The sequence below is a fragment of the Strix uralensis genome, chromosome 5, assembly GCF_047716275.1.
Source record: "Strix uralensis isolate ZFMK-TIS-50842 chromosome 5, bStrUra1, whole genome shotgun sequence".
NCBI lineage: Eukaryota > Metazoa > Chordata > Aves > Strigiformes > Strigidae > Strix > Strix uralensis.
This window is the reverse complement of record NC_133976.1, coordinates 40,201,009-40,344,788: the sequence shown is the minus strand read 5'-3', so window position 1 is coordinate 40,344,788 and position 143,780 is coordinate 40,201,009. Positions and strand designations below refer to the sequence as shown.

The 143,780-nt window shown below is 40.3% G+C and overlaps 4 protein-coding genes across 11 annotated transcripts; 1 reads left to right on the top strand and 3 right to left on the bottom strand.

Moving 5' to 3' along the window:
* The first annotated feature begins 27,567 nt into the window (after positions 1–27,567).
* On the top strand, positions 27,568–59,930 carry CPM (carboxypeptidase M). Of its 3 annotated transcripts, XM_074869370.1 has the most exons (9): positions 27,788–27,850; positions 28,045–28,195; positions 46,094–46,191; positions 54,210–54,382; positions 55,858–56,042; positions 56,290–56,460; positions 57,303–57,455; positions 58,384–58,532; positions 59,276–59,930. In XM_074869370.1, exons 1-9 carry the CDS (start codon positions 27,833–27,835, stop codon positions 59,507–59,509), a joined length of 1,332 nt encoding a protein of 443 aa, XP_074725471.1. In that variant the 5' UTR covers positions 27,788–27,832; the 3' UTR covers positions 59,510–59,930. The 3 variants fall into 3 exon arrangements, with proteins under 3 accessions (XP_074725472.1, XP_074725473.1, XP_074725471.1); XM_074869372.1 differs by lacking the exon at positions 46,094–46,191 and having other exon boundaries at positions 27,782–27,850; XM_074869371.1 differs by lacking the exon at positions 46,094–46,191 and having other exon boundaries at positions 27,568–28,195.
* Positions 59,931–61,131: 1,201 nt separating this feature from the next.
* Positions 61,132–79,985, bottom strand: MDM2 (MDM2 proto-oncogene). Of its 4 annotated transcripts, none has more exons than XM_074870540.1 (12): positions 79,872–79,985; positions 79,405–79,493; positions 79,210–79,282; positions 76,976–77,050; positions 76,494–76,627; positions 76,286–76,335; positions 74,890–74,957; positions 74,649–74,739; positions 71,941–72,101; positions 70,818–70,973; positions 69,085–69,162; positions 61,132–67,584 (listed from the first exon to the last, which is right to left on the bottom strand). In XM_074870540.1, exons 3-12 carry the CDS (start codon positions 79,276–79,278, stop codon positions 67,015–67,017), a joined length of 1,452 nt encoding a protein of 483 aa, XP_074726641.1. In that variant the 5' UTR covers positions 79,279–79,282; positions 79,405–79,493; positions 79,872–79,985; the 3' UTR covers positions 61,132–67,014. The 4 variants fall into 4 exon arrangements, with proteins under 4 accessions (XP_074726641.1, XP_074726643.1, XP_074726642.1 ...); XM_074870542.1 differs by having other exon boundaries at positions 71,941–72,098; XM_074870541.1 differs by lacking the exon at positions 79,405–79,493 and having other exon boundaries at positions 79,872–79,979.
* Positions 79,986–97,855: 17,870 nt separating this feature from the next.
* On the bottom strand, positions 97,856–104,405 carry SLC35E3 (solute carrier family 35 member E3). Its single transcript, XM_074870539.1, has 5 exons — positions 103,922–104,405; positions 103,619–103,729; positions 101,854–102,012; positions 100,825–100,907; positions 97,856–100,360 (listed from the first exon to the last, which is right to left on the bottom strand). The coding sequence occupies exons 1-5, from the start codon at positions 104,309–104,311 to the stop codon at positions 100,174–100,176; spliced, it is 930 nt and encodes a 309-aa protein (XP_074726640.1). The 5' UTR covers positions 104,312–104,405; the 3' UTR covers positions 97,856–100,173.
* Positions 104,406–105,243: 838 nt separating this feature from the next.
* NUP107 (nucleoporin 107) lies at positions 105,244–137,036 on the bottom strand. Of its 3 annotated transcripts, none has more exons than XM_074870535.1 (28): positions 136,972–137,036; positions 136,042–136,140; positions 134,296–134,385; positions 129,788–129,903; positions 127,705–127,840; positions 127,066–127,169; positions 125,097–125,224; positions 124,716–124,764; positions 123,443–123,514; positions 122,896–122,984; positions 121,899–121,977; positions 120,834–120,947; positions 118,598–118,688; positions 117,376–117,452; positions 116,775–116,834; positions 115,252–115,397; positions 115,096–115,144; positions 113,410–113,479; positions 112,848–112,966; positions 111,155–111,193; positions 110,666–110,816; positions 109,536–109,642; positions 108,437–108,539; positions 108,097–108,257; positions 107,778–107,903; positions 107,014–107,127; positions 106,559–106,726; positions 105,244–105,570 (listed from the first exon to the last, which is right to left on the bottom strand). In XM_074870535.1, the coding sequence occupies exons 2-28, from the start codon at positions 136,136–136,138 to the stop codon at positions 105,463–105,465; spliced, it is 2,763 nt and encodes a 920-aa protein (XP_074726636.1). In that variant the 5' UTR covers positions 136,139–136,140; positions 136,972–137,036; the 3' UTR covers positions 105,244–105,462. The 3 variants fall into 3 exon arrangements, with proteins under 3 accessions (XP_074726636.1, XP_074726639.1, XP_074726638.1); XM_074870538.1 differs by having other exon boundaries at positions 136,055–136,140; positions 136,972–137,032; XM_074870537.1 differs by lacking the exon at positions 136,972–137,036 and having other exon boundaries at positions 136,004–136,067.
* Between the last annotated feature and the right edge of the window lie 6,744 nt (positions 137,037–143,780).

Genomic DNA, 143,780 nt, shown 5'->3' with positions numbered 1-143,780 from the left:
CCTCTTAATTTATTAAACCTTTGGACAATACTAAACCTTGTTAAAGTGTAAAAATGTTACTGATCATGCTGTTATAATTGCACCTGAATAGACAAGCAGATGTATTTAGGCTAACTTTAGTATGACTTGAACATATACACAGTAATTTTTAAAGAAAAGTAATTATATCCGTGTGCTACATTTGTTCAAGTGCATACCTTGTCCTGTACTGAACTTGCTTGGGAAGGTAAGCCTTTACTGGTGATACGGGTCTCTATGTCTGTTACCTGATCCAGTAATCTTTGGACATCACAATTTTCAGGGATTAAATTGTACGAGTCTTCTGTGAAATTAAGACTGGGTCAGGTAATTAAATGGCAAAAGCTAAACTAGTGGTCAAATGGTTTATCAGTTTCATGAAATTATTCCAATCAGTCCTTGCCTTCTTCCTGCGTTCCCTCCAAAGTTCATGTTTTATGACAGAAAGGTGAAATTGCAACACCAGTATGTATGGATGACGGGGTCAAACACAAATCTTTGCATACTTCATCGGCTTCCCAGATCCACAAAAATACAAATTCAGTCTTGTGGATTAGTGTTTACAGTAGACAAAGAAGAGAGAGGAGTTACAACTAAGATGCAAATTGGGTGATTGCTGCTGGCAGTCCTTATAAAACCAAGTGAATTCTGGGAATGCTGAATGTGTCTTTAAACAAATGTCTTGAGCATTCAATAGAGAATACATATATGAAGTCACTAAAATAATATATTAGCAATTTTTCCCCTACAAAAGGCAATTTTTTAAAAGGCAGAACCTATAATGAATTTCAGGACTTTGATGAGGATCATATAGTGACAGTACAGCTATGATTCTGCAATTAGGTGAAGTCAAAAAATGTCATGACAGTGGAGAGTGCGTGGACTTTTTCTCAGGGCTAACCTCATCTTGGTCCAGGTGAGCTACAAATGTGAAACTGAAGCTAAGTATAGGCTTGGCCTCGTGTGAGGAACAAACTACATTTTCATATAGTAAGGAAGTAGGTATTTAAATCACTGTGCCAAATTTCTTACTGGCATGTACAACCCTAGTTGCAAATAAGCATATGCTACATATACCCTAGCCATGTAATCACTATTATTAGTATTGCTTATCTTTGAACAACAGTTTAAAAAGCAAACCCAAAGTTTGCAGCTGATGTATGTTGCTAAATGCCATACACTCCAAAGAGTGTCCAAAAGTCTTAAGCAATTCGACAATTCTTCACAGAAGAAGATTTGCAAGAGAGGACCCAAAAGCAGACCCAAAATATGCCCCAAATTGTGCCTAATTTCTGTGGCAGGAACATATTCTTTCAGTAGTGATTGAGATGGGTTCAAATGTGCTACTGTGCCTTGGCCTGGATTTTTCACATCTGAAACATCATATAGTGATGATCACATCCGTTCCTAAGGCTGAAAGACCGGATCATGTGAAGGACTTTGGTACCCATAGTGGACCATGAACACCAGCACTCAAAATTATTACTCTTCAGACCAGTGACCTCAGCTGGGAGGCATCTAAAATCCTGGGCTTTTCAAATGTACTGAAGGTTCAGCCTCTGTACATGTGCAGAAGCACTTCAGTTTTGACAGGGCTCAGCAAATTGTTTTCTGTTTCATTCATGTACTGCATGTATCTCACCAGAATTCAGAAACAAGAGTTTCTCTGCTGAAGTGTCTTTGGTGGTCTGCTCCAGGATGTCTCAAAGCCTCTCCCCCTCTCATGCACCAGCAAGGACCAGTCTCAGAGACTACTGATTCCACTTAAATCATGGTGTGGTTGGTGTGGCACCGTCACTCCTTTCTCACAGAGCTGCCCCAGAGCTGCAGTTCTTTCCTTTGCCTGGGAGCATTAACAACTCCTATTTCACATCTTCTGTCTCTTTCAGAGACTGGTTTAACCACTAATCTGTGAGTTACTCCACCTTCCAGTTGAATCTGTACCCCTGTGAATAAAAGAATTAAAAATTTCTGAGGCCTGAGGGAATACCCAGATGGAGCCTGGCTTTGTGACTGCAGACCTCTCGCTGGTGGGCAGGATGCTACTGGTCTTTTGGCTGTAAATGAGCAATACAAGAGCCATAATAAGGTCAGTATGGGAAGAGAACCTGCCCTAGAGGCGGCTCCTGTGATACTGGAGAGAGACCAGTTCCCACCAGCTCTGTTTCTCCAGACAGTGGCTGAGACTTGCTGCTGGCAGCAGCAAGACAGATGGAGGAAGCTGGGAAGGAGGACACTGGGGAGAGGGCCACCAGCAGCAACTGTAAGTAACTGTGAGACAGAAGGCGTATCTGAGGGATGAGTGTCCCCACCTTCCTTCCATTCCCCTGATCTTTGCAGCCTCCCTGGCACGGGCAGTGTGGACAGAGGTGCTGTCTAGGAAGGAAGGACGTTAGAGACTTGCATTTCAAGAAAGGCAGGATCAATGCCACTTATTATGGCACTGAATAAAATAAAAACGTCTATTCTGGAAGTATATGCTGGAACTGAGGTGTCTGCCCTGTCACCTGGGCAGTGCTGACACCTTTGCTGGTATTTTTACTGCCCTTGGATGTTGCCTGCACTGTTAGGAGCTAAGCACTTGAGTGGTGAGCACGCTGTGTGGGCAGATTCATGCTCTGCAGGCATGCTTCTTAATGGAGGACATGTCTGCCTATTATGCCGGCTCTGTGATTTATCATTTGCCAGACTAAATACCCTCATCAACAGCCTTGTGTTCTCTGTGAGATGTTATGTGCTAGGGGAGTGCAAGGGTTCAGCAGAGTCCTCCTTCCCCATTCTTCATAATCAGGCAGTCACCTTTCTTCCCCCATGCAAAGCAAATATCCAACTATCAGGGGAAAAATCTAAGTTCTGGGACAGATTGTAAACTTCTGTAGCAAAAAGCACAGACAATTAAGTCCAGTGACTGGTTCATTATTACAGGTTTTTCACTCCACGTTCATGTAAGAGAGGTCTGGGTTCATGTGGTGCATGAAGCTAAGAAAAGGGGCATAGAGAATGAGGGATTAAATCAAAAGGAGGGTGGGGTGACGGAAACCATGGGAGGGAAAAATGAGTGGGAAGAAAGAAAGAAGGGAGGAGAGACAGGAAAGGTACAAGCAGTTGAAGAAGGGGAACGGGTTAATGGGTGATCATACAGATGATGTGAATCATCCTATGCTGATCTCTTTTCCCACTCTGTTGACTGCTGGAGCTATCACTTGACATTTTTGCATGATGTATTCCTGAGAATAAGTAACTCTCATGTTTCCAGTGAGCAGAAGGTGAGCTGTTAAAAGTTAAAGACTAAAAACCAGCAGCTTTTGGAAGAGATGAAGCTCCTCACTGATCTGGAAATAGAGCTGAACTGGAAACTTCATTAAAAATTTAAGTCCTTGCCACTTGGCAGATTTCCTACTTTTTAAAGGGGTGATTATAGTCCAATAATGTCTTTTGCTAAATTGTGGGAAGTTATTAATTTTAAATGTGGCATCCCCAAAAGAATTCTTTTCACTGAGTTGTATTTTTTCCCTCTCATTATCGATTTGAGATGTGTGAATATCAGTACATGATATTTGCAACTGGAGTCAGTTGCAGAGCTTTTCCTGGATTAAACTCCCCATCTACCAGACATCTGAGCATTTTTGTAAGGAACAGGAAGAGAAGTTTTAAGGGTTTGTCTTTTCTTGTGGGCTGCAGAATTTGGCTAGTCCCGTTGTACAGAGCATATATCTGTCTTGAAGACTTTTCTGGATCTGGGCAGGGATCTCTTGTACTTCATCTTCCACCACAAATATCCCCCTTGAGGTTCATTCATCTGTCCCAGTAATGTTGCCAGGAAGAACTAGTGGAAGTAGCATCTAACAGTTTTATTGGACACTGTGATTTTAATTTCCAAAGTGACTACAGTAATTTTTTTCAGCTGGGCCTCGGTGCTCTTGTTGGCAGCCATCTTGTCTGAGAGGTTGACTCTCCATTCTTCTCATCTTTCAACAGAGTCTTCTGTCACCAGATACTTTATTGATGGTACTTTTAAAAGTTTTGAGGCACCCACTGTTTCATTCTGAAGGGTTTGGATGGAAGCTCTGGAGGTAAGTAGGTATCCAGAGATATCTGGCCCTGGCAGGATACATCCCTGTGGGCTGCATGACCCACCTGGAGGCCCTCCAGCTGTGCTCCCCGGGGTGGATAACAAAACGGACAGAAGGAGGCTTTATTTTGCTTCTGCTGCCAAGTATAGTGGCAGCCTCAGGGAAGCTTTTACTATCTGAGTGTATAATTTCCTATATATGGTTAATTAGAGGAGGCTCTCTTGGCCACAGTTTTGCTGATGAACCACCAGTGTCACATCAGGCATTACAGAGGAAAAACCCCATCAACTAGATCACCATGACTATAGCCAAAACACTGCTGTATGTGAGGAGCTATGTATGTACACTATAGGGAGGTCATCTAGCAGCCAAGGTCTGAAAAAGGAATAAAAGATCTGTAAATAAAGGCAAGAAATATTGGTTACCTGTTTTTGAGCACACCCAGAATGTGTATGGCAAAGCTCCTGTACAAACAAAACCAAGACGAGACCACCCAGGTGCTGCTCATAAGATGCAGCAGAAACAGCTTTCACAGTCTTTGTGTTTTAGATTTACCTCTGTGACTTCGGAATGAAGAGCTCTGGAAAACAAAAATCATAGAAGCACAGTTCATGGCATATTTCCACATAAAAGCAGAAGAATCACTACATTGAAGAGTTTAAATTATTTATGTCTTCTTCATCATGTTGGTTTGTCTGAGGTTGCATTTTATCTGTATCTCATTAAAAAGAGTAAATAACCTGTAGTCATGACTGGATAATGTTACATGGGCAGATCTTCCCGTAACATCAACACCAACATGTGGAACTGCTGTAATCCAGACCTGGAACTGTTCACTAAACAAAAATAGGCCCTCATTTTGGTTTTGGTTTTTAAACCTGATTGCAAATGCCATTTTTTTTTCTTTTTTCTGAAATGCTGCTCAGCATTCCACTAAGACTGGAAATCTTAATTAATTTATCAATTATAATTTTTTCCAGTGTGACACAGGGAACAGTTTCATCTCTGCCTGCTGTCAGAACTTTTCAAACTGGAGATGCATCAACAAAAATGGTATCATATGTTCCTCATTGTTGTGAATTATGTGCTTTTTGACAACAAGATAGAAGAGGAAGATTTATCGGGAGAAGATTGCCAGATGCTGTCCAGAGAGTAGAGGAGGTCTTTTGCTCTGAACTAGGCTGAGTGCTTGTTCCTTACCAAGCCAATAAAGTGCTGGCACTGTAAAAAACGCTGCATGTGTATTTGAAGGTTTGAGAGGGAGACAATGAGTAATAAAATATCCTAATTGAATGGGAATAGAGCTAGCTTTGAAAGCTAAAACACAGGTTTTTTGCAGATGTCCAAATTAAAGTACATCTCATTATAGACACAAAAAAATAATCTTGAGCATTCCAATTATCTATTAAAAAATGTGAGTCTTTTGCAATTTGTGGAGAGTGTGAGTTTTAGAAAATTGTTTCCCATTTGTCCTCCTTGCTGCTGCTGCTGGAATAAACTACAAACTCTGACTTCCAAGATAACAGCTAAGTAGCAATACACTTGTGGTTGGTAAAAGTAGTTCATATGAAAGATCAGGTTTGTTCCTGTGCTGACCAGGTTGCTGTCTTCAACTAAACATAAAGACCTTCTAAGAGAAGAAAATAAATTTTCTACTCCCTATTCCTAGAGTAAAAGTCACAAGAAACCATGGGAGAAACTATCAACAGGAATAAGAAAAGCTGTACCAGCCTGGAGAAAGATGATCAAGTAAAAAACCTCCAGAGAAAGGAATGATTTAGAGTTTATACAAAGGGGCTTCATAGTAAAATTACAATTTAATTACTGTGAAAGACTCACAGTAATTCCACTACACATATTTCTGATGGAATTATGGGGTGAAAACGGAACAAAAAGTCCTTGGAGGCTGCTGGATATTGGGATATTGCTTGATATTAGCTGCCAGATATTGGCATATCCAGCAGCATAATGAAGAATCCTAGATACAAAATATCTACTCTGATAGAAAAAAAAAAATGAGGTAGAAGAAAAAATGACAATAATTTGCTTTCCTTGGGGTTGGGTTTTTTTTTTTCATTTGCTGGTTTATTTTTACATTTGTGGAATCTCTAACATGGCTTCCAGAAAGTTTTGGAAGAAAAAGAGAGCTATACACAAAAAAGTTCCCGATTGTTAGCAAATTTAAGGCAACTAAAATGAGGGATTCAAGATAAACAAATCTAAGAGGTTTCATGATAAAAAATAGTTCAGGCTTAATGACAGTAGTATTATGAAAATCAGTAATGTGTTTTCAAGCGAATAGGTGAGTGTGTGCATGAATGAGATCTTGGAGGAGTGTGTACATCGGCTGCACAGTAGGCAGTGGAAAGAAAAGAAAAAGGAGAAGTTTAAAATGAGAACCTAAATAAGTGCTGTTGGTACTGAAGTGGTTAAGATCTGAGAGAATTGTGAGTTTAGCATGTGTATTTGAAGATGTGAGATGGAGGGAATTAATTATATTCTTACCGAATAGGGATACAGTTGGCTTTGAAAGCCAGAAGTCAATGCTGTAAATGTGTTTCAAACTGATGTGTTAAAGCCAATTTTTCTGTTTATGTAAAGAGGGACTGTTGATTTAAGTTAAGCCATGAAGTTCATCTTTTGTTACAGAGAAGAGATGGGAGCAGTGGATAACATACACAAAGACTGAAAAACAAATCACCAGAAACTCACCAGTGGAGAGAGAAGTTGTTTAGCTTTAACTGTTTGGGGTTTTTTTCTGGTTTAATTATCATATATGTGCAAGTGAAAGGGAAAAGATATAATATTATTGTCAGATTGATTGCTATAGCTGAACTTGAAAGCAACAGAAAAATATCGACAAATTGAGGTAAGATGGAGAAATAGATCCCACTTTAACCATGCCTCCATCTCCAAATGCATTAAACTGTTTTCCTCAGTGAGTATAAATGTACCTCCATTATTAATAGGAGTCATGACTATCAGATCACTAATACATAAATGAACAATGTCTGAATATGTAAACGTACATACAGGTAGATGTGACTTCATATCTGTAAAATGTTGAGCACTATAAAAAAGAAAAGGTGAGTCAGTTAAGTATAGAAACACTTATTATGGTAAAAAGTACTCTAAAAGATTGTGTAGCATCATGTGTAGTTTTGCAACACTGAGGTTAGAAAAAAGGTCACTTTGTGCAGGGCTATACTGGGGACGTTTTTAAATGCTTATGGGAGGGAACTAATGGAAGGGAAATATCATATGGTCAAAACCAGAGATTTGTCATTGTGGAGACTGATAATCAAAACTTTCTGTATGTGTACAATTTGCAAGCATTCCAATTTAATGAAAAAGGGTGTGGGTTTTTTTCTGAAAGAGACAACCAGGTAATGTTAGAAATGTACAACTATGTTAAAAGAAAAACATGTTGACACTGGGGTCATATAATTGTAAATCCACCTGCTTACTCAGGGTGTGGTAACCCAAAAGATGTTCTGTTTTAACCTTGAAGTTTATCAGTTAAGATGGATTAGAGCAAGATAATACTTTCTGGATGGTTTTACTGTCCAGATATTGGTGGTTTAAATTGCAGAGCAACCTGTGAAAAACATCTGTGAAGACCTGCATCTACAGTCATCAGATGATTGCTTATATTTTAACTTAAGCAAACGCAACTTTATAGGTTGGTTAGAAACAGGTCACTTGTGTATGTAAATCTTTTCAGTGCATAAAGTGACAAAAATATGTGTATTTATAGTGTAATCTTGATGAGGGGACCTGATTACAACTACACGACATGCATAGAAGTGACCATTAAACTCCATCACGTAAATGCTGTGGTTTGATAACTTTAAACTAGTGCCTTTAGGTACCTGCTGAACTACTGAGGTGCATGTTGAACACCCCACCTTTACTGGATTTGTCAGCTAGGTAGATTTCCAGAAATTACAGTCTGTTAGAATAACAAGGAGATTACTCATATTGTAGCCATGACTGGAATCCCTCCTAATGGTGGCTTGCCACAGTTACAGGCATTTTCAAATGGGGCTTTCCTTTTTACAGTTGTCATTTCAATTGTTATAATGATTTTGTTAACAGCGCAAATTGTTTTGCCTATAAAAATGAAATGCTTAGCAAAATGAGTAACAGCAATACACCAGAGTTGTGAATTACAGGCCATCCACAGACCTGTAAAGGTCATTACAAGGCTGAAATGGATAGGAAATAGCAGATGACTCCTTGAAGAGCCTTTGCTCAGTCCTGATCAGGAGCTTTTAGTTGAAAGGGTGTTTGCAATATCCTTTCTGCTCTTGTGAGTGATATAGCCTGCAGTTTGCAGACTATCAGAAGGGGAAGTTTTGGTTGCCTGTAATAACACTGTGTATGTAATATTAGAAATAATACCTGCTGTCAGTTGGGTGACAATGAACCAGATTTCATGGACTGGCCCTGCAGTAGTTTGTCCTGAAATTGCAGCGCTTCTCTGAGCTTCCTTGCTTTTCAGAGTAATAACTTTGTGATGAACATGAAAAATTTTGTAGAAATTTGCCTTCAACTGGAGAATGAGATTCTGGGGCCAAATTCCAGTGTACCAGAATGGAAAGGGCATGCTGGTAGGAAACAGCATCACAAAGCATATAGTCAAAGAAATGGAAACAAAACTGCAGTGTCCTAGACCACAGAACAGTGCAGATACCATCAGTGAAAGGACAAGATTGGCTCAGAGTGATGTGCATCCCAGAAAGGCAGGACAACGGCCCCACTGTAGCTTATTTCTGTGAATACAGAGGACTAACACAGTAACAACCCATAGCAGAAGGCAATAGTGCAGTGTTAGTGGCTTACAGACAGTATTAAATCTTTCAGAACATAGAAAAATATCCCTGCAAAGCAGGGTGATTTTGAAAAGACTGATAGTGAAAGGTAAAGAAGTCTGACGTGAGTCTTCTCAGGAAACTTGTTCAAAATACTATCTAGAGTCCTCATCATTACAAAGGTATGCAATACCTAATATCAGTTTGTGGCAGCCACACAAGCCATCACAGACAGAGATGATCATTTATTGACGCAGGACAACTGTTGTGTGACTCTTCACTCAATGAATTTATTACATGAAATTATTCACACCATAGTTTGCAAGAGCCTGGTGTTCCCAAATTAGCCTCAGCAGTCTTAGCATCATGTAACAGTGGATCTAACAGTCTATTTCCCAATAAAATTGAAGGGTCACCTTAGCCTCTTGTGTCAGTGTCACGTCCCACTCAGATGAGGGAGACAAGTGACTCAGATTCGCAAATCCCCAACGGAGCGGACAAGTCTCCAAGTCCAAACATTTATTAACTACCCACAATGTACTAGTTGAACACATGATAATTGGCTAAGTATATAGCAAGTTGTGGCAAGCAATACAATATGCCTTGCATTTCTTAATGGATAAGGGAAAAGAGGGAGATAGAGGGAATGGGGAAATACAGATCACCGGTCTGGGTTTCTGCGCTGATCCCACCAGCGAGGGTTCCAGGAGGCAGCCGTCTATTTCGCTTGCATCCGTCTTCTTTGCTTCACTGCACTCTCCAGGCCCCTCTTTTCTTTCCCCCCCCCTTGACTTATACACACTTTCCTTGGGTCCATCCCCTAGGTCGATCCACATACCTACGTATCCCCATGGGAGGGGTAAGGTGTTTCATGGGATGATGTAATTAGCATGATCATGTTAGCCCTTGTTAGCATATTGAGGGGTGTTAACTTTAATATGCATTTCATGGATAATGAAGCAAAGGCCATTCACTGGACAGATGGCTCTTGAAATTCGGCCAGGTGCATCAGAGCAGAGTCGTCCTGTCTTCACAGGGCTCCCTCCTCCAGCTGCATCTTGTGTTATTCGGGCAGCCTTATCAGCTTTGGCCTCCACGGAACGCACCCTGTGACTCATAGTTTTGTCTTGTGAGTGTTTGAGGCATTTCTTCGATCAGCCTCAACTTTTGCTTTCTCAGGCTGTTTTTCTTAGTTTCTCACAGGCCTGGTTTCTCATCTCTCACAGTCAGGGCCTGATCCTGTACCACAGTGCAAATAGTCTTCTCAATTGTAACAACACTTTCTGGGAACTGCAACAACATTTTAAATGGATAAATCCTCCTGAATAACGTGTTCATACATTTTAAATCTCCTGTCCGCATTTTTCTTTTTTTACCTTAACTTACCATGTGTGGATCTACGGTAACATCAGCGGAGCTACAGCATTTATTATAAGTTAAAGTGCAGAGCACCTGTAAGGTAAAACCAAATTGAATATATGGCAGTTTAGGCAAAATAGCAGCATTTTCAGCATTCCATACAGGGCTAGAGTAAACTTACCCTCTTTTTCTGTGTTTGCAGGGTCTAACCACAGATTCACCATATACTTCTTGTGGTTTTTAATTGGTGTCTAATTTTCCCAAAGCATTGGGCAGATCATTTTGAAATGTCCATAAAACATACATTTTAAGCAAACAGAGCACCAAGTTGAATTTCAGTCTTTGCTTACATGTGCAAGTTGAAAGAGCCAAAGGTGCAATAGGGCTGCTGCAAATTCTGTTCTGTGCCCTGGAAGAACCTTACACTAGCAGGATAAGTGGTTTAACTGATGATTCAATTTAAACCTTTTCTGATTGTAATGAAGTGACAGTATCCTTCTGTAACAGGAGAGTTTGTTATAGGAAATTTTAGTGAAAGACTCTTTCATTCTGTCTTTACTGTTTTTAATCACTTTGTATTAAATGCATTTATGATCCTTCTGCCAATTTACTTCATGCACAGCCTGAGTGTTTTAACTAGAGAAGAAACTAAAGTTCTGATTTTTAAGTCTTTTCAAAGGATGAAGTGTTGGATTTGTCCTTTTTACAGTGAAAAAGATGAGTCAAGATAGCCACTTCTGAGACTGGATTTAGCCTTAAGGTCTGGATTCTATGACTTTCAAAAAAATTTAGTTAGCATTTTTCCCTTGGCTTTTAATACTCTAATATTTTAGTTTCATTCATATTTAAGTATTTTTTAATGTCTTGATAATGTCATTTCTCTGTGTATGTCCTGTCATCCTTTATATTCTAGTGTTTAATATGAAGACTTTCTTTCTACTCCCAATATCTTCTTCTTTATGAAACTTACATTTAATTTTTAACTATATATATATATTTAGACTCTATTTAGCCCTTACATAAGTGGATGTATCTCCCAGGAACTTGAAGGCACTTGTATCTATTTATGCAAACCTGAATTTGACCCACTGCTTTCTTTGTGAATAAGGAACAAGGAACAACAAGGAGCTTAGTCATGAACCATGTCATTATTTATACAGAATTCATTGGACCCATTTCTTTGTTGATATTACATAAATATATCAAAGCCTTCACATCCATGAATTGCTTAGCAACTCATGCTTTTTGTGTGTTCTTAATAAGACTCTTGAGTGCTCAGATTTATTGCTGGATGAATGGTATTGAATTAGAACCTGAGATCCTTAGATTAACAGCCTGATTGCTGTCTCTGGTTTCATGGGTCTCCCATTAGTCAGAACTGTGTATTCAAACTCCAGGTATGGATGAGAGCATAAAAAAAGTGAAAATAGTTGGATTTTGAAGGGCGGGGAGAGATACGTTCACACTAGGCTCAGAAAACGCTCTTTGTATTATGAGTGGGCACTTCCAAGTCAAATTTTCTTCCTCCATATTTTTTGCTGATATTTTATCCTTCTAAATGAACGTATCTGCTCTCCCTCAGTTCATTCAGATATTTTTTGTACTTTCAAAGCTTGTTAGCACACTTCTTATATCAGTCAAACTAACACAAAAGAACTTTTAAAAACTACTGAAAGAAAAATTTCTACCCAATTTTAAAGATGCAGGGAGGAGGGTACCTAGTGAACTCTGAAAAAAAGATCTTTGAGTATTTTTGGCTAGAAAAAAAGCCCACTAAGTTTAAATCCTGAAAGCACCACAGCTAATAAACTTTGGAAAAGTACCTATTTTGTGTCATGCTCAGCCTCAGATAACAAAGGGCATTTTTCTGTTTAAACATTCTACCTGGGGTTGTGACTGGACAATAACATATGATGCTGTGATTATTACTGAATAAACAGTTTAAACAGGCTTTATAATAATTTTTGCAACTCAAGAATTTTAATTCTTATATGTAATACCCATGTATTTAATTATCTGTATAGTTGTATAATTGTTTATATTTTATGAACAAACTTTTTTATATATGATAGAAAGAAAAAGGTTCAACAAAAGGAGAGAAATATGTGAGCAGAGAGAAGAAGACATCAGATTTATGAGAAATACATCAAGGAATATAAAAATATGCAACACCTTTCAAACTAGATGTTAAAGTTGAAATTAGTAGCTGGCATGACATGGAAAATTGGTGTCTTCTATTAGGTCAGCAAGCTGGGGTTCTGAAAAGTCCCAGTATAATTTTTGTTTCATCCTGAAAACCTGGAAATTGTATTCTTATGTTTTCCTAATTTCTAAGTATTTTCCAAAGTAATAAAAACCATGAAGCATTTATTATGCCTTATCGCACTGACAGAATCCTATTAGTGGGGCAATAGCAGGTAAAATAGAAATGATGGAGCCAAAAGTTACTAAAAGCTTGAGAGACTGTGGCCATGGATGACGTGAAGGCACACTGATATCTAAGAGAAGTGGCTCATCAATGAATGGTTAGAATGGCTTGGCTTGCTATAACTTTGACTGCTTCCTAAGTATATCTGAGAAGACCATCAGTTTTTCCCCAGTGTTAAGGGAGAGAAAGAAAAAAATGTTTGTAACCTTTAAGAACAATCTGAAGAGTGCCCTTATGACCTATTGGGTAATCAGACTTAAGGGGAAAAAAATTCTGTTGAAGATTCTACAGCAAATCACAGAATCACAGAATCACAGAATCATTCAGGTTGGAAACAGACCCTTGGGATCATCGAGTCCAACCATCAGCCCTACTCTACAAAGTTCTCCCCTACACCATATCCCCCAGCATCTCATCTAAACGACCCTTAAACACATTCAGGGATGGTGACTCCACCACCTCCCTGGGCAACCTATTCCACTGTCTGACCACTCTTTCTGTGAAAAATTTTTTCCTAATGTCCAGTCTTGTTTTGCTGATTAAGGATACCAATTAAACTCGGACACCAGATTGAAAAGAGTAGGCGTACTTTACTAGTGATAACCAAGTAATGTAACAGCGTAAGAAGAAGCAGAACAGTGCACTTAAAGCAACAAACAGGAAAGTACAGGGTAATGCATCAAATCATTACTACATGAGAGAGAGAATAGTGATTAAGAGAAATACATCACCACTTGCATATATTATCATCATCATCCAGATCTGCAGACGCTGGGGAGCCCCGGTTACAGCGAGGATTTGGAGAGCCTGTCCCGGCAAGTGGGAAATCCTACGCGGTGCGTCCACCCATAGGTGAGGCATCCAAAGTCGCTGCAAACAGGCCCAGCCAGAATAGCTGGCACCTTTGTTTTGAGCGGAAAATATCTGGTTTCATTCTCCTGTTGGATTCCACCCGAAGCCTGGCCAGGGCTCGGGGGGGAACCAAGGGAGTTTCTAACAAGGCCAAACACTTGGGTTCTCAGCCTTGAACAAGGCTGCGAAAGGAAAGTTGGATACATTCTCTCCTCACTACTGATTATATTTTGTCTTTCACTAGCGAGTTTACATATTTTACTAATGACTACATGCTAAGTTAGCAGCTTCAGCTTGGGGCCTGTTGTTCAGGCTGCAGTATTTCAATGCTTTAGCACTTTTTACACCAGCATAAGTGGGTTGTTATAACTTAGTACAATACCTACTAGCACAATGGTTATCAGTTATAAAATATACAGGATTCATCTATAGGTCAACTCTGGCTTGGGCCTGTTGTCCAAGCCTTAGCACTTCAAGTCTATACCTCCCCTGTTGCAGTTTAAAGCCATTCCCTCTTGTTCTATCACTAATTACCTGTGAGAAGAGACCAGCACCAACCTCTCTACAATGTCCTTTCAGGTAGTTGTAGAGAGTGATGAGGTCTCCCCTCAGCCTTCTCTTCCTCAAGCTAAACAGTCCCAGCTCCTTCAATCGCTCCTCATAGGATCTGTTCCCCAGGCCCTTCACCAGCTTTGTTGCCCTCCTGTGCACTCGCTCCAGCACCTCGATATCCCTCTTGTATTGAGGTGCCCAAAACTGGACACAATACTCCAGGTGTGGCCTCACCAGTGCAGAGTACAGGGGGACTATCACCTCCCTACTTCTGCTGGTCACACTATTTCTAATACAAGCCAGCATGCCATTGGCTTTCTTGGCCACCTGGGCACACTGCTGGCTCATGTTCAGCTGCTTGTCAGTTAGAACCCCCAGATCCTTCTCTTCCAGACAGCTCTCCAGCCACACCTCCCCAAGCCTGTAGCCATGCATGGGGTTGTTGTGGCCCAAGTGCAGGACCTGGCACTTGGCCTTGTTGAAGCTCATCCCCTTAACGTTGGCCCACCAATCCAATCTATCCAAGTCTCTCTGTAGAGCCTCCCTATCTTCATGCAGATTGACGCTCCCACTTAACTTGGTGTCATCTGTGAACTTACTGATGATACACTCTATGTCCTTATCAAGATCATCAATAAAGATGTTAAACAGAAATGGCCCCAACACCGAGCCCTGAGGAACACCACTTGTGACCGGCCACCAGCTGGATTTAGCTCCACTGACCACCACTCTCTGGGACCGTCCATCCGGCCAGTGCTTGATCCAGCAGACCGTTTGCTCATCCAGGCCATGAGCAGCCAGTTTTTCTATGAGAATTCTATGAGGAACAGTGTCGAATGTTTTTCAAAAATCCAGGTAGATAATATCCACATCTTTTCCCTCGTCCAATAGTTGGGTCATCTTGTCATAGAAGGAGATCAGGTTTGTCAGGCAGGACGTGCCTTTCATAAACCCATGCTGACTGGGCCTGATCCCCTGGGTGTCCATTATATGACTTTTAATGGCACTTGAGATGACCTGGTCCATGACCTTCCCTGGCACCGAGGTCAGACTGACAGGGCTATAGTTTCCCAGATCCTCCTTTCTGCCTCTCTTGTAGATGGGTGTCACATTTGCCACCCTCCAGTCCAATGGGACCTCCCCAGTTAGCCATGATTTCAGGCAAATCATGGAAAGCAGCTTGGCGAGCACATCTGCCAACTCTTTCAGCTCCCTTGGGTGTAATCCATCTGGTCCCACAGACTTGTGTGCATCCAAGTGGTAAAATGATTTAGTTCACTTTATTTTTCAGTCTTCACAGTGCTGTCTTTGCAGATTATGAGGCTTTTAGCAAATATGATAAGATGATAGTCCATGTTACAAAAAGAATAGCAGTTACCAAATACTTGTGCAATAATTCTCCTGAGGTGATATAAATAAGGTAGACAGAAGTGGTAGGAAACAAGGAAATTAACTGACTAATGTTACGGACCCTGATCAAGGAAAGAGACAGCATGCCAGCATTAAAGTGTTGTCCAGATTTACCTAACGTAACCGGCAAGAGTTATATTCATTTCAAGGGTAGAGGAGTTCAGTTTATTTGAATTCCTTGAGTATTCAACCGAATACAATGCTGTGAATAGAAATGTAAGCACAGAACTTTGTTAGGCCTGATGATCTGGAAAGTGAGAGGATGTTTTTGGATGTGTTTTCTGTACAGAAAAGAAGTCACAGGGATAGCTTGGAGGCAGATGAGCACTTTTAGTGTTCAAGTTTCTCAATGTCAGCTTCAATTGGAGGTATGTGGCTTCTCCTCTATATCCAGAAAACATATAAAAATCAGTAAGTACAATGGGTCAAACAATACAGAAGTAATATAATAACGTATTTTAGGTAAATGGAGGCAAACTGGGCCTAGTCTGGTACATCTTGTGAGTCTTGTTAAGTAAAGAAAATGGAACTGGAAAAAGGAGCCAAGCACCAGGATGAATCAGACCTGAAAAGGAGGAGGTCAATGTGTAGAGGGTGTGGGAGTCAAGCTGGGTAAAAGCAGCTTCTGTGCTATCCTAGAGTCCAAGAACAGATTCCTGAGGTTCCCAAACCTTGGCTGGCACCAAATACCTTTGAAAGGTGCTGGCACTGTCCCAGATGTACCTGTGGACACAAAGGATAATAAACCATTGCTGGTCTCATTAATGCAAACAGCAGAAAGAAATATAACCTAGTTCATGAACCACATAGAGGATGACATTTCACAGGGCTGCTCTTTCTACTTGTTTTGGATTTTTCACGTGGGAGATGAGATAAAAAGTCTCTTCACTAAAAGAGTATCATTGCAAACTAGAGCAGCCATGCATCCTCTTCCTGGCCCCTTCATATGTAGGTTCTGTAACAGACTTACTAAATGACACTTGAATTCAGGCTGTAAATAAGGGTCATAGCTGAGTCTAGTCTTACTTGCTACTGAAACTGGAAAGGATTATCTGAGACCATGGAGTGCAGGAAGAAAACATAGTTGTGTGTTTAAGGTTGCAAATACAGTCCAGTTGAACAGGATTGTGTCTCTGCCTCTACTATGGATACAACTTTGTAAAACTACTTACCAGATATGCTGTGTTTCTTATTTTTGGGGACCTAGACTGATATGGAAGAGTCAAATTTATAAAACTGTCTAGTATTTACAGCTGCAGCTGAAGACAGTGATAGTTGTCTTTCAAGCGTAAAGTAATATAATGCTAACTACCCTCAAAAATCAGTTTGCTGGTGTTTCAGAATGGCTCTTAAGACTGATGAAAAATTTTGATCCTATTTTTTCTGTGCTCCAGTGCCTCACCTGTAAAATGAGAATAACATCATTCTTTAGAGAGGCTTATGAATGCTTGTGAATTATTCATATTCCATTTTTATGAACATGACAAAAAACCCTGAGGAAATTAACAATTTGGTCCTCCTAGCAGGGTTTGGAATGTAGTTGTCAGTAAAACGGTGGTTTATTGAAATGTACCAGTATCACATAAATGAAATTGGTTTTAAAATTCACGCTGAATATAAAATAGGAGAATTACACTTCTTTTGAAAGTAAGTCAGTTGCAAACACATGTTATATATAAAGTTGGTCAGAAGCTGAGCTCCCTGTCTAGATGAACATTAGTTGGAGGGACTAAGTACTGTTTGGTGGAGATGCCAACAGAAGCAGGACGGAAACTAACAGCAGCAGAATTAATGCTAGTGTAGCTTGAAAAATGTAAGAAAGGAAAATGCTTCTTGTTTGACACCTACTGAGTTCAGCAAAATACCTCTTCATGACTGTCCATTCTTTCTAAATGAAAGAGATTGAATTAACAGAATGCTTGATTCCATCACTAGTCTCCCCTTTTAAAGGGAACACCCACAAGATCTTGAATGTTGACTGATCTTTCAGAGGAAAACAGGCCACCCTCTGAATAATGAATATAAAACAAAATATTAAATAGTTGCTCATCAAGTGACACTACATATTGTGTACTCTGACCAGACTAGAGGTCCTGGGTACAGAAAAAGAGTTTGTATAATAAATATCATAATACAGACACAAAATATCAGAGTAATTGTTGCAGGAGAAATCTTTATTCTATGCTAGATTTATTCTTTAAATCTTTATTCTATTCTAGATTTTACAAGTCTATTAATATTTTTTCAGTTCTGTGTGTATATCAGGTAGAGAATCAGTACATAAACTGAGATCAACACACTATCAATTCTTCTCAGACAACTTAATCCTATATATAATAAGAGATTTTACAAAAATCTTTATGAACTCATAAATAGAAGACACTTGAAAGGGAGAAACTAAAATATTGTATTAAAAACTATTCCTTTGTACCATATTGAAATTAGAATCATGGCTGAGGTTTGCAGAACAGGATGGAGAATATAAACTAAAATCTTCCATTAAAATTAGTTAAATTCAGAGTTTGTCAAAGCATTTTAGTCACGTATTCTGTCTCATTAAAGAAAAAATATTTAGTGGAAATATATCTATTTTCACAACACTTTGCCACGGACATTTTTTGAGGTAATTTCTGACCAGAGAGAGAAAGGAAGTGAGTGAGAGATGCTGACAGACCAACCTTAACTGCAAACCTGAGGGTTCTTTTAAACCCCAGACAGCCCCATCATCTCCAGGGCCTGCCCTTCCCACTGGCCAGGGACTCCAGTCCCACTGGTCTCGAGTTCATTCAGATACTGGAACCATCCCTCAGCATTGTGGCAAATAGTAAAACCAGTAGTAAAACTGTTTGTCACAGAATACATAGACAATAATACGGTGGTGGTGTTTGGCTTTCCATCAGCCAGAAGTAAAGACCATTTACCATAGTCTCCGTATTCTGTGGAAGGTCATGTAGTTGCTAATTCAACATCAGCTACTCCATACACATGAAACAGTGTTCTTACCATGTTTACGATACGTGCATTATTGCCTTGTTTATAGATCATTTTTGACTTTCAGTAAATCTTTTGAATGAGCTATTGCTACCTACACATTCACCTAAGTCAGCAGAAGTACAAGCACCCCGTCTTTCTAATTAAGCCTATTGAAATAATTCAGCAATTAAACCCAAAGCTTAAGCAAGCACCTCTGTTTCCATTTTACTTGCCCATGGTCTTTGCAGAATGTCAAATGATAGTAGACTTATTCTCCACAGCCCAGTCAATACATCAGTGCCAAATGTAGGGAAAATGCTAGTTTATCGCTTTTGCACACTCTTCAATTACTCTATGTACATAAATGACAACACAGGGCAATGCTAAGCTGAGTCTAGAGAGACTAGAATCTTGAATGGAACAGAAAGATAAATCATTCCCACTTCTTTAATTCTTTGAAGAGACTGGAGTAAGTTTTTTTTCCACGTTAATCAGTTCTGAATAGAACATAAACACAGAAAGGAAAAGATCTTCAAACAAGAGTAAACAAAAAATACCATATTTTAATCAGATAAAATGGCCATATGGGACAGGGAAAGTTCATGAAATCACTATTGGTCTAGCACTCACTAAAATTTTGTTTCAAAATAGGATGGGAGGAATTAATGATGACCAAAATTCTGAGTTCAAATCATTAAAAGACGACACAAGAGAAATTACAGATGTGTATGTCCATGGATCAACTCTGGTTTTATATAAAGCAATGTAAACTCTAGAGTGACCAGTGACGACAGACATTTCCAGAACAGTAGAATCTCCAACTATGAAAGCTGCCAAGTCTTTTCCCTCTCCTACAAGATAGCACACATGTCATCTTAATAATATGCTTAACTGTGATTGAAGTCAAGAGAACTTTGGCATAAGTTTAAAGTAGTTGAACATATGGTTGTGTGATTTACTGGCTCAGATTCTCTAATTGCAGCTGGGAAAGGCTGGACAACAGATAAAGATCTTTGTAATTCTAGATCTAGACAAGAGTACCAAAAATACTGAGAGTAATTAGGACAACACTCGCTGGAGAGGAAGAAATAAATTTTGGTTCTTTCATAAGCAATAATGTCCTAGATATAAACTTATGCAAGGAATAATATCTTTTGTGGTTTTTTCTTACATGCAGTGAAAAGAAATAATCCTTTGTTTAAAGACAAAGAAAAGTCTGATAAAATGACCTAGTAGAGTGACCACCAATTTTGGCTACATTTAGACTAAAAGGGCAAATTTAGAGGTCCAGTCTCATGAAATGTGAATCTAAGGGAACCAAGACAAGGAGAAAAATCTGAGTTTACATTAATATAGCCTACATCATAGGATCAGGAGAAGATGCAAGTGCCGCCAACTCAGGTTCTGCTTTAAGTTTAGTCCATTATTTAAAATGATTATAGGTAAAATAAAAACAAGAACTTCCGTCAGTTCACATAAGAACTGGCTAACATTCCAGTCCTGTAAAACATCTATCTGCCACCATGAAGCTGAGATCTGTACCATGAGTCGGTAGGCCAGCAATCACATTAGGCTTATATTGTAATACATTTATAATTGTGATAGCCACTTTGAAATAATACCAAATGATGGAGCACAATAGATCTATAAATATTAAGACAAGATGAAATAATTTATGTTCAAAGAAGACAGATATGAGATGTGGAAATTTTTGAATGATCAGATATCTATATCCATGATGATCTATGGCAATTTTTGTAATATACAGTGCAATATGAAGTATTAGCCCACAACAAGATAATTTTAAGGGCCAAATAATTCTCTGAACAGTCCAATCCTTGATCAAAGACAGAATCCTTCATGTAGCTAGGCTTGCACAAGAGCAGTCATGGTAAAGGAAAGGCTCAAAAGAATTACTCAGTGCCTAATGAAAAGGACAGATTGAGGCTCCAAAATCATCCATTAAAAACCCTGTAGGATGAATAATAATTAAAGCTACATGAAAAACAATTGACTACAGAAAAGCTTTTGGTATGCAGTATAGCATACAAGTACAGCCTTGCTATCTGTTATGGAGGTTTGAATAGATGTCTTGAAATGAGGGCATCCTTCAAGTTATCTTAGTTTAGTGATCTCCTTACCACAGGTTCTCTGGGGAATTCATGTTTTTCTTCTTGTGTATCTTCAGGCTTCTGTGTGGGAGACTGACAAGAAGTATTACTAATGCAAACGAGATGAGGCTACTCTTTCTTAAACACTTGAAATCCTCATTCCCAGTGGAGAATTGTATATTATATTTACTGAGGCATATGTTAACAAAATAAAAATGGAGACATTTGACCCTCAAGATTTGTCTCCTTCTGAAGCTGGTACAGGAAATTGTTCCAATCTGGGGCTTGCTCAGATGTCAGATTGGTGCCTGATGACCATGCTTAAGGCTGCTGTAAAGTATGTTGTTTTGAAACATCCATTACAAGGATGTGCCAAGAACGAAGAGCATCACATCTTCTCTAAGCATGGATTTGATAGGAAAAATTACTGAGTGGTTACTCTTAGGGAAGCATTGTGGTAGCAAAATTATTCTTCTTACATGATTTGGTGTAAGAACAAAGCATTCTAAAGAAAGAAATCACTTAAAAGTCTTTGTAAATAAGTAACATTAGAAGAAGCTTAATTGTATAAAAATTCAATGAGCCAAGACAAAATTAAAGCTTACTTGGTCTTTATTGCTCCATTTCAAAGCTTGACTACTTTTATAGTTTTCTAATCATTCTGTAAAACATGAACGGGGCCGGGGGGGGGGGGGCGGGGGGGGAACCTCTCTGGTGTCAGCAGCAACTTTTTTTATCCTGATTTTTGATTTTCTCATGAGGTTATGCATGACCTCCAATAACATACCTTCAAAGCCTCAGGACTGGAAGATTCTTTCTTTCCAGGATGTGTCTTGTTAAGGGCTGATCTTTAGCCAGACTCCATAACCACCATGGGAGAAGATTTTGTCCATGGACTTACAAACATTTGTGAATAAAAGTTATTATTTCCAGTGCTCCTTTGTGCAGGCTATTGTGTTTGTAAATACTGATTGTATCAAGATAACCTTAATAAGCTTTCTGTCATGACAGCTTGCCTTGGAAGGCTCATTTGGCTGGAGGAACTATCCATATATTATCACTTTCTATACAGAACAAGCAATGGTGTCAGATTAGGCCTAACAGAGGTTTTCATATTTGAACGAATGTTCTCTTTCTCTAATTTTTATTTCATTGGCATTACAAAACTGCTTGATGAGCACTAATTAATCTACAGTTAAATTCAGCATTACTATTCCCATATCATTAGTGGGGTAGGAAAGTAACAGGATTTCATGTCCAGCCTATCTCTAAGAAACAAGCTATTGCTAGAACTGAGGCACAGCACAAGTCTCCCTCTTCTGAGCGCAGCTCATTCTTCTGAAGAAACTCTCTTCTGACCTGTGGTATCACATACCTACCTCCCTCTAGCCAGTAGTTCACTCTCAGTTCATTCTCCCTGTCCATGGGCCATCTAGCCCTTCTGCTCCCTCAGCCAAGGCCAGTGCTTGTATGGGCTGGATCAGGGAGCTGAGCCAGGTGAAAATGAAGAGATTTTTTGGATTTTGTGTGTGTGTGAGTTTGGGTTAACTTCCAGATGCCCCAGTTCCCCAATCCAACTGACCACATGGCTGCTTGAGTGCTCACACTGGCAAAAGGGAGACAGCAGAGTTTGGTGCAGGGATGCCTCTCTCAGGCACAGCTCAATTTTAGGTTGGTTTAAGCTGGTCACAAAACCGTGTCCATATCTTTGGAGAAATGGAGCCTTCAGAGAGCCATATGATTTAATAAATGACAGTATAACCAGTACACAGCCAGGATGGATTAATACCAGAAAAGACTTGCCAGCTGCTTTCAGTGAGGTCAAGAAAGTGGTATATTTATTTATTGCACCACTAAACATTAATTTTTAAACTGCTGATCAGCAAATTCATAGATATTGTATATCTAGAAAGCTCCTTTTTCATTTCTCTCCCAGAAGAAAAATGTTAGTTCAAAACATCACAATGTGTACTTTTCACTGATAGGAGATTTCAGCTCATACTGTTTACTTGGTTGTCTGTGTAGAGGCCCATTATGCATAAATCAGTGCAGAGAAATAGAGGATTTATTACCCGATGATGTTTTCCAAAAATGCCTTAATTTCTTGTTCAGGAAATGGCACCATTGTTTACTTGAAACAGATATGTTAAGCGGCGGTCTGGAGGAGTTTTGTTTAAGGAGACAGATTAGCCATCATTGTGAGTAAGAGTGTTTCATTGTTCTTGACAATGGCAAATAGGAAAATATTTTGATCTGAAGGTAACTAGCAAAAATGGTGAAATGATATTCCAAAGCTTGATGAATTTTCCAACAGTTGAAAGCTGAAATTAGTCCAGTTCTTGGGACGAATTTCAGGTTACTCAAAAGTATTTCTTCATATCAACAAGAAATCAGCTATGAAGAATCTCTGTAATTTCCATGGTACTAACTGCAATGCATTTCATATACAGATTAGCAGACCTGACAAGATGCTATGTCAACATCTTAAATACCTCAAATTTTGTTATCCTGGGGACAGATTAGCAAGATGTTAGTGAGCAGAAAGATTACTCTCAGTCCTTTTGCATATGACCCCCCCCCCCAAATCCTCTCAACCTTTTTTCCCACCAACAGTATCTATAAGCCTTCCACCTTCCAGCCCCTTCTCCCCAAGCTCCAGTCCTTCCACTTCCTCAAGACCTCTATGGACATTTCTCACCTTCCTTCTTCCCATTTACTTCCCTGAAATCCATTGGTCCCCAGCCCACTGAACTTCCCATCAAACCTCCTGGTTTTCCCCATTTGCTGTGCTCTTACCTACCCAGGGACCCATTATGCCACAGGTACAAAATTAAGTTCTGCCTTTCCAGAGATAATTTATTTTCAAATTACATTCAATTCTGGTGAACTACTGAAAGGGCAAGTATAAGCCAATTTAAGAGGAGAAAGATAAAACTGAAACATTTTACAATTGTATTACAATACCCAATACACAACACTCAAGACATTTGTCTTGAACGAGATCATGTTCCCATGCTTCAACCCCCTGTGGAGTAGAACTGACCTGTTCCACCATAGCACATAACAATGTGTTGTCATAGGGTAGCTCAAAATCTCTGCTGTATGCAGATTTTGCTGTTTGCAAGACAAGATGAGCGAGAGGCTTGTCAGGCAGCTAGCTGTGGTTCCAGATTCTTCAGCTAATTCAGTGCTTGTCTGGACAGCTCTAAACTATACCAGCTGCTAATAGTCCCCCTTGGGATCATTTTCTAATTGCAGATTACCAGACACAGCAGAGCATCCTTTCTTCTCCAGGGGTGATCCTTATGCTGGGATGGAGGCAAGGAGATTTATGAACCAAGTATGCAAGCCTCAGCTAAGAACTGCCTGCATGGTAGAGACAATAATAAATTGGTGAACACTTGAGCAATTTCTGGTGCTTGGTGCTCTTTCATGCAGGAAGTCTATCTGTTGCCATACTAATATCAGCCTGTTGATTCATCAGTGTGGGTATTATACACCAGAATGGCTTCACTGCAGTTCATTCAGGTGACTGGTATCTGGGTTTATGCTAATCCAGGACTGTGCTGCCCTAACAAATTCACGTATCTGTGTCATCACTTGTACTGAACTCACTTCTCTGGTCCATCTGACTTGAGAAAGCCTTTATCTCGTGTTTTTCCCACACTAGAAATCTGATGTCAGGTCCTTGGTGTTACATCCATTGGTGCAAAGAACAGGAAGTCTGTATGCCTAGGACATGATTTGAATTGAGGAAGTTTTAATAGCAGTGGTGATCCTTAAAAATTTAATCCTTGTTAGTGAACTCTTTGTATTTATTGCCAAAAATACTTTGAAGTTTTAGGTATAACATGGGGCACTCATTTTTCTTACTAATCTTTGGACAGTGCAGAAATCCTGCATGAAAGATGACAAAACACTGAGTAAGATTTCAAATTTCAAGATTACGTCTGTCAATGGCTCTCCAAAATCACAGAAGTTTCCAGAAGATCTTTTTACTGCTGATACCTATCTTAACGTTGTGTCTGCGAAGTGTCAGTCTTACGGTGCTACCTAACTACTGCGTGAAGAATAATTTTTCGTACCTGTTGCTTGTGATAGGATTTTCTTCACCTGTCGCTAGAGGGCAACACAGCTACTCATATCATTACACCACCCCGATATACTCTCAAGCAACTCTGCTGAGATACACGGGTGCGAATTACAGGGTTTTTTTCCCCTACAGAACCCATGCTCACGTGCTAGCTTTAATAGTTACTTGTTGAATACTTTTGAATGGACAATCCGGAATGACACTGAGAGGAGACCAGTTAATGCTGTTTACAGCAATAGGACTTCTCTGTTTATCTCACTTCCTCATAGGGGTCATTGTCCACTGCCATGCTAAGAACAATCACTGCAATCAGGTTCAGACATGTAGTCCCTGATTTTCAACTACTGATGCCAATGGGAGATTTATCGCTGACTTAATTTCGTACAGGATTTGGTCTTTGGTACTGACTTTTACCCATAACTGCGTATACCAGAATATTATTTGACCAGGTTGGATTAAACTGACCTTCTGAAAAGTGATGCAAGAGCAACAGAATCACAGAATCACAGAATCATCTCGGTTGGAAGGGACCTTGAAGATCATCTAGTCCAACCGTTAACCTAGCACTGACAGATCCCAACTACACCATATCCCTCAGCGCTATGTCAGCCCGACTCTTAAAACACCTCCAGGGATGGGGACTCCACCACCTCCCTGGGCAGCCCATTCCAATGCCCAACAACCCGTTCTGTAAAGAAATGCTTCCTAATATCCAGTCTAAACCTTCCCTGGTGCAACTTGAGACCATTACCTCTTGTCCTATCACTTACTACTTGATTAAAGAGGCTCATCCCCAGCTTTCTGCAACCTACAGAATCACAGAATCATCTAGGTTGGAAGGGATCTTGAAGATCATCTAGTTTGTGCAGGTTGGGGGGGGGTGGGGGTGGGGAAGTTTGATTCTGTCACATGTAATTCAAATATTGCCAAACAGGCTGACTTGTCTTAACTTGCAAGCACCTAGCATGGAAACAATCTATCATTTTGAACACTCCTAAATACAGTAATGCTCTCATTTAACCATGACTATGTTGGCTACATTAAAGGGTGGTGTAATTTCCAAAGGAGATAACGCTGTGTGATCACCTAGTATCAAAGGTGATTTTAGTTGTTTCACTGAGATTAAATTTTTACAGCCCCCTGTGATGTTTACCATGTTGCCAACACCCTACTCTGTCTTGGAGTCAGAGCTCTCTGATTTCATGTGATTATCTTGGGACAGTTTCCAAGTATGTATATGTTGGATTACCACATATTTTCTTCCCTGCTTACTCAAGTGGTGTCTCATCTTTCATGGAGCCTATAAATATATATAGATATATATATATTCAAGCCTCACTAATTCAAATGTGAAGCTCACTTGACTCCTTCCTTTTGCTTCTCTGCAAACACATCTGCAGTGTAACCCCACAGTTTCTCTCCCATTCCATGTAGCAAATGCATGTAACTCTAAGCAACTGTTAGCTTTTTTTGTTGTTATTTTAGAAAGAAGGTAAAAGACATCCATATTTAGGTCTTGTCAAGTTATAAGAGTTAAAATATGATGGAGTCAGAGCATGGGAGAAAGGCTCTGGGGCTGCCCTCTCCCCCAAAATGCCATGCTTGAAGGAACACTATTCAACAGAAGCCTAATATATCTCTTTTAACCAAGTAGCCTTGTACATTGCATACCTCCTTTGTCATATCTGAAATAGAAGTCCCTCCCATGAACTAAGAATACTTGAGGGGTCTGGAGGTAGGTATCTTACCATTTTTAGATGTATATGCTTCTGGGATATTGGGATACAGCAGATACTTGTGTTAAAGTACAGTTTGATTTTTTTTTTTCTCAAAGATTTGGGGTAAAAAAGCACCTTTTAATTTAATAGCAACTTTTTATTTAACAAGAACTTTTCATTAAATACAGCATCTTCTATTCAGAATGCAGGACTTGTTGTTTGGGACTGGCTCATATATTCATCTCCTTCAATATCCTTTTTCTGTCATTGACCAGCATAGCAAACTTCAGAAGGCAGCAGATGAAATCCTGCTGCTGGTTATAAAGAAAACTGCCATTTTTCTTTCTCAGAAAAATTAGGCAGAATTCACAAATAGTTGTATTCTAACACTCTGCTATATCAACATATTTTAAAAGAAATTTAGATGCTATCCTAAATTTTGTTGCTGGAGGCAAGCTTCACTTTTGTCTCTTAGTCCTTTTCAATCTTAAAGACAATAAAAGGTGATGAAAAAGTCTTTGTGGTGAATCCCGAGACTAGGATATCCCCAAGGCAATGTGGTTAGTGCAAAACCAAGAAAAGCATTTAATTCTGTAGACAGAATCCAGTCCTTTCAGTGACTGAATACAAGGCTATTAAAAACTCATCTTAAAAAAACGCTAGGCAGAGATTTTGTTAGGTTTGGGCAGATAAGTTGTCTCAAGAGTGCAGCAGGTTTTGTCTCTGTGCCTCAGGTGCTGACACCCTGATCACACCCCAGGACCACGCAGGCTCTGAGGAAGAGCAGTGGTGTGACGGTACGTGTCAGCCAGAGCCGGGCAGCTGCCACACCTCCCATTAAAAAAATATTTTAAAAATTAAAAAAAAAAAAACCAAAACAAACAAGAAAAACAGCTGTATTTTTAAACAATGCTTCTTATGAACAAACAATCACTACAAGTCAAAATGTGAACTTTTGCGCCCCCTCATTTATTATTTTTCCCCCTCCAGAACACCACTCACCCCCTCCGGGAAGAAAAATGAGGTAAAAGCAGCTGGGACTGGCCAAAACGCCACCGCCCCGCAGCGAGGCCAGCCAGCGGGTTGGCGACGACACGGAGCCAGCAGCCAGCCGTACGGTCGGGCCCTTTCCCTCCCTTCAACCTGCAAGGCGGGACAGGAGGAGGAGGAGGAGGAGGAGGAGGAGGGTTGGCTTCACCCCAGGGGGCTGCCGAAGACAGCGGGGAAGGCTCGGCGCTGACAGCAGCCGCGCCCCGCACAGGTGAGAGCCGTGGGCGAGGCGGGAAGGAGGGAGGGGAGAAGGCCTTGGGCGGGCCGGGGGGACCTGAGTGGATGAAGCCCGCGTCAGTCAGGGGCAGGGCAAGGCCGGCGCCGGGGGATGGCGGCTCCCACCCGGCCTTGGGGCCGCAGTTGTGGAGGAGCGGTGGCATCATGCGGACGACCGCCGGGGTAAGGGCGGCGGTTGTGGGTGTCAGGGGAAAGGCACCTGCTCCCTGTGAGGGGAGACGCGGGAAAGCTCCCTCGGCGGGCTTGTCGGTGTCAGCGGCAAGCCCGCCGCTCCCCTGGGCTGTTCGGTTCATCTGTTGGTTGTTTTTTTTTTTTGTTGTTGGTTTTTTTTTTTTTTTTTTGTTTTTTTTTTCTAGGACGTGGTGGGCATCTTCTGCCTGTTTTCTGTGGCGGCCGCGCTGGATTTCAAGTACCACCACACCGAGGAGCTGGAGGCGTACCTGAAGGGGGTTCATGCCGCCTACCCCTCCCTCACCCACTTGCACAGCATCGGGCGCTCGGTGGAAGGTAGGGGGTAAGGGCGGGGGGAGGTGGCGAGTAGGCGAAGGCTTTCTGTTTTATTTAAATCGGGATAAATGTTGGTAAAGGTGGCTGCGATGGCGTTTTCCTGCGCGCTTGCTGGCGGCGGGGCTGCTCTAATCGCAAGTGCAGGGTGCCTCTCTGCTTAAATCTCTGTGAAGTTTCCTCTTCCTCTCGCTTAAGCGTGAATAACAAGCTCTGATGACACGTACGACGCTTCAGCTAGGGTAAAAGTTCTCCCAACACCTTTTTTTTTTTTTTTTTTTTTTCTTTTTTTGAGAAGTGGCAACCTCCTGAGTGGCGGTTTCAGGAACAGGGCTGACTTTAAAGAGCTTAAAATGTGGGACCCCGTTTGTTAAGTGCCCATTCAGGGTGGGGCTGTAATAAGTGTGTTTTCTAACGTGTGGGTATCTTAAAAATATCTTCGCTTTTTGGCTTTACCTATTATTCCAATAAATCTGGACTGACTAGAAAAAGGATTTCAAATTCCATACTGATGCAAGGTCTTGTGTTTTAAATGAAAAATGGGATTTCAGTCTTGAAAATATACTCAAATCAATTATCAGCTTTCTGGCCTTATATAGATACTTGAATTTATCTCTCTGTGATTGGTACTTTCTTACAATAAATTTATAGAAAAAAACGGAAGTTTTAAATTTGTTTAAAGGGATTAGAAAGTTTAGTGTTTTATTAGTGTATAAATACTTTAATGCAGATCTGGCTAGTTTTAAGCAAAAAAAGTAGATTTCAATTCAGAAAATTAAATGGCTTTGATAAGAAGTATAAAACTAGATGGAGGAGTTCATTCTTTAGAAATGTCATCTGTTCCTCTAGTCCCATTTCATACCACTGGAAGGAGACAGTTGTAGCATCTATTATCAAAGCTATGCTTGTGTTTGAAAAAAACCCAAACATACAATCTTCTGGGTAGATAATTATGAAGAACACTAGTAGTTTATTTTCATACCTCCTTCCTTGTGTTACCATGTGTGTCTTCAAATTTTTTAAACTGTATTTCTCTGGCACACAACTTTTAGTTGAAACGAGGATTCTGTTTCAGTGAGGTATCAAACAGCTGTCATGTTGCTGTGGATATGTGATCTTGTCTCTGTGCATGTCTGCACTCATTTTTTAGAAAGTCTCATGGGAAGGCTCAAACTCGGCAAGGAATCTTAAAGTTATTTAAGTTGTGTTCTTGGTTTCATCAAAGGCAGAATCATATTGGATTATGTTATTCATCCACACAAGAAAAAGCTAGTCCCTTTAAGTACAGTTCCTTCCAGTACAAACTACCTATTATCCACATCTTCATTTTCCTACCTTGGGGGGACTTAGCTAACATTTTAATGATAGGACTAGATTCTGACTTCTCTGGCATGAACTCTGCTGGCTTATCTTTGTGCAAGTAGGACAAAACCTTTCATCCAACCTGAGAGATTGAAATTTTGGCTTTTGCATATCTAGCCATCTGAAAGTTGGTAACATGAAGTGTTCAACTTGTCTGAGTTCCACCAGCCTGAAAACTGGAAATGCATCATCTCTTGATTGTGATTGAGCAATGCACTGAAACTTTATTCAGATTTTGGTATATTGCCTTCTGTTTGCCAAACTGTGTGAGAAAAAAGAATTACGTGGGCTCTCCCTTGTTCTGCCAGCTACACGTCATGATTCACAGATTCACAAAAAGGTGATCAGTTATGCTTTTTGCATGCCCTGTGTGCCTGCAGTATTCTTCTGAAAGGAATAGGCAGTCAGTGGAAACTTTCTCAGTGCCATATAAAGCAGGATGGCAGTGAAAAATGGTCAGTGCTTCTCTGTTCCTTTTTCTTTTTTTTTTTTTTTTTTAAATGTTAAGAGATTTCCACCTCCATTAAGAAACGTGCCTTTAGAGTCCATAGAAATATGGTAAAGGATGGAACTGAATTGGGGTATTTTATTTTTTCCTCGTACTGAAAGAAAGTTTTGTGACAACAGTGGTTATATAATTTTTGTGAAAATGAAATTTCAATTTTAGTCAGTGAGCTGAAGTTCTATTCCTCTTTTCTTAGATAAGCTGACAGAAACAAGTGGGTGCCTACTTGTATGGGTTTGCTACTGTTGTACCACTAACAATTAGCTAAACTGTGATAGCAAAATATATTAATGGATGATGAGAAACAGAAATTAATTTAAATACTATAAAATTGAGATCAATGTGATGTAGTAACTTTTCTGCTAAGCTGTTGACATTCCTGATATGAAAACTGTTGATAGTGAATACAAATCCTGTGAATGAGTGTGGTGGCTATAAAGCCACCAGACATAATTTTTGCTGTTCTCATGAATAGCTATTGTTCCCATGTTATTCTTAAATCTAATCTAGGTTTTCCTGTAATTTTATCTAATACTCTGGTACTATATACTGCTATCTAGTCTTGAATTATGAAGAATGTGAAGTGAAGGCTTGACTTTTAGTTGGCATGTGTAGAGCCTGTGAGTGTACAGAATCTACTGTGAGTAGTACAGAATCTACTCTTAGAAGCTCAAATGTGGAGAGTGATAGGGACCTCTGTATTACCACTTCAGAAAGTGATTGCATGTAGTTTTTTAACAGAACGCTCTTCATGTCAGAAGCTCCAGGCAACTCATAAAGTAATTTAGGTCTGGAGGTCATCTAGTCTGAGCTCCTGTTCAAAGCAGGCTTAATTTGAAAGCTAGATTATGATGCTCAGGGCCCTCTCCACGCAAGTTTTGAATATTTGCAAGGGTAGAGATTCTACAGGGTGTCTGGGTACCTGATCCAGTGCTCAACGACCTTTGTTGAGGAAATGTGTTTTCCTGCATCTGATTAGACCTTCCCTTACTGTTACCTGCTCTTTTGCTGTGCACCTCTGAGGAGGGCCTGGCTCTGTCTTCTCTATAATGTCTCTTTAGGTAGTGGAAGGTTGTAGCTGTATCATTCTCCAGGTTAAACAAACTGACCTCCCCCAGTCTCTCCTCAGATGCAGTGTGATCATCTCAGTTGGTCCTATGCTGGAATTCCTCCAGTGTGGTGGTGCCTCTCTTGCGCTAGGGAACCCATAGCTGGACACAGTACTCCAGATAGAACTTTGCTAATGCTGAGTGGAGGGGAATAGTAATTTCCCTCGAGCTGCTGGTTTGTGTTCTTGCTGATGCAGCCCAGCATACAGGTTGCCTTTTCTGCTGCGAGAGCACACTACTGACTCGCATTTATCTTGTCCACCTGGACATTCCTCCCACACTCTGCAGCCCCTAAATCGCAGAGCCGCAACCTGTACAAGCATGGCGTTATCTTCTTGGGTTGATAATCCCAATATGGGGTTCTTCCATTCTAGGTGCAAGACTTTGCATTTGCCTTTGTCAAACTTTATGACTTTTCTGTTGAGAAGTTCCTTCAGCTTGTCAAGGCCCGTCTGAATGGCAGCCCTGGCCCTGATGGAGACGTTTAACAGTATCGGCCTAAGTATTGACCCTTGGGGAATGCTGCTGATAATTTGCTGTCACTTGAACCACCAATTCCTCAGTCCGGCCAGCTTCTGACCTTATTGTAGTCTACTTCTCTAATCCGTATGTTCCCAGATTGTTTACAAAGATACTGTGAGGGTGACAGCACTGGAACAGGCTTCTCAGGGAGGTTGTGAAGTCTCCATTCTTGGAGATATTCAAAAGCCGTCTGGACACAAGGCTGTGCAACTGGCTGTAGCTGGGAGGAGGGGGTAACAGCAAAAATTATGTCTGGTGGCTTTATAGCCACCACACTCATTCACAGGATTTGTATTCACTATCAACTGCTTGAGCTGGGAGGAGGGGGTGTTGGACCACATGACCTCCAGAGGACCCTTCCAACAGCTTCTGTGATTCTGTTGAAAGCCTTGCTGAGGTCAAGGCTAAAGAAATAGAGTGCTTTCCTCTCTCCTGCTAAGACAATCATTTCTGCATAAAAGGTAGGTGGTCAGTTATGATGTCATGGATAAATCTGAGGCAAGACTTACAAAAGTGTGTTTATTTGATGTATGTAGACCATAACATCAATGTACACAACAGAACCAGTACCAAGAGCCTCACTGGAAAACAAACTAAAAGATGCCTGATCTGCTTTGTAGTGGTTTACATCACCATACGGAAATTCACTGCCCCTCTGCCCTGATTACTGGGAACACCTTTGCTAGATTACAGGGAAGAATGTGTTCTAGACTGGCAATGGCCTGTTCAGTCTCCAGGTCTGTACATTTGGAAGCTATGATATATAATGCATATCATCTGCTGAACTATTATCCTTAAACGAGGGGATAAGGGAGCTTAAAAAGATGTAGCCCACTGGCTGATAAAACTAAGTGTTATCTGTTTGGTCTAATTTAGTAGGTAACCTCAAATCCCTCAGGATTTGTAGGTGATTTGTATGTTTGTGAGAGACCTGATACAGTCTTACCAGCAGGTAGACAGAGATGTGTGATGGCCCAGAAAATATCTTGGTTCTTTTATATTGTTTCAGATGTGTTGTTGAATAAGCTCGTAAAAGATCTTTGGCAGGCGCTCTGTTTTCTAATACGCACAATATCCAGCCTCAGTACAGTATGTGCACTCTATAATAATAGAGGAGGCTGCAGAGCTGCGTCAGGCTGGAGAATGGGACCTGGTGTAAGTGTATTAACCTGTCCTGCCTAATGCCACCCCCATGAAAAACAGACTGACTCTTCAGTAAGCAAATCTTACAGTGTACATTATCAAAAAGAAAATATTTGATGTATGCGTATGTTCTGTGGCTTTTCATTGTTCAAGATACTGTGCTATTCTTCCTTGATAAGAAAATGAGAGTGGTGGGAAGCAGAATTGAGGATTCCCCGATGACCTTATTAGGAGAACAAAAACAAGCGAGGTTGAAAGATCTGAGTGACTTTTGTAGTCGATCCACACTCGTTAAAACTCTTTTCAGATAAAGTGATAGCATGCCAATTACATCTTGTTTTAGATCTAGCTTTTCAGGAGCCCAGTCTGCATTTTTAGAATTCCAGTCAAATTGGAACAGTTGTAAACATCATCCTTAAGCTGGATCCTGCTCACTGAGCAGAAAGTGGTGTATGGTTAAAGTACCTCTGTATTTACCTAGTGAAGAGCTTCAAAGCTGACTTAATAGATTAACATCTCCTTGGCAGATTCTACCATTGGACAGACAAAAAGCAAAACAAAAGAAACTGACCAGATTTTATTGTGGTTTCATTAGAAATTTTCAGAAATAGCTCTTGCAAAGGAGCTGTTCTGAAAGCATTTTTAGGTGAGAACTATGTGGTTTAATCATTTTATTCTGCTGCTTACTATTCAGTTGCTCTCTTTGTTGCCTTTGAACTGGCACATTCAGTCCATTAATCTTAACCACTTTGCTAGCTTTCACTAGTCTACCAAAAAAAATATCTCACTTACTAGCATTCTGCTATTTCTGCTCTATAAACAGAGAGGCTGAAGCATGCAGGGGTGTGTGTATTTGGTTGGTTTGGTTTTCAAAGTTCATGCAGGACTTCCACATAGCTGTGTGCATAGAGGATACTCTGTACTACAGGGAGGGTGTACTAAGCAGGGCTCCCAGCAGGCCAGGTTTCTCAGTGGCTCAGACAAGGTCCCTCTTGGAGCAAATCATATCTCCTTCCTGCCTGCATTCATGGGTTTCCCTCCTTGGGAAACAGAAGGGAATGACGCATGCTCAGGTTTCCATCTGATAAGCAGCTGTGACTTCAGCAAAAGGGCTCATTAGGTATTAGGATTCAGGAGCACAGCAGGAAGTGTGTGCTTGCCTGATATAGGGTTAATGGCAAACCTAGGCAACTAACCTGTCCCTGCCATCATTTTGTACAAACATCAGTGGAACGAGTGCTCAAGATGTGCCAGGGGTCAGTTTAAATCTCCTGACTGTTCTGATACAGTGTGATTGGTACATTTAAGGTGTTTACGGGAGGCTATTGAACAGGGGAGTGCTAATTTCAGGTTCATTGCACTCCAGTGAAAATATTTAATAATAAAAGACAAGGTATTGTACTTGTCTAGTCTATATATTGATAGTCTGTGTATGTAGCTGAAAAATTATGTCTACCTGGGGAAAAATAGGAACTTATTTTCAGACATTTCTTGTGATGCAGTATGGAAGGAGCCTGGGTTACTCCCATCAACAGTAAAATGCACTGAAAATTTTATTGAGTTTACATTAGAAACGCTTACATTCTGATGTTTTTACTTTGTTTAAAGTACTAGAAAACAAGTTTTACTGCTGGAGAAAACAAAACTGAAATGTATCCATAAAATGTTTATATTCTACTGGAATTGTTCTTATCAAGTTAGTTTCAGGGGTCCTGGCACTGTACAAAAATAGAATGAGAAGGCAATACATAGCCCTGTGTACTTTGAGGTGAGCTTCTCAGTGTTACCCGTTATTAAATGTTTGTACAAACTAAATGCGAGTACCAGTGTATTTAAAAAGAAGGAAGAAAAAAAGGTGATGAGACTCTTTGTCTTGAAAATAAACCAATTGTCTAGAGGAAAATCCACAAAGAATGTGATCAAATGTCTTCGAACAGAATATTGCATTTTTTTTCCTGTGGTTACATGATATGAGGTGTGTTTGTGTAGAAGGGTATTGGCTTCTGTTCGTTCCTCTTGAATAACTCCTGCAGATGGCTTTCTTTCCTGTCTCCAATCCTTGATAATGTCTCCCCTTCCCCCTCCTCATCTCCCACCCCACAAATTTCCTCAGTACTGTGAATTACAGGCTCACCATGCAAGCATGGCTTGTGTAGATAATACAAGCAATGAGATTTTCAGTGTTCAATTTTAGAAACAAGAATGAATGAGACATTTTTCCACTCTGAGGGCCTCATGTAAAGCACACTAAAGTCACTTGGCTCAAGTCCAGAGTTTCATTTAAAAATGGGCATGATAGTTAAACTTTTACCCATTCTTGCCTGCTTCTCTTCTGAATTTTTTTCCCCCCTTTGTGTGCCACTAACTCTTTTTGGTCTCTTCATAACCATCTTTGGTCTAGTCTTTGTCAATACTTGTGGCATATAAAATGTATGTTAACAAGATTCTGGGTAGGTTTATATGTTCATTTTATTATTGAAAGGGTGTTTGGGTTCATGGATGGGCTTAATTTTAACAGCCTTGTAAACTATTTGCAGCATATTATGTGAGTCACTGTGATGGGAAGGGAAAAATAACAGAGGAGGAGGAGGAGGAGGACTGGCTCCTTCAGGGTTTATGTAGTCAAGGCTAAACATGGAAAAAAAAAAAAAACAAACCCAAACAAACAAACCAAGCCATAAAACCAAGAAGTATTAGACTGTATTTTTGAAAATCTTTGGCTTCCAACTGAGCTTTGCTCTAAACCATGTGCTTAAGTAGAACTGGATGTTACTGCATTAGCTTTAACTTCTAAGTCCCATTTGTCCTAACTGAAGCTAAAAATTCTTCAAATGTTGAAACATAGTTTCATATTTCATCTGACTGCATCCTCTAGTTACCACAATTAGTTTAAAGGTGAATACTGTGTATGTCTACTTTATAGGAGAAAAGCCATAGCACTTCTACCTTCTGCAATAGTAGTGTAACCACTGTAATGTGACACAGGTAGTTTGTGTGCAGTCAGTCTTCTGGTAGCCAAGTACTAAGATTTTGCCTGATAGCATGACTTAACATTGCTTTCCTGTCAGTATAGCTATGCTTTTTACACAAGTAATTTATAAAAAGTACATAGCTTGGTCAGTGTCAGATGTTTAAAAGATTGATAAGACGTCACTCTTAGAGATGCAGTCAGTGACTTTGACCATGTTCCTGTTCTCTTGCAGGGAAAGTAAAATCATTTTCTTAAATCTTCTCTTCTCTACACTTGCTGTGAATTGGTCAATCATCACTGTCTTGCCTTCTATGCTATCTCCTACACCTAACAATAATAATGAAAATGTGAGTATGTATTGTGCAGTTTTCTTTTGCATATACGCGCAAATGAAACTTAAATACAGTTCTTGCAGAAAATCTTGTGGAAAGGTTTTTTTCTGTGAAACATGCCATATCAGAGATTTCTGTCCCAGCCTAAAAAAACAAAAATCAAACAACTGATTGAAAGGAACCTATCCTAGCAACATAGATCAAACACTTCTCGTATTAAAACTGTTATCTAGTACTGGAATCTTTGTTGTAACTTTGAAATGGGAAGATCTGATCTGTTTGGAAATAGTCCTCTGTTCCTGTGAGCAGCATTTTTTAAGACCAGTGTCGTGGGAAGGATCTCTGCTCTCCTGACTCCTCTCTACCCCTTGTTTTGTAATTGTCTAGTTGCAGCAATATTTGTCAAACTTTCCTTCAGAGCAGTAAAGGTCTTAAGCCTGCAGCCATCCTGTTTTCCCTCAGCAAGGCTTTGCAGCTTTCCATGTTTGTTTAGAAGTAGACAGAATTGACAACTGGGCATAGTAATTCACACCAGTGAAGTTAGCAATGCTGGGGAGTTTGTGTAACATGGAATCAGCAATTGCAGCTGGTGAGTGCATTTTGACTCTTGTCTATCTCCTTATCCTGTAGCTGGTGTTGGAAAAAGTAAGTACGTAGAAGATATTTTTAAAAAACCAACCAAGCACAAAAACACAGAGCTCAGGATACGAAACTGCGCACAATGGACAGATAAATTACCAGGACTCTTTTCCCTCACTTCTTGTAGGAGTCTGCTTTTTGGAGTATTGTATCTTTAGGCTTACATCTTGCATCTTTAGGCATGTAAGTAAGAGGTGTGATCTTGAAACATGGCTTGTGATCCCTTGTATAGCTCATAACTACACTGATAATTTAACTCTAATTTATGGTCTGCTAATTGCAAGGGGCAAATTAAACCCGTACTCTTACTTCAAGTTATTTTATATGTAACTCACTGTTGATTTACACTGATCCTAAGTAGGTATTCAGTTCCTCAAACCGGTGTTTCTTGGATGCTGTAGAGTAGCAGAAGAAGAGAAAGATTCTCCAATGAAGAAAAAAATAAAGCATAACCATTAATCAAGAGATGGCCTTCAATTAAGGGTCTTCTACCACCACATTATGTCTCTTTATTAGCCTGTTGCAGCCTACATGTGCTGGTCTTTGGGTTGTGCTACAGGGCCTGTATTTCCCTAGGAATAGGGAAAATCACGTGAATGTTTATGTTAATGATCAGTGACGTGGGTTAAATTGCCCTTTCAGTACAATGTGGTTAATTTTTAAGCAAATTTTAATCACAGACTTACTTAAAAAGAAATAAAACTCTCACCCTATGCCTGTGTTTTAACCAGATGGTCGATCTGCATTCTCCTCTTACTTGAGGAAAGCACAGTAACACATCCCTCCTACCCCACTTCAGGGTATGAGGCTTTTTATTAGAAGAGTGTTTCTAGTAGCTTTTTATTCACGTCCTACAAAAGGAGAAAAGTAGTGCGCCTTGCATCCCTCTGGATGGCCCTTCTGCCTAGGACCTCTGGCTGTAGATCCTTGGAGCTACCAGTACTGCTGATTTGCAGGGCTGCTTAATTAAAGCTTTACTGTATGTAGCTATGGTATGGCATATTGTCTTCAGCTAGTTCACAAAAGTACAAATTGAGACATTAATTAGTTGATGGGCAAGTTGTGACTTCTTACCCTGTGGTTGCATAGTAACTCTGACAGTGGTAGTGCATCTGTTGCTGAAACATTCTGGTACTTTGTATCTCAAGAAATACCACAAACAGGCTGAGATGGGACTGTCTGTATTAGCACTTAAAGTTGACAAGTGAAATACAGAGCACAGGATACTCCTAACACTTTGAAATAAAATTTAAAAATGCTGCACAGGTACTGTACCAATTAGTCTCTCTTGCTGTTATCCTCAAACAACCATTTGCTTTCTTGTCAATGATTTTTACTCCTTCCAATAGCTTATTAAGAACAGTGTGGTTAGAGTAGTTCTTGCTAAGTATGAACTCTTCTACAGTCTCTCCATCAGGCAGGATACTCGGGGAAACAAAACAAGTAGCAAAACCTTTTCTCTCCGCACCCCCCCCCCCCCCGCCAAGAAGTGGTATCAGTTTGGGGCAGGGCAGGGTGGGGAGGTGGCCATGGTAGACCTGCAGTCTAATGTTACCCTGGGCTCTTTTGGGTTTGTTCTCCTTACTTATGCACCACACTGAACATTGCCAGATATGCCTGGTTTACATATATGATTGATCTGTATCTTTTTAATCCTTCAACATACCTTGAAGACTTTAAATAAAGTGTCCTAGCTCTTCTTGAGAGACCAACTTTGTTCATTACTAATGCTAATCTGGGTCAAGTCTTTAGATAATCCTTTCTGTCTCAGTGGACCATGAGAACATGGTATACTGAAAGTGAGGATGAACTCTCACAAAAGAATCTGATGTACTACAGCTGTTCATACAGATGTCTATCTGATCCCAGCTTCAGGTATGTAGGTTATTCTGAGTATAAATTAGACATTTAGAGTATCTGTGTTGTGAACACACAGCTGCCTTTTTTGGCTGATAACTTACAAAATTTATATCCCCAAAGGCTACGCTTATATTACTTACCATAATCTGGAGGGTGCTTTATTCAACAGTCTGGCTAGATTAAACTCACATATTCATTCATGTTTGTAAGGCTACTTCTGCAGTGCTACTACCTCAGTCATTCTGATTAAACATTTATGGTTGTATAAATGTGTTGGTTACTCAAATTCTGTTAGAATCTGAGTCAAGCCGTGTGTGCTGTTGGACAGTCCCCTCGCAGAAGACAAGTTCCAAAATAGCTTTAGATTTTCAAGCTTGAATTGGTGATGGCAAATCAGAGTACCAGAGGGCAAGGATGCTGCTGGTGCTTGCTTAGCAAAAGGAAATTGCTTCTGAAGTCCTTCATTAGCTGTGGTTGTGTTTTGCCAGAAGACAGTGTTGCCCCACTGTTATGGAGAAACTAACACTTTGCTTGTTGAAGCTTGGAAGTATAATACTAAGTTACATAAGCATTTAATGTCTTTGTATTTCCATCTTCTTGTCTATGTGTGTGCACATAGGTGGCAGTTGTACTCCTGTCTTAACACACTGACAGAACTGAGCATTGCAAGGAATACAAGTACACATCAGAAAACTTAAAAGCCAAAAAATGGGTTATGTTAGTATGCAAACAGATTTACTGTGAATGTGATTTAAAAGTTAGAATTGATAAAGCCAGGATTGATTTCTTCATCTCTCTCTTCCTGCAAGACAAGGAACTTTATATAGTAATAAGCATAGTTTGACTTGGTCTTAGAACATAGGTGTTAAATGCAGCTGGGAAGATACCTTGACATAGTTCTGCAATGAAAAGAAAACTGTAAAGATGCCCTAGTATCTTGTATGGTAACAATTAACCTAGATTTACACTACTATTACAGGTAGCCAGTAAGGATGGAGTATCCCAAAGACATTGCAGAATATGTTGCCAAATGCAGTTAGGGAAATGTTTTGAATATTAGTATGCATAGTTAAAGTGGATTAAAGAGCGTATGAGAGATTATGTGGGAATTGTGGTCTATCTACAGACGCACGTATCAAGGAGTGACTCTCTCATGCCATCCCGTCTCCCCACAATATTTTGTATAAGTAATGCAGATGCTAGTTATTTGCATCGTTTCTCTTTCTTCTGACAAACCATAATTATGTAATGGTTGCTCTTGCAGTGGAAGCTGTTATAAAAAACAGCTGTATGTTTATTTCACTACTGTTCCTTGGTGTTCTCATCATAGAATCTAGGCTGAAGCTCTTCTGCTTATGCTGGAATTGAGCAGGATTGACACAAGCTATGCCTAAGGCATAGCCACTACCCTCTTACCTTATCATTGAATAAAACCTTGTCTGTCTGGTCCCCCTTCTTATTTTGCACTGCTTTGGTTGTATGCTTTGGGGGTCAGAAACATATTTTAAAAGTCTGGGTGGAGCACAATAGAATGAAGCTCTGATAGGGAGAGTTTTCAGGATTGCTGAAATATCAGTAGTCAATAACAAACTGAAGAATAATGATAACGCTTTTAAGTTGTTTGCGCTTTCATTTAACTTCTCTATCTTCCTTTCTTACTATTAGTGTGGCCTTACCTACAGCTTAGGGCCACATCTTTCTGGGTAATATGCAAACCACCCTTGTAATATGCTACTTGGCCTGTAGAGTTTGTTGCCAAACATGGGATAAGTAAGAGTAAAATGAGTAAGTTTTAAGGAAGAGGATATGAAATACAAAGAAGTAAATTGTGGCTAGTATCAAATCTCAAGAGTATATTTTTTGAGGTCATTACTTTTGATTTGGTATAATGCCATATCTTTATTTATAATCTAGCTTTATGCATTTTATAGGCAACATAGATGGATCCAAGCAGATTCATATCTGAGTCTTGGATTTAGACATCTGAAAACTCCATTTTCTAGCCAGTGTCAGAGCAAGTTTTGTATGAGCTGTGTTCAGTGCTGTACTATTCAAATGGGTATTGAGTCAGATGTGGAGCCAGAGTAAACTGGTTTTGACAGTGTTTCCCACAGCCTTCTCCTGGACAAAATGGTAAGATGCAGACTGGATAGGTGGCCTGTGAGATGAGTAGGAAACTGACTAACAGGCTGTGTTCAGAGGGTGGTCATCAATGTTTTTCACTCAGACTGGCAGCCTGTCACAAGCAGGATCCCCCAGGGATCGATACTGGACTCTACACTGTTCAACATCTTCATAAATGATCTGGACAATGGGATTGAACGCACTGTCACCACGTTTGCTGATGATACCAAACTGGGTGGTGAGGTGGACAAGTCAGAAGGGTGAGCCATCTTAGAGAGATCTGGACAGGCTGGAAGAGTGAGCTAGCAAGAACAGTGTGAAGTTTAACAAAGACAAATGCAGAGTCCTGCACCTGGGATGGAATAACCAAACAACCCAGCACAGGCTAGGATCTGTGTGGCTGGGGAGCAGCCTTGCGGAAAGGGAGCTGGGGGTTCTGGTGGAAATAGAGCTGAACTTTAGTCATCAGTGTGACGCTGCAGCAATGAAGGCAAATTGGATCCTGGGCTGCATCCACAGGGACATTACTAGCTGAGATAAAGGTGATCATCCCATTCAGTGCACTCAGGCTTCATCTGAAGTACTGTGTCTGGTTCTGGTACCCATAGTTCAAGAAAGATGCAGACAGACTGGAGAGGGTCCAAAGGCATGGGGGGTAGGGTGGGGCATAAAGATGTTTGAAGGACTGGAGAACCTGTCCTGTGAGAAACAACTGAGGGAGTTCAGGCTCTTCTCCCTGGAGAAGAGAATACTCTGGGTAGAACCTCATCATGGGATTCCAATACTTAAAGGGTGGCTACAAAGAGGATGGAGGTTCTCTCTTCACAAGGAGCAGTGTGGAAAAAAGACAAGGGGCAATGGATACAAGTTGCACCAGGAGAGGTTTCATCTCAATATAAGAAACAAACTCTTTATAGTGAGAACAATCATTCACTGGAACAACATCTCCAGGGATGTGGTAGAGTCCCCATCACTGGAGGTTTTCAAGATACAATTGTACAGGGTGCTTGATAATCTCACCTAGGCTTGCTTTCCCATGAAAAGTTGGACCAGATGATCTTCTGAGGTCCCTTCCAACCTGGGCTGTTCTATGGTTCTGTGATTGTTTCTATAATTAAATTGTTCATAGACCTTGCATTCTAATGAGAGTCAGTTTTCCTCTTATTTCTGTCTTGTGCCTTTCTAGGTAGGGACTGCCTCAATATGGATCAGCGTTACTGCAGTTCCTACCCATGAAGTCAGTGTGCAACACATGGCCAGCCCAGGACGACTGTAGTCAGCCTATTGCTTGTTCTGGGTCAAAGTGGACCTCCATGCGAACTTTGGAATCCGTAGTCTAGCTTGAGTGGTACTGACAGTGGGTCTGGTGGGTTGCCCAGTCATTTCACTTCATTTCCTAGCCATAACTTTCTTTGAAGTGGCAGTAGTTCTTTTTCAGAAATGAAGCTGTAAAGAACAAAGTGAAGAAAAGTAGGAATAAGTTTCAGAACAAAACAAACTAGGGAGTGCAATCCAGATGGCAACATCTACAAATGATTTGGTTTCTTTCCCACTAGATCTGGAGATCAAATTCAATTCTCCATCTTAATTCCCTGTTTTCAGAGATCTGTTTAGAATACTGATACTCTGCCATGAACTGTAGCAATGCTAGAAAATTTTTTTAAGACTGTTAATTCTGTTAGAAGCTATGTGGCCTGGCTCTGTTCCAGTACAAGTCTTGTCCCGGGACACACAGTTAGAAACACACAGTGGTCCCGATTACTTGAAATACAGTTCACTATTTAGTTGAAGTCAGTTCTGGTTTGGCAGTGAAAAATGGCTTTTTGATGTACATTCAGTTGATTCAAAGCATAAGAGGTAGCTCAGCTGTTCACTTCAGGTACAAAAACAGAGTTATCGAGGCTTTACTGATTAAAGGAAACTTATCTATATGCCGAATCTTTTTATATGCAGTAAATTACTGCTGTATGGAAAGAAATCTTACATCATCCCTCATAGGTACAGTATCCAGTACTGCAGGCTGAGCAGACCCAGGAATTTATTTTAATTGTTAATGGTAGGTTTAATACTTCTCACAAGCTGGAAATGCCAGGAAATAATTGGTGTCTCAGTTCATGGGAGTGTTTATCATTTAGATGGCCCTCACACAAACTATAAACAGTCTAAATACTAATGCTGGAAAGGCCAATTTAAATCGGTACTTAATGCTAGTCTATACTTAGCTCTTCCTTGTGTTTCCCATGAGTGCAGTATCACAGTGATAGCAGCAGGAATGAGCACTGCTGATAGCAAGGCACTGGAAATCTCATTTTTCTTAATTTGAAATCAGAATACAATGTTATTTGTAGAAAGTCTTAAATGACTGGAATAACTATAGTGTTTTAGCTGTACTTGGACTCTTAGTGCTTTAGTATATATAGCACTGCATTGGTGCCAGTGCTGCTATGGGGAAGTGGCTAAAGAATATGGCACTACATTGGCTCACAAGATGCTCCAAAAAGTCTGTGTGCAATGGATGTGGATGTCGTTATTGCTAGTAGTTGGCCTTGAAATAGCCCTTGTGATCTGCTTCCTTTCCACGAAAACCAGGGACTAATCTTAATGTCTGGTGAGATAAGATGCTTCTTGTTCTAGGGACTACAGTATTGTTTGGTTTCTTGATTGGTTGGTTATTTTATATATTAGATATATTCATATATTAGATATATTTATATATTAGATAATAATTATGTACAGAAAGGTAATATAAATGTAGTAAATATATTGGCTAGTTTAGTGCAGGATCAGGACATTAAACCTGCCTTCTAGGTCACTGCTTTGTGCTTGTGTAGGAAATCATCAAGGATTTGAGGAAGCTAATGCTTTTAATCAGCCCTTAATTCACTTGATCTGAAAGGACGTTTTACATGTAATTCACTGAACCTGTTGGCTCTGAGACATTTTGAAGACCTGTCTGTGTGCTTGATACTCATGGTGATAATGAGCAGTCCTAGGGCTGAATGAATTAATTTTTTTTATAAAAATATGTATTTTTTTATAAAAATATGCCTTTACAGAAGGCATATGTCTCCTCTGTAGAGGAGCGTCTCTTACAATTTAGCTCTATCCACCTCCATCCAGGAGGGAGCTGGGACACCATCAGGTCTCCAATATAGGTCCTTTGCTACCTTAATCTTATAATTTCACCACTGTCTTTTAGATGTGGGATGTGCTTTTTGGCACTGCAGCTTGGTCTGATGAATCCCTAGCTAGGGAAGCTGCACGTTGTGAGTTCACAGTAGTCATCTTAAGTTTGGACTGTGGCAGAAAGGCTGCAAATACAATTGTAAGCAGGTACATTCCTCTTGGTGCAGCAGTCCATATGGCAACTGACAAGTTGGGAACTAAGGAGGGATGTCTGAAACTTCCTTCCAGTAGAGAGGAGAGCTGGACAGAATGGCTTAGAGGGTATAGGAGCACTCTGGAAGGACATCCTTCATACTCTATTGCAGGTTGCCCCTGGATACAACCATGGAGAGGATGACACATTGCAGAGGTGGAAATTGAGATGGTTGTCCACACTTGACTATGAATAAAAGTAACACGATTTTTCCTGACTAGGATTTTTTTCAGTTCCAAACATATACTACTGCAGTAAGACTTATCATCTGTTTTCACAGAATTTCAGGCAGGTTGAGATTGGAAAGGACCTCTGGAGGTTATGTAAGAGAGAAGGGCTAGGGTGGTGGGGATGGGTGATTCTCTTTCTTTCCTTTTTGAAGAAGGATGTGCTCAAAAGCTAGTATCTCTGGTTTCTCCACTCTGTAGCTTGTCTAGACTTACAGAAATCTAAACTATTTTATTTTTTTTAATGAAACAGTAGCTCTGCATACAACAAAGCCGAATAACTACCTTCCTCACCAAAGCACTTACAGTGAACTTATTTTTAAAAGTATGGATTGCTTGCTCACATTGCCCTTTAATGCAAGAGTCAGTAGCAGCATCTCACAGCTTCATGCATAGCATGTGGATAGAACGGTTGAACACCAATGTCTTCTAGAGAGACTGTGTAAAACTACAGGATCTTGAGACCTCTCCTTGTTGAATCTGTCTCCTCTCAGTGCTGTCTTGTTCCTTCTTGATTCCAAACCTGAGACTCTTTCCTCAGTTTTACCTGTCTTGCAGTGTTTTCCTTTCTAGCTATGTGACTGGCTCACTGCAGTGATACCATGAGGGTCATGGCTTCCAACTCTGGGAAACTGTTATGCTCCAGAGGTTGTTTGTGGATCATCAAATCTGTAGTAAAGATTTAGGAAATAATGCTTTTTATAGTACTGGATATTCTGGCTCAGCCAGACCCGGTACAAGCAGCACCTACATTCGTCTTTCTTGTAAGTAATAATGACAGCTGGACTCCTGAAACAGCTCATGAGTCCCAGGAAAGCCCTTTGTGAGAGCTGGGGACAGGTAGCATGGATACAAGGGTCTGGGCATTAGCAATCTATAGGCTCTGACTGCTGTTATCAAGGATCTCATCGAGTTTCATTGCTGCCATCTACTGAAACTAGAGCTTTCCACCTCATTGAGCAGGCTAGTGGGAAGCATAGTTTTGCAGATGAGGTATGAAATGCCACAATATCCCTAAAAATAATAATAAAAATACCCCCCCTTAAATGAGGACTTCCAAAATGTATGCATATTTATTTGGTTTTGTTACTTAAAGTTCAGCTTCCTATGCAGCATCAGTGGTCCTAACTAATACTCTTTCTGTGGCTATTAATTCTTTCCCTGCTGATTTTTTTGTCTCTGATACAGCTCTGCCTGGTATCTCCTGTTTTCTGAGCAGTAAATCATGAATGTGTTTAGCTTTTCTGTGTTGTCTTTAATACAAAAAATATGCTCTTTGTGAAAAAGCTCTGTATGTACTTCAGAAAACCCTTATGATTTAATATGTTGGGAGGAAGACTGTCTTATTTTAAATACTCTTTAGCTGCTCGGTGACTTTGCTTGACAAGATCTTGCTTGCTAAACTTGATTTGAAAAATGTTTATTACAAAAAAAAACCCCAAACTCTTTTCTAGCACTGGTTAAATGCTTTTGAAATTGCAAGGTTCACTACAGACTTATGGTCAGAAGGCAAAACATGTTTATTCGTCTAATATAGCAAGTACTCGTAGAATAAAAACCCCACAGTCTACTTTGATGTGCTATATATAGGACTGACTGGGCAGCAATGAAATGAGAATTTGTACGGTGGTCTTAATGACCAACTTTAGTTTGTTTTTTTTTTTCTCTAAGGTTTGTATGATTTTATACTTGTTTAAAAAAATGTCTTTTCCCCTTCCCCTCTTAAAGGTAGAGACCTGTGGGTTCTTGTTCTGGGAAGGTTTCCAACCCATCATAAGATTGGCATTCCAGAGTTCAAGTATGTTGCTAATATGCATGGGGATGAGGTACGTTTCAACTTTTGCACTGTCATTTATATCAAATACACTTACCAGGGGTTTAGACTGAACTTCTCTCAGGCGTGTGCTACTTATTATTGAGGTATCTCATACCTCAAAGAGGACATAGTATGTGTGTATTTCTTGAGGCATTTCAAGAATAAAGTTCTCTTGTTTTAATGGAAGGGCTTTAGGCAACCTTATATCACTGTGAAGAATCCTACAATCCCACACCGAAGACCTCTCTTAAGTAGAGAGCTTTGTCTTCTCCACGTGAATAAACCCAGAGACTTTAACTTTCCCAGCAATGAGTCAGATGCAATAGTTTGCTTGTACATTATTATTACCTAGGCATGAAGATAGAACTCTTCAAATAAATCATAAGATTGAATAATAATTGCTGTGAAGCACCAGATGATTTATTTTGGGAAGAAAATTTCTCTTGGGAACTTTAAGTTAGGAATCCCTAGATTCATCTGAGATAACACAGTGAATACAAAACAAAAAGCAATTTCAGGATTAACTTGCTCTGGAAGGAATGCCCACTTATTAACGATAAAGGAGAAAATGGTGATTATGAACCTTCCTGGTTTAGTACATGAATCTGGAACAGAAAGACTCAAAGTTTCACTCTTCACTATAATCTTTTCTTGCTTTCTATTTCCCTTATTTTTTAGCTTTATCTGCTTATATTAGTCATGTTCAGGATAAGTTTAAACTACACAATGTATTTCTATGCAGTCTTTAATGTGAAGGGTAAGTAATACAACAGAAATGACAAAATTCGTGTATATCTATATGTATATGCTAGACCGTCAATTCCAAAAATGAAGAAAAACAGATGTAGTAGGAAGTGTATCCTGTGTAAAGCATAAGATATCACAAGCTATTGCTATTACCGATACTGTGTGTGAGCACTTACACACCTACAGACACTTGTGACGTTATGTGCCAAGAATTTTTCCCAAGTTAGACTAGTTTCACCTTGTTTGACAGTGGCTGTGCTCGAAGTGCTGCTGGGAGTCTTGAGTGCTTTGGAGTTAACCTGTGTGGGAGTAAGCTGATTCATGGTTTCAAATGGGTACACATGTTACTAGATGCCCAAGATGGGGTTTGCAACTCCTAAAACTCCTGGTGTATGTCAGCAGGCTAGTCCAGGGTGCCTTGGAGCTGAGGCTCCATATGACAGTCCCTACAGACTGCTGAAGGGAATTGCAAACCTACGGCTACAGATGACCCAGCTTCAGAGGGAAAGAGATGGAGGGCAGGATATAATCTCATCCAGAATGGCCTGACTCTCAAACCCAATATTGCTGGACTGCAGAAGGCCACTCCTATTGAAACATCCACAATGAAGTACTCCTGCCATTACGGCTGCCCACCTGGAAATGCACAAGGAACTTTGACTGTGGAGAGACATGCATTGTTCACATATCCACAGGGTCGGGAATTGCTGGAGATCAGGCAACCTGGATCACTGCCTAGGATCTAAACTTTTATATTGACTTTGTGAGGAAATGAGGCAAGACTTTTTTTTAAAGTATCTGGCACTGTGTCTGAGTTTGAACAGGGTTGATCCTTGAGCTGCCTAGGTACCGTACAGCACTCAGTGCCATACTACATTCTAGACTGTTCATTAGACCAAGAATGCACATAAGGAAGATTCTGGAAATAGATCTATTCTTCCTTTTCAGGCCCTCATGATGAACTTTGCCTTATGTTTTTTTGTGTATGGATATAATGCACAGTTGGTGTTTGTTTTTCCTATCTGACCATGAATGTATTTCAGATGGCAGGAAATGAGTTCCTCATATAGAGGAGCATTGGAGAACTTGAATATTTTTTTCCCATAATCTGAGATTCTGCTGGGCTAATCACTGGGGAAAGATTCAACTACACCTATAATATATTAAGCAGATAATTTTTGCACTAACTGTATATGACAAGCTTCAACTTGTGCTCCAGTCTTTGGTGACGTAAAACTGCGGTATTATGGCTTCATTGATCTAGTTATGTCTCTTGTGCTTCAGTGATGCTTTCCGTAAGTGTTACAAAGTGAGAAAAGTTCTGTTCTCAAGTGTTGTTTGGTGATGCTGCCCTTCTAACTTGTCATGATCACACAAATGACACTTTCCTTTTTTGACTCAGCTGGCTGGCTGCTCCTGAAACCTAAAAGTTGGGGGGGAGCCTGAATTGCATGTGTGCAGGCTGTTCACACATGCCGCTGAAAGAAAACCTGGGTTATTTGGAGAGCTGCCCAGTGGGGAAGTTCTAATAAAATAATGTGAGTACACAATACTAGGAAGAGAGTACTTTTTTCAGAACTGGAGGGATTTAAGTACGTTAATTTTTCTTAGTATTGTAAGACATGACCAGCCAAGGTTGTGATCACCATTGCCAAATAGAGTGAACTTTTGCCCCAGATCCCCAGAGATGCCACAAAAGACTTGTCCCATTCTTTGTGTGCCTATATGAAGTTGGACACCATTTTTAACAGTACTCTTTGTTTAACCCAAGCCAGATTAAAACTAATAATTGGAAGTAGTTATCGCTTGCAGCTATGTGAGACTTTAATCAAAATGGCACTAATGGACTGCACAAAATGCATAAGCCTGTGAAATGTTAATAAAGTCTTCACTGAGAGATGAGTTGCCTGCTCTTCTGGGGCAGCTGTGGTTCTGAATTAGGCAGCAGTCTCTCTTGTCCCAGGCTTGTACTCTTACTTGAAAGATCTCTTCCTCAGTGTGTACGCTCACATGTTCCTCTCCGGGGAAGAACTCATTCCACTTAACACTGACCACAACCGAACCCCCAAACACTCGTAAGTCATAAATGGGAGCAGAACTATCACCTTTTGATCAGCTGTACCAGTGACTTGAGTCCAGTCTACACAACTGAACCATAGCATCTAGTCAGAAGGCTGTTCCTAAACCATGTATCTGACAGCAGGAAAACCCTTTAAGGAAAAACATGTCTGAACAAAGTGTAAACTACCTGTGCATTTCTGTTTGTTCCTTTTAATGTATTAAGTTTATGGCTTCCTTAACTTTCTGCAGCTACAGTGTAACTGGGCCATCACAAGATAAACTCTTTCCCAGGATAGTAATGCTGATACCAACCCTTTTCTCCTAAATCATCCACTTCTGATCACTTTCTTAGTGTCATAGTATTTTGCCTCTTCCATTATGTGAAGCTGAGCCTGTACTGATAGGCCTAAGCTAGCCTACATGAAAGGATGTGTTTATCTTGCTGGCTTATCTTGTGATTTAAGTTAATGCAACTAGATCCTATTTTCCATGTCATCATAGACAGTCATATCCACAGAAGGGTTTCCTCAGATACAGTGATTTATTAGGCTTGGGTGACTGAGGACTGGGGTAGGTTTATTTATGATCTCAATATAATTTGGTCTTAAAAAAACAAACAACAAACTTAACGAGCCTTGTGTAGAATTTCTCACTCTCAGAAAACGAATGGAAGCTGCATTTACACTATCAAAATGTCACGGAAAAAAAAGTGGGGTTTTTAATCACCAGGTTGGACAAAGTTGTGTCTACATACTACACAATCTGCTGTAAGGAATTTTCAGCACATATTCCTATGTTGTTCTTACTGTGCAATATAGTGCAGAAGTGGTGTGGCAGGGAAACAAATACATGCTCGAGAAAAGAGGATTTAAAAAAAAAAAAAGTCTTGTATAGTGAACTGTTTTCCACCTGGCTTCAGTATCAGCTGATGTGATGTAAAGAAGGTCAGAAGCACCAGAGATTTCAAAATTCAAAGCAATCAAATCCATTTGCTAACAGACCTAAAAAAAAAAAAAAGAAAAAAGAAAAAAAAAAAAAAGCTGGATGCTGCTGAGATCTCTTTCAACACAGGTAGGCTTGCTGCCTTGCCCTGTTTACCTTTTTACTTATCTTTCTTTTTCCACTCAGAAGAGGGGGAGTAAAAAGTGATCCATTTCTCAGCCAGGTGAACCCTGTGCTGAGAAGCCTGAAGCCTGTGAAATTTGTCCAAGGGGTAACACCTTATGCCAGTTACTAGTTCAAATGCAGGCTTTATGTTATCATTTCCTTCAGTGATAAACTAAAGAACTGCGATTCCCTGTCATACATGGGGTAGCTCTTATATTTCTGTAGTGATTGCTGCTATAGAAATAAATGGGTATGTGCACAAACAGTCACTTTAACACTGGTGTATTTCAGTAAAGAAGGACAAACACAGTGGGGTGTGTCACAGCCATGCATAATAATTAGCGCTGTGCAAGTGTTCAGAACAAACGTCTCCTAAGTGTGGCATTGAAGTGGTAAACCAGGATGGACTATCGGTTTCTCTGCTGTAACCCTGCTTCCTTGGGCGGGGTTGTGCCTGGTATGCTGCGCTAGGTCTGTAGAGCAGTCAGGGCTGGAGCAAGGAGACTGGCAAGACTGTGCTGCTCTGAAACAGGCCCTACCTGATGGTTTGGATCTTTCTTTCAACATAGTTCAACTTAAAAACCAGGCCACGTTTAAGGAAAGAATTTTAATCATAAAAATGGGTAGAGTCTATCCACCCATAGTCCCCTGGTATTAGGTCTTTATCATGTGGTAACAAAAATGTTTTAAAAACAGGGGTGCTGCAGTAAAGCGTTACAGTGCAGGTGCAATAGGAGCTGACCTTAATCTTTTACCTGGCTGTTGCTGGGGCTTCTTGAGTAAGCTCTTCAGCAGCTGAGCAGGGTGCTGACCCAACCATGCCAGAAGCAATAGTCAGCAAGTTTACAGGGTATGTCTACAGAAGCAGCAGTCACACCCTTTTCTGCGGCGTTGATCCATGCCCTGACACATGTATGCTTCTTCACTGAGGACTTCCCCCGAGGATCACCGAAAGCCTTTCCTGCTGACTCTCTCCCTTTTGGGCACACAAGGAAACTTGACAGCTGAAAGTGCACAGAGAAACTTAATGTCTAACTGTATTCCCAGAGGTGGGAGAAAGGGTTTTCCTCTGCCTTTGTGTCCCCCCTCATCCGAGCTACAGCAAAACAATGCACCTGGGCATCGCCCTTGGGCTACTGCAATTAAAACCAAATACATCATGTATTCTTCAAGTCCCAGAGCACATAAAGGCTGTCTCCGGCTGTCTCGTCTTCATATTGGACTAGAGGCAGGTTAAGGTGTCTGTCCTTGACATTGCTGTGAGCAGCTTCCCTCCACTGTGTCTAGATCATTTATTTGAAGTTCCATAGTAAAAACAAGTGTCTCGTAACTTTTTTCCCCAGGTACAGCTGACCTCTCTAGTAACAGGGTAAAGCTTGGCTGGGCAGCAGATGCCTTCCAAGGGCTTGGTCAAAACTTGAGCTATATACTTTCCCAGAAACAAAAACTTTCCCTTTCCCTCCCCTCAAACACCTCCAGATGTGCTTTTTCAAGAAATGCAGGGTAGTCTGGACTAAAACCCACCCCTCTGTCACCCCACCAAAACACAGTGGTAATAAATATACTCTTCTTCCACTGGGGAATGATCAAAGTACCAACACTCTGGGATAGAGATCAGCTGAATTGTTTAATGTACTAAGTACTCGGGTACAAGAGCTATACAAGGATTCCTATAAAATAGGGTTATTTTTTAAAATACTGTATATGTAAGTAAGTCTGGGTTTAAGTGCAAATAGTGTCATCTATGAAAAACTTGTTATCTTCCATTCTTTATAAACATTGTCCTTTTTCTTCATGTTGACTTTCTTCATCTTTTCCTCCTTCCTACCCTTTCTTTTCTTTTTTGTCAGGCACTGAAGAGAAGTATGGTAGGAGCAGAGGCGCTTTCCCAGTTTCTTCAGAGAGCAGTCCAGTCTTGTCTGTAGCTTAGCTATCTCTGTGGTAGGGCTGTTCTTGCTGCTTCTGAGTCTGCTAGCCTTATCTCTTATGCCCAGGGCCATGATTTGGCTGACTTTTCTCTCCTCCTTTCTTCCCCCTCTCCCTGTGCTTCCCAAGATGTCTATCACCCAGAGCTGGAACTGAGCTGCCTGTACAAGACAGGTTCTATTGCATCCCTTCTTAAATTTCACAGAGCAAGTTTATCAAACCTGCAGAGCAGTCTGATTTCATGTACTCAGGTGCTGTTACAAAAGCTACTGGAAAAGGAGGAAATTAGGTACCTCCCCTCGCCCCCGCCCCCAGCCGTAAAGCCCATTTGCTGTACTGTCTAGAAAAAGAACTGCTTACGTGGCTTCCCCAGATTACTGGATGGTGGCTTGCAGGAGACCAGCAGGAGCTGACAGGCAAGGGTTAGAGAATTTGGGAACAAATCTGCTGGGGGGCAGGGTGGGAAGAGATCCTTCCTTTTCCTTCTACAAACAGCATGGCAAAATTGCTTGAGTACCAACTCAGAGACTCTGTGGCTGCCTTCAACTATGACACTTAAAACGGTGTGATCCGCAGCTTAGTGGGATCATGTTTAGCACTACATTGTTTGTTTGTTTCTCCTGCAATAAACAGCAATTGCCAGCTCACTGGCAAGATGTGGGTTGCTCCCAGTCTGAATAGCAGTTAGGCCCAGTCCTCCTTGCCCCATGGTGTACTAACTCAGCTCCTGCAGGCAGAGCAGTGTCTGTGTTCCTGTTTACCTTAACACCCAGAGCAGGATTTGCCACTTAAAATGCACCAGTGTGAAAATTCAACAAGATATTAGTGCAGCAAATAGCTGTGGATAAATATTCCTTTTCCTCTGCCTGATTTCACCTACCTTTTACCTTAGTCTGTACCAGTCTGAAAGCAAAGACATATTTATCTGTGACACCAGGTTCATCCAGTAATGCCACTCCATGTTCCTCACTTTAGGAAAAAAAAAATTCTCTGTAATATTTCCACTTCAGTGGTGCAAGACTCATTCTAAAAGATACTGAGATGCTGTAGCTCTGAATTAGAGCCTGCAGTGATTTACCAGGCTTTGTTCTTGTAGATAAAGATAAATTATCTCCAGAGCACATCTAGTTGCAAGTCTTGATTTGTTCCCATCTCAGCCAGGGCTTAGGAACCCTACAGTGCTCTTGAGGCATGGGTTGCCATGCTATAGAAAGTGCTCCTGGAAAGTATGGTTCAGTGAATGCTATATGGTGGTTTCTGGGGTAGAAACTCACTGAAGCTGGAACCTGCCACTATTTTGCCTGAAATCTGGTAGAGTAGGCTAAAGGGAGATGTCCTGCCAGCTTTCTCAACCTATACAAACAAAAATATATATTTAGCTTTTTCTCTGCCACTGCCTTTCCTTGATGCAAAGTCTGCATCGAAATGTCCTTCCATCTCTTTTTCTAAGGATTTACATATACCTGTTTGGTTTCCCCAATGCCTGTGTTCGTGGCATTAAAATAAAGCAATGTAACACAGTTTATATATATACATATATATATATATATGTGTGTATATATATATATGTGTGTGTGTGTGTCTGCGGGGCCTCTCTTGATCCTGTATTAAAGTTGACTTTCTGTAAAAGAGGAACAACAAAACCTGCTCTGTAGCACCCTGGAAATCATGGAAGGTTTCTTCTGAGCCATCACTGCCACATGGTGATGCACAGCACTGACGCTTGTGTGCAGGGCCCTGGGTCCCTCGGGCATCAGCGCAGAGCTGACTCCGCGGTGCAGCTGAGATAATGCAGTGGTGCGTTTCCAAGCCCACGTGATCTTTAACAGGCAGCCTACGCAGTTTTAGTTTTTGATAAAGCTGTGCCTTATCCATACAGGATTTAAGCAGTGCAGCTGACACAGTCAGTTTCCCATTACAGAAAAAACTCTGGTTGATCTGGGTTTAAAACCCTTGTGAAAACTTTCCAATGACTCATTCCATCTATTAAATTACTTTAAATATATTTAGGAGAGAGTGTAAAATAAAACAGTGTTAACCAGAATGTTTTTGTATGCCTTGTGTCTTGTATGTCTGTGTAATTCAGTAAGAAAAACCTGTAAATGCAAGGTGCTGGGTCTTTTTTTTTATTATTATTATTATTCTTCCATAGAAAACTTAAAATAAAATCTATGCTTCTTTATGCAGACTGTTGGGAGAGAAATCCTGCTCCATTTGATAGACTTCCTGGTGACCAGCTATAGACGTGACCCTGTTATTACCCGGTTACTCAATAATACCCGGATTCATATCATGCCAACAATGAATCCTGATGGATTTGAAGCTACAAAAGTGCCTGATTGTTATTACACACGAGGAAGGTAAGGGTGGCTTAGGAGGGTGGGAGTAGGTAAAGGAAATGGGTGGGGAGTAATAATCAGAGATAGCCAAGAGACTGAATCATACTTGGTGGAGAGGATAGCCTCGAGGATGTGTTAGGGCTAATTTTGGCCTGTGCTGTTCTGAAGACGCACTGTTACGGCATAGAGTTTTTGGAAGACTGAGTCAGACTGGTGTTTATACGTGGTGCGGCTAGAGAAAATTGGTCAGAATGGTGTAATGACCTAACCTTTTAGGCAGGAGACCCAGATTGCAAATAGAAGCACAATTACCTATTTAGACCTTTAGGGTACTACAAAAAAAGAAGGAAAACTCCACCCACGGGGATCTATTTCAATTGGAGAACCCTGTAACCCTTCTTAATGAGGAAAAGGTGTGTCTAAGCTTGTTGAATGGACTTCTAGAAGTGTGCTTAAAGATCATGTTGAATGAAGATCTAGTAAGAGGGAGGAGTTACGTAAGCAGATAGCTATAACAGGTGCTGTACTAATAGTAGTGCTAGGAAAAAAACCTATGCAGAAGACAACCTAGCATTGCATCCTGTGCTACTTCTGCATTCTTTAACATAGCTATTGCAGAGACCAAAAAGGGGATGAGAAATTTAACAAGCTAGAAGAGGGAAGAAGAGCATAGAGTGAGAGAATGGGAAGAAGTGCCAAAGGGATAAAGTTGGAATGGGCAGAAAAAACAAACTCATGAGCTAGAAGTTCTCTTGGATCACTGGCCGTGGCAACATCAGAAGCAAGTGAAAAGGTAGTTTAGGTAGTTTAGTTCTGCAGGTGACCAGTGTAGGTGCTCCTTTTTATTAGGAAAGAAATCTATTCCTCAGCAGGACTTTTACAGAGAGTGGTATTTTTTATTCTCTCACTGTCAAATAAATAAAGTTTAACTAACTCAGTTTAAAAATTAATACAACTGACCTAAATACCCTCTCTACTCTTGTACTGACCTGTCAGAGTGAAAAAGGAAGAAAACATTTGCACAGCCTGGACCTGCAGGTACAGGGAGAAGAGAATACATTCTGTGTTTTGAGGCAGATTTTTTGCTCTACACCCAGAGTGTAGACAGCAGTGCAAGGGACACAGCCATCCAGTGTTACCTTGGTCTTCTGTACAAGTGGGAAAAACACACACAGGATAACATCCTCATTATCTGGCTTAGGTTTTTCTAATTCACATATGTGTAGGTGTGTGCATGCTGTATGTGTGTTAAATATTATCACTGTTTCCACCTGAAATACAATAGAAGAATTGTTTTATTTTGTCCTATGAAAATTCCAGTGCTGTCAGAAAGGAAACTAAAGTCTGTCTTCTTAATGCTTGAGAAGATTTGCAGTGGTCATCTTGCCTGTTTCCTGAAGACAATAGTGTGCCACGGATCTTAAGTATGGGGAGACTGGGGATGTGGAAGTGTCTTTAGGCAAAACAGTAATGGGAATGTCTTCTCTCTTTCTAAGGTACAATAAGAACGGAGAAGATCTGAACAGAAATTTTCCTGATGCCTTTGAAAATAACAACGCTAGCATTCAGCCAGAGACTCAAGCAGTAATGAACTGGATAAAAAATGAAACATTTGTTCTTTCAGCAAACTTGCATGGGGGTGCCCTGGTTGCCAGTTACACCTTTGATAATGGTAACTCAGGTAAGCTCGTAACAAACTCCTCCACAGCTGATTTGGTTTAGGAACATTAGCTGAATCAAAGCAAAATTTATAAGGATTTCTGCAAGGTTTTTCCAGCTTTTGAGCTGGGATGGACAGACTCTGATATACCCCATCAAAATTCACTGCCTGACATGGCTATTTGGGAGAAGTTTAACCTGTACATAGGTCAGCACTGTATGTTACACCAGCAGTGAGAGTTAACGTGATGGCTATCTTTATTCTGCAGTTACCGGCTCTTTGAAAGGCTATAGCAGGTCTCCAGATGATGATGTCTTTATTCATCTGGCAAAAACCTATTCTTTCAACCATGCCAGCATGTACAAAGGGATGGGGTGTGACAGCAGACAGACCTTTCCGGAAGGCATTACCAACGGCTATTCTTGGTACCAGCTGGAAGGTAAGAACGTCAGTGGTAGTTTTTTCAGCTGCTTCAGGTATTATGTTCTTACTTTCTCCTGCCATCTGTGATGATGAAAGGGCTGTGATGTTGCCCAGAGTAGCGAGCTGATGGGGGGAGTAAGCCAACGCATTTACACCGATTCTCTGAGCAGGACCAGGGTGTTTGCAGGCTCCCCCAGTCAGCAGTTGCACAAGTGGATGAGACGGTCTCTGCTGTCTGGCTGCTGCTGTGCCCTTTCCTAAGGCCCGCATAGCTGTATAGATTACATACACATGCACGCACTGGTGTAGCACCAAGGTCTTGTCCTTTCAGAAAGAAAACCAATCTTCTGTTTGTGTATCATCCATTTTTTTAACATTTGATCACTGAAATAAATGTTTTCATTACTGTTTGTGTAGCCAAATAGAATATGGGTCCTGCGTACTGTGACACACTGCGTGTTGCTTCCACAGTCTGAATTCAAATTCTTAAAAGGCTCTTAGGATGGCTTTGGCAGTGGCAAACTCTGTGCCAGCCTGTGAATTTATCTGCCCCTATTTAGTTGGGAGTGCTTGATTTAATTTAAGTCAAAGACCCACCCTTCTTCAGCCATAATAGTCATCATTCCCGAAATGCCACTGTGCTTTAGAAAACAACACTCTACATGTAACTAGAGTAATTAAGTTGGTTTTCCGCAGGAGGCAGTAAATACAGGTGTGGCATTGAGGAATAATTTATCTGAGTTAGTTTTCTTACAGGTGTGATGCAAGTACCAACATTTTAACTCTCCTGTTTTTCTTCTAGCTTGAACTGAGTGCTTCTTTGCAACTGAATGCTGTTTGTTCTATTTCACTTTTAAGGTGGAATGCAAGATTACAACTACGTTTGGGGACAATGTTTTGAAATTACATTGGAGCTGTCATGCTGTAAATATCCTCCAGCAGACCAGCTGGAAAAGTTCTGGAGAGACAACAAAGCTGCTCTGATTGAATACATAAAACAAGTACATCTAGGTGGGTATGCGAGCGGGGAAGGGAGCTAAAACTGAGGCCAGGCCGGTGGGCAAGGTCGGAACTCTTCAGGAGCCTGGGTCAGTGTCAGAGCTCACAGGGGAGCAGCTCTGGCGGGAACTTGGGAGCTATCTCTTCTGAACAGCAAGTGCTGCAAGGCTCGGGATGGGTACAGGAGGAGAGCCCTGTACCCCCCTCAGAGACTCCGCTTTCCTGAGCAACCTTGGGGGAGTCATTTATTTCAGAGGTCTCTAAATGTCTGTGTGTATGCGTACACAACATTTCATGGGTCTTTGTTGCTTGGGTTTTGTGTTTTTACAAGGCTATTCTCAGTGTAATCTTGACTTCACAGTTAGAAGACAGCTGCTGCTTAGTGAAGCAGCGGTACTTCACAATGAGTTGATTTGCACAAATCTGTTGCTTATCTTGTGTTTTGTTGCCCAGAAAGTCTGACTGCTGTTTTATCTTTGCTTAATGTCGGTGCTGCCTTGAAGGTGGTGTGTGAGAATTTAGGGAAACTACTTCATAAGCAGACATTGTTGGTATTCTGCTATTGGGAAGTACTAGGTAAGAGTCGGACTTATTTTAAAATTTAAAAAAAAAAGGTGAAAAACCCCAAACCAGTACTGAAGATTGAGGCCCTTCAGTAAAAGACACATACAATAAGTATATATGATGCTTTCAGCAAATGAGATTAAGAAGCAGAGATTAGTGCTGCTTTCTAACTTAACGTGAGGGTAAACTATTAACAACAGCAAAGGATTTTCTATTTCAGTTCCCTTCAGTAAGATAGAAGTGACTTGTGATGGTATTAGACGTGCTTGAAATCAGTGAAATATCCTTGGAGTGCATCCAGCAACAAATAGTCTGACTTTCCCGGTAGAGGCTCACTGCAGTTACAGGTTGTGATCTTCCTCTCCCTTTTTCATAGGTGTCAAGGGTCAAGTTACTGATAGGAATGGGAATCCTATTCCCAATGCCATCGTGGAAGCCAAAGGAAGGCCTCATGTCTGCCCCTACAGAACAAATGAACACGGGGAGTACTTTCTTCTCCTTCTGCCTGGGACATATGTGATCAACGTAAGTGTGTGGCCTTAGGAAATCATTGTCTCGAATTGCATGAGTTCCTGAGCACAGTGAGACCAACAAGCTGACCTTGCTCACGTCATATACAGGAGCTATAAAGACTCTTCAGCATATTTAAAAGAAAATATCTTAAAACGTGAGTCAGCAGAAAGGAAGTTTTTTGATAGAGTAAGATCTTGGGTCCCCAGAACGTCTAGAGATAAGCACTCATCTGACCCGGGTGGTGGAGCCAGCTGGGATGAGTGTCTGGACCACGGCAACAGTAGCTTGAGGTGTTGGAAACAAACCACAGAGCTGCTTGAAGGGTGAGGAGGTGGAGGCTGGGATCCATGTAGCCCCAGGCAGTGACGGGCTGACAGCGCCATCAGTGACAGTTATTTCCTTGGGTGGAAGCAGCTTCTCTGCGGAGGTTGTCAGTAGCTGGTATTTAGAGCATCTGTGCGGCGTAGGCTCTGCCCGCTGCCAGCCAAGGGCTTCTGTGTAAGCGGAATGGCAGGATTCCCTCGCTCGTACAGCAGGTGGTGCCCCCCCCCTTATAAATATTCTATTACTGGTTCTGTCTCGGGTTTTGGGGGGTTTAGTCTTACTGCTATGATGTGAGAACTTTTTTTTCATTCTGTGTTCTCCAAGTTTTTCCTATATGCTGAGAGTGTAAATAACCACCTTAGACAATGATTGTTTCGCAGCTGAACTCAACGTTTCAAACCTAGTAAGAAAACTTCAATGTTTGCTCCTAGGCTACTGTACCAGGATTTAAATCGATGCTGAAGACAGTGGAAATACCTGACAATACCGGTAACTTCAGTGCTTTGAAACAAGACTTTTCTTTCTCAGAAGTCTCTATCAGATCACGAGCTGCTTCATGTCCCAAAACTCCCCTCTACCAAGACCTCGAACGGGCTTCAGCTGCCACAAAACCAACTCTACATATCTTGGTTTTAATGACCGTTATGCTTGTCATTTTCAAATAAAGTCAGGAATGACGTGACAGGGGCAAGGCACAATCTTCTGCACAAATGTGGCTTTTCAGACAAGGAATTGCATATGCCAAAGAATGTATGTTTTTTTTATAAACTAAATTCTCAGATTTACAATATGTTTATTGTATTTTGTAAAATACTGGCTTGACAATCAAGTGTTTTGATTATAATAGACTATCGTATTTTTCTACATAAGTATTTTACTCTAAAGAAATTCTGTACAGCCTATGTGGAAATAACTAGAATTTTGATGCAGAAAGTACAAATACATTCTGAAGAATTTGCCCAAGTTCAAAGAAGTCTAGGATTATATTGCAAATGTTTCATGTTGAACCAACAGCTCATGTGCCATGTAACTGTAAGCCATTAGCTCAACCCTAATTTCTCAGAATAAAGCCACTGCTGTAACTGAGGAATGGTGTTTTTATGGATGTTCTTTCTTACCTGGGCACCTGAGACTGCTCGGGGCTGGAGTAAGGTAAAGACCAGTAACACAGACACGTTGTAAGACAGGAAAAGGGAAATGAAGTGTAAATATGTGCTGACAGGCCGTGTTGCTGGAAGCTCAGTGATAACCTGTGGCATCAGGCAAAAGAGCGACTTGAGTCTCTGAAAACAGTGTTTGGTATGGAACAGAACTGCATACACTTTCAGAATTTTGTAATCTGAATAGTTTCAGCAAGGGCTTTAGAGCGTTTTTCACAGCCCCACTGCTTGGCTGTTTGGAGCATGTCTGACATGTGCCAGCAGCTGGCCGTACACGCAGCAAGGCGCAAACTGCCTCCTGATACACTGGTTTTGGTGACAGCTGAGCTACCCCTGTTCCCCTGGCTGCGCTGTGCTATGTGCAGGAGGAGGAAGTTCCTTTCGCCTGGCAAGTCATTTTCAGGGACCTCTGAAGCTGTCCAATAAACACAAAATTTGTCAAGAAAAGCCAGTTGGTACCATCTCCTGTGTTTCTTTTAAAGCATTATCTGCCAGTAATTTTCTTAAGCGATTTCAAAAGTAACCAGAAGAGATTATCTTTGGAAACATCAGTCTTTTCCTGTATACAATAAATAAGAAAAAACACAGGAATGCAGTTAATTTTTTGATGCCTTTTTAAACACACCACCTTTACTGAGACAGCACCTGTGCCTGTCACACCAAGCCCTGCCACCTGGGCTGGGAGCTGGGGCCCTGCTCCTGCGCTTCCGCACAGCAGGTGAAGTTGTAAATGCACTTCAGAAAATGAAAGAGCGATGCCGATTTGGAACGAGGGCTGTGTGCGCACAGTCCTGGTTTATGAATGTTTTCATAATCTGTTTGAATTTTGTACCTTTTTCTCCCCCTCTTAACTGCTGTGGCTTGTCTACCAGTCAGAGTATGTAATTACCCACTACTCCCACCACTGATACTTGGTTCTGATTCTGTCACTTACAGCAGGAAGAAGTAGGGAGCCCTTGAGTTGAAAATCCCCCAAAAGCATGAAATCTGGGAGAAGCCAGCAGCCCAGGAGCTGAGTGAGGGTAGAAAGAGCCTGTGCGCTGGCTCACAGAATTAAAAATGGGTATGAAAACCATGTAGCAGCACTTGTAACAATCAAGTCATTGACATGAAAAAAGAACAGGAAGGAATATATAAACAAATCTTTATTTAAAGCTTTTAAATGCAACATAGTATTTCGTTTCCTCAGAAAAGGAAAAACTGAAAACTGAAAGACAAATGCAGTACACATGAAAGTTATTCTCGTCAGTGGATCTATACTCTGCTCAAATCGCACAGATATTTGTATTTTAATGGTTACTGATTGTGGTAGTACGTGTGCACACTGTGACAAGTTCTTGAAAGCGTGGTCATCTAGGAGTAGTGGCAAAATTGCATAGCTATTTAAATTCACTATAAACCAGTCTGTTCCACCATCATTCCAGCTACATGTAGTCAGACAAGGTAAGTCTCTGCTTTTGGAAAAGCTATTTGGTATTGTTTTAGGTATTATGTATCATCATGTTGACGGCCGTTAGTTTAGCTCAAAACCAAGAACTGTCCTTTAAATCAGGCTCTTAAGTTAAAGGAGCATCTACTCAGAAGGGGACACAACACCTTTTTAAGTATCACCAACAAATTTTACATGTGGAATATATATATATACACACACACACAGACACATTACAGAGAGGCATTCACCTGAAGCTTTCAGTGCAGCTGTGCTAAACTAAAACAAAAAAGCAGCACAGTTAAAAGCAACAATTTTTCATGTTCAGTAAGTGCAATCCATGGTTAAAAGCTACCTTAAGCCCAGGTTTTGGGGGGGGGGGGGGGGGGGGGAGGGGGTGGGGGCAGGGTGGTGTTTTTTGCTTTACATTGCTTGCACAACCTTTAAATGACAAGTAACTCAAAGCTTTGACTCAGGTATGGATGAGCTGGAAAGGTCCGTTCGCGGGGTGGGCAACCCCCGGGCACAGACCCACTCCCGCCAGCCGGGAGAGCTGACGCTCTAGCGAAGCGCTGGCCTACAGGAGCTGGGGCCCTGCGCTCCAGAGTACAACCCTGCTCCGTAATGCGCTTTGTTAGGTAGGTACAGGGGTGACCCTACAGCCGCCCAAGGCCTACATCCGCCCGCCGGCACTGCGAACGACCCACACAGCCAAGAGAGCCCCGACAGGGCTGAACGCTGCCCTCCTGCGCCTCCCCTGCGCTTCTTGGGCGCTCCTTCCCACAGGGAAGCACCACAACAGCAACTGCCCCTTTTCAGGCTGAGTGTTGCACACAGAATGTTGGATCTTCCTGCGATAACTGCTGCCCCACCACACATGTGGCAAGTTAACATGCTGAGTAAGTTACCTGCTGTAAAACGATAAACACTACTTCTAGAGTTACACCCCAACACAACAGCAGCTTTAGATTAAGATGGGGAAGAAAAATTCTTCACCCCTATATTAATCTTATTTATTCCTTTCAGTCTATTTAGTTTCATTATGCTTCTAATAATTTTCTAAACTTTTATAAGAACACAACTTTCTGCAACAATTATTCTTTTTGATGCAGAACTGTTTTTCCCTCATATTAAGTCTTTAAGGGGAAAAATCAGCCTGAAGTCTTGCATGTGGCTTCATACCCACACAGACATTTCAGAGACAGCAACATTTAAACAAATTTACAGCAATCACAATTCAGCGATAAAAACTGTACCATGCTGCTAGAATAAATGTAACACTTTTCATCAATTAAAATTTTGTAGTACTTTTACCCTTTCTAAATCCACCTGCTAACTGAAGCAGCAGCCACAGGCCCCTGCGCAGACAGCACAGCACGCATTTCTTCCAGTGGGCTCGTTAGTAACACTAAAACAACACTCAAGGGGCACTGCTCCACAAAAAGCATCATCTTTGCAGTGGGAATGTTCAATATAATCAGCAATCCAGCTGCATCTGTTTCAGCTGCGCAAGTTTTTTGAAGGACAAAAGCAGCAGACTTCATAACTAATGTATCTTAAGTGAAGACTCAGTATTAAAGGTTCTCAAATATAATATTCAACACTTCTAGGCTTTTTAAGAAATGTCAGACACTGAAAAAAGCAATTTTGCCATGTGCCTCAAGTACTTCACTTTGCACTTCGCTTCCTTGGGTCAAGAGTTGAATTTCAATACTAATAAATAGCTACATAGTGAAAAAGTCTTAATCAAAAAGTGGGTTTATTGTGCTTTATAAAAAAAGAATAAAAGCAAGTTCTTGTAGCATTTGTACATAACAATTGTCTACCTGAAGTACACGAAGGAACAAAGACAACTACTGAATATTGTGTACTGGCACATTTTGTCAGCATCTGGCCACCCCTTCAGCTTTCTTGGTCACACGTGCAAAGGCAAAAGCAATTACCACCCACTGCAAATTAACTGTGAAATCTCCCCTCCCGTCCCCCCAGCTTCCAGAGCATCACCTCTGCTGTAACCAGCACAACGAAGTGGTCAGTCAGCTTCTTGGCTGTTGCACTTGGGGATGCAGAAGCATTCCAAAGGAAAACAAACACCATCAAAATATTTTCACTTTGCTAATGTTGCACCAGCCGTGTCCACCTCTGTTTAATAAACGTTGTTCAGGTTCAATGCAGAAGGTGTTTTAAGGGAAGAAAAAAAGAAAACAAAGCCATAAATCTTCCTATGCCCCTCTTCATCTGAATAGAATCTGAATATTTATTTAATGCTACAATTTCTTAAATACTCTTCTTGTGGTGATTAAGTATGCATATTTATGTATCTACACATGTACCAATAGACTAATTCAATAAATTAAATCTCAAACCACTAACTGTAAACACAAGAATATTTACAAACTGCAATAAATTAAAGAGTAAAACGTGTATGATAATATATAAGGATCTCAAAGACCTCACCAAGTAAAGAACAACGGCCAACTTCTGTGCTAAGATTCTGCTGACTTTTGTGCTGCTACCCAAGGCCAGAAAGAACAGGGTGATGATAAACACCAGGCTGGTCACCCCCCACTCCCACACACCCGAAGATTTCAGCCTTTCAGGCCGCAGCACCAGGGTCACAGCGCCACATACACACCCCCAGGTGCGCGCTTGCCTGCCAGCGTCTCCTACAGGAACTGGAATAGGCACCGATACTCATCACTCCCTCATTTGTAAGGCATGCTTTGGGGGGAAAAAACCCCAAACAAACACACACTGACGTTTTACCGGAAGTTACCATGAATTAGCCAGAAAATATAATTAAAAGTAGATTCATGCTGACACAGTAGTTTGGCCATAGATGCAGAAATCAAAATTACCCATGTCCTCAGCTTTGTATGGAGCGCAGGGTATTTCCAGTGCTATTCTCCCTCCACAGCAGAAGACATGCTAGGGAAGTACAATTTTAGATCATAAAAGGGAAAATTCATTACACTGTACGCTCTCAGTTTATCTTTTGCTAAAACAGAAAGTGTTACTGTGAGATTGTTTTTGAAGAAAAATCCCAAAGCTGAGTGACTGTGAACAGCAAAGCTGATCGCTCCGACCATACGTGCCTTTTTGAGAGCCAAGTATTTTTTTTAAACACGGAGATCACTCAAGGGGACTGACTGGAAGAGAATGCCAAGAGTGGGATGGCACAATTTGTCCCAGCAGGAACTAGGCAGGAACAGCTGCTCCCCCGAACGGCAGTTACACAGCCATCCCAGTGACTGTAGGGAAGGCATCACCCTGAAAAAGGGCAAGACACAGGAGACAACGCCATGGACGAAGCTTTTTAAGTACAGTCCCTGTGTTATCGACGCTTCTCCCCAATATAAATGTCTACAGTTCTCAGCTGCAGATTCCAGAGCGTGAAATGAGCGCTGTTTGGTTCTGACCTGCAGGTGCAATGGAAGAGCCTCTGCCAAGCTTCACTGCACTTATGTTTATCAAATCAAAAATTAAGAAAAATAGGAAGCAGTGTAAATTAAGGCAGGTAGCCATCTATCGGAAGCATCCCTACTTGAAAATTTTAAATATCTACCCAAAGGACTTCTCTATCTCAGGCTGAAGGATTATCAAATCCCATGAAACACATGAAAGTTTCCTGCTGACTAAAGAATTTCAAGAACTTCCAGCTACCTGCTGCCGCTTTACAAATTGCAAGGGGCAAGAAATTTGCAAGTAAGAAGCTGAAGAAACATATACAAATGGGTTTTTTTGTTTAGTTAAAATTAATTATGGTAAAACTTCAGAGATACCAGTATCTTTTAGTAGTATTTTTCAAACATTGGCTCAAATGTACAAACAAAACATGACTGAAGCTGGTAATTCAGTCTTTACCTATGACAGTATTTCTTTGCGGGCAAGTACCAACCAAGGGCTTACCAAGTCCCTCCTGAACAGCGCTATGTCCTTTTCCTAGGTACTTCCTTGTCTCCCAGGTGTCTGCAGCCCTGGTTTACAGAGGAACTATTTCAGCTCTGACATGAAGGTAGTTATAGCAGTGAAAGTCTCTGTGCTAGCACGCAGGTGTCAGCAGTTTTGTACTGGTGGTGGTAAGGAAGCTGTTTAGCCTGCAGGATAGTAACGCAGCACAAGTCCTGCATTTAGGCTACATCTCCATTCTTGGCACTCCCTGGCTACTTATTTGCCATTGCAACTACCTGTAAAATTAAAAGGTGCTAAAACCATACAATTCCTCTCGTAATCTAGTTTTCCAAAGGAATAAATACAACTCACCGGTACAGAAACTCTCCATCTGAAAGACAGCTCAGGTGAGTAATCTAACCATCCTGAAGATACCTGAGCTTACAATAACATACGCCTGCTACCTACTCTGAACGCACCACAGAACCGAGTCAGTGAGTAGACTCCTTACAAAAGGAACTGATAAGTTTCACAAAGTTTTTGACAAAGTACAGTGAGGAAACAAGAGCTAAAAGCAGTAAAGGACAGGTCCAATGAGACCATTTTTGAGTTGGCCAAACACCTTGCAACAGATTTTCAGAATTCTTGTGATACAGTGTAAGTTGGGAAAACTCCTGCATGTAAAGAATGTCTACGTCAACTAGAACAACACAGCTTATTTGTTGCTGCAGGTGGAGTTGGACGTTTCTTTTCTTACTATTTTTATTCAAGCAAATGTAGTAATCGAGCTGCATGCTATACTGCTGAACTCAAAAACAAGTGCAGAAAAAGAATATGACTGTCCCCTATTATGGCCTGACTTGACATTACATAGCATCTCCCTTCATTTATCTTGCTTGTTGAAATCTTTTCTCACACTGCTAAAATAATAATCAGGATAGTGCAGACCTCCAAACCCACAAGGCATTTTAAAAGCCAGTTTCTCAGGACATTTAAGAGATAACAGCAAGAATGAACTTGGATCAATCACTTCTCAGGACAGACACAGCAATGAAGTCTACAACACACACTATAAAAACAAAGACACACAATACCCTTTTCTATTTCCAAAACCTTACATTATTTTCTATCGCACCTTCCCCAAGCTCCTGGTAAGATCTCCCCCATAATTTGGTTACTTGGAGGAATTTAGGTTTGGGGAATGAGGGAGACAAGATTCTATTTATTTATTTTATTGACTTATTCAGAGGGTTCTGACTGAGCCTGGTGTCTTCACCAGGCAACAGATACTGGAATCTGGAAAATCTTCCGTCTTCTTAAGAGGAGGAGCTCACATGAACTAACTCTTCAACATGCATCTCCTCCTGTAATTACTGAATTTGGGTTTTTAATGTATTAATCCAGTAAAACAAACATCACTAACTTGTATGGAACATAAAACACTTGGAAGAGGCAGGCAGTTTACAGGAATTGGTTGCTTCTATTGAGAGAGATTTAAAATCTTCAAGTTGACTTATGAATACCAGGCTAACCTCTTAACAACTCCAGTGCATTTATTTCAGCAATTACTTTTCATACCAAATGTAAAGAAACCCAAAATACTAATTTTCCAATAAGCATACAAAAATAGTTTCTTACTCTCTTAACCAGTTTATGAATTTCCTTTTGCTGCTTTCCAGTCAACATCCATCTAACTAAAATAAGTTAGCACAATCATTTGTATGGGCTGCCTGCACACCGGACAGGGTTTGTTCCTCTTCTTAAGTTTCCTTGCGCAAGTGAAACATGACATGAGGTGTCCTGTTTTGCCATGTACTATGCAGCCATTTTTAGGTCTGCTCTGACATATGACACAAGGCTCTATGCTGGTAACAGGCAGACTGGATTCCAGGCTTTCCTCTTTGTCTTGCATTTCTCTCTTCTCAGGTTCCTTATAGTCCTCCTGACTGCTACAAAACATGCTGCTTGATGTTGATGGCTGGGAATAATCTTCACTTTCCTGGGACTCAGAAATTTGTACTGCTTTATCCTCACTCTCCTCCACAGCTGGTTCTTTATCTTCAGTCATTTTCACTTTCTTGCAGTCAGGAACATCAAAACCTTCTTCAGACTCTAGAAGGAAGGAACTTTCTAATTTGCTCTTTTCCAGTTTATCACTCTTTTCATCTGGAAGCCAGTCCTCACGAAGGGCCCAGCATCTGTGGCAATGTCGTGGAAGCGGAGGATTCATTTCGCTACATTCGGGACACTTCCAATAATCCTTTAGTGAATTAAAGGTTGGAACAGCTTAGGCTACTCGGAATGCTTACAACTGAAGTATTCAGAGATTACAAAACAATTTATTACTGCCAAAATAATACTTATCTTGAGCTATTGACTTGTTTATCATTTAAAAATTCCAGTGTATAACTTAAAAATTCCATTCATTTTACAGTTCTAGATTAAAATAGCCGATTTTAAAAAGGCTCTCTGATTTTTTTTTTTTTGCAGTAGATTTGTGAAAGAGGTAGAACAGTAACGATTTATTATTTCTTAAGCAAAATGAAAGAAAGCAGACCACAAAAGTCTTCAGAGAACCCTGTGAAAAACTTTATGATAAAATGGTCACCATTCCCATTATTTTCAACAATAGACTTCTGAAATGGAAACTATTCAAGATTGAAGATTCAAGACTGAAGGACATTTAACCTGTGGGATACTAAGCTGCTGGGGTGCTAAACGGCCGGGTGAGGGCACTCTGACACAGTAGTATTAGAGAACAGAAAACATCAGTCATTAAAAAAAAAAAAAGAGGGGGGGCCTGCATCACTGTCTCAGAGGTTACTCCATACGCTATCCTGAGAATAAACCATCTTATTAAAAATACACTTCACTTTTAAGGAGAAAGACCCTTCTTAGAAATATTACATGCCATAGGGGGACTAAAAACAAGAAACAAAACTGATTTTTGTTTTGAGTCCTGAATAACATCAGTGACATCAAAAGCTTAAAAGACCAATTCTAATTCCTAAAAATAACATGCAAACATATTCTTCCATACATAAGCAGCGCAATGTTTTTAGATGGCGCCTAGCCCTGTGTTTTACACACACAGTAAAGTCCCTGGAACACTTCAGACAGTTTCGGAGAACAGCTTTATTCAAGCTTCAACTATGAAAAGCAAACATAAAGATACACTGCGTTTTAATTTCAGTGTATGCTTTTTAAAAATACATCCACATATTTTGCCTCAAACCCCTGAATTTTTTCCCACACTTCAAGAATGGTCTCACAGAATTTAGAGAAAAACTCAGAATATTTTAATTTTACAGTACTGTTCTGAAAACAGGTATGCCTTCAGATCTGTATGCTAGATTCCTTTATTCAGGTTGGACAATAAAACCAGGTATTATGATTTACAGGAAGAGTTTTCTAAACACACATGTCTAAGACTTTTTTATTGTGTGTGTGCAAAAGTCATATTTTGGCTCAAAGTAATTTTCTTCCATTAAGTCAGTGAAACTAAGCTAGTGTGGCGTTTTCTTTTAATGGATTAAGAGGCTTACCAATTTAATAAATAAAAAAAAAATCAAGTTTCTTAGTAATCACACATTCAGTAATTAAAATATTGTCTTGGAATCTTCAAGCATAGAAGAAAAAGTCAGTTTAATTCTTTAAAAAAAAAAAAGTCACTGGTAGCAACAGAATTCATCTATACTCCTCGATCTAGTCTGTCAATTCCCGCAATTTATGATGCTTTGTCAGTCAAGTTTTTACTCACAGCTAAAGAAATCTCTGGATCTTCATCAAATGAATCAGCATCACTGTCTTCATCTTGGTAAATAGTCAGCTGATATACCTGGTTTAAGTAAAAAAAAGTATTGATGTTAACTGGTTTTTGGCATTCAGTTAAAAGTCTGATAGATTTTTAATCTGACTGATTTTCTGATAGACTTTTAATCAAATGTAATAACGCATATATGTTAATTTATATATGTTAATTTACGTTAGCAAGTAACTTCACAAAAACCGATGACTGGCTTGGGGGAAAGGAATTCTGCTCACACATCTAACACACAGTTTGAAGAAACATGTAGACTAGACAGACAGAAGATACCACTTTCTAGAGTACAGGTGATCCTTCCCCTCCGCTCAGCACTGGTGAGGCCACACTTGGAGCACTGTGTCCAGCTCTGGGCTTCCCAATACATGAGAGATATCCAGAGCTACTGGAGAGAGTCCAGTGAAGGGCCACACTAAGATTATTAACAGCTTGGAGGACCTCTCACATAAGGAAAGGCTGAGAGAGCTGGGACCATGCAGCCTGGAGAAGAGAAAGCTCAGGGGGTGGGGGGGTTTATCCATACGTATTAATAAGTGAAAGGAGGGTGTAAAGACAGAGCCAGGCTCTTTTCAGTAGTGTCCAGCAACAGGACAAGAGGCAATAGGCACAAATTAAAACACAGGAAGTTCTTTCTGAATGTCAGGAGACACTTTTTCTACTGTGAGGGTGACCGAGCACTTGGCACAGGTTGCCCTGAGCAGCTGTGGAGCCTCCATCCTTGGAGATACTCAAAAGTCATCTGGACATGGCCCTGAGCAATCAGCTCTGCCTGAGCCAGGGGGGTGGACAAGATGACCTCCAGAGGCCCCTTCCAACCTCAAGTGTTCAGTAATTCTCAACACTGCTGTTTGGAAGCAGGGGCACACCTCAATCTGTTCTTCCTCCAAATCACTGTCTTATCTCAGGGTGCAGCTCCATAGCACTGCATCAGTACAGTCAGTCCCACTCAGTCTCTCAAGTATCACAATCATGTACGTCCCTGGCGAACTCTGCCTCTGGTACTTACCCAGTCTCATCATGAATGAATTCATCTCTTTGAAGTAACAGAAAACTAACCCAGAAAAAAAAAATAGTTTCCCACTTCTTTCCTGACATTCCAGGTATCTAGATCTCTTGAAAATAATGGTAATCACAATTTTACTGTCTTCCTGCCTCCTACTGAAAACTTCTAAAATTGTGTTTCAGCATCTCTATGAAATATTTATATTCATAGAGGCAAATGATTCAGAAATATCCCTTTGCAAAGAGTTACTAGGAAAATTTTCATTTGGTATCAAAAGTATTGTCAAAGCTCAACACATACTTCTATAATAAAAAATGCAGAAATAGATGTAACTACACATGCTGCCTTCAACTCCAACAGCTAGTGAGTGACGCTAAACAGACAGACTTTTCCAGGCTGTCCAGAGTCTGTTTCAGAGCCTGTGGAAAGCCTTAGCACCGTTCTAGCTACTGCCTGGCAGGTGTATACTGGTGACCCAACTGCACAGGCATGTAATTTGATTTCATGAACGACTGGGTGCAGTTTGTGACATAGCCCATGCAGTCCTGAAATAAACCTGAAGAGCTACGTCTTCTTGTTGGAATCTCAACATGAAGTATTCCCAGAAGTTTCATTCCCGTCTCACCACTCCCAGTCAAAAAAAATCCCAAATAAAACAAGTGTGTACCTCATCATCTTCATCTGTGAGCTCCTGTCCTTCTTCATTATGGCTATAGTCTTCTGAATAAATAGACTCAACTTCAAACTCTACACTGAACTGGTCTGAAACAGAACTGTGCTCAAACCAATCAGAGTTTTCGCTTAATGAACTGGCATCAAGATCCTGAAAAAAAGAACGTAGCCATTCAACCTCACCAGTCCGTAACCATAACCGTTACTGTTGAGATGGCCTGTAAAACAAAACCTAACTGCTCAGTTTAATTAGCTATGGAAGAAATGAGACCAGCTGCTGATACAACATCTTTTGTGAGACAAATTATAGGTAGGTCAAAATAAAGCTGGATCTAAAAGCCTTTTGTTGGCTCTGTACTAAGAGGCTGCAGTCAACCTTCAGCCAGCGTGAAGACAGCAGCTACTATTTCACAAAGGCTCTCCTAAAAAGTGAAAGAACACATGCAAGAAGATGCTGTCTTTTGGCTGCATGTTGTTAAATTCTCTATTCTCATCAGCTTTAATGTTATTTTGAGATAGTGGCTAAACAATTATAAAATAGCAAGAGCGAAGATACAGTAGTCAATTCAGAATATAGTACGTGATTAGGAATACTGTTAGTTTAGCTCTTCATGACTTAGCCTAACCACAGATAATTTGCCTCAGTGTTTGCTGAAAACAGCAATAAAAAACCAGTAAAGGCTTGGAAAATGAATACAGCCTATCGTCGGGGCAGTACTGTGTACAGCTACCAAAGCTGTACCAGAACTACCAACTATTCCGAACTATGGAACTTCTGTGAATCTATAACTGCTTTTCTTAGCATTCTGAGAAGTACTTATTTTAAAACACAAAATGTATCTGGCATTTTTTTTAATACTGTGCCGCGCTGTAAGAATCTGTTTTCTAAAGAACATTCAAAGTTAGTATTTTAAAAAGTTTCACTTCAGCTTCGTCAGCAGATCTATGAAAGACCCCACTCCACCCACACACCAACTTTTCTTTCAGCCTCTTTTCTCTCCTCAGACACCACTAAAGGCACTGCTGCTTTTAATTAAGAACATGATGGTTTAAGATGCATATTTGCACTTGTGGTTATCTGCAAAATTTGTACCACAAAAATATATATTTTGACTTACAGGGATGGAAAGAGAATCTGTTGAATCACTGCTATTGCTTCTTTCACGGCACAGACCACTGACTACACACCATGAGAGACTTTCATCAAATGTCAACGAAATGCTGTCTGACTTGTGTCGTTTTCTTCTGTCACTATGCGGATCATCTGAAGAATTTTCTTCTGGGCACATTCAAGAATTTTTATTACTCCAAAAACATCTATGCAATGTGCAGTTTTGAATATTCTTAACAGAAGCTTAAAATATAATTTACTTATGTAGGAATTTAAGAAAAATAAAGTCATTCAGTGTTATTTCATGGGGAAAAAAGTAAAGGCACCAAATATTTGTTTAAAAAGGACACAGTAACACTGAGAAACATTAAAAGTGTGAAACATTCCTGAAACCAGTATTTCAGGGGCTGGCTTTCCCCACTCGTCCCATCAGTACAGCTTGTAAATGGCAGTCTCCACATGCAGGAAATAAAATAATTGCAAATTTGGAAGCATTTTTACTCCACACGTGACACGTTAAACCCCTAATTTTCAGAAATACAGTTAGGATCTTAATTCTCTTAGCTCCCTCTAAAGTCAGTAGACAGAAAGGCACTTTCAGAGGGCTTCCCAGTCCATCATAGAATTTGCAGGGAGACAGAACAACTAGCTCCCAGGTCACATGCATACAGAAGACTCCATGGTAAGCAAGGGAAGTTCAGGTTCACATTTCAGACACCTCAACAAATTTATCAGTTAATATTTGGACTATATGTAATTGTATTTACTCAACAGGATTTCTACAACAAACCGTTATGACTTTCACCATACACTAGCAAGAAAATCTTCAAGGCATACTACATAAAAATTGAACCCTGAAAGCATCGCTTTAAGCTGTGCTTATTAAATATGCTTAGTTTGAAGGCAGAAAGGCAATGCTTTTTAAATACATCATGTTTTTAAACAATCACCTACAGTAGCATAAGGAGTAGGGGGACAGCATTTTAGGGGTAGGTAAGTCAAAATTCAGCTCCACTGACTTTCAGAGTGTTTGGTAAGAAACAATTTTATTTTAAAAGGCATTGCAAAGTCAGTATGCAAGTGCAGCAGAGTGAAAACTCCCCAAGAAGCCTGACAAGTTGGTTCAACAGGCCTCAGTAAGAGCCTGCTGCACCCCTACAGGTGCCTTCTGCACCCACCCTCTATTGCCCAGCTTCTCCCTTGCCTTGTAAAACACATCCTGACAATCCATGAGTCTTCAAGTCTTGAATCTTTCATTGCAAAAGAAAAGAGAACAAAACACTTGTACATACTTTGAGACTTCTCTTACTTTCCCTTGGTGCTTCTTGGCTCAGCCCCTCTCTTTTCTTTTTCCGCCCTGAGAGCCCCACCAAATTTGGTGCCCCCAGGCCCAAGGGTTGCTCCTGTCCATCGTTGTCCTCATTTAGTTGTCATGGCTCCATGCTGTACTGATACTGTATCACCACAAGGTTTCTATACACTATATAAGCGGCTCCAAAGGAGCCGCTACCATCCCAATTTAACAAGAATAGTGGTTTAAAAGGAAGATTTCCTATAAATTAGAAAAAAAGTGTATATAAAAACACTATATTAAAAGAACTTTTAAGGTTGTAACAAACTAATAAATGGATGCAAAGACAACAGTTAATAATCAAACCTACAATAAGTAAGCACAACACAGGGCCTTATGTGCTCTGGGTCACGCCTAAATATTACAGGTTATGATGTTTAACCTGGACTTTCCATCCGTTCACCAGTTTTTTGTTACAACATTAAAATGTTCTTTTAATTTAGTGCAAACCGCTCAGCAATGCAGCACAGTTTTTGGACTGACTAACATAACAGTGGCCTATGATGAACACAAAAAAATACTACACAAAAGCTGAGGAACTGAAAAATGTTCCCAGGCGAGTGAAGAAAATGAAGTTCTATGCAGTGACAGAAGGTTATCACTGCCCAGGTAATTGCAACCACCAACTCATGAGGTAACAGAAGTAAGCGATGGAACAAACTAATGTAAGAAATTCCACAGAATAGTATTTAAGTAGAACTGTAGAGAACACTTCCATTGAGAAACTTACTCAGCTTTATGCTGACCAGCTTCTTATTTGCTAATTATTGGAAGAAACATTCCACATTTTGAAAATGTATTTGCCAGTGACTACTGAATAACCACAGTAAAGAGAAAGAGGAGACAAATACGATGCTTAAGTCACCAGATGTTTTTAAAAAAGTGCTTAATGAATGGTACCTAAACATATCCAAAATCATTCCATGTTACTACCAGACCTCTGACGTCTGCCAATTGAAATCCAACGAAAACTGGGTTTAGAGAGCAAACAAAATGTAAAATTTTGTGACTGTCTACAGGGAGAACTGAAATTACCTCGACTACATCAGTCTATTATAAACACAAGTGTTCTCATCATGAAGGTAACACAACTGATTAAGACCTGCTGATGGGAACAAGTTTACAGATCCATGGAACGAGTTATTCCATCATCTTACTAACAGTTCCAGAGACCCAAACTGTAACATGACACTAAAACAATGCAAGGAATTGTGTATTTCTACCAGACTGAACATTTAGTTTTAGATACGCAGATAAACACGAACAGTTATTTGTCAGCATCTTTCAAGGTCAGTAAGGCAACTGAATGTATTTTCCTAAGTGGCCATCCTACTGAAAGCTCTGCATCATAAATCTGCACATACCAGATTCACTGTGTGTTCTCCTCCTAGAAGAGGTAGTCGGTCGGGAAGTCACGTTTGAAGTCTGCTTCTCGTCTAACTCTTGCACAGATTCCTGCTTAACAGAAATACTGAGTAAGCCTAAGCATGAATATGAAGTAAAAGGCTAGAATCAACTAGTTGCATCTAAACCATTGGCAGTATCATGCAATACTAAATAGAATTTACATCTCAGAAGATTTATTTTAAAAAGAAAAAAAATCACCCTTAGAACATTTGCTTCTTCAAGCTGAAATCTGGCATCATCCTCAGGTGTGTCAGCACGCCTAGAGTCTGAAACCAAACCAAAACAAAAAGCTGTAATACAGCACAGCAGAAAAAGTCAATTTCAGGCTCAAAACCAGTAGAGTAAAAGCAAGGGACAGAAGTTAACTGCACACAGCATTTACAAAGTAAATTCTAAACAGAACTTACAATACAGACATTTTGCAATGATGGAAAAAAACCAGCCCCATTCTGTTGCTTTTCAGGTGTGTGCAGCACTTTCCCTGTAACATTACTGAAGTGGGAAAGTGGGGAGGAAGAAGAAATCTCAACTGCAAAGTAGCTCAGGATTTTATTATAGATGCCTTCAAATGAAAGCTGTGCATTAGCTGGGATTCTGCAGATAGGAAAGAATACAGGCAGGAAATATTTCACACTTCTTCCTCTACAAAGTATATTTTACTAGCTATCACCCTATGGGAACACTGAATTAAAAAGGCATTAAGTAGAAGAAAAATTAACTATTATTATAGATACTTATTACCAGACAGACCCTGAATTAATAAATTATCTTTCCAGAAAAGAATCTGAGAGGTAATTTAAGCTTGAAAGCATAAGAATAAAGGATAATAAAGAGAGCATCTTCAGCAGCTGAACACTTGCCTTTAGGAAGAATCAGAAACAAAGGGTGTCTTAACGTGGATTTAGGAGCCAATTTACAAACTGGCTTCCATTGTTCAACTTCTGGTTCACTCCTTGTATCAAAGGAGTCAAAAATTACATCTATATTGAGCACTTCTATACTGCAGGAAAGATGACTGTATGTAACAATTCTCCATTTATGGAGTGGCTATCCAGAAAGTTACCACAAAGCTCCTTTTTTAAGTATACAGACGTTTTAGACCCAGACTCTGTAGCTGAGGGTGACCAGTTCTAAATGCACTCCACATTAAGTTTTGAAAATTAAAACAGAACACTAACAGAAAGAATGAAAAGCATTTGCCCTGACTTCACTGCTGGCACAAGTTCAAGAAGTTGATTTTTCATTTTAAAACTTTTTATGTTGTTGAGGACTTTATCTGTAAGAAATACAAGCAAATGACTATTTTTTCAATTTAGTGCTCTCTGTCTTCAGCTGCGATTGTGCTTGTTTGTGTTCTAGCTCAATAAAATTACCCAAATGCTGTTCGGATATTTTCTTTTTCTCCCCCAGAAGAAACAAGTGTTTGCTTTGATTCACTATTTGTGATTGCTCTGGACCGTAGCGTGTAAAGCCAAATAGCTAGTTATGGAGCGAACAATGTTATCTGATCCACTACATGCAGGATGCATTAAGGTAAGTTATATTTTTCCTAATACTATTTCCCAAAACAAAACATCCTCCCAAACTAGCTTACCTTGTTGATTGATTGCTATCAAATTTCTGGAAATCATTGAATATAGTCTCCTTAGAAGGGGATAAAGAAAGAGATGTTGCAAGTTAGCTACATGTCATTATAAAAGAGAGCTTACCATCTCTGAAGATGCAAAGAGTTTTAAAAGGCCATACGCATCACGTTCTCCATTATTTCACAACCAGACTCTCAGAAAAGAATCCCATTTTACCTGTGTTCTTTTACTGAAAAGCTTGTTACTCCAAATAAATCCCCCAGGAGATCATTTGCACAGTGTACAATATGTTGCTGTTTTTCATCATACAATTGTTTAGACATAATATATTGTCCAAGATAGAATATTACCTGTAAAACAAATGACATACACAGACATTAAATACCTAGGTTCTGCTGTTTCAAGTTTATGAGAAAACACAGTAAATTAATTGAGATTTGCTCTTCCCACTTTGAGCTGAGATTTCCATGTATCATTGCCCAAGTACTCTGCTGTTCTGCTGACCAACAAAATACTTTTGTTCAGGTTGAGAAACTTGCTAAACACCACCTATCAAGTCAGCAGGAGAATAAAAACAATACCTTGTCTCAATATCTTCTAGTTAACCTGTGAACTACACTGCCACCCATTCACCCAAAACAAAAGAACAACCTATCTGTACTCACTGTAATCTACTTTTAGTGATTAAAGGTACTCACCTCCTTCATAGTAAAAGTGTCCTTTTCTGCACCAGCTAACTTTAACAACTTCAACAACAGTGGCTTTGGTTTAACCTGTGTGGGGAAGAAGAAAAACTACGCATCAATTATTCAGCAAACACGATTTATACAGGTTGGTTTCCTCTTTCTGTATTAATTCGATATACACACAACTACAGTAAAACCCACATACAAGTTTTCTACTTTACAAAGTTAAAACAACACGAACCCAATCATACAAAACTTCTCATGCACTGTACATCTCTGCTCAAACCCCAATCTTTCACTGGTACATACACATTCCTCGATTAGAGCTACAGGACTCATTTGGTAGTTTCAAGTACAGGGCTGGGTCCTGGGGAATTCAGCTTCACTCCTTTAGTCATTACTGTGACTCCCTCAGGGGAGGGAGGGAGGGAGGCAAAGGGGCCTCTGTGACTGTCTCTCGGGTCCAGAGTGCAAGCCATAAAGCAAAATAACAGTCCACCTCTTTCCTAGTCTCTTCCTGTGACAGTTTTGGTGGCTGCAGTTTTGCGTTTGCCAGCTGGGCTGCTTTACATCTGAAGACTTTTTGTAGCTGGGATAAGCACACCCTGTCCTTTCTATCGTACTTCAATCACTTCTACCTCTGCAATGGCCTCCCACCCACCCACTGTGCCAGTAGAGTTGTATCTGCAGGCAGTCTATGACAATTTCTGAGGTAGAGGAGGGAAAAATTTAAAAAAAAAAAAAAGTCACTTTCCCCCGCCCCTGTTTTTTTGTGGGTTTTTTGGTTGTTTTTTTTTTTTTTTAATCCTAGCCAGAGCAGTCTCCTGATCCCATGCACTGCACTGTTCCACAATAGCTGCACCAGTACCAGTGCAGGAGAGGAGAACAAGCTGCAGGGGCTGTCACAACTACAAAGAAAATGCCTGTGGAGCCACTGACGGTTCCCAGTGCAGTATCTTCTAGTACTGCCACTTTAACTATAGCATAATCATTCTAAGAACAGGCTAATATTCAGCCATCCTAGTACACTCCCTAAAAATAAGAAAAAAATGCTATAGAAAGGAAACATTTTATAGGAAGGTGTGAATAAAATATCACCAGACACGGAATAAATGCTTCAGGGAAGGGGGGGAACCTCCCTACGTTCCATTTCAAATACCTGCTAAAACCAACGTTAAGATTTAGTGCATTAACAAGAGATTAGTTGCAAGAATCACACATAATGAAAAGAACAAACAAGCTTGTGGACAACATTAGATGTCTATTCACCCCTTCCTAAGTGCTGAATTATTTAGAGCATGCAGCATATATTAGTTTCATAAAGGAAGCAAACAGTAACTTATAAAACTACTTATGACAGCTGAGCATAGGAAGGCAAAGCAGTTTCAGATCTCTGAATCCAGAACTAGACCCATGGGTTCAGATCGTTTAACCCCCCAGCCCTCTATCCCTGACTCCTGTAACTATGAAGTTCTGCCACGCAGATCTGACAGCAGACGGTAGCATCACATTATGATGACTTAAGAACAAACGAAAAAAAAAATAATCAACTTTGCAGCGTTACTTCGCTTTTTTGATGTTCTGCTATCAGTCTACACTTTTAAGCTTTACCCTTCTACAAAAAATAATCTATTTCAACCATCATTGCACACATGCCGGTTTTAACTCTCATCTCCGGTAGGACACACAGCCTTCCATCCTCAGGAAAACTTACGTAGAAAGCCACTACAGCAAAACTGTCACTGTATCATAGAAAGCCTGGACATGCAAAGCCATAAACACAAACGAAGACTTTTATTACAACTAGCTTACGAATTCCAACAGAGGAGGAAGTGAAAATGCCAAATTCAAAAACTTTTAGCTGTAATGACAACGTTATTTCACAAACAGCATACGCTCTGCGCAACGGAGATCTCCCCCAACTCTTCAGTTATGAACTGTGAGCAACTTCCACCATGAAATACTTACCATGATCAAATGGGAGCATGAGATGCTTTTTTATTAAAAGAAAGCAACCTGACCTTCACAGGAAACAAGAGTCTACACCTAAACGATCACCCTCAACTCTCCACCACGAATGAGAAAGATTTGCTTCACAATTGCAGGATCAAAGAGGGACCATCTTCACCGGATTTCCTGGCTTTTCTCTAACCTTCGCTCGCTGAGCAAAGCGGCCCTTCTGAATTAGCAGATAAAAAAATCCGCAAAGAGCACGAAAAACTCGCACGTCCGACAGAGCTACTGACCAGCGCCTCTGGCTCCGAAGCGGCGACAGAAGACGCATCCGTAAGGGAGGACATCTTGGTATTGCACATTTGCCTGCAATTAAAAGCGAAAAACCTCAAAACCTTGAACTCTGCCACACGAGCCGGGTTGCCCCCAGCACAGAGTCACCCCCGAGCGGGGCGGGTGCAGCCGCCACCCCGGCAGTGCCCGCTCACCTCGGTACCCTCGTCCAACCCGTACGCCGGGCTCCGGCGGCGGGTATCTGGGCCGAGCTGGGCCGGGCCGGGCTGGCCCTTATATAGCGCTGCCAAGAGGAGGCAAGTCGGGGCTTAGCTCCTCCGCCGGCCGCGGCCCGACATGCCTGAGCATGACCAGGAGCGGCAGCGCTGCCGAGTCATCGCGGGGGGCGGGCGGGGGCCGACGCTGACTCACCGCGGCCGCCAGAAGCGGGGGGGGGGGGGGGGTGGCGGCGGCGAGAAACATCCCTATATCCGCACCCCCCCCCCCTCCTCCGCTCCCCGCGCCGGCCTCGCTCCCCCCGCGGCGGCAGACACGGCGCCCGCCTCAGCGCCGCGCCCCGCCGTGCTGCAGCCGCCCCTCCCCCACCGCCCGGGCCGCCCCGCGCGAGAAGCGCGACCCGAGCGACCCCTCCGCCCCTGAGCGACCCGCGGCCCCCACGCACCACCAGCCGCGCCCGATCCGCTGCCCGGCCCGCGGCGGGCGGAGGACCGGAGGGGCCCTACCGCGCCGCAGCGCGGTCTGCGCCCGACGCCGCCATTTTGGCCGCCGCGCCGCGCGGCCCGCGGATCTCCCCAGCGCCCCCTAACGGGCTCGGGGCAACGGCCGCGCGCAGGCAGCGGGGCAACGGCCGCGCCGCGCACCGGCCTGGGGCGATGCCTCTACCACAGGCAGCTGCGGACCGGGCCGGGCCTGGCTAGGCCGGGCCTGGCTAGGCTTGGCCAGGCCGGGCCGAGCCGCCTGACCCCGGGGCGTTACGGGACGGAGGGACAGAGCCCGGGCCCGCGGAGTCGGGCGGAACAGAAAAGCTGAAGGATAAGTGGGACGAAGGCCTGGCAGCTGCAGGCCCTATGAGACCCGCACCGGCGGGCTGCGGGAGAGCACGACGCTCGGCCTCTACTTTGCCAGCGGCTTTTTCTTTCCTTTTTGGTGTCCCTCCCCTTTTTGTCCATCCCCTTTTATCCCCTCCCGATTGTGTTTACGGCTGTTCAACAGAAAACATGGGGTTGCGGTAAACAAAACATGTTGTGGCTTGTGGATGTGAAGCATTGAGGAGACAGAGCGGGAAGAGCAGGGCTTGTTGCTAATAGCAAGCCTAAAAGAGTATGAATGTTATAAAAATTTTAAAAAATCCTGTGTTGATGTTGAGCATCTCTCTGACTTCCCCCTCAGACACATCTGCCAGTTTTGAGGCGCAGCCCTGCTCATGCGGGGTGAGGCTGAGCAGCCTCTGCGGGTGGCAGCCCTCTGGACCTGGATTTTTGAACTCCAGTTCTGAAACATCAGACCTTGTTTGGGGATAAACAGCTTTAAGACTTTTGATGGCAACCTTGTTCTTCTGTAAATGCAGCTGCAGCATATGTTAGTGATAGAAAACTTAATTATGTCAATTTACTTCAAGGTTAGTAAAAGCAGAGACTCATGCTTATAGTCCACAGAAATTCAGGGACACAATAATAAAAGTGTTTGTTGCCTGTCTAATAGGTAGTGACACCTTTGGATACTAGTTTGATTTGCAATGCTCATTTGTGCCTTTTAAGTTGTTTTTTCACTTAGGGAAAGGAAACTAGGAGAAAACTTTACATCCAGAGAGTTGGATGCTGTCATATTTTCCTATATTCCTGTCATCTCCCATTCTATAATTTTGAGAATCTTTTAAGTGTAGGGTATTTGGAAGTATTATTTTGATAGGTACTTATTAATTGCTATTTTTCAACTAGAACTAGTTAGTTTTCAGTCTGACTCCCTTTTCTAATTCTCAGGTTTTTTCTTTGCCCATGGTGACATTTTAAAATTATATTTGAATAGTGAAGAGATTTGTTAGAGAATGAGTGCTGCAGATAGTGTGTAAAGATATGGTAGAACAGAGTGAGCATAATGCTAATTTTCCATGACAACTAACTTGTCCAAACAGGCAGTGGATAACTGCCTGGACTTGTCCATTGGCTAAATATAGATTCTCAGCAACCATGGCACCTTGTAAAAATTCCAGCAATAGTTTAGATCTAGATATTTGTGTGATGCCAGATTTTCAAGACGAGCTTGTTATCCCTCTAGAGCATAAAGCTCAAGGTCTAGTGAGGGCCAGCCAAGAAGCTGCCAGAATTTTGCAAAGCATGCTCACCTCCTGTTAGCACTGGAGTTTCAAGGCAAACAGAAATCTGGTTTAAGTGGAATTTCCTGCCACAGGCAAAGTCAGGTAGCTGCTCATTTCCACCCAGCACCCCAATTCCTGAGATCCCCAGCTAGCTAGCTTCATTATTAGGAGAAAATTATGTCTCCACAAAAATGCAAGAGGATAGAACTGAGTGGCTACATTCAGTTGATGTAACACTGAACAGCAGTATTACCGAAGCTCAGTCTTGTCCTGATGGGGCATGAAAACTATTTAATTCCTATACAAAATGCATTTTACTGAAATGAAGCAAAACAAAACCAAAGTGTTTATGTAGTTTTCCCAAAACTATATCACATTATTGAGCCTTGTCTTAAGTGCAGTATCATTTTGCTAAGGCCGTGTGGAAATTAAGGTGCTTTTTAAATTAGCAAGAAATTTTCTACAGTCCAAGACTTACCAAACTGGTAACTATGACTCTTTTTCCGCTTCTCAACCAATAAGAGACTTGTGACCAATGACTGAGATTAAATCAGGATTCTTTAAGTAGTAACTTCCCTTACCAATTCGTTAACTGCTAAGGATAAAAAAAAAACCAAAAACACAAAACACCAACAGTTTCTGTGTAGAATTTTTACCACTCTTCAAGGACAATCTTATCTCTTTTCTCAGACAGACTAATCTCAAGTAAGGGAAGGCTGTGAGTACGCAAATATGCTGTCTGTGCTTGCTCAGGGAGATAGAAGGATATTTTCTGACATGACTTCTGTCCTGTTTGTCACCAGTTTGTCACTACTGCAGCACATGCTATGTCATCAACATGCGTAATTATTTTCTTATCCGTGATAATTCAGGACAAGTATAATTAAAAAGTTTTACTTGGAGGGTGAGTAATAAGCTTGTATAGTTATGAGAGCTGACTTCCCCACTATTTCGTCGTAAAAAGAAGAGGAGACATCGCTATGGCAAGACCCCACCTATGTATTTTATTTATAATGCTTCAGAAAATATCTGGAGCAGATGTAGCCCAACTGCTTTAACTGGAGATATCCACTTCACATTGTGGCTAACTAATATGGTATGAGACCCTTTTTAATATAAATTTAGATTCTAACTGTAGACACTTCATTGTTTAGTGCTTGCAAGCTCTTTTCTGAGATGGATCTGGTCTACCTATAGACACATATGCCAGAGGAAAGATGGGTCACTGTGCTGCAGGGGTGCCCAACTCAAGTGAATGGATGGACTGTTAAAGACATCCATTTCAGGTTTTTGTTCCTCACCATAATTAGTTATTTTTTTTCCCCCAGTGTGCCCTGCTTACCCTTTCCTGGCCACTGCCTAGTCAGCATCCAGCACATACATGAAATGGTCTCAAGTTCCCAGGTGCTGATCAGAGGCATAGGTGGCCAGGGTTTGTCAGGTCTCATCTCCAACCCATTTGCTGCTTCTCGGCTACCAGATGGGTTAACCTCACGTGCTGTCTATCAACTGCTCCCAGACCAAAAAAAAAAACCAAAACACAACCTCTAGGGCCTTACATTGTGCTGATGTATCCTTCCCAAAGCCTTAGACTGCATCTCTATTAGTATGACACAAAGCTGCGATCAGCCACGTGCTGGAGATTGTCAGGCACCGTAAGATAAAAGGACAGGGGAAAAAGGATGCTGAAATGCAGCTGGGGCATGTGCAGCTTACCAGGGCTTTCTGGCAGGCCTGTCTGCTGCAGCCGTGACCCCACATACCAGACAGCGGGTCAGTACACTTCTGTACGAATACAAGAGAAAGAATTTTGTTGTTTCCTTGACATTCCTGTTTTGTTGTGTAAGAAAAAGCACACTGATAAGAAAGCCTCATGCCAGGAACAGCATATTCAGTTCAGAGACCTTCAGAAGTGAAGACCTATCCCAATGGAGAGGTCTGTCAGTACCACCACTGGAAACTTCTTACTGTAAATGACACCCAAATTCTACCAAATGAAAAGGGGACGCAACCTTCCTGGGGGCAGCTTTGAACAGACAGTAATGACAAACAGGAATGAAGAGCAAGGCTCATATCAGCAGTGGGAACCCAAAGACCACACGCGATGCTATTGCAGCTATTTAACAGGGAACACAGAGCTGTACTTTGCTGTTAAACTTGTGTTTTTCTGGTGCACGGGAGCTGTGTCTTTGAGCTGCCCAGGGCTGTGCTGCCCTTCCCAACAACCCCAGCTGCTCTGCGGACTGGGTGGCACGGCAACGTTCTGCAGCTTCACCTGTGTGTGCACCTAGGCTCAGCTACCTGCAGTATTTTATGGGTGCTTTGGATATGAGATGGGCAAGTTCCTAAATTTCCGTACCTCCAGATTTAAACTTGCTTATGTTGGAAAATGTAAAATTACTTCGGGTGGACTGGCAAAGATGGTCTCAAACAAAATGTTCTTCTAGCAGCTGTTCATGAGCTCTTACCTTCCTCCCACAGACATTCAGTTCAGGTGCACCCTGCTCTTGCAAGCTGCTTCAAAACCACCTGGAGCTGGAACAATCCCACATCAGAAGACAGAAGTTACTCTACTTTTGTTTAGTTGGCATACACATTCCTTCATGCATCTGGGAGACACTGGTAGTCTGTCTGCCCAAATCTGATTCCTATTTGGTAGCAGCTCAGTCAGCCACAAGCAAAATTAAACAAAACAATAGTGTATGCCTTCTGAAGGGAGGCCAACTGGCAAAAATATAAACCAATTATCTTGAACTTCTGCTTAGAATTGCTCAATATCTATCAGGGGATGAAAAGTTTGGGTGTTTTTTTTTCCCCCCTCTAGTTTCTGCTTAGTCTTTGTAGTTCTAAAGAACCAAGAGGGAAAAATCTCAGGAAAAGGCTCTTCTTACTCTCAGTAGTTTTGTATTAGGAGCATCACTGAGTGAAGAAACATGCTTTTCTCCTCTTGTTAAGCAGGGTGAAGTATGTGGCTAGATTGTGACCATTTCCTGCTTTACTGGTTTGTAACTGTGAAAATTAAATAATCCAGTGATCTCTCCTTCTGTAGGAGTACTTGATTGCGTGTAATTAGATCAGAGAAGGCCTCAGTTTAACAATGGTCATCTGCCTTGTTTAAGCAAACTAGGATGACCCCAGTTCAGTTTAGAACTGTTCTTTTAATTCAGTGTTCACTGTCTGTCATTCAGATGTACTATTCAGTCTAGCACAAAACACATTTCTGTTCAAGGGAGTGGCCCAGAAGGGGGTGTGGGGTGTGCACAGGCTAATAAGACTCACATGTAAGTCTGAGATGTCTTTCAGAAGCTCTTGAGGTAACACTGAAATGTATTTAGGGACAGCCTAGATCTAGGAGAGGCTAAAAGCAAATGTAGCATGTCATCCAAATCCAGTCTGTTTGGGATGCCATGTATGGACAGAACTACAGCTGATGATGAGGTCAGGCCTGAAGTACTATTCAAGTCAGGCTGCAGTTTGGGGTAGAGGAAAACAAAAAAATTATTTAAACTGTCAGTCTATTATTTGAACTGTTTGTTACTAACAACAAAACCCAGCAGGGTGTTTTATTACACAAGCAGCTTCTTAACTCAGACCCATTCTATGGAGCTGATCATGTATCTCCTACAATTGTGTCAGCCTTGCTAACCCATTTGTCCACATCTCCCCCGCGTGCTTCCATGCTTGCTTTCTAGCTGCCTGTTATACAAGGCATATATCCTTTCTTTTGGACCACAAAGTCTCTATAACATCCTCCCTTGCAGACCTTCTTGTGGTTGCTCCACAATTTAACGTTTGGTTCATGCAGCCTTACTGACTGCTGTATGATTTTACTTGACGCAGAATGAGCTATCCATTCCTGAGAAAAGCCCCAGCACTCTCCTTTTGCTAATACAATTGATTTTGCTGATGAATTACAAAATCATCTTTCTGCTGGTATCAAATGGCGCTCTACTTTCGAGAGCATAGCTTTGTCAGTACAGCTTTTAACATACAGCACGTGCAGTTAAGCAACAGTGCTAGTAGCTAGACAAGTAGTTTGGAGCATTTACTAGAGGCATTACTGGTGGGTAGCCTCAACTTGCAGCCTTGAAGGTTGAGTAGTTCCTTGCCATCCTTCAAGAGTTCCTTGCCATCACAAACAGGGCTATGTTATCAATCTTGGATGCATATTCCAAAGCTCACTTTGGAAGTGGACTTGCTGAGGAGGGGAGTTTCCTTGAGATTAAATCTCCCCCAAATCAGGCATGGATCCATATACCTCCTGAAATAGACTGATATACTTTGCTAAATCATCCTTCTGAAGAGCCACGTTGCTTTCCTGGCTACCCAATCTGTGGGGTTTTTTTACCTATATGCCCTCTCTTGATTCAGGTGGATCCTGATCATATGTTGCCTCACCACCTAATAGTTGGCAAGCCTACTTGTTGCCAAGCAAGAAGTGTCCACTTGCCTGCTTGTGAATTGTTGAAACACCAAAATTCATGCCACCAAAACAGAAAGGTTCTCTCTGTGGACTGAGGGAATAGTAACGTCAACACAATGTATGAGAGGGAACTAGTGCAGTTTTACCAGGAGGGGAGCTGTATCTGTGCTAGTTCTGTCATCTTTCAGCAGCTATAGTGATATGGACTTTTCCGACCGATACACAAAACTGACGTTTTGTCCATCTGGTGAAACACGTAAACTCCAGTGTTCATAGAGAGCCTGGAGCATCCTGAATCACAGTCAGCAGATAAACCCGAACTCCACTTGAGGCCCAAACCAAGAGCACTGAATCCATGGGCTCCTAATAGTGAGTTGTATGCACTGCATTGCTTTCTTTGTAAACAAGCAAACCCAAATCACTGTGTAACTTTATGTCCAGACAGTGGTATTCAAGCCTCTTGCCCTTTCCAGTTCAAAATGGTGGCTGTATGTGGTCTGACTGAAAGACTCTCTTATGGGAAAGAAACGGAAGAAAAAGGCAGGTTTTCTAGATCAAGAGCCAGTGCATATATGTACAAGAATGACAAGCTGGCAGAATAGAAAATAAATTCACCAATTAATTCCAGACAGCTACAGACTTGTACCAAGCTTCCTTTTTACCTTAGCTGGCAAAGCAGTCTCTGAGACAGTGCTTTACATCTCAAGCATATTGAGCTTTACACAGAAAACAGGCTATACTGGAGGGGCAGTCATCCTGAAGCACGTGGTCTTGTGATCTTTTAAGTTTGCATAGCATAACAAATATGCAGTAAAGTTGTTTTTTTAAATTTTTTTATTGTGTTTCCAGTAGTGTATTAGTGTTCTGATTTTAAAAAAGATGTGAAGGGAAGAGATGTACACATGACATATATGGAGGTTCATCTTTAACTGCCCTAATGTCCAGAAGGCCTAGTTATGATACAGTTGTAGTGGGCCACACATTATACTTCCATCTTGAGTGATCTCTTCCCAGATTTCTTTTTCTAGCAGTACTTGGAATTGGCGGGTTTAGATTTCTGAAATATCTCAGAAGTTGCATCCTTCATTTTTATTTATGGCTGATTGTGTGATTTGTTTCTTCCAGTCCACAAGTATAGCTCTCCTCTACTTGCATCTCCACAGACAACATAATTAGATAACTTGCTCTCTACTGGCAATAACCTGACAGAATTGTCAAAGTACCTTATCAGTATGACATAATCATACTAATGAATGTTAAGGATGTGATAAAAGCTGTTTATTCACCGATGTTCTTAATGGTCCTGTTTGACTGGTTCCTTACATTGATCCTCAAGGTTTGTCCCTTGCTCTCAGGGAGGCTACTTAAAACATGGAAAGCAGCTATTAGCCTCAGCATTTAGGCTCCATCTGTGCATCAGTTTTATCAATTCCCTGCAGCTACTCACAGTTCATTTTAGAGGTCTTTTTTCATATTCAAATGTCTAGTAAGAAAGGGCTGAGAAAATAGGGACTAAACTTCATCTCCCAGAATTAATGGATTACTACTGTTAAGGGAGACCAAAGCAGAAAATATTTCTGTGCTGTAACAGAACAGGCAAATGTCTCTAAAGATCTTGGAGATCTAAAGATCTCTGCAAAAATTATTTGTCCTTCAATGGCCATCTACCATAGATAAAGTCCTTCTGCGGAAGATCTGTAAGACCAGGTGCAAGGGGTTAGCATAGGTGCCTAGGCCCTTCCAAAGGCCTGGACAGCTTTAGGGAACTGAGCTGGTTAAGAAGACAGCTGGGTGTTCCTGGGAGGAGTTCTGTGACCCACAGAGATGCAGCGGCAGTTCTGCTGCAACAGCCTTGATGATTAATCTGCTTGTGCCAAGCTGGGTGCCAAGGCCCTGGAACATGACAGTCAAGAGGAAAGCTCTCATACATGTTTTCCCCCTGAATCAAGGGAAAAGCTCTCATACTTGTTTTCTACTCTCAGAGCTGCAGTGCAAAATACTAAGAAAGTGGGATTTTGACATTCTGGAGGTCAGGTGCCTGACAGTGGTTGGGATGACCAGCACTGTCTTGAGCTTCTTTTCTACACTGACCTCTGAATTTCTCCACTTTGCCCCCTACAGTGTTTTTCTCCTAGTACTTGCATATTCTGTCTCCTTCTCCCCTCCATGTTATTGCTGCTTTTCAGATTTTGTTAATATTTCCGCAGTACGTTTAACATATATACTCTCTAGACATAAAAAATAGTTTCATACAAAGAGCTTGCAAACTATTCTGCAAATACTCTTACATGTGTTAATTTTTGGTAATTACATGTGAAAATGTTTGTAGAATTGGATCAGTAAAAAAGCATATAGCAAGAGGGTTTACTCCTTTTTTAATGTGTTTTAATACCCATATATTTAACACTCTGCCTTTCTTCTTTTTTTGTAGAGTTTTAGTTCTTCATTGCTTCTACCTGAAAGCCACCTGGTACTGGTTTCCAGTACGTGGCATGTCTTAGCTTGAGGTCCCTCTAGTGGGACCTAAGACCTCCTGAGGTCTTAGCCTTAGCCTGAGGACCCTCTAGTGGGTCCAGCTGCACTAGAGAATCTTGAACAAGACAGGTAGTTCTTGTCTGTGATATGATTTTGTTACCAGAATATTCTTTTTTTCTTTTACTAAATATGAAACAGGAAGAGCAAGGGAAATCCCCCACCCCAGCTGCCCTACTAATTGAAACCTCTTTCTAAGTGCCGGTGGGCGATGCAGATCAGGATAACATCCACAGTCTTTATCAGGAAGGCAAGCTTTGGAGAGACAGAAGTATTAATCCAAACGGTATATGAATTTTTGAAGGCCGTGTGTGCCATTAAGCTTGTTTTTCTGCCACCTCCCCTGGCTCCATTAGCTGGTCTGGCAGACATTACCTCCCTTTACAAGCCTTCAGCCTTAGACCACGCTGGCTTTGTAAGGTTTGTCTGTGAAAGTTTGTTGGTCATTGTGCCATCTGGTGGAGAAAAGGTTTTTTCCATTTAAGGCACGCAAAGAAAGGCTCTTAGAAATACATGGAGAAAACTTGCACAAACCCATTGATGCCGCTGGAAAAGCAGGATGCAGGCTAAACTCTGACTGCAGATGAAGGAGCCATGCAAAATACTGTTCTATGCTTTGTTTGGTTTCACTGACGTATTAATAACTCAGTTATCTCTTGCCTCTAGAGAAAGCGAGTGCATGGACTTTTTGGCATTCCTTCATTCAGCTGGTTTCACGGGGTCCATCTTAGCATCTTAGTTTAGATCACCCTCATTGTTTAAAAAAAATCTTTTTAGCTGTGGTAGCTTTGAGTCTGTGCATTTTTCTTAGCAGTTTCTTCTGATGTTGTTTGTGTACCTGGAGAGAGATGTAAGCACTGGACTTTGACTTCTGACCCACCTTACTTATCTTAACACCATGTTGTTCAGATATGAGCCAAGGCCAGAGGAGACACAGCATGGTAGAACACCTTGAGAGAAATACACCATGGTAGTGTTACTCACAAGGGGAAAATCCCAAATCCACCATTGTGGGTCTGTAAGTTACTGCTGCATCATGACTTGGCTGTCAGGAGACAGGCTGCAGTTTCTTCACATAAGCAGAACAAGCCTCACACAAACATATCCAGACATGCACTGCAGTGAGCTGTTTGAGAGCACAGGTCTTATGACTTTCCGTGCCAAAATACCGAGTTTCAAGAAGATTCATAAGAACACTTGTTTTCCCCAATATCTACTGAAGAAGGTCTGGTAGAATACAGACCATCCCTTTTGGCATATAATTGCTTATCCTGATCTTTAACTCATTCATTGCAGGAGATGCTACAATATCTAATTTCCTCATTCTTAACTGGATGGCATGTAGGTAAAGCTGTAGAGAATCAATGACTTGGGCCTGTCTTACCCTCTTCCTGATCCCTAATCAGCCACATTATCTACTATACCTGCTCTACTCAAAGAAACCTGTCAGTTGTGGGCTTACGCACACTAAAAGGGTTGTGCTTAATGGTGAGTTAGTGAAGATTCATCACCCATTTCTTTGGTCGGCATGCTACTTCACAGAGTTCCCATCTACCTCTTCCATTCTCTTGCTGCCCCTTCTGTTATACTGGCACAGATATTTGTGCATCTACGGCATAAAGTGGATAAAGTGATCTGGCACACCTGAGCAATAATGCATTTTTTTCTGCAGGTCAGTTCCCTGAGGTGGTCCTGAGTAGTTAGCTACAGAGCGGCTGGGCCAGGACATCACTGGAGTGGTAGCAGACAGGTAGGCAGGGGAAAAGCTGGGATCTGCTTTAGCTAGCTTAGGCAGCAGCACTGCTGAAGGTGAAGCTTACAGAAGGCTGAGCTGATTTCAGAGCACACCACTGCAAAGAGGTGTCCCGCTCGCCTTGTCTCCTCACTGCTGGCTGCAAGCTCTGATGGTGAGACCTTTTTTGGAAGCAGTGTGGTGTTGGATTGACTCAGCCACCTTGCACAGCTCCTTAAATATCTCACTGAAAGAATGTCCTGATCCCATCTAATGCCCTGTTGAAACAATGGCCTTGCCAGGAGGTGTGCATTCTCAGCCAAGTATTTCTTTGACCTGGCTGTGTCTCATTTGACCACAAATTTAGTTGATTCAACAGCAGGATATTTACTTTTATTTGCTGCTAGTATGTCAGCTTGCTTTGTCATGCAGTCACATGAGCACAAGACATCACAAGGAAAGCAGCAGGAACACACAGTTGGAAGCAGAGAACCGGAGATGGAAATGGGGAAATAACCTCTTCTGAAGGCAGGGAGCTATTCAGCAGTCTTTCCCTTATCATTTAACCACACCTTGAATGTCCTGCGGTATCGGTCACCTGGGTTGATAAGCCCCTGCAGTGTCTCCTGTGAGAGAACTGTGTCCAAATTCCCAGAAGTTTCCCTCAGGTGTTACTTAGGGAGAAGTAACAAGTACATGTTACTACTGATAATTACTTTAGCTAGCCCTAGCCAGCTTCTCCTGTGTGGCAAAGAAGCTGAACTCTCTCTTTGCAAGATGACTTGGGTTGATTGTGCTGATGAAGACACTCCTGAGAGTAGTTCGCAGGCCGTTCTGTTTTATAGCTCATTTGCTCTGAGTTCAAGCTGAACCTGTTCTCTTCCCTGATTGGAAATTTACATCGTGACATCTGGAGAGAGCATGTCTCAGCTGTATATTTTGCATTCCACTTGTGCAGATATTAAAGGAATTTCCTTTGTGATAGCAAATACACACATTTTACTGTGGCAACTTTTTCTTTTTGATAAAAGACTGAGAAGTGAGACCCTCTTTCATCTTGTGGCTAATCATTCCATGAGTTTCAAAGCTTCTTCCCCACACAGTTCTAAAATGATGATCTTGACGTTTCTTTGTCTACTAGCAGGCACGATTCGCTGTTATTACAGCTCTTGCAAATAAAGCCACTCCAGCTCAAGATATCGCTTCCCTCTGCTGTTGGTGGTACTTTCTTAGCAAAAGCTACTGCCCTTGCAACACAGTAAGTCAGAGGGATCACTCCCCACATCTCAGTGGGGTCAGTTCACAGTCTGGCATGTTAAACTGTTACTTAAATGATTGCATCCAAGGGCGACCATGGCATGGGCACACATTCCTCTTTGCTGACAAAGATGGGAAAGGACAATCATCTCTGGAAGAGGGGAAGCTGCCAAGTAGCTGAGGAGCAGTACTATCTCACATCACTGTCAGTGTGTGCAGACAGCGTAAGTAGTCCTTTTGGTCCATGCAGCCATACAATTATTTTATGCAAGACCAAAAAGATGACTGCAGTAAAACAAAGGCAATTTTATGGTTTTATCTGTGCTTTATATATGCATATCAGCTCTTCATTTTTACTAGGTTTTGGTTACAGTTTTCAATGCAGTGTGTCTTTAGAGCCCAGTGTCTCTGGCTGCTTCTTCTGCTATAACCCAATCCTGTCAAGCCACTTTTGCAGAAAAATCTTTGCAGAAGTTTGTTTCATTTCAGTTATTCCTAGCCCCAAAATGTTAAATCCTGTTAGTCAGTAAGGATGTCACATCCTAAAATAATTTCTTTAGGTATCTTTGTATGCATTGATTTACATCCATTTTTTAAAGGAAACTCCAAAGTTCAGGGGACTGCTTATCTTATTTTTACACTCAATGAAAACACTGAGAATACTTCACTACAAGATATTTAAATCCTGGCTTGCTTAGGGACAAATAACCGATTAGAAAATTAACCAGCCTTTAAAAATAATATCTCAATGATTTCTGATTTGTGCGACAGCCTGTGAATTAATGTAGGCTCTCAAATGAGTACAGCCGTCTTCATGGAAGCAGAAACAGATGATGTAGCACAGACTGGTTCAGCTAAATAGAGCAACCTGAAAAATAGGACCAACATACAAACCTTCCAAAGATCTTCCCATTATACAGGGAAGGGACAATGAGAATAGAGAGTTGCCAGCCCGTAGGAGGCTGCGGAGGCACTGAGGCTCAGAGCCAGCCAGTCTCCCAAAGACTTCAAGACCACTTATATGCACAAAAATATGTTGTGGAGTGTTTGAAAAACTCTTTGAGGGCTTCTGGCTGAGAAGTTGGTAGCTGTACAGGAAAAGAGGGCTTTCTTCAAAACCTGCCTTCTGAGGTTGGGCCTGTGGGCATTGCATCTGGACTACTGAAAGAGGCCTCCCAGCCCGCCCTGCTTCCCTCAGTCCTGTTTCTAGCCGTGTGGTGTCACTCTTCTCCCTTGTCCCAGCACTGAAACGTGCCTGCCTGCACAGTAAGGCACCCACTTGCTGTCTGAACCAGTCATGGCTATTCTGTCTAGCGGAGGGGCAGATGAATCTCCCAGTTCAGACAGATCAAGGCAGAAGCAAGCACCAAGGCTGTGGGGAGGAGCAGGGCATGTGCATTTAAGCAGTAACATGCCGTTCCACTGACTGTCATCTCATCTAATGCATGCTAAGAGCATGTCTTTCACTAAATCTTCTAGTAACCCAAAGTTTCTGATTCTCAAACTACTGGTAATTTAATTTCTTTCTTTGGCATCCGAGATGAGGTTTCAATGACACCCAAGTACAGCTGGTTCTGTAATCTTGCATCTAGTTCTATAAAAACAACTTACTCTGGGTGCTGAGCAGCCTCAGCTCAGTGCCAATCTCCCATGTCCATCCACTCTGGTGTCGGCTGGACCTCATTGAGATTGCAGGTTTAGGGTTATAGAATTAAAGTTTACATGTCCACCCCTCATAAAGGCAAAGCTATCCATGAATCAAAATAGCCTGTATGGGAAAGTTGTGCTTGGGCTTTGTTTAGGAGACAAATCTACTACCTCTCTCTCCCTCTTTTTTTCTACCCATAGTCCAAAGTCTGATACAAACTGTACCTGAAGAAAAGTTGGAAAAGTGGGTCTCTGGGGAATGATACTAGCTAAAAACCATTGGTACATTTTTAATCCCGATCAGAACAATCATTTTACCACTCAGAAAAGTGAGATCTTGTATTTTCAGGTATGTATCATAATTGCCTGAAGGACACATGACCACCACTGTTGGTTTCTTCTCTCAACTGGATTAACAACTAGGAAACCAGTTTTTGACTAACAACCACAAGAAACACATTTAATGAGTAAACCACTTTGGATCCCAGAAGACCTTAACATTGCCTTTCCACTCCTCGGAGAGAAGCACTTTATTTCACAACAGTTGATGCTGTGTAACAAAAGCAGCCTTCTCCAGCTCAGAGACAGAAACCTGAGTGGAATCAACATGTACACATGTAGGTAAATTACAAGATCTTAATCAAAGTTTTTAATATGCAACTCTAGTGTACTGTAAAACAAAACCTATTTAGACACTCTAGTTAGTTACGCAACAGAAAATAAACACGTGCAAATGTTTTCTTTTTCCCCAAAGAGTAAGGAGGATTAAAAACATTACAGGCAGAGTAAAGAGGCAGAACAAGGACTCGGTTTCTTTGTTAAACAGCATATCTAATTTAGCTGGAGACCAAAAAAATGTCAAACTTGTCAACTATGCAGCTTCATTTCTAGAAATGTTGAGCACATACCATTCTCCATTAAGTACAATTGAAAGGGAAGAAGTTCACACTGACAAATCTGGCCCTGCTATTTAGATGCCTAATCGTGGAGTTAAGCATCTAAACTTAGGCCTTATATTTAAAAACCTGCCTAGATGTATATGTGCTGTATACTCTTCTCAGTTGTCTCTTCATCCACTGTCTCACTTTTTATTTTAATCACAGCCACCTCTGTTCTGTGGTCCCAGTAGCCATGATTACTCCATGTGCTTCACCCGCTTAGAACACAGCTCCTTTAAACAAGTTTGCTTCTCAGCCTCTGCTTTGTAAGAAAGTAAAAAATATAACTGTTTTCTGTGCCAAGGTCATTAAAAATTACATTCTTATGCTGTGCGTCAACCAGAGATCTCCTCCCTGCACTTCCTGGATGCGACACAGCCATCTACGGTTCTAAAAATAATCCTGCTGTTTTCTGACACGCTGCTAGCCTGCATGTGCTAGTTATCCACGCAGCCCTGCTGGACTTCTTGGAGCTCCTTAAATATAACCATGTGCCTCTGAATGAAAGGCTTGTATTCATATTCCAGTGAAGCCAGTAACAAATCATAATGTATCTTTGCAATGCTAATCCTCAAGCAACCTTTGGATGATCCCCACTACTTGTTCCTAAATACATAATTTACTTTCACTACATTATGTTTAATCTGTCCATGTCTGTTCCTGCCTTTCCATTATAAAGGCAGCATATTGTGCCTATCAGTTACTGAGCCATTACAGCTGGGAAGGCCCAGGCAACTCCTGAGCTGGCAAGTTACCTCTTAATTCAGGTTAACCTGACTTCTCCTGTATTTTAAGCAATTTTTTTTTTTTTTTTTGAATTAGAAGGCAGTCAAGGGTCCTGAGGTAAAAAAAAAAAGCAGCACTGAGTGAGAGGTCAATGTTTATGTGAGCAGTGAATACAATTTCCGTCTCAATTCCAGAATTCCCTAAAAAATGGCATAATTATACTTTATACAGAAAGGGCAGACTGAAACAGGAAAGGGAGCTTTCTTATGCGCATACTAAAGGGAAATGACAATGACTAAAATTTGAAAGGATTAGTAACTGCCTTGCAACTAAAACAATGAAAAGTGATAACATTTCCCCTTTCTTTTAGTTCTTGTTGTACTGCAGATTGTAACTATGACCCTTTGGGCTGGGTTGGATCCCCTGCAGTAGGGCTGACTGGACACTGCAGTTACACGAGGCGATGGAGTATGTTCTACTCCCCAGGGTCCATTAGACCTTTCAGCTACTGGCGGAAGGCAGGAGCACGATCCGCGTCAGATGAAAGCAGAAACAGTAACTTCAGCGAGACAAGCTCTGTAGAGAGAGGTGATATGTTTTCATTGGACCAACTGGTACAGTTGAAAAAAAGCAGACCAGCTTTCAGGAACACAAACACTCCTTCACTAAGCCCAGCATCACTGGGCAAAGGGGAGGCAGAACAATAGCTCCCTTCTCTCGGGAAGGTTAACCATCGCTGTGGGACCAGTCTGGCAAAGATTTTATACTGTCTGAATCCAGCTATTTATTTTTGCATGACATTTATATTTTCAAATTTTATATTATTAAAAGCTAGTTTAAACTCCATTTGTCAACTACTGCAGCATAGCAAGAACTCATACAATTCAGCTCTTGCATTCTTTGCAACACCTGCCTGGAGATAAACCCACACCACTCCCTGCTGCTGAGCACAGGTCTTTTTGGTAGGATGTCTCTGTGTCTTAGAGTAGGATTTCTGATTACCCAAGATTATTATCAGCTCCTGCTGATAGTTTTTCACTTCATGTTCTTAATCTTCTGCGGCTGACATCCCAGTCATCTTTGCTGCAACTGAGCTGTCAAATGGAAGGCTGAGAAAGCCATCAGAGAGAAAGCACCAGCAGGAAGAGAGTGAATTTGTATGGAGCAGAAAGCTGGTACTTTTGTGCATCTATCTGATTGTAACAGCAGCGAAACAAACAGAAAGAGCTGTATCTTTACAGTTAGAAGAGTCAAATTCTTGTGCAAAACAAAACATATCTTCACTATATAGCCAGTCTACCTTTCATTTATTCCTTTTTTGTTTTCTCATTAAACAGGGAAGTTGGGTTGTGAATGGCTAACACAAAATTCTAAGAGGAAAAAGCCCGTAACACAAGCAAACACCTGCAAGTCTGCAATCCAAACTCTGCTTCTTTTAAAATCCAGGTAAGACACCAGCTATGTAACTGGGAGCAAAACTGACATCTTGAGAGAAAAAATCTTATTATGAAAGGTGATTTGAGGGACACTAAGGCCTGCTCTCTGCATCCCCTTGAACTGCCTCATGTTTGTTGCTAAAAGCAAGAAGATAAAAAGCTCACTTACCAGAGTGAGCCTTTTTCCTTTCCTAATCACACTGGTGCATTTCAGGCTAGATGTTTCTAAACCACTGCTAAATACATTAACAGTATGCCAGTGTTTAGCAGCACAGTACTGCTCAAGAACAAGCCCCTTCTCAGCAGCCCAACTGTATAAATATATACAGCCAGTTATGAAATCTATCATTACATTTTGATAGATTGTCCAGGTGTGACAAACTAGAGAGGCGTCACACATTAGCTGTACTCCAAAATGTTATAAAAAACTCTTCTTAAGTTCCTATTATATAAGACATTATAAAAATGAGGTTTTTACCTTAATACTTAACCTGCATTGTCTACCACTGATATTTTTAAAAAAGTTTAATAAAAACTATGGGTAGCCCAAACAAGGCTTTAATATTGCTTTAGCCCCAGGCCATCACTGGGCATCCATTTCACAAAATGAGACAGAGAGAGGACACATTCCTGCTGAATTGCAGCTCTGTCTTGAAGGTAAGCTTCCTGCGAGACAAACCTCCTTTTCATACATGTAACAGCAGCAAACCACTCTCCTTCAACCTCAAGCCTGAGAGTAGCTGTTCACCCCTCAACAGGAAAACTACTCTGGCACAGTGCCCCCAGAGCCTGCAAGAACTTAGCAAGTTGTACAAAACCAGATGCAAAAATCTGTCAAACAAGTGCCAAGTTACCAAAGCTAAAGGTAACACAAAGCTTTGAACTGACTGAAGGCATACTTCCTGTTCCTGTGGGGAAAACGAGAAAACCTCACGTATGTTGTTCTAAAGTGTTTACAGGGACAAGGCTAGCAAAGCTAACTTACCACCAGTCACTCATATTTTATTCAGAATCATCTGGATCTGCTCCCATTTTTAAATGCCACCCTGGTATCTACGCTAGCTTTTCCACTGGGACTGCATCAGCAGTAGCTTTTTAAAGTAAAGAATGCTAATATCAGCAGCAAAGCACTCAACAGCAGAAAAGGACCAAGGTCCATCTTGTTACCACAGTTTAGTTATATGTAGAATATGAAGTAAAATGAAAAGCAGAAAGTAAACACCAGGGTTTATACAGTACAGCTCCAATTGCAACAGCACATATAGGGTGATGACTACATATTGTTAAAGATGCCAAGTCCCTGATTCCTCTTTCAGGAAAGCCAAAAACTAAATGAAATAAACATAATTAGCAGGAAAACAGATTAAAGCAATGTAGTAAAAACTAGAATAAGCAAGTTTCCCACCAGGTAACTATCAGTAATTTTTATAAGACTCCAATTTTACCTCAGTATTTAAAAGTTCCTTCATTTGTGTCGAGTTCAGCCACAAAACGTGCAAACTCCTTGAAATATTTATATAGACAGAAATCCAAGTGACACCATTTTGCCTTATGCACACCTAGATCCCAAAGTGTATGCAATTCAAGCAAAAGATGGAGAAAGACAAGAACTGTTCTCCCTTTCAATAAGCAGACATCAGTCAAGTGATTAAAAATTTATTCCCACCCTACACATGGTATCCAAAGAAACAATACATACAGAGATCTATTTATCCCACAATTACACAAGCCTGCTGGATTTAATATTTTGAATCATATGACAAAGTTCAAGATACTTTATTTGTTAGATACAACAGGTAAATCTCAAAGGAGAGTTCTTGAACGTATGAAAAAAATCACGTCACTTAAGTGACCTCCACGACTTACACATTCCAACAACAGACTGTATTTATAATGTATTGTTTTAATGATACTGTGAACCTTCTTTTGCAGATCTGCGCCTCTCCTTTAGGAGTCTATTTTCAGACATGGTTGTTTTGTTCATTCTACCACTTACATATATTTACATTAGTCTCATCCCAGATATGGTTGTCATACAGGCTTCCAATTCAGTTGTTGTCTTCTAACTGTAAGTCTTTGCGCTCTATCTACATTTAGAAGAACTTGTGCACAGCACAAATTAACGCAAATGGCTTTCTCAGTGTATGTACTGAAGGATATGCATCCACAGATTGACTGTCTGAACACATCTTCCAGCAGTCCAGGCTGTATTTTTGAACTAATTATATAGATTTATAAAAATGTATACAAAAAATTATCCTTGGACCAGTACAATGTCTAAGACACAGTTGGTAAAGGTGGAAAATTATTCAGGTATTTCTAACTCTGAAATGATAGAGAGTATTACAGTGTAAACTTAGGTCACACAGAGAAATAACTTTTTCTTAAATCAAGAACTCTGTAACAGAATAAATAAATTACAAGTTTGAGAAGATCTACATTGTTTCCTACACAAAGATTTGTTACCTATATTGTAAAAAGCTTAGAGGAATGAAGCATCATTTCTGTCGGTGGTTGTAAAACTTAAATACCTGCTTTTGTTCACGTAATTCCCCTCTTTAAATCTACTAGAGGTAGATGAAGATAAAACGAACCCCAAAATGTAAGGACTAAGATACTGCAAATAAATTCTAGATTTGCAGGGTTAGTGAACATATGTTCTCACCAGATTTACTGAAAGCAGTTATTTTTTCTTCCTTTTTTTAAATAGAACAGCACTGAACTTCTTCCTTCCCCGTTGTCAAAATCAGTGCTTGATACTGTCATGAAATAATTTTCAAAGCTTTCCTGAATTAGAGCAGAAGCAGGTCCCACCTCGCACCCTTCAGTCACTCCGATACATTTCCAGGGACTGCCTGTTGAGGAAACACTGCCCACCCTGCACTGCCCAGACCACCCCTGGGCCTCCCCCGACTCCATGACAGCAGCCAAACCTGCAGATCCCACTAGAGGTGACTCTTGGGGAAAGGTGCGGGAGCGAGGCAGGTGCGGCTGAAGGCAGGAGAGAGAACCGGGCGACCTTCACGTCCGTTACAGATGGTGAGCTTTCCCAAGATTTCTCAAAAAATATTTTTAGCATGGGTGTCTGTGTGTGAGGGCCGCAAAATATTTGGTTATTACCACAAAATCAGAGATTTTATTAGGCCCACGAGTATTTACAAGATCTCATGTAAAGCCTTGGTTTTGGCATAGAGAAAATTATAAAGCAGTAACAGAATTTTCTGAAACACAAATGACTTCATTAATGTCCTGATGGACCAAAAGAAAAATTTGAGGTGAGCTGTTTAGATCCGATTTCCTACTTTCCTATAGCTTGGCCTGTTGCTTCAAGTTTTCCAGTGTTCCCTCTAGTCTCTCTCCACCTGTAATTTTATCTACTTTCTTCAGCCAAAAACAATCAACGTGTTGAAGTCAAACATACGTAAGAAAGCATACAAGAAATAGGAATTAGCTTGGCGGCCCTTTTTAATACTGAACAAAAAAGTATGTTTCCTCTTCACTGTTCACCAGACAAAAAGGAGGAAGCATCACCACATACCAGAACATCTGCATAAAAGTGCCTCCAAGTTTCTTCACAACAGCAATACTGGCATGATCACAAGGACAGGATTCCTTTTCTTTCTCTGTATTATAACAGTAACCATCACGATCTCATTTGGTATGCAAAAAGTGATAGTTACTTCAGTACAATTTCCACAGCAATTTGAAGTGTGCCTTTTTCTCTTTTAAGTTACCATTTAAATTTAATGAAAACGATAGGATGGACTGCGATGCAAAACCCCAGCATTTCACATAATTCAGTTCGTTTGGTTTAGTTACAGAATAACGATCCTGGAGGTTAAACTGAAACCATAGATCTAAATGAATGAGGCAATTTTGTGCATTCTAGAACCAATGCATATTTAAATACTTGTTTTCCTTCACAATATTATTAGTCACATCTCCCGAACCCCTTGTTTTACGGACGCTGAACCAATTTACTCTTACTGTTTTCCTGCTCACTAAGCTTGAAGTGGGTGTAAGCTAAAATGCCCAACAATGTGCACAGAATCCCAAGGCCTTGATTAACAGACAGTGGATCCTTAAATAAGAGGCACCCTCCCAGGAGGGTGATGCAGAACTTGAAATGTCCAAACATGTTATACCTAGAAGTCTGTTAAGGATAATAACAAATGTCAGTATTATTTTTTGTAAAAACAAACACTTGGGAACTTCATTAATTACATCCAAAGCATGAAATGGTATTGACACGTTGACTTCAACTCACACAACTTTCCCACATCTCCGCGGCTATGAGAACTAGCCTCCACCTAAAGCCTTTCACCCATCACACACTACAAACTGACATGCCAACACTCCCCAAAGGTAGCCAAAGCGTGGGTAAATATTCTTTGTAGGTATGAAGGTCACATCAGTAAGTTAACCGCCATTATCTATACAAACACCAAAGAAATTGAAGACACTAAAATATGAACGTGCTTTTCCAGCTTCAACCCTTAAGATAAAGCAGGCAGGTTACCAAACAATTTTCCCACAGTAAATCAGCTCAAATGAATGCTAACATAATTCGTATGGAAACAGGAGAAACAACTAATGTTACAAAGGATACGTGACAGGTGACGTATTTCCAATGATCCAGTAAATGGACAAGTTTACCATAAAGGCAATTATTCCAGACAGCAGTACCATTATCTGTGGATTAACAGACACAGTCAGTAATCTGACACCCTTTGGCCATTTTTAGATACATTCCAGGTTATTTATTTCATTTCCTTTACTTTTAAACGTGAAGTATCAGGCAAGAAAAACATACGGAGAACAAAAATAGAAACAGCATCAAATCAGTGCAGACGCTGGTGATACGTATGAGTAGCTCAGGGTATGATGTCTGTAAATATATACTGATATAACCACAAGCCTTTTCTCCTTTACTCTCAGTGAACATTGAAGAGCTATTTGGAAAATGTGGCTACTCATACACGTAGAGGTTGTATTCTCTACCTCTGAGACAAAGTCTTATTCATGGTCACAACAAAAACTGTTTTGGAAAACTGTCAGTTTTATTATTGTGAGTAGTTGCCATCCCATTCATAAACTGCAGCGCTACAAGAAATGACCCATCACTGAGCAGCACCATCAGCAGCGGTAAGAATATGCCACTGGCTCTTTTTTGGACAGAAGGATAAAGAGGGAAATTATAGCCCACTTGGTGAAAATAAACTAGCATTCTAGAGAACAGCCAACATTGGCATCCTTCCACAGAAGAGCAGTTGGAAGGTGCAGAAGTGAGCATGCTTATCTCTCTTCTGAGTGGACAGTAAGAGCTAGATCTAGGGCACTTGCGTATTTTTAATTTAATACGCTAGGGGAAGCTTCTGGATTTTGTAAAGATCTTCCTGTTGTTCAGACACCCTCTCAACGGAAACAAGAATAAAGAGGTAAATCAACAGAGTCTCTCCTCTGGGAGGAAGTGGGACAGACACAATAAGTGCTTTTTTTCTCTTGCACACGCTCCTCTCATCTCATCAATAGTCAATGACTGTACAAAAAACTGTCTCACAAAGAAACAGATCTTACTATCAAATTTAACTACATCAATGACGATTATTTATTTAAATAAAGTCAATAAAAGCCTTACCACAGCAGAAAGCGTCCAGGGCCCAAATATTCCCCCTTCTCCAAAGACTGGCTCAAAGAAGGGTATGATGAACAGCAACATAGCTGAGGACATTGGTGCCTGATAGTACAGCAACTGCATAGAGTTTACCTGCAACTCATGCTGCTTAGCTCCCACCCACTAAAACAAAGAGAGAAAGCCATTAAGCATCAGGAATAAAAAACGTAAATTGAAAACTTGAGCAAAAGCAAACTGGCTACTAACAGAGGGAGTCTCATGTGGACGATACTAGATAAACAGATTGCTGAGCATCACCTTCTACCTTTGCCTTACTGGAGGCCCATGTGTTTGTCTCTTGCAAGCACACAAGCCACGTGAGGAGAAAATCATATGCAGGGGCAGTGAAAAACCCCTGAAAACCCCCCCCCTAAACCTTCCTTTTCCCATAGCCTGTGGGTAAAGTATTATACTTGAGGAAGAACAAAAAAGTAGCAGAGCTGGGAAGAAAATGCCAGCTCCCTTTTATTCTCAAGACAAATTCCAGATCCAGTCTATGATGGAGCTGAGCACCTTTGCCTAAGAAGAGATCTGCTTTTGCTCCTTTCTTCTCGTTTTCCTCAACACACAAGCTAACAAAACCAGTAAACCTTTGGCTTTCTTTTACCAGTTTATTCCAAATTTACTGGATTTCATTTCAATACTGACTATAATTGAGTATAACTTGGATTTTCAATGTAGCATGCTTTAAGAGACAGCATTAGTTATCTATGGTTATGAAGACAGATGTTACAGCCAAAAAGATGCATCTTTATATCGTACTGAAGGATGACATTTACTTTAATACTTCGTAAATCACATTAATTGGTAACATGGATTCCAGCATATAAATTTGCTAAGCTTTTTTAAAAATTACAGAATAATTTCACTTAGGTACTGTCATTTCTCCAGTACACACACTACCACAAAAGTTACTGTGCAGCAATCTCTCCTCCTCCTCCTGCCCCAAAACAGGACAAGAGACCAGTATTTATCATCTTGCACACTATGGGTCAAAGAGCCTCACTTCTTTTGGAGGCACAGTACACCTGTAACAAAGAAGTTCACATTTAAATTGATGATGACTGTCACATCAACATGACAGGGGACTCTAATTTGGGAGGCTTTTACAGTCATGGCTGATAATGAACTGGTTGTGAGCTGTTAGGACAATGTTACAGCTGAAAGGGCTAAGGCAGTCCTTGGATGTATCTATTTTTTCAACCCTAATCAGGTTGAAACCCTAATCAGAAAGGTTATATTGTGCATATATATTAATGCACTCTCTATCTGAAACTGTATATAGCCGAAATTGAAGAAGAATGCTGATAAAATGTAAATAGCTCAAGGATAAACCATGGGATTAACTGAAGGACTGGAAGATGTCCTTTCTAGGTAAAGGCTCAAATGCCAGGCACTTGTATCAACAAGGAGAAAATCTGTGCTCTCCCGATCTTCACCCCTTGAAAATATGCTCATGACCACGTTAAAGATGACACCTAAACTTTCAGCAGCAAGGATGATCAACCCCTCAAAACAATTTACCAGGGGTTGTGGTGAATTACCACAATTTGGTGATTGTTTGGTTTGGGTTTTTTTAAAATAAATAATGGAGTAGGGAGGGTTTCCTGGAAGGTAGGGTGCTGTTTAAAGGTGATCTACCCAAGGGACAGCAGCTTGAAGACTCAACAACCACCACAACATTCCCTGCCAACACCACCCGCCCCCCCCCCCCCCAGCCATTACCCACCACTTGGTAGAGGGAGGTCACCAGGACGCCCAAGGTGGCAAACGCCATCCCCAGGACGCTAAACTTCACGTCGTAGTAGGAGTTGAGGAAGACGCCCAGCGTGATGGGGACCTGTGGAGGAAGATAGAAGCGGTTTAGGCCGGGCCGCTGCCCTCGGCGTCGCCTCAGGCCGGGCGGGAGGAGGGAGGCGGGGGGCGCGGGGCACCGCGCCCCCCGCCTCCCTCCTCCCGCCCGGCCTGAGGCGACGCCCGAGGGCCGCCCCCCCCCCCCCCCCCGCTCCCCTCAGCCCCGCCGCCTCCTCACCAGGGTAAGCTTGATACGGAGAGGAAAGGTCTTTCCGTAAGCCAGGCTCTGGATGACCACGATGACCGGCGTGGTCATGGCCTTAGCCAGCTGGTAGGTACCGATGGTGTTGCTCTGCAGGGAGAGGTTGGTGAAGACGACGAAGCCGCAGAAGCTGAGGGCCAACGGCAGCACCTGGGCGGGCTGGAGGCTTTTGGGGGAGAAGGCGCCGAGCGCCTGGCACAGGTAAAGGCCGAGCCAGGTGATGGCGAAGTGCACCAGGGTGAGGCTGAGGTTGGGGAAGCCCAACCGCACGTACAGCCACTTGTTCAGGAAGACGATGCAGATGGAGGCGGCCAGGTTCACCAGCAGCCCCGCCGCCAGACGACCCTGGGCCGGCATCCAGCCCATGGCGTCCCGCGGGGCCGGGTCGGCGCTGGGGGGGGGGAAGCACCGGCCGAGGCAGCCCGCCGGCCCCCAGCGCACCGGCCGGGCCGCCGCCGCCTGCCCCCGCCCCCGCCGGGACACGTGGGCTCGCGCCTTCCGGTGGCCCCGCCCCGCCCCGGCGGGCGGAGCTGCGGCGCCGATCCGCGGGAACCCGCCCTGGAGCGGGACACCCCACCCCCCCACCGCCCGGCCACCGAGCGGCAGCAAACGCGCCCTGCCCCTAAGGACACCCACGCTACGGTGCGGGACCTCGCCCCGGCCCCCCCCCACCTCGGGGATACCCCCAGCTCCTCTCAGCAACGGGACTGGGTATTTCTGTAAACACACACATAAAAATATATGTCCCTATAGGTGTAACACAAATTACGTTGTCAGGTGTCAGAAGGCAGCACCGGGGTGAAGGAGCTGAAGCCCCAGCCCCGCTGCATTACAGCTCCATCCTCCACACTCTCGTTAAGGGACAAGCAGCTGAATGTCTGTTTACAGTGTAAACAGGGCCAGAACAAGGTTTCCAAATAAATTAGAAAATCTCAAACTTGGGAGTTTCCACATACAACCACCCTTCCTCCAGTTCGGGATTACACCAGCATTTTAGCAACTACACAAGGTAGGTGAGAACAGTACAAACCCCTTCCGGAGGGCTGGCACTGGCCCTTCGACTTTTGCTTGTGACGTTCCTCTCCTCCAGCCCCCTGCACCTGCTTCCTTCTCCCCTGCTTTCCACACCCTCCTCCTGCAGTCTCGCTCTCCTCTCCACTGTACCCTTGCACATACTTCTCCCACCAAGTAATGTTTCCAGTCGAGGGGCAGCTCTTTGGTGTGTAGCAAAGAGATTAAGGAGGTTCATACAATCACCATATTCATATAATGACATTTTAGAGTAGAAGGAACAAACGTTTCCTGTTTGTGAAGCACTTTTATTAGAAAAAAAAATTATGAAAAAGGCTGTATAACAAATATCAGCTCTGAAGTTGGTCGGAATTTTTCAAGTTGAAACTGAAGTCTGAGGGTTGCGTTTTTCCCAAGACCAGAACAGTTTGTCCAAGTCATGGTTTTGCTTTTTTATAACCAGAATGTCCATGTTCAGAAGTTTTTGCAAGTATCTACATGAAATCCTATGACTGAATTTCATATCCCAAAGGATCAAGATCCTGGTCCAGAAGCATCAGAGAAGATTCCCTCAGCTTCTGTAGAAGCTTTCGGAGTTCTTCTTTTGAAAATACCTAAGAATAAAAAAAAACAACCACATAATGAAGTTGTATTTATTTGCAATGAATAGCATTGATATCAAAATAAATGGTGGTTAAGTTACTAATTTTTCTTCTTTCTCTTTCAGACTGTGAACATCAGATGTTTCAGAATGGCATTTAGTAAAGGACTGGAAGCTAGTAGCAGTATCCGAAGGCAGTATCTGAAGGTAATCTCAAGATAGCTCTGTCTCATAACTGCTACAGAGATTATTGGTAAACAGCCAAGTTTAATTTTCCTGTTATTGCTGGCAGAGATTTTAAGCCAATCCAGGCGAATGCATCACACTATTTTTCTTAGCCTTGATGTTTCTTTTCAGATTTCCAATCCTTGTTTGGTTTTTTGTGTTTTTTGGGATTTTTTGTTTGGGTTTTTTTGTGCAGAGGGGGGGAAGTGTTGTGGTTTAGTGGTGGTTTTTTTGTTTTTTTTTTTTTTTTTTTTTTTTTGCTTGAGTTTGGGTTTTTTTAAGTGATAAAGTTTTTTGGGGTTGTTTTTTAGGCTTTTGGAAGAAAAGAAGGTTAGGGGTAAACCAAGTGCTCCAAACCAAAACTTGCTTATACAGTGTTCTGAAATGTAATGGAAATTTTAAAAATTGAATTACAATTCTACAGTTCAACTTAGAATTACAGAATTGTTTAGGCAGGAAAAGACCTTTAAGATCATTGAGTCCAACTGTTAAGCTTATTTCAATTCAGTAGCCCCCATCCAAAAATTAGTAACTGCACTACTCCGAAGAACTGCTTGTCAAAACACCGGCATCATCCTTGGTGTTTCAAAGTTAACTCTTTGATTCCTTAAGTCAGCATACAAGGAAACTACTACTGCAGTGAATGGGAAGAGATAAAGAAACTTATGATGTTAAGGAACATATGGCATCTTCCTCTCTATATAGAAGCTTTTTCCACAGTCAACCCACAGAGCTTTTAAATGGAAGCTAAGCTGCTGCAGCTCTCACCAACTCACCGTATAAAGCTTGTGTCTCTCAGAAGCAACCATGTCAGCCAGTCGCAGGCACTCCTGATACTGTCCGGTACTATGTAACACCGTATGCAGTAAAAAGCACATCATTGGCAGACACAGCTTTCGCAGCAAAATCATCTGGTGTGTTCGTTCCGGGTCATCCTCAGCATCCTTACCATAGCAAAATAACATATTAGTATTATGAACATCTACCTTTAAAAGGCATCTCAGCATAGCCACATAATTAGTAGCGTCAGAGGCAAAAAACTGGACTAACCAGCCTAGACTGGACTGTCAAATCTGATTTATATGGTAACTGAAGGGGAATCAATCTGTAACAGGTCATAGCAAGGCCAGAGTCAACTAAACAGAAGTACATCAAACTAAGGATGACAAAGGTACAACTGGCTATAATCTGTGCTTTGTGGTCTGCACCATGATATAAAAATTAATTTTACCTCTCTAACGTCAACCATCCATCCTCCATCAACAAACAGCAATACATTGTACATTTTCTCTTTCACATCAGCTGTAAGAGCATCCAGGAGGCCTTTCCAAATACCATAATCCATCTGGCAAAGAAACAAAAAATAAACTACCGCAGAACAAGATCATTTCCAAAGCTATTTTAACACAGACTCTTCACGTAGCTTGCAACAGCCGGCACAGCTCCAATTAAAATTAGAATCTTCAGCTAATGACTGAAACTTAAGAGGCTGCTGCTAACAGCTATTTCCATCCTTGCTTAATTCCCTGTCCAGAGAGTCAGACAGGTTGCTCAGAAGCAAAGCCACTAGAGAAAGATAATTTTAAACTTATTCTGCCATAAAACAAATACTTGTATTAACTGAATACAGTATATTCACACAGGCCAGACACGTAAAAATAACTTTTGGCAAAACAAAACAGCAGCATCTTTTAGAAAAGAAAATACGACAAACACAAGAATAAAGAAGAGTTGATAGCAAAATCAAGTACTCAGATTTATTAATAACTCAATCAACATGTTAGAATGAATATTTACTATTATATTACAATATTATATGTAAAGCTGAGTAGCATAAAAAAAGTCATGAGAATTTACTGTGTTGTGGCATTACTATTCTACTGTCTCAACTCTCTCAACATAAAAGTAGAATAATTTATAATAGAGTTCTTAAGCAATATGAATTAGCAGTCTTCTACTCTGTTTCATTAAACTAAAACTTGAACTTTTACCTACCTCATACTTCTTTTCTTTATGTTCATGGGCCACTTTTTCAGTGAAACTTGCTTGTGATAACAAAGAAGGCTTCTGTGGAGCTGAGTTCATGTGTTTAAACCATTCATTAAAGGTTTCGTGGGCTTCCTGGATTGCAATGGAAACGGTGTTTGGACATTTTAAACTCATATAATTATAAGAATGTCATTAAATGCACAGCTACAGTGCATCCAGGAATCAGAAGTTAAATCAAATGGACAAAGCTTCAAGTTTCACCCCCAAGGCAAAGCCACCATTATATCTAAGTAATAACTTGGAATAGAGCATATTTGAAACTCACCAAATATGCCCGAATACATAAATGTTCCCGTATAGCATTGTCATCTTCAGCTGGAAGTGGAGTATCCATTCCTTGTTCTTCCCATTGGTTATATATTTCTGCTATAGAGTCTTGGGGAATCTTCACAAACACGTCTTTTGCAGCTTCATGTTTCTTGGATGCTATGAGAATGTGAACTGAGTATCAACAGCTTTGTAATTTCCATACTTTGTTTTTATAAACTGACAAACCCATGCTTTTTAACAGACCAGATTCAAAGTTATATCAAATGTAGTGCCAAGAGCCAATGAGAACAAAAAACAACATTTAAAACATCTACAGTATTTGCAAAGTTTAGTACCCAAGAACTTCCTCATGATTGCATTGCTTTGCTTAAGTGCTTCCGCCCTCTGTGCAGGATCAAATACGAGCCAGTCAATCACATCTATTTTCAGCTGATCCGCCTGTAAAAAACAACATATAGATTCATTAACATTTCAAGCATACAGCTGATGTTAGACACATTAAATCTGGTCAGTGAAATACACAAGTTTCTAGAGATCTTTGGATAGCATTATGACATACAAATTAGGATTGCTTTATTCACAACTTCAGTATCAAAAGCTTAGAAAACAATCTCTGCAATCTAGAATAATTCAAAAATCCATTTCTAAGTATTCCCAAGATTGTCAGACCAATGAGTGAGCATCAGCATTCAAAAATTTTTATGGACTATCTCACGTCTTCCTCGAACTTTAATATGAATATGCTGTACAAACATGGTTCATGGAGCCCTTGCTATAATCTTCAGGGGTGTCATCAGCCTGCAACCACAGTTTTCCAACTCTTGCATTAGATAAACTATCTATTTGGCTTAGAGAGTTTAAACTTTGTACTGAACAGCAAAAAAATTGCCACAAGTTTGCAAACTATCAGTTGCTTTCTAAACAGTACTTTGAATGCAAGCTGTTAACAGTACCTCACTGTCACTGAAGTACTGAGTTGGACCCAACTGACACTCAATAGCGACGACAAGGAAACCGCCAGCAAAGGCAACGACTGTCGTAGCTAGACTACGTCACTTGAGCACTTTATAAGGTACATCTGAGAGCCAAAGTATTAATCCTCATAACTCTTAGAAGCTACAATATCATCCTACTCTCAGCTACATCATACTTTGTTATAGTCATTTCATGGGCTTTATCTGCACTTATTGTTTGCATACAGACATGCTGCTCAGCAACATACACCACAGCCCAGAAGATCAAGGACACGTAGAAACAGGAGTTATGAATTCATGCAATTCAACTCTTCACTTGTTCACATGGAAAGCCCATTTCCCTCACAGGCTTCTTCAAGGCAATTTCCACCATTGTTGAAAGAGAAGTATGGATTATCTACAGTAAAACACTCTGCAGTTGATTGCAAACTGAAACATCTGCCCTATACAGTACACTCACCTCTGTTGTGCCCGTATCTAGCATATGGTCATGGTGACTGAATTCACCAGCATCCTTCTTGCGGATGTTTTCAACAACAGTTTTTGTTATGGTTGCAACATCCAGACCTGGGTTAAGAGACAACTACGTAAGAGCAATCATGAATTCAAACTCTCCACAAAGTGAATTTCAGACTCTGGTTGTTGATCTTACTCCTTACCACTAGTAATTCTCCTCAGCCTATTCACACTCACATTGTCAGACTAAATTATAAGCATTTGAGATATGTAATTTATTGCAGGTATTTTATAAGAATGATATTTGAGATAACAGAGAACATCAAATATGGGAAAAATGGTAAGACAACGAACAAGTTTTTCAGTCTGTGCTGGGGACCAGCATAGAGATATATTTGCTAAGACTGCTGATTCCTACAGTTCTGATGGCAAGACTGTGATTTGACAGCAATGTACCAGGAAAAGCTCAGAATAGTTCTTTTGCAGATGCTTAAGCAGGATGTTTTATTTTTGAAACCTTAGCCAAGTTTTTAAAAGAAAATTACTAAAAAATGTTTGAAGAAAAGTTAGACGCTGAAGTCTGCAGTAAATCTATTTCTTCATGAATTGAGTGGCACAGAGGCATTGTCAAACTGGACAGTGTGCTGCTTCACTGTAGTCCCTTTTAGTTTGATGTATAGGTCTGGAAGGAAGCTTACAATTAATGCAAGCAACCCACCACAGCTAAGAACGAACACTATAAATAGGACCAAAAAAAAAATACTCATAACCTTCCTAAATCCACAAACAGGTACATATTTTTATAATTAGTTTTCTGAAACAACATGATCATGTCAAGCTTCAGAGCATATATTTGAGACAGACAGCTGGCATTTACCTCCTGCTGTGTTTGGACATAATCCAGAAACAAAAGGGATATTTAGCTTAATTCAGAAAAAGAACTGCAATTCCAGGTTAGTTAAAAACCGCAGTATACCTACTCGAAGAAGTGATCAGCAAATTAATTTTAATTGAAAAATGAAGAGAGACAGGGAGGAAACAATATCATCTCTGTAGCTAGATCTTGCATTAAAAAATAATGAAAGACAAAATAACCCAGGATATAAAATGATAATTGGAATATCAGCATCTCACCTGCATCTTTTGCTAATTCAAGGCAGTGGTGGCGTTGATCACTTTCAGTAACATCTTCAAGAAATAAAGCATACTGAGCAACAGCTAGCTCTGGGGGCAAGTGGCTAACATAAAATGCTATTAAATCCGTGTGCTTCTCGGACATCATCCGCTGTAGAACAAGAAGCAAATATTTAGAAAAACATACTATATTACTCTGTAAAAATACGTTTAATGTAAAAACATAAATGTGTAACAAATTTCTGATTATTTTGTTCTGATATAGGAAGATTCTTCTTCTCAGCTTCTAAACAGGGATCAATAAAACCATCTCTTCTTTAAGCACTGCTGACAGAAACTTGCATATTAGGCAAGCTTCCATGTATCTCTTGAGAAGAGAGTGTTAACTGCGTCATAGATCTTTCCATCCTGTAACCTTAAGTCTCCTTTTTTTCCTCCTTTACGTCTAAATTACATTAGAGAAAGCAAACTATATTTTCGAAAGCTTACCTGAATGTAGGTCTTTAGGACTTCAACAGAAACTTCCTCCTTATTGCAAACAAATATAAATTCAATTTAAAATCAGATAATGTGGCCAAAAAAAAAAAACTTTACAGGTTACCACTATTACACAGACACAAGGTTATTTGCTTATCCCTGCTTCAGTAATCTACACATTCAAACAGGCTCAGCTGGAAGAATGTTTCTCTTTGAGAGTGATTAAAAAAATATGTGTCTTCTGATACAAAGATTTAGTGTTCCAAGGATTTTCTTTTTCAGCAACTGGATAATATAGTTTTTGGTCTACATGGAAAGCTACTTCTAAAATTGTTTTTAAAATCTTTCCATTTTACCGTATTTTTTTAATTAAGTAAAATGTCGGGCAAACAGATAACTATTGCAGTGTGCTACGTGCACCGCTGTATTATAGAAAATTCTGATGTTCCTCTGTCAAGGTATACATATCATCTGTAATAGCCTATCATAAACAACCAAAGTATAGTCTGAGCATCTGAGACTGCTTTAGCTAAGACTCAAGTGGATGTTACTGTGAAGAACTACCATTTTAGTTCTGTACGTGTAAATGAAATTAGAAATCTTCACTGAAATGTATACCTATATGAATTGTACTCAAACATCAAATAAGGAACATTATGAAAGCTTGCAGAACTGCCTCTTCCCTCAGAGGTCTACCAAGTGTTGATCAAATAATCTTCCAGTAAATTCACCTACTCCAAAATTCCAAAGGCAGTAATCAACAGTTACTCACAATCCCACAATGGAATTTTTGTAAGAAATTGTACCTTTTTTGTCCCCTCTGTTACACATATGCTAATGACTAGTTCTACCATACCTTAGTTTAAAGACCGACTCTATCAAATTTTGAGTCTGGTGAAAAAAATGTGTATGTATATACACATGCACACACAAGTTCCTCTTAATGAACTAAATGTTAACTGACTTCAAAACAAATTTCAACGAGGGAATAAAGTAATGTTTAGAGGCATGAAAAAACATAGTAACTCAGAGCTGCATTTAAATCATCTAAGGAAAACACACATTTGTCTTCTGCCAAAATAGGTTACATTCAGAAACTTATTTGATACATAAGCACTTCTAGATTTTTAAATGGTATAAAAGGAAAGCTTCTAATTACTTGTGATTGCCTTAGAAAAGAGTAATTACAACTATGTGACCCATCTGCATATTTAGCATAAATAGGCTAGGTAGCCAGTAGGCTATACTTAGTATATATTTTGGGAAAAATCGATGAAAGTTTCAGCTAGTACCAATTACCTCAAGCAAAAACATCTATGAACTTACAGCAACAGGTACAATTCCAAGGACTGTGTACAATATCAGTTATGTTCAAAGCATCTTGGCTGCTACGAATAAGCCTAACATTGAAGTTTGAATTGGGTCCTTCTCAATAACAGGATTATGAGTAGAATCCATCATCCTCAAAAAATAATTTTCAAGCTGAACTGGAGGGGAAGAGGATGCTCTTTTCTAATTTTCTAATGACTGTTGTATTTAGGCTCCAAGATCATCGAATACACTATTTAAGCATACAGCTCCTCATCAGCCTGGTAGTAATTTACCGTCATTGTATGTAGTTTATGTATTTACACACAAGCATTTCTACTTCAAAGACTAGCTATTGCTATGACAACAAATCAAATACAAGTTTTGTATAACTTACCTTAGTCTGCAGACCCAAAGTGCGGAAAAACAGAATAAGATGCGTCATGAAACGAAGGAGGTGTCCTGGGAGCACGCTTCTGTCTTTGGAAAGCCATCTGCTAAATTCTTCCATTAAACCTATAGCCACCAAGGAAATGTCAATATTAGCCCTATCGTGGGGAAAACACACCTACAAAATATTTCAAAATTATGCATTTATTCAACAAATATAATTTAGCCTCAAAAACTCAACAAAACAGAACAGCAACAGTTTTGGAAAGGTTTAGCTCTTTGGCTTAAGCATCTGCTGTGTGTATTCTGTACTTTCTCAGGAAAAGTTATAGCAATAGTCTCATATATATTCTGACGCATTTACATGATTTCATGAGTGCTTTGAAAACGATCTTGTATGTCAAACTGCAGAAAGTCCTTACAGTTCTTGATTAAAGAAGCAGCTCAGCTTTTAGGTGGAGTTTGCCTACTGTGTGCTTCTAAAATCCATTCACATCTAAGTTTCTGGAAAGGTCACTAGAAATAATGTAGTCAGTTGACATTTAGAAATCACTTAGAGAAAAGCTCACCATCCACATCTCCCAGTATAATGAATTTCTGAATCACATGATAGTGTTCTTGGTTCTCCTCTATAACCCTCTGGGAAGAGAAAAAGAAAGTTCAAACTTTGAATAAAATCTTATAGCATAATGTATAAAAAGCGCAAACATAAATAAATTAAGCAAAGGTTCCTTAGGGAAAAAAGCTATCCTATTTCAAAGGGCATAAAGAGCAGGAGAAAAAGCACTTGCTATCTCAATGTCAAATTACAAGAATATTGACAAACCGGAAGAACGAACCAGAATATAGATCTGTGGAGTTAATACTTTCATGGAAGAGATCCAAGACTAAGGGGAGAATAAATAACAATGTTACAGAGAATACATTCTACAAAGTCACAGAAGCAGCAACAATGTGTATAAATCCTTGAAGAAAAGGCCTGCAAAATTTACTTGAGGAGGAAGAGATTTTTTTTTTCCGGTAGAGGAATTAATGCATGAAGTACAATTCAAATGCACCTGTAAAGTTGCTATATGGTGAGGACTGCACTGGAACGGCAAAGGGCACTGGGTGTATCTGTGGCTGACTGCATCAATCCGTAATCACAGAATCATTCAGGTTGGAAAAGATGCCTGGGATCATCAAGTCCAACCATCAGCCCTACTCTACAAAGTTCTCCCCTACACCATATCCCCCAGCATCTCATCTACACGACCCTTAAATACATCCAGGGATGGTGACTCCACCACCTCCCTGGGCAGCCTATTCCACTGTCTGACCACTCTTTCTGTGAAAAATTTTTTCCTAATGTCCAGTCTAAACCTCCCCTGTTGCAGTTTAAAGCCATTCCCTCTTGTTCTGTCACTAATCACCTGTGAGAAGAGACCAGCACCAACCTCTCTACAATGTCCTTTCAGGTAGGTGTAGAGAGTGATGAGGTCTCCCCTCAGCCTTCTCTTCCTCAAACTGAGCAGTCCCAGATCCTTCAATTGCTCATTATAGGATCTGTTCCCCAGGCCCTTCACCGGCTTCATTGCCCTCCTCTGCACTCGCTCCAGTGCCTCGATATCCCTCTCGTATTGAGGTGCCCAAAACTGGACACAATACTCCAGGTGTGTAATCTTTCAGCATGTCTTTCTTTGTCTTAGCAAGATGATAAATGCTCTATGTCTATTCCATCAAATAAAAGCAAGCATAGTTTCAATTTAATCTTTACAAAATTAACATATAAGTTATATATTCCATCTTAAATAAAGTAAGTATCCTGGGTGTTAAAAGTAACAAAGAAACACAGTCTGTTTAAGCAAATATGCTTTTAAATTTTGAAAGGCCTGTTTTAAAATATGCACACAAGCCTCCTATAAAGAAAACAGCATGTAAGCAATCTTTGCACATTTTATCAAAGTGTTAAATAGTTGATTTACTCTGTCTGCTTTGTGTGTGTGTGACAACACTTGACAGTCAGCTGTTTCTTTAGTACACCCAGCTAGTTTGGCAGATATGGGACAAGACAAAACCTGAATCTTTTTCATCATTAAAGGTGGCAGCATACAGAAAAATCTATTTGAATTGAGAAATTACACAACAGAGGTAGAAAACCTAAAATAAATCACTGTGCATGCTTGAGCATTTCGTTAATACTGCAGTAAAAGTAGAACCTAGCGAATAGTTCAAAATGGTAAACAGTGAAGAGAAACACTGTAATTAAAATGTACCTTTTTGTCTGTTGCCTGAAGTTCTTCAAAAACTTTTTCTGAGGTCCAGCTTCGAAGTAGGAGAGAAAAGGCAAAAAAACATTACCCTGAATATTCCAAACAGATCAGACAGGATCCTTTGTTCAGTGTAGGAGCACAATTTTACTTAAAACTTACTTTGTTTCTAAATAATCTCTAGGGAGCTCTTCCATCTCCTCTGCAATTATTACTGAAGTTCGTATTTCCTGTTCAACAAGAGTGTCCACCATGACCCTGAAATATGCCCAAACTGTATCTTCCCAGGTATCGCAGACTGGAAGAAGCTACATATCAAAAAAACAGAGCAAAAAGTATAAAGGGATGGAGAACTATCAGAATATGAACATCAACTGTAATTTAGGATCAGATTTTCGGGCACTAAAGCAGACTAATAACCACCTTGAACAGCAGCTTTTCCTTCATCAAAACAGGATACAAGATATCCTTTAACTGAATAATGCTCTTGTTGTTTGATTATTTAATATCAAAGGTAGTCAATAGAAATCATCCTATCCCCCTTCCAGAGGCAGCACCACTCTTACACCATTCCCCCTCTTGTGTACCACCTCAGAAAGCCAATCCAGATGAAGACTATCCACTCTTCTGTCCAATCATTATTCAGCAGGATCACTTTGCCTTACTGATTTATGTCATGGTTGCACAAGTCTCAGTGCAGTAGTGAGTGGCGAAGGCTAGGAGGAAGGGAGCACCACTGCTGTGGTAATATAAAGAATTTTATATCCAGTTCTTCTTTGAATCTTGCTAGACTCTTTCAGCAGTGAAACCCTGGGACAAGTTCCAGAGAAAACACTGCATTTCATGAAACACTCCTTACAGTAATTTCCAAATTACTGAAATTCAATGTCATTAAATGTCTCTGGTCTGTCACAAGAAGGTAAGTATCTTCTGTTCTGTAAGTCTGTAAAATTTTACAATGCCTTTTTTCCTGTAAAAGAGCTAATTTTAAATTTCAGTAAATAAAACCTGAAAACATTCCCTATTCCCCCTCTTTATATTTTCTGAATTATTTTGATTTCTTCTGCATCGTATCAAGATGGGAGGGCAGGGGGGCAAGAAATCAAGCTCCTCAAGTAGTAGCTTACCACTGATTACTGTAACAGCAAGGAAACTTTTATGATAGTCTGCAGTGTTCCTCATTGTTCTTAAAAAATTTTAAAAATCACTAGTTAGAAGTGGGAGAGCACAAAAGCATCTGGAGGATTAAAACTAATAAAAAGAGAAAACTACTTAAAGATAAAAGCACCGTACAGAGTATAAAACCTACTGATAATGAAATTTGGGTAAAGAAGAATCTTTGGATATACCAAGTCATCTATAAGAATACTGTGCATGAGCAGGAAAGTGACTATATAAGCTCTTAAATAATACTAAACTAGAAAAGAACTAAAATAACAACATTAAAACTGTTTGTACTGAAAGTCATCAGAAATAACACTAAGAAAAGTCTATTGTATATTTAATTAAGGCACGTCAATCCTACAGAGAACGTCTACTGAAGCAGCAATGTTTGCTATTGTCCTGATTACTAGATCTTTAAAAATACAATAACCAGTAATTGCAGTATTTCTGATGATATCACTGTCACATGAGAAAGAAAATGCACAACTACCAAACACCACTTACAAGGAGGCTTGACATACCTGTTTGAGGTTTCCACTCAGTGCTGCATAGATTGCTCTCTCATATCTATTGAACTGCTCCTAAAATAAACAGTAAAAAAATGTAACTTTTAATTACAAAGCATATAAATTTTATAGTCAATTTACATTTTATTGCAGATTAATCCATTACAAAATGTTCCATCTAACAGTTTCCAAGAAAAGCTGGAAAATCACAGGACACACCGGGAGCCAAAATAAGAATGGCAAGTGACTTCCCCTTCACTGGCATCCCCTTGTAACCTATCTGAAAAATTTATATTGACCTGGAAAGAAAGCAACATTTTTTCTTTCCCATTCAATTAAGGCAAGATGAAAGTCAAAGTCAGTATCAGCAGTTTCACTTTCAATCAAATAAAAAAGTCAAGACATTTCCTAAGCCTGAAAAATTGGTGCTGATTATGTAGATTTCTCAGTACAAGAGAAGTGAAATACATGCTACTTCAAAGTCGTCTTAGAAACATTAATTGCAAATCCTATAAGCAGCAAACACAGAGGGGGTAGGTTTATTTAAAGTAATTTTACAGAATTCAGAAAAGTTCAAATTTATATATTAATACCAAGCAAATCAACATTATCTTACCTCTTCAGCCATACGCCAACAACTTATTTTCCAAATGCATCTGTATGGATTCCCTTGAACAGGCTCCAGCTCTTTTCCTACATGCAAAGAATAATAAAAAAAAAAGAAAAAAAAAAGAAAAAGGTGCTATTAAAAAAAAGAGAAATCAGTAACAAGGTAAAGCCTATTTTCTGTTACTAACCCAATTTCAATCCCTTTGCAACTCTTCCCAAAGCATTTTGATGCTTTTGACTGGACTGTAAGGTGGCTTTTCTGGGAAGTTTGGTAAATGCACATCTTAAAGTTACAGTATTTTGAAAGCTTAGCTGCTGTCTAGCTTTGAAGAAAATAATGTTTTTGACCATAACATATGTTTACATTTTGAAAACACAAAGTTAAGAAGAAAAGGAACTTTTGTATCTTAAGGAATAAAAACTTCTAAAAAATGTCACTGCTTCAGCCCTTCTATTCTGCATTCATCTGCATGAGGGCATGCATTGTGGAATTAAACCCCACATAACAGCAGGCTAGGTAGGTACACTCAAAGCAAGGCTAGGACACTGGTGAAGCATGCAGATCAAAGTAACAGGCTATCAGGATTTTAAAAGTAGAAAAGCATTATGCCTTCCAGACCTGGCTATGTACAACACTTAGACATGTTCTTAAATTCTTTGTGAAATCCTGCAATGTCCTGAGCATAAAGAGAAGGCACTGTTATAAGTAGGACTGTGTTCAAGGAACCCCAGAAACAAGGAAAAATGTAATTTAACAATTTTCAAATATTTTAAAAGCATCTCTTTTTCCTGCATTTACATTTGTTGAACTCTGGTCCTACTATACCTTTCTGAAGCTGGATATAGAGTCCAACTTTGAGTCTGTAAGCAACAAAGTGTTTGCTAGGTGGCACAAGTCAGATGTTGAGAAAATACAGACTGAGATATAATATGGAGGTGTAGAAGACCTGTCCGGAACTCTGAGACATCTATTTCCTAGTGATTACGCTTGATTTTCAAAAAGAAGGTGACTTTAGCACGTTAAGTGGATTCAGTGAACTCATACCTTCAACTAAAATATTTTCATATTAGTGTTTACACGTTCAACAGACATGGTAAAATATTTTAGATACATAAAAGGCTCTTAAGGTGAAAAGAAAGAGCTATTTCTCTTTACTACAGACAGATATTAAGAGAAAGCCCTCTGCCCTATTTCTACATCTGTCTCAAATGCACTTTGAAGCCGGTACCTCCATTTATGTTAGGATCATGATACAATTTCCATCCTTCCAAAGTTGCAGCTCTCCAGGCCTGACCACACCGTTTGCATAAACGCTGTGCCTGAAAAATAACGGATTTTCTCAGCAACAGACTTCAAGGTAGGAAAACCACCAGCTTCTCCTTTAAAAATTTGAACATTAAAATAATGAATTTGTGGGGAGATTCTACTAGGCAAAAAATAAACACAAAGAATCTTAAACTCAAAACAACTGAAAGATCTCGAAGTAAATAAAACGTCATCAATTTTTTTTTCACTGAACACTTTAGTTTTTCAGCCAGTATTTATAGCAATGCGAGAAGTATTTTACAGTCTCATCTCTGCTAGCTTAAACAGCTGTTATGCATCCTTCTGGTAAGTTTAGTTTAAGGTGGTGTCTTGTTGCTTAGATGTATAATCCATTTCTTCACACAGTTGATGTGGCCTTCCAAACCCCCCATGCACTTCTAAAAACAGCAACCCCACCTTTCCCATAATGATATTCAATAATCTATCCACTAGCACACAGAGGTTTAATTCAAAGTTATTTTGAACAGCATGGAAAGTAGAACAGAAACTGTACAAAAAAAGCTTGCCTACAATTCTTCCAATCCTACACCCCTGAAAGAAAAAAAAAAAAGTCAGCTGAAGATTATCTAATTAGTCTGACTGGTACTGTTCCAGGACTCACAGTATGAACAGTGAGAGAAATTGCAATATGCAGTCTTAGTTTGTTTAGCCAAATTGTGTTCTTTTCACACTGGAAGGCTTGCAGACATTCACCCATTTTGGGAATAGTGACTAACAGTAAATTTAAAGAATAGACAAGCAAGTTGTTCTAGCTTATCTGCTGTGTATTACCTATTGTACAGCAAATGAACAGAGGTTCATTCTTAGTTTAGAGTAAACTCAAAAGTACTTTGACTTACTCTGTCGGTAGTGAATAATCCAATTTATGCTTATCAGTAGGAATATGATAGCAGTGACTGCAGAACAACTGATGCTGCAAATTTATACTCATATTTACACCTGCCCTGCAGCAATATGCTCATGTGACCATACTATCAGAAAATTAATAGATGTCCATCATATTAGAACAGAATACTAGCAAGGAATCATAGTCCTAAGTCTAAGGTCTTGGGCACAAGAATCTCAAGTCCCTTTTATTCCCCTCATTATTCAAATGTCATTATATATACATAGAGCCTGGTATCAGTTTCCAACTGAGGCCTTTAGACAACACCACAACACAAGTATTTACATGATTAAGTCATGAAAGCCACTTCACAACTGCAAATCATTATTCAGAACAGCTCTAGGACTGAAACTGCCTGGATGTTACTCAGCTGAGGATTAATGCAAAGTATACACATCACATATTCTCTATGGTGGGGGAACAAGCAGACTTATGTGAGAGCATTAATGGAGAATAAAAATGTGCTTTCTAGAATACTCAGTTAAAGTCTATCAGAGTTTTCACTGCTGAAGACCCTGCCAAACAATAAAGGTAAGAAAACAAAAGGCAGAAAGAAAGAAAGAAAAGTTGTTTTAACTACTAGGAGTAACCACTGTAAATAACTACATTTCTTCTGATGGCACTATTAGCCTACAGAGCTTGTACAGTGGTCCCCAGTCCTGGGGCACATCTCCAAATGTACCATTGCAACTGTTTGTACAACAACATGATAAAAACAGGCCTGGCTCTCTCCCTCAACTCCACTCAGATCATATACCCAAGGGAACGTTACAGGAGCAGAGCAAGTAAAGTTTGCTTAATTTGATTCCTAAAAAAAGCATACATCAAACCTGTCTAGTTAAAATTGCAAGCGTATTCTACTCTAATATATCTAGAAGGAAGCCTGTTTAATCCCCTGATTATTAGAGCTGCAGTTAGGAAGTTCTTTGTAACATTCTGTATGTTTGTGTGGCAGTATTTAGTATCAAGCAACTACAGTAAAAAAATATTGTCAAACAAAAAACCCAAAGATACATTTTTTCCATAACATCTATTCTACATCCAAAATTACTTAACTAAATGCAAGATGCTATTAAAATACTAATTTAGCAGTTCATCACTGTCAGTATTGATAATAAATTGAAAATTAAATCACTATAAACCAAATTTAAACAGACATTTTAGTACACAGTTTTTCATCAGCTTTAATAGTAAGATTTAAAATAAGTTACACTAGTTAACCAAGAAGATACTATAACTATCTGCAGCTTACCTCATCTGTCATTCCTGCTCTGATGAGAGTGAAGAGATACTTCAGTAACCTTGCATCATCTTCTCGGTCCAAATCATCAAGTGGCAGTTTCTGTCTTATAGGAGCATCTGGATCCTGCAAGGAAAAGTCACTATCTATCCACACAACGCCTACATGCCTCTCCTGATGATTTCCTGCCCTGTTTTACGATTTGGAGTCACTTTTTCACGTTGGAACAATCTGTACAACCCATATAATATCTAGCATGATACTTCCCCGTCTTTCCTCTCTCATTTCCTTTATTCCTCTTCTGTCACTGTTCCTATCAGAAGGAGCCATTGCAATTTCTTTATTTACTCCACCACCTTGTTTTTTGTCCCAAACTTTTCACCTTCCAGCTCTTCTCACCTTCAAACAGCCTCTCCCCTTCTGCCTCTTTACCTATCAGACTGTGTCTCCTCCTCCACCTTGTAACTGAGAAGGCTTTTCACAACAGCTGTACTTCCTTCTATTTAATCCAAACAGATTTTCTCAAGCCAATCAATACCTCAGATCACTCTTGAGCTGAATTAATCTTCTATGACTGCTTTGCTGTCACTGAGACAGTTCATTACCTCCTTCTACTGGAGAGTCCTTTCTTTCCTTGACTTCCCTCCTATTAGCTTTTCCTATAGTAGCTCTCAAGGAATCCCATCAGGACTTGGTTTCATTGTACCAGTTACTGTATAAAGATAGCATGCCCTTATCTGCAACGGCTTCCAAACAGTTTTATAAGCTTTTCTGGTTAGGAACATGAGTTTGTTTCAGGCATAGAAAGTACTAATAAAACCATTTACTTCACCAAATAGACCACAGGTACTTGTCATGAGGGGTGGGGTGGGTGTATGAAAGTGAATGCTGGAAGAAAACAGAAATCCACATATCCCAGAAGGAACTCCGGAGGTGCCCTGCCTCACAATATCTGTTTTAGATAGTACAACTACTTTTGGATAGCACATCTATCTAAAAATTGGTGGAAGGCTGTGAAAATAGCATATATGGTCTAATCCATTTTGAAACCAAACCTTATTTTTAAATAATACTTACCAACTCTGTTACCAGAGCTCGAGAACTTCCAATGTATGTATTCAACTGTCGCTGCTTCAGGGTATGTAGTGTGTTCTCCCTGAAAACAGTGAAATGTTTTTCAGGAAAATGTTTTTTAGCAAGCAACTTTTAATAAGACACAAATATTGAAAAACAGTTTTTGTTATATGGATTATGGTTACAGAAGAGACACACCTGGTTTGGTTGGTTTACCAATGAACTATATTACTGTTGTGAAAATGCAACATTTCACAAGGAGTACAATATCAGAATCAATTCACATGTCTTTGATTTATTTCAAAAGCATCCATCATTTCAATCATTGATGTATTCAACTATGTATTGATTTCTGCATGATGAAAATTTCCCATTACCATTCACTATAAAGTCAGTCGAGGACAGGAATTCAACTTAGGATGAACACATGAGTCCAAAAGCCTGTATTCACTGGCCATTAAAAGCAGGTTTATTCTAGGCATCTAGCATGAAAGGCAGTCTTTGGGCTTTTCTGCTGTAAAACTCATCATTGATAATAAAGATGACAGTAACAGCTTCTGGTGAAGGGTCAATGACACAAAATGACAACAAGAACTTAAACAGGCAAAAATTAAAGCCAGACAAAGAAGTGACCACCTGAGAAACACAGAATAAAAATGGTTTTATCCAGTGTAAATAACAGGCTGAGCAGCAGGTGACAATCTCTTATTGTGCCTTACTATGAAAAATCAAATCTGTATTCAGGTTAAGATTAATTTAAGTCACTTAGATGGTCTTCCTTCCACCCTTGCCTCCCAAAAGCAGTAACTGACTTTTGAGAAGATATACTTCAGCAGATGGGTAGGAAATCTCAATTCTTACATCTAAGAATTTAAAGAAAAGTGAATGAACTGAACAACTTTTAAAAATCCACTTTTTTTAAAGAGTGATTCTGTGTCTGTGCCTGTGAATCCTACACTTGATGGGAGCATGTATACAGTCAAAGAAAGTCTGAACTCACCAATATACAGATTTTGCATAAAACTCAATATTATCGGAGAAGTCCCCAATATCATCCTTGGCAATGCTCTCTAGCCAATCCACCACCAGCTGGAATAAAATTAAATTGCATTTTTAAAACAAACATGTTACAATATGTTAACTGTCTTCTCTCATCTCTGCATCTACTCGTTATCTACATGGTAACCAAAGGCGTACGCATCCTGAAGGCTATTCCACTTTCATTTGAAGCATCCAATATGAAGGTTGTTTAGGCACTTGATCTCTATTTCTCACTAAATGCTGCAGTTACTACAGTGCTACTTAATAGTTCATTAATCACCATCAACAGTAACAGATGCTCCAAATGGGAATAGCTCTCAGCCTTCCATCCTCTCCAAGCTAGCCTGAAAAAGCATTATTTTTATGCATACAAAGAATAAAACACTTCAGTGAATATAAAAGAATATTAGAAACACCTTAAAAAAGTGCATAGAGCATTAGTGTTATAAACATTTCAGTGTCTACTGATCTATTTCCATTCTCATCTTAAAAACTTTCCATCATACCTGGCTTTGTCGAACAAGTGAATCTTTCTGAAACAAGTTGTCTACATTCGTTTTTTCACTAGCAGTTAATACCTATTTAAGAAAACGCTGATTATTATTTCATGGAAAAGAAAACTTGCCACAAAACCACAAATACCAAACTGGACACACACTAACTCATAAACTTTCTACAAGTTCAGTATGCTACCTCTCCCCTACCCCTTTTTTAAACATAGATGACAGTATACATTTGTTTTATTTGGATGGTTTTTCACATCCAGTTACAGTAGAAATCATGAAAATGAGATTCAGAATATAATTCACAAATGTATGGTCACAGAAAGATTCTACATAGAAGATCCACTGATTTCACTGACTGGACTCATATTATCCTAAATCCCATTTATTACTGTATACATAAAAAAAGACATTTTCCAAGACCATATGCACATTTAACATGAACAAGTGAAAAACAAAAACCAAAAAACCCAGCCCCAGAATCCTGATCCTTCTATCTGCTCTCCTGCATTAATTTAGCTTTCATTAGACTTGCAACAAAAAGAGAACAGAAGATGCATTTTCCTAAAAAAGATAGGAGGAGACTGTTTTTTGGCACAACGGTGTTTCATTTAATAGTGACAACTTAGCAGTGGGAATCCTAGAAGAAGCTATTTTATGACTGAGAAAAAAGCAACTGCGACCATAAATTTTATAAAGGCAGAGTCACTTTACTTATTGTTTTGTCTTCCTAAGCATATTCTGGCAGCAAAGGCTGGAAGCACTACATTGACATAGACAAGAAGACTGCAGCTGAAACAAGAATGCTAAAAAATTTGGATTTCCCTTGAGATAAATTGGAATCAGGATTGCAAAGGCTAGACAACTTGAGACCACATGTTGTTCTTTTAGGCAAAGCAAAGTTATCTCCGACCTATGAGAACATTACAGCTACTGATGCAACTTTTAAAAAGGAATAGTTATTCCTAGTGGATTTTCCAAGTGTATGTGGAATACTTAAGGAATTAACATAAGAGTATAGTTGATAATATTTTTTACCCTAGTATTTTCTCTTTAGAACTGAATTTTTAAATTCAGTTTTCACTATATATGAAATAATTCAATATTTGTCTTGATAAAAATCAAATCAGTCTCATGTTTTGTTCACATTCTTTCACCTTTGAATTTTGAGTGGCTGCAATATTGAGATTGTAAAAATAAAATACAAACATTTAGCTTGTATTTAGCTTATTTAGCTTACATCACTTAAAAAAAGCCCCCAAAAGTTCAAGCTTACCGTGATATCAAATGTAGTTTCATCTTCCAGTGCAGACTGTATTCTGTCTCTAGAAATAAAAGTGCAAAATGTTAATGATTAAAATAAAGCTGAGAAAATTCAGCAGAATACATAACAAGTGAAAGTGCTTAAAAATACCTTTACAAAAATGTTCTGTTAAAAAAATACTAGAAGTTGCAAAGGTAATAATAATAGACCCATTTAAAACTTTCATTTCTGTAAACCGATAATAAATAGACATACATATCAGCACCTAATTCCATAAGCAGATTATTAACAGGTACTTAATTACTTCACTCCGTATTTCTAAACTCATAAAAAATATATATCCAAGAAAGTCAGCTCAGTGCAAAAACATAATGTGCTTTTCAAAGGAATTACCTATAAAGCGAGGACAACAGTCTCCAAGTTACCATCTCCTGCTTGAGAAGCCACAAGACACTGGCAGTTTTTGAAAACTTTTGCTGTCCAGGAGTTGCCCGATAAACTATTTTCCCTAGTATATTCACCTGAGGTAAATAAATTTATACAGTTAATATTACCCATCATTCCATTTTTTTCCTAAGCCATTACAGCAATCTTCTCATCATCCTGAATGCTTTCAGACAACCAAGTCTGATTACCATCTCTTCAAAATAGGTAGATGATACTCTACACCATTAATTCTCTTAATTACTAATAAAAGTAATATTAACACAGCCTAGAGGCCAGAAACCAAGAGAGTAGCTTTGTTTTCCAACACACTGTACAAACTCAGGATAAAAACAGTTTATGCTGATCAATGTAAAAGCACCAACAGACTGGGAGAGAAGGCAACAACTGAAACCAAAACAAAAACCAAACCACCAAAATCCCCAACTTTGATATTGATGTATCTGGAAAAAAGTCAGCCCTAGTGGTATTTGTGACAGCATTTATGCATTTATCACTGCCTGAATGGTACCCTTCGCTTTCTAGCTCTGATAAATGAGGAAACCGAAATGGTTACTGCATAATTTACAGTATCACCAAAAAGAAATTCTGTTATCTTTTCCTTTATTTATTATGACGAAAACTTAAGACAATAAAGTCTTCTCCATCAGTAGCTAATTCCAGAGCTCCTACTACTACTGAGATTGCCCCAAACTCTTACATTTTAGGAGTACCCAATTTGTCAGCCATCAATATATTCATCCGTTCTCAAGTGCAAGGTGAACAACAGATTTGGAGAAAAGAATGAGGTGTACCATCACGATGCATGATCTTCTGTTCCTTTCTATTACCTCCCAGAAAACATGAAGAGTTCATGGCTGCTAGGAGCCATTGAGCTGCTCTCAGAGTACAGCTGAGAGGCAGCATGAGAGCTTGGGGCTGTTGCTCCACTCTCACCCCAAGCCCCATCAGCAACATCCAAGCCAATCCTTGGAGCAGCATCCTTCACTCTACTTTTGTAGGTTCTTGGCAACATACAGTCAACTCCACTCAGTTCCACAGGGCTTAAAACAATCACTCTATATTCCATAATCTTGTAGATGGTATCCATATTGTCAAACAGGAGGAATGGAAGAGACTTTATTTTCCATTTCAGCTTGGAAGTTCCACCATCTCCCAAAACAATCAAATTCACACTTATTTTCCTTCTCTTGTCTGCTTCCCACATGCCTTATTAAACATCTCAGCATTCTCCAACTGAGCCCCAACAACAAATTTGCACAAAACAGGGCTAGCAAGGTTTTACCAGGAATGCATTTTCTTAACATAGACACATATGAAGTCTCTTAAAAAAATTATCTGTCCACCTCTCTCTTTTGTGATCAACACTTATTGATAGAAGCATCATAATTTCTTCCTTTCAAACTGTCAATCCCAGCTAATCCTGAACTGTCAGTCAACAGATAATCATATAAAAAACTGTGTCTAAAAGCAGACACCTTAAAGCTAACGTTGAGCCCTCTACTGCCAGCTTGTTAGTAACGTAGCAGAAAACTCTTAAAGCATCATATTACAATTATTTATTTATACCTGAGAGAAATAAGTATACTTCAATCCAGTTTATTACCATTAACAAAAAAAAAATCTATACATCTGCTCATGTTTATTGTCACTTAATGCTTGTAGTAATGGCAGCCAGATGACATTTTCAGTATTCAGCAAGCTACACAATGGGTATTCCTCCGCCAGAGTAGTGCATGAAGAAAGAGAGATGCTATTCAATGCTAGTGTTCAGTGACTCATAAGACTGTGACCAGTTGGAAGATTTAAAGTATCTATGTTAAACACTGTGACTTCTCAGCTTAAAGAAAAATAGCAATGCTCCTTTGGGAAGGGACTGTAAAATAAAGTAGATAAAAAAACCAAGCAAACTACTTGCCTGACTGCTACAAATACTTTCATACTCATCCACAAGATCGAAAATGGTAGTTGATGTATGCTTCAGGAAGGAATGTAGAAAATCTGAGTACATGCTCATAGTAGCTAGAACAGATTTAAAAAGAAACAGCCACATTAATCAGACACAACTTGGTAAAAAACAACCCAACAGAGTAAATAAATAATAAATAAATCATTCTGATGACAAGGCATCTCATCTTTCATAACTAAACGAGGATAATGATGGTATGAACTACTGATATCCCATGAAGTCAGAAGAATTTATCAGCTAAGACAGTAAGATACACAGAAGCTGTAAGTGAAATAATTCTAAAACTTTTGCTGTAAATCTGTCATCTGTGAAAGTTTTAACAACAAACTCGTTTGCATATCTTCACAAAACTAATCCACCTTGTGTCTTACATCACCAGAGCATCTCATTTGTGCCATCAGCTCCCACAGAAGACGCAAACTTTCAAAACCCCAGTAACTGGAAGAAATTAACTTTCTGCACCTTTTTAATGAGACTGTTTTTGACAAAAAAAAATCAGCAGAGTAATACAGAAAAAACCCTGTATATATTTACATCTCACAAATAAAATGCGTGGTCAACTATTATGAAAACTTCAGATTGTCTCACCAGCTTCCCCAGGATCATCCTCACGCAACAGTACAGCGCTCACAGTGACATCTTCTGTGATGTTGGACATGTCCAGATTTACAAACATTCCTGTCTGCTGAGGCGAGAGTGCCATTGTCCAGCTACTGTCATCCAACTAGAAGCATAACAAGAACATAAGGAAAATGAATAGCAATCTCAGACTACTACAAGCCTAGCTCCGAGTTTTTTTCTTCTATATGAATGGTATAAACAAATCAATCCTAAAAAACTAATAGTGAAATAAATGCCTTTAGATTAGGTGCAACTATGCTTTTAAGAAACAGCTCTGAAAAGATAAATTTTAATCTGGAAAAAGGAAATTCTCAATTTTTTTTTTTTCATGAAATAACTAAAGTAGAAACTAATCTAGTAAAACTGTCTACTTTAAAACACCATGTATTACTTTTCACCTTAAAACACATAAGTCACTCTAAACTTTCATATTCTATTATGCTAAATGTTTGTCATTCAAAGTAAAGAGAGACAGACTAACACTGACTAGGTTGTAAAGCAGCTGTGAAAAGTTAAGCAAAATGGTTAAAATTTGAATCAGAACCATTTCAACCTTCTTGGTGAATTGCTTAAAACCATTTGATCAAATGAAGCAATATATGTTTAAAATAGCAAGTATCAGAATATTAAAGGGACAAATAAAGACATACCTATACTTTGTGGGGGGTATTTCAGGGGGAGATATCTGATAACATATCAGACATCAGAGAAACAAAATGGCCAAAACAGAAGATAGACTGTACATATACTGCACTGACAAGACAGCTTCCTATAGCTGTTTCCATGACAGCAATTGCTTTCTCAGCAATAATTAATGCTATACAAAGACCCAGAGGTGTGTCACTAGTCAATTCTTTTTCTTGACTCTTAAAATGGTCCCACCCAAACAAGTACAAACAGGGAACCAGATGACATTGCTGTAGTAGTCTCTTAAGCATATCCAAAAACTGTGGACATATACCTGTTACTCTTCCTTTTATGTTCCAGTTTCTACCCACAGTATTCCTCTTGCCTGACCTCTCTCTGCCATTATGCCCTCTAGCCAACCAGAACAGAATGCTACAGCACTCTGACTGCAAAGTGAAAATAACAAGAAACTCAGTTCCAGTAAAATCATATCAGGTCTCTGTGGGAAATATGAAAAGGGCTGATGAGTGTTCTTATCTATCAGCAAGTAAATTTCCACAAGACATAATTTTAAGTCCTTTTTCCATCACCCTCCTGTGAAAACCTTTGTCTAATCCCAAATTTCCCACTGCTGATCTAAACCGGATTCAAGTCAGAGCACCAAATGCTAACCTGAAATGTACTCCACTTACAAAACACTAGTTACAGAATAACAAGAGGCTCTGAATCAAGAGGAAAAGTGTCACTTCTAAGAGCTGGATACCTATTGATCAATCAGGCCCCAAAACTCAATAACTTAAGGAAACAAACGGGCTGTATCAAACTACAGAAACTAGAAGGGAGAATGAATTAAAATGCACATACAGAAACACATCTTAACTTGTTTTGAGTTAATTTAAAAATAAAGATAAAATACTTCAGACGCCCCTACTGATAACTTCTCTCATCAGTGTTTTTCCAAAGACATTACAGTAGAAGATAATTAACGTAATCTGAAAAGTCATCAGAAGAGCTTGTTCTTTGAAGCCCAAACTTTAACATCTAAGTGCAACCTAATACTGGAGAGTGCTAAAATAAGAAAAATTCTGGAGGTTTAACTTGCTGACATAGAACAACTGACTTGAAGAATTTGTAAACAAGCAAATTCAGGACTTTTGTAGTCCTTATAACATCAGCTTGTGACTATTTTAACACACACGGTGTATTTAGCAAGTCCTTAAAGCCCTCTATTATTCCTCACTGCATCGTCTCAAAGAACATTACAGTAATAAATAATACTAGTAGCAAGCAGCCAACAGTAGTACTAGCAAGCTTGCACCACCTAGTTTGTCCGTGGTGCAAACAACACTGAAACACTGTAAACTTGTAGTTTCTTCTAAGTTTCACAGGATCAAAGGAGAAAAAGGTGCTCTAACCATCTTACCATTGACAGATTGCTAAAAAGTCCAGGAGTTGGTAGAATCAGAGGAGATTTTCCTCCTGTTCCCAGGATGGCAGACATATCTGATGGCTTCATGGAGCTTCGAGTTAGTGCAGTAACTGAAAAAGAGAGAGCCTTTTCTAAAAAGAAAAAGTATTTAAGGCAACTATGCTCTATCAAGGAGCTCCAAATTAAATCTTATAACTGAGATTGAAGTATTTATGAAATTCTGCCCTGTCACACAAGAAACAGACAAATCAGCCTGACAGAGAAGTAACTTGCTCCTGTCCATCCTCATTTTCCTTCCATCAGAAGGCTTGTACCAAATCCACAAATGCCAATTACAAAATAAAAACAAGTCTTATGTCCAACGCTTAGAAAAAAGGTTAACTACCAATAATGGAATTTAATGATCTACACATCTAGTTACTCTAGAGTTATACAAACACCCTGTTAAACAAGTCTGGAGCACACTCAAGCCCTAGTTTTTCAAGTAGGGCATGTATAAACATAAAGACAAAGGCTATCTGCTGTCATTTCAGTTCCTCCTCGAGTCCAGCAGCATTCCAGATAGAAGCCTGAAGCCAGGTTGAATGCATATGTATATATGCACCAAATATGTGACATACCTTCAGTTACTAGAGTTCATTAGTAAACACACATGATGAGCACAAATAGCAATAAATTTCCAGTCACACTTTCTTGGAAATTGGTCTTCAAACCCTTAAAGCGAAAGGCAACCACAAGTCTGCTCTACCAAGCACTGCATCTGCTCCAGATACTCCTGCACATCAGTGCTGTGGCTAGTGTTCCCAGGAATATCTGACCCCTGTTAAAAACAGAGATGCTGCTTTGCAAGATGATAAATGCCACAGCCTATGACAACAGGGAGCTCCACCACAACAGACCTTCACAGAGCCCAAAGACCATAGAATTTGCATCGAGACAGTGGCTGCTTTCGTCCCCTTATCAATCACAAACAGCCTGGGAAGCCATTCAAAAACATTGGTTGCATCAAGAAAGCGCCAGGCAAATCAAGAGCTGTGTCAATGGTGGTAGAGGGAATGACACATAGTCCCAATATTTTGTTAGTAAATTTGGAGAGAGAAGTGCTTGTACAATCCTCAACAGCAGTTCTTGATAATAAGACAGCTTCAGTCAGCATTGAGATCATTAATGTTTCCTTCTGGGTTTGAGGACTGCTGGAATCAGAAGCATCAAAGATGCCCACAACAGCATATACAACCACAAAATAAAGAGCACGCTCCAGGTCTCCATCAGACTCCATCCAGTTTGGAAGCAGAAGATCAAATGCCTACGGCAATTTAAAATTTTTTTTTTCCAGTGCCTGAGGTAAACAGAACTTTCTTGGCATGTCCCTAGTCCTGAAGAGTGTATCTCATCAGATCTCTTGACATCCTCAAGTTATAAGGGGGCAAGGTCATTGCAAACAAGTACAGAGACCCTAGAAAACTTCATATTAATTGCCAGATTTAGTTTTCCATGCATCAGTTTCACACAGATTGAGAAAGCTGAAGAACTAAAGGTTCCTGTCCCAAGGTTTATGTCCTTGTAGTAGCACATATCTTGAATCACCACAAACAAATTTTCCCTAAACTCTTGAGACGTGAAAGTCAGGCATACTGAAGATCAAAGAGACAAATCAATTTTCAATCTGTAGAACGAGAACTGTGGCTACTAACATTAACAGTCTGACTGAAATCGCAGATCAAAGCATTTAAATTGTTAATGAGTCATCCTCTTCCTCTCCTCCATGGTACTGGAAAATAACTCCTCTAACACCCCCTACCCATATGATACAACACAGTTAAAAGTCAGCAATTTACAGGGTGACAGAAAAGAACTATGTTGAATAATCCTCACATACAGTTTCTAATACCCCCAAATCCACAATTATGAGCAACTGACATCACAGGAAGCAAAAAACCTTGTCCTCAGGAGAGGAGATAATGGATGCACTTCATAAGAACACTTTAAATGTTTCACTGTAGGAATGGGACTGTACAACAGAAACAGGAGTGAAAATGGCAATGCCTTGTTTGTTGCAGAATCTTCAGACAGTTTGAAAGAGAAGTAGCTCCAGCCTATGTAGCAGATCACACTTGACTCAGAGATTCTGTACGATGCAGTGGCAGAGGTAAAACAGAAGAAAGCCAGGATGCCAAGGAGAAATGCAGAGTTGTGATGAAGAAGTGCCAAAGTCGTTGGATTAAATAGTGTAGGAACATCAAATAGCAAGCCTTTTGTAAGGACTGCCTGTCCACTCATAATGCTGTTTGAAGAAAGCTTATCACAAATCACAGCCACACCTGTGGATAACTGTCAGCTGTGTTTAGGGAAGTTTGCAGAAAGAACCATTATTCAGAAACCAGAAAGTCTCCTTCTGAAGTCTGTAACAAAATAGATGGTAGGTTTACAGAGTATATGCTGTGCAGTAATATCTCTGTTCTGACCAGCCATACAAATGAACAGAACTGCTCAACATTAAACCTTCTTGATTGGAGTATTTTACATCCGTGATCTCTACTTTCACCCAGCATCAATTCTCTACATGATTTGGGGGCAGCTGCTGCATACTACCTCTTACTAAATTCTGTACTGCTGAGCTTTCTGAAAATAGACAAAACAGAAACTTGATAGTGACAAAATCATGGCAAGCTGTTAGATCAACACACTAACTGAAATAAAAATCTGCACTGAAGACAGACAATGGTCCAGATGGTATACACATGTTCTAATTTGAAGATAAAAGCGGGAAAAAGAGCTGCTGGACTTTGAAGTGCTCTCTGACCATTACAGTACAACACACAACGCTTCTCTCTTGAAACGACTAACACAGCACCCATCTCCAAGCAGTCCTGAAAGGAGGATGTGGAGCAGCAGAAGGTGCAACTGTTCTCTTGAAGCTTTGTGGAGCAGCAGAAGGTGCAACTGTTCTCTTGAAGCTTGATGGAAAACACACTGGCTAGATGATGACGAAAAAGAGGAATCCCTTACATAAATGCCTGAATGATGACAAAAGAAAGACTACAGGACGAGACTGTGACAAGTAAAAGGGAGGTAAGCCCTGGTGATGACATGGAAATGTAAGGAATAGGCATATTTCTTTATTTCACCCACAGCTAGGGAGGAAGGCTCTAAGAGGATTACAGACCTTTTCATAGTATGTTTACTGTCAAGTCAACACTAAGAACAACTTGCAGTTTCACTGCAAGAGCTGTGAATGCTGACACACAAGTAGCTTGTGCTTGAGGAGAAGGCTGATGCTAACAGCATTTGTCTTTGCTGCTGGCTGCCCAAACAGAAGTCACTAGATATTACACTAAACAAGAACAAGCAGGGGCTACACAGAACTTGCCAGGAAACTTGAGAAATCATGAAGAATCAGTCTCTCTGGAACTATCCTTGCACCAGTCCCACCTTGGTAACAACCCCCAACACACTCCTAATATGTGTCAGCTGATGCAGAACACAGGGGTTGAGATTGGGAGGTTTCAAGGGAACCTGACTGAACCACCATGTGCGGTTCCACAGCCTTTCTTTGAGGTGTGTTACCTAATTTCTTCTGCTAGTGGAGCGGGAAAACATTTACCAGTGGAACCAATAAATATACCTGGTAGAAAGGCTGGCAACAGAATTAATTTGACACAAGAACAAGGATGGAAAAATACCTGAAGAGACACTACACAACAGACAATCCTGAAGAATTAAAAGCTACTGCGAAACCAAAACAAGATTGTGAAAAAGAAGGAAACACAGCAAACTAGACTGCTGACTAGAAAGGCAAGAATGAGTTTCAACACGGTACCTGAGAGAAACTGAAATGATACTGGACATACTCTTGTGCCAAACAAAAACCCACTGACATTCAACAATAGCATATATAACACGAACATATATATTGACTGCTACTAGGGTTGGGTTTTTTCCATATTAATAAATGTGTTTAATTTCAGAATCACAGAATTACCAAGTAGTTGAGGTTGAAGGAACCTCTGGAGATCACCTGCTCCAACACCCCCACCCAAAGCAGTGTCAACTAGAAAAGGCTGTTCAGGACCTTGTCCAGTCAATTTTGGTTATCTCCAAGGACGGAGACTGCACAGACTGTCCGGGCAACTAGTTCTAGCCTTCCTTTCATTACCTTTAGCGTAAAAAAGTTTTTTCTTATGTATATTGTATTGTGCCTATTGCCTTTTGACTTTTCACTGGGCACCACCAAGAAGAGCCTGGCTGTCTTTTTGCTCCCTCCCATCAGGTATTTATATACACTGACAAGATTCCCCTGAGCCTACTCTTTCCTAGGCTAAACAATCCCAGCTCTTCTCAGCTTCTCCTCACATGTCAGATGCTTCAACCCACAATCAACTCTGCAGCCCTCCACTGGACGCACTACAGAACGTCCATGCCTTTCTTGTTATGAAATGTTATCAGTTATGAAGTCTAAGTGTATTATTCATTTAACTAAATACTAAAGAAAGTAGTCGTACCTGGCTGGCGAAGCAGTGAACCAGGAGTTCGGGAAATCAACTGTCCTCTCGGCGTCATGTTTCCAATAGTGTCATCCAGGGATGTAAGAACTGATTAATAAACAAGTTAAGAAACACTCTCCTAACCACACTTTTGGCTCTATTTGAAACAATTGTGAATACTTGGAAAGGAAAAATATTTTGCTGTAGCTCAAATATTATGGAGATTAGACATCTTGTCTTTCAGACTAAAGTAGAAAGTCCCATTCATAAGCCCAAATTACGTCACAAAATGTTTCACCAGAAGCTTAAAAACTGGAGGACTAAAAGGGGCACTGCAAAGTAAAGTTCAGAAACCTGAGCACAACACATCTGGGAGATCTCACTCCCCATAATGGCTCAGATCAAAGAGAATATTTTTACCCCATGAGGAGCTGCTTTATGCTACATAAACCATAACAAGAAAATCTTGAGACTGAATGCATTTTAAGAAAAGTTCTCTCTCTCTCTCAGTTCCAGGGTGCTGATGACTTTAACAAAACAAGTTTCTGTTGCTCTCCTTTGCTTCTTCCTGTCAGCAACTAGGTTCAAGTGCTCTAGGTATGGTTTACTAAGAAGTAGTTGAGTAAAAGTTTCAGTATCCTATATTAATTATATCAGTGTCCAAGAGCATCATGATTTTTAGGGACAATATAATCAGGGCCAATATATCAATAGTTTAATTGTGCTTGCAAAAAACAGAAGGAAGAGCAAAGGTACTGGATTCCTTTGCTATTGTAACCAGAAAAATACCATTATATTAGCTGTCAAATTACACAGTATTTTTTTTCTTATTGTAAGTAAGTGGGAGGAAAAAATTTTGTGAAAATATAAATCTATGTCTGTGCACTCCTCTTGCTATTACTGTGGATGGAAAGTTAAGATATGCTGAATAATCACAATATTCTGATACATGCAAAAGAGCACAAAATCATAAAATTAGGATATAATGAAGAAAACTTCACTTTTTCAAAAACTCAGAGATGGGGTCAGCTATGGATCACACAGTTCTCTGGGCTGACATCAACCCGAGTTCATGAAAAACAGTAAAACACCACACTACACAAATGTGACAGCACAAGTTTAGGAGATTGGCAATGCAACATCCCTGCAATCATATTTAACCCATAACCAAAATAATCAATCTAAATGCAGTCAAGAATTGACTATACAAGCATTTTGACAATCTCTTTACTTTCCCTGAAGTCTACTGAATAATCTGTTCTGAGCCATCACTACAAAAGCTTTGACATGGTTTGAGACCACAATGGCGGGAAAAGGAGGGGAGAAACAAAACCCCATTTGGAGGAAATGCTATTCTGTGAAAAGGTAAATTATTACATCTTTCAGCCTACCCTAAGTTCTTCTGTAAAGGCCAAGTAATGTACCACATTGCTGAAAAAGCAGTATTTTTCTAAACGAAACTCATCCAGACTTCCTATTCACACTTTCAGTCAGTCATTAATATCCCTCCCTACTAGTTTTTAGATACTGCACTCATAGTTTTGTTTTTGAACTTTTCCCCTTCTTAATGCGTGATAATACCACACAGAAAACAGACTACAGAAGGGGAAAATATGAGACAGTTCAAAAGCAAAATTTTGACTGCAGAATAACTTACAGATCAGATAACAATTTCACATTAACATCAACATGCTCAAAATCAAAGCAGTGGTAAAAATACATGCACCTTGTGAACACAAGCCATGATTAAAGATAAGTTTTTACAGAAAAAGGACACTAGAAACTCTTCTCTGAGAGCTTTGCTTCCGTCCAGCTCTGCCCATCTCTGCATCACGGGGGGATGACATGTCTCCAAACCCATTTCTAGAGAACAGCAACATAGACAGAAAGTAAGCAAGTGAATCCAAGCAAAACACAAGAATATTTTTTTGTTGCTTCTAGTAACTCCACAACTGGGAAACTTAGACAAAGCGTAAGTCACCTCTAATTCTGGTACTGATGTCCAGTTTCCTCTACTGAACATGTAGTATTGCTCATCAGCTTTGGAAAATGAGTTTGTCTGAAAACTCACACTTTGGCCCTCCTAAATCACAACAGACTTTTTCTTATATAAAAAAACCAAACCAAAACCAAACTAGTAAGAAATGCAACAGTATGAAATTCAATTTTGAATTGAAAAATTAAATTGAAAGAATGACATGATTTAACTTTTTTTTTTCTTCAGATACACAAAATCACCACAGATTGAGAAAGCTTTCATGTCTTGCAGGAGAGGAAAAAAAATCGTCAACAATTATTAAAATGAAAAGAAGCCACAGGTGGACTATGAAGGCCGCAGCTGTGGCTGCCTACGCAGGCGTGCCTGTAGAACACCCTGCGAAGGCCCGGCTCATTGATTCCTGCGTAATTAACATCTCCCGTTTAATCTATAAATATACTGCAGAAGAAATCAAACCGATTTAAAGCTCTCGGGTGACATAAAAGCCTCCAATACCCCTCAGAAGCCGTTATAGCCTCACCGCGTTTTCCAGCCCGCCCACTGAGCACACCGCTGCCCCGCGGCCGCTACAGGGGGGATGGGTCTCACCACATCACAGCGGCGGCAGGCCCACGCTCCCCCGGGACACACTCCCCGGTGCCGGCACCGACCGGCCGCCCCCGCCCCACCGCCCCGCGCCGCCCCGCGCCTCCCACCTCTCCATGCCGGCCCCCGGCCCGGCACAACCCAGGCTCGACCGTTCCCGCCTCCGGCAGCGCCGGGCCGCCACCCGGAAAGAGAGGGGCGGGCTTCCGCCCGCGCGAGGCGGGACTGCCGCACTGCGCCTGCGCCGCGCCCCGCGCCCGCCCGGCCGCGGGGGACCGGCCACCGGCGCCGAGCCCCGCCGGCAGCCCGGCCCCGCGGAACGGCTGTGCTAGGCTGAGGGCAGCCGCGCCCCGTCAGGCGGCCGGGCAGGCCGCGGCGATGAGCGGGTAACGGCCCGCCCTGCCCTCCTCTGCCCGGGCGGCAACTGTCACCCGCCAACGGCTGCTCTCCTCTGTCACAGCGCGGGCAGGGGGATCCCGCATTAAGCGGCAAAGCTTAAACCCCCCCTAGTTTAAAAGTTTCAGGTGCTGTTTAGGTTATCTCATTGCACAGAGGAGGACTAAGCGGATGCGCAAAGTATTTTCTTACACGTTCAGTTGGAGCAACCTGCCTACCAGCCTTTGCAAGGATGAGTTTTTCACCAATTTACAAACTATTTTGTAAATTTTTCTATTTCTCTTCCTCTCCCCTTTCTCCCAGTGTAACACGGAGTACTGGCACCAACTTTCAGAGGTAAGGTAGTAACTACCATGCAGGATCACTCAATGCTCATCTCCCTGGACACGCTAACCGTTATAAAACTACCTCTTCCCTTCCTCCCCAAAATGGATTTTAAACCTTTTAACTACAGAAAACCAGTTACTACTCTTACCAGTACTAATGACTGATGCCTGCAAGCAGTTGGTGCTAATTGACGTAAAAGGCCTCAAGACAAGAATGCACCCAAGGACATAATTTTTGCAACTGTGATGGGTACATCCCAGACAGGCAGATAAACCAGCAGACACCTGTGGAAGCCCCTCAGAGACCCTTCCCCAGATTTTAGTATGCTCACACGTATGCATTAGATTCTCTGGAAATAGGTGTGTACTTCTCAGAAATTACATGAATATTCATTTCTTTTGTTGTATATAATAAGCGTGCCCTTGTCTTTGGCATGCACGTTAGGTGGAATGATCCCCTGCGCATCCAGTGCTGCATTGAAGAATGCCTGCCTTCTGAAACTTCAAACTAAGATAGAGGGTTCTTTTGTGACCAAATTTATGGTAACAACTGTACTACTGACAGTAGTTCATTTACATGTGCTCTACTATAAGGTAAACAGTCCAAACTGCAATATAGCGTAGACAAGCAAGTTCCGAAAAAACACTTGCAAGTACTAAGGTGTATTCGGGGCTACAGCTCTAAGGGGGTACACTTTGAGCAAATCAGGCATTTAAATTCCTCGTAGAGGGATACATCTGAAACCAGCTGCAAAAGGCAGCAGAACTGTAAAACAGGATATTAAGTCCCAGAGGTTGCTTAAGATGCTGATAAAATGCCGTGGCACCCAAGCTTGATGGCATTGAAGCTGCTCAGGTGGCTGCACGGGAAGAAGGCGGCTGAGAAGCCTGACAAAGATTGGGTATGCAAGAACACAGCAAGCAGCAGATGCTCAGAAAGTAGATTAGTCACTCAGGAAGCATAGTTTGGGATTTAAAAAAAAAAAGTTGCCCTTCTATCATGTAGACTGTCATGAAGGCACAAGTGAACTACCTTCATTATGGCAGAAAACAAAAAGAATGTTAATGCAACTATTATATCCTAATCCAGTACTACATATTTAATAGAATTTACCTCTCAACACATCCTCACAAAACAGTGTAGCATTATTGTGTCTGTAGTGCAGTGGGAAATTCAAACAGAGTAATGCACAAATTAGTATCTGGTCCAATTCTTTTCCAACAGTTTGCACTCTCAGGCTAGCCTTTTCTTGGGGCAGAAAAGTATAAACAAGCGAGAGATGATGAATGATGACAGAGAAGATGCCTCCTTCCCATGCTGCCTCAAGTTTATTCAAAGCAGTGACAGCTGAGAACAAAGCAAAAGAAATAAGATTGAAGAGAAATTAAGAGGGCAGCATGCATGCTTTAAAAAGACCCAAACCAACCCAATCTGTAAAAGAATATAAAAGATTTGGGGACCTTGGGAGAACTTGTCTTAGTATATACAGCCTCTTTAAGTACAGGCTGGGGAAGCACCCGAGAGGTGCAACTTGAAGTTGGCTTCAGTAAGGGGGCAAGGGTGGGGAACAGGACAAAAAACCTGGAGGTGTTTTCAGGCAGTGTTTTTTGACTGGCATGCCACTTCATATTTATCTAATGAGAGGGAAAAAGGGAAAAAGAAAAAAAAAGAACGTTTCATGCAAGCATCTTACACTTCCAAGAAGCAGAAGGGAATGCAAATTTTTCAGTCAGTGATATAAAGGACTCTGAATTTAAATTATTAAAAATTATAAATCCATCTTAAGTTTCACATATTTGCATCAACACTGATCCTAACTGCAGCCATGTTTTCAGAGTATCACCAGGGGTAGCAATGCTCCATACTTAGAGGCAGGACAAGCAAGGACAACTCAGCAGCTAGCACAACTAACACAAAAACATGGCATGTTTATCGCCACCACCTAAGACTCCTCTGCTCCCTACTAGCTTTCTTTCAAGCTAGTGGGCTTTACAGGATGTACTAGGTTAAAGTTCAGGATATACTAGATTAAAATTAAACAAGTAAACTAACTCAAAACTCCAATTACCCTTTACAAAGTATGTTTTAATATAGACAGTGTACAAATCAATTAAATTGCCCTAATGTATTCCTATACATGACATCTGCATATACAAAATTGTAGTCTTAGTTCAGAACTACCAAAAGCAAGAGCACAGCAGAGTTCTTGTGCAGTATGACAGCAGCAAAACTGCATTCAGTACAAAGCAAGCCGTGGAACCTACACTATACCTTGCCTTTTTGTAAGGGAAGAAAGCTCATGTTTTTGCCCATCTATCTTAGTTAAAACACACTCCTGGGAGTGTGATTTTTTTACTTTTAAAATTTAGATGTAAGGAAACTTTTTTGAAAAAACAAAACAAACCAATCTCAAGCATTTAACTGAAGTGTTTATGTGCTTGCTTAGTATTAAAATACCCGTTTACTGTCAAATTAATGTGTGATGGGGTCTTACCCTAAACAAATTGATTCGCATGCCTACTCCTACTGAAGAATCTCAGCTAAAACCCCTTTTTTATTAAAAGGAAAAAGAAAGAGACAAATTTGTAACTGTCATTTTATTTGTGTCTGAAAATCATGACAGTAGTACCAAGGGTCTTTGTTGTATTGGGCACATTACAAGCAGTAAACCCAGTTTATGAGAGCTGGGATTTCACATGTAGATTTTTGTACCTAGTACAGGAGTGAGGTTACTGACTCCTCCCTGTTAGAAGTATAAGGTAAAAATGCCACGTAGTATGAAAAGGTAACATATACTGATGAAAGAAGGAACTAACTTCTACTATAATTTCACTCAGTATCCAAGATTGCAGAAATGCCCCCTCCCTCCGCATTTATGGTAGCCAAGACATTACAAGAATTAATTAGAAAGATTACAATGTCTTTCAAATGAAGTAGTTCTCCCCAGCCACAACCTCAAAGAAAAAAAAATCCTGGTGGCAGTGAACTTTCTTAAAACCATGAAGCTGTAGAGCTTGTTGTTCAGCAGAACTAGTATTTCTTGAGGCTGAAGTGAGTACAGTGGAATTATGAAGACATTCCTTTCTCCATTCACAAATCTTTCCCTAAAGAACATCTCATTGAAAACAGGAAGCCACCCTCTGCTTGATGATTCAAAATGCTGAAAACAAATGGTTTTAGAGGGTATTTAAAAAAAAAATCCCCCAAAACACAGAAAAAAGAAGAAAGCAGCAAACCCCACATTTATCTGTTATTTGAAGCCCAGATACTGCAATATCAAGAACAAAATCAAGACTACGAAACAACTTTGCTTATAGTTCCAGACTAAGAATGTAAAGTTGCAACAAATACAAGTATCATTCCAGAGTTTACTTTATAGAACAGAGAACTTAAATTAGGTTTTAAGAATCTTCAAGTTGTTCATAAACCTTTCAAAGAAAAGCATAAGGTGCTTGAGACTCAGAAGTGAGAGCCTAATTTGAATAAGAGCTCTGCTTCTCTAATGCTGCCTTAGAGAACTACATACAACTGCATTTTTTTACGTATTTGAGCAAGTTTTTCTTTGCTGTTACTCTCCTCCCCATACACAAGCAAAATAAAAGCTATAAATTGAAGTATAGCCTAATGCTGTTGGGACAGCAGTTTAAAATTGGACAAAAAGCTTTCTGTCTATGCTGATGCTTGGCTGCATCTTCATATTACAATTCAAGAAGTGCTATAGACAGCTGTATATAACTACTATTTTTGACCGTTCACATCTAGAAATAACTTTCTATTGCTATATGTCTAAACAAATCTATCTAGAACTAGAGCAGTATTGTGGCAAAATTTCTCCCCTCTTAAATTATTCCCCAAACTGGCAAAGATTAGAAAACTTTGGAAAAAAACCCATCACACCTGGTTCATCCATGGTTTGTTTAGAGCATTTTAAAAGAAGAAAATCCTCATCTTTATAGTTCACCCATGAGGAAACAGCAACTCTATTTACACCAGAAAAGGAGAAGAACACAGTTTAATCCAAATTCCAAGCTCCTCCCACCTCCCATTTCTAGCATCGCAATATCAGTACATATTATGAAACAAACTTAATATCTAACTCTACAATACTTTTCCAGCAGTTCTCTTATGCAGAAGAGCACTGGTAGTTTGAGCTTACAGTTAGTTCATTTGGACATCCAAAACCATCTTGCAATGTCTCAGAATATTACTGTAAATTAGGCCAGTAGACATTCATTTTACAGAATAATTTGAGAATGAAAAAGGGCATTAGAAACAAGTTAAAGTTTATACTGCAAGGAAAGAGTCCTAATATGAAGAGTGCAATTCCATTAAATAATACTTCTATATTTCAGGACATAAACATTACTTTTTCCATAGAAAGCTCAGACATTTAAATACTGACATATACCAATTTCAGATTAGGGTAGAAATAAAGCAGTCACAAACTTTGTGTGTACTGTAAGCATAAGCTAAGTTTACAAGCAGCAATACATGTGTATTAACACTGAATTTGGAAAATTACTGCATTAGTTCTCAAAATATGAATTATGCATGTTTTCATCCAAAGATTTATGAGAAATGCTCTGTTTCTGTACAAGTAGTTCAAGCATGAACTTCTTAAGTGTTGGTACACAAAGCAGTTATCCTGAAGATATATAAGGTTGTTCAAAAATTTCAGCAAACAGGATTCTTTTTTAGAATTGGTAACTGCTTACATAGTTCCAATTCCTGTGGGGAACTGGATGTTCACTTCCTCAGCAGGAACAACTTCTTATGCTGCAATTACTTAGATATGAAGAAAATTCTTTCGTGTGTTTTTTCTTACTCTTCATGTCCATCACTTCCTCAGCATCATTTTGTCATGCATCTTCCCTTTAACAACCAGGACACTGCTCCCTTGAAGCTTGCCTGAGTTTTCAAGGAGAAAGTACTGGGGCTTAGGTATTACCTGGGTTATGATGTGTTGGCTTTACAAATCTGGCCTAAGTTCTAGATATTGGGGGGGGGGAAGTATATTTCACTTTTTTAGCACAATCTTTAGATAGTAAAGTCTGGAGTTTCTGAAAAATTTTACTTCCTTGGGGTTTTATCAAACTGACTATCTCTAACGCTAAGGAACTGTACATTCACTTTTCCACAGAGTGACCAAGATTGCTTCAGTACAGAACTTTCAGGACAAAGCCTGATATTTGCTACTCTTTGGCTGGACACTGAGACCAGACCAGGGGCCCCTCTCTGATGTTAAGAGTTTTCGCTTCCTCCCACCCAATGCCATCTGTACAGTGCCTGGAAAAGAAACACATTAAAAAACCTCAATGATAAAAAGACAACTGGGACATAAAAGTGTTATAAGACCTGAATAAGCAGAGGTTGAAAATAAAAGGAGGAAAAATACTGATTAGCTCATCAAGGAGGAAGGTACCTAGTGGAAAAAACAAAACAAAACCAAACTAGAGCATCCAGTGCTCCAGTCTCATCTACTCTGGGGACCAGTCAGAATGCAGAGTACCAAAAGAGACATTTACGAGGATCAATCACATCTGGTTTCTAATGATAAATGAAAAGGAATTTCAGTCTTAACACTGACTCTGCACAGTGAAAGAGTATATTAATCTCCATTAAACAACGGTGATGACTGATGAAATTACCAGCAGGAAGGATCAGCTGGGCTCCATAATTCACTTTGGGCAACGTAAACTATCTCAAAGCTTACTGGTATTAGCCAACGTAATCTGATTGAATTTGCAGGAATGGATTAGAACAAGCTCTGATAATTCTGTGCCAGAGAAACAGGAGGTACCAAGTATTTGGGTGTGACATTAATTTTAAGCAGCACAGCCAAGATCAGGAAATCATCCACAGTCCACACATTCCACTGCACAGTCCAACAGTGTTAACAGATATTTAAAGTCTGCAAAACTCTACACTCAATACTGCAAGAATATTCTTCTGCAGATTTCCTTGAAACCAAACAAATATGGTTTAATCATGCAGAAAAATTGCATTTTCTCCCAAGAGAATTTTTTTTTTAGCTACACTAAGTCAATTTTAACAGTGAATTCTTCCTGAAAAGGAGGAAAATAGCAGGCAACCTATTTTCAAGTTCCCGAAACAGCCACTGATAGTCTAACCTTTGAAGACAAGATATTTTTCTGTTAGACTCTCCCTTACATTAGAACTTGGAATATTCCAAGTC

Excerpts from the sequence above, each read along its gene's own strand:
- CPM (XM_074869370.1), top strand. Across the intron at positions 28,196-46,093 it reads CATCGGGCGCTCGGTGGAAG|GTAGAGACCTGTGGGTTCTT; the intron begins GTAGGGGGTAAG and ends CCCCTCTTAAAG. Across the intron at positions 54,383-55,857 it reads TGTTATTACACACGAGGAAG|GTACAATAAGAACGGAGAAG; the intron begins GTAAGGGTGGCT and ends TCTCTTTCTAAG.
- MDM2 (XM_074870540.1), bottom strand. The coding sequence starts at position 79,278 with ATGTGCAATACCAAGATGTCCTCCCTTACGGATGCGTCTTCTGTCGCC. Across the intron at positions 77,051-79,209 it reads CTTCGGAGCCAGAGGCGCTG|GTTAAACCAAAGCCACTGTT; the intron begins GTCAGTAGCTCT and ends TTCCCCACACAG. Across the intron at positions 74,958-76,285 it reads GATAGCAATCAATCAACAAG|ACTCTAGGCGTGCTGACACA; the intron begins GTAAGCTAGTTT and ends GTTTGGTTTCAG.
- SLC35E3 (XM_074870539.1), bottom strand. The coding sequence starts at position 104,311 with ATGGGCTGGATGCCGGCCCAGGGTCGTCTGGCGGCGGGGCTGCTGGTG. Across the intron at positions 102,013-103,618 it reads TGACCTCCCTCTACCAAGTG|TGGGTGGGAGCTAAGCAGCA; the intron begins GTGGGTAATGGC and ends TCTTTGTTTTAG. Across the intron at positions 100,908-101,853 it reads CCTGGACGCTTTCTGCTGTG|ATAATGGTACTGCTGTCTGG; the intron begins GTAAGGCTTTTA and ends GTTAATCCACAG.
- NUP107 (XM_074870535.1), bottom strand. The coding sequence starts at position 136,138 with ATGGGTTTGGAGACATGTCATCCCCCCGTGATGCAGAGATGGGCAGAG. Across the intron at positions 125,225-127,065 it reads AAAGTATTTGTAGCAGTCAG|GTGAATATACTAGGGAAAAT; the intron begins GCAAGTAGTTTG and ends TATTTACCTCAG. Across the intron at positions 115,398-116,774 it reads TGAGTGGAAACCTCAAACAG|CTTCTTCCAGTCTGCGATAC; the intron begins GTATGTCAAGCC and ends TTTGATATGTAG.